Genomic DNA, 144,179 nt, shown 5'->3' with positions numbered 1-144,179 from the left:
GGGGCGCTGGCTGTTCTGTGCCAGGAAACACCCTAGCCTCAGCATCTGTGACAAACCAGGCACCAGGGGCACGAATTTAAAAATCTTTTAATCTTTCCTTTGAAATCTCTAACTGTTAAGAAATTCTGTTTAAAAAAATAGGTAAGGCTGTTAGAGGTGAACATACTGCTTCTGATTTATTTTTTTTAATTTTAATAGCTTCTGTTAGAAAACTGCACTCATAAAGGGTTGTTCAAGTGAACGCATGGTATAGACAATGGAGAAGCTTTTCCTGCCTCTCGCTGTTTTGCTCTCCTTTGTATTTATTCGTCTGCAGGTCTCGCCTACTCCTGACCTGCAGCGATGAGATCCTAGGGTGAGCTGCTGCTCCTAGCTACTTCTACTGTGCAAATAATAAATGCATTGAGAAGACATAGTCAAAAGATATTTACACACACAGCAGAGCTATTTTGATTATTTCTAATGATGCACATGGAACTCTCAAGTTTGGGTACCAATTAATTAATTAAGTTCTTTGTTTGCTCCGATGGGAACCGTGGTACAAACAAGGGAGATGAGGCTGGGGCTGAGCAGCCCTCGCTGCGAAGCAAATATGGAACAGCAGATGCTAGAGATTTTGCTGAGAGATTGCATTTGATTAACTCTTCTGCATTGTGAGTGCTATAAATTTGGGAGCTGGGTGGGCCAGACTGAAGAAGAGAGGTGACAGATGGGATGAGGGAAAGGTGATTAATAGAAATGTAAGCAAACAGCCTTGTATGAGCTCCTGCTGTGTGTTTTGAAGTGTGCGGACCGAAGATGGGAGTAGTAGGAGGTGGGGCAGGTGGGAAGAGAACTGGGAGCGATGCAAGCTAAAACCCCAAAAGGGCAAGTCCTCAGTGCCGTTGCTGTTGGGTCTGGTGGGAGGCAGGTCTGTGTCAAAGGCGCTGGCCGAGGGTGCAGCTCAGAGCAGAGCTGCCTTCTCGGTTTGGGTGTTGTGGTCTGGAAGGCGTAGTGCGAATGGAGCCTGAGTAGATGCTAAGGAGAGCTGAGGAAGAGTTTGCAGTGGTGTGCTCTGAAAAGTATTTGGCTTTAGTTCTTACACAGTGGAACAAGCAGGAGGGGTGCTGAGAGGAGCATCTCTGGTCTTGGAGCCGATCTGCTTCTGCGGTCACGTATCATGTGTTGGTGTTCAGAAGCACTTGACTGTCCTTGTTGCTTACAAAGTTGGGAAGTGAAGCAGCAGAGGAAATAAAATTAAAAAAAGAAAAAAAGAAAAAAAAAAGGGGGGATAAACAGGAGCATAGTCCCCAACTCCCTGGAGCAGGCTGAGAAAGAGAGGCAGGGAAAGAGGAGCTGCAGCAGAAAAGCATTAGACAGACACCCAGACAGGCATAATGATAGAGACAAACTTTTAGATCAGTAAGAAAATGTGAGGACAAGCCCGTTCAATAAAAAACTGATGACAGGGAACCACAGGGACAGCATGCACTAAATGACATCATTTACCACTCTGCTTGTTACCACTCATTATACTGCATTATGCTGTAGATCCCATTATACGCTGCTTAATGCAAATCTGGCCTCTGCTGTGCCGGGCACAACACACAAAAGGAACAAAATCATTTCTTGCCCCAAGGAGCTCATGATGCAGAGTTAGGATTATTCCTATGAAAAATTGCATCGTCAGTTCTGTGTTGGAGGCTGTGGGAGATAGTGACAGGTGGGCAGCGTGTTTCTTGGAGTTCACAGTTCTGTGACAAAAGCAAATTATATATATAAAGTAGAAGCTGCTGTTGGCTGAGTAGATTGCAAAGAGAACCTTGGGAGGTATAGCAGTTTCAATTTGTTGAGGGGAAATGATTTATGTTAGTGATACAGAGATGCTGCAGATTTCACTTGATCTTAGATTTTAGTAGGCTACAAATCTTCACCCGTTCTAACTCAGATAGATCCTATGTGGTTTGGTGGTATTTGTGGCTTTCATTTGAAACTCGACAAGCCTTGGTAACTGCTTTTGCTTTGACATGGGGGCTTCTTCCAATGAAGAACCCAAAAAATTCAGCAGGTGATAAATGCCAGAAAAGAGAAGGATGCAGGCCAAGTCTTGTGGTCCAAAATGATCTCTATTTAAAGAGCTCCAGGAAACCTGTGTAACGAAATGGCAGCCTGAGACTGAGGGAGGGGCAGCAGCCAGCAAGGAGCGATGGCTGGGAGGGGGCTGCAGTCAGCCCAGCCCACCCTGGGGGTATCTGCACCAGTGGCACGTGCGGACCCCTCCAAAGGACCCTGAGAAGGACCCGTTTAAGGTAACAGGGCAAACAGCCACTGCCCCTGGTCTCAGCAAAGAACAGAGAATGTGCAAGAAACCAGCCACAGAGAGGTTAGCTGGGTTCAGGGTAAGCAAGAGACTTTTATTCACAGCCCTTGGTAGGAGGGAGCCTGAAGACATGCAGTTGGTTTGAAGCAAAAAATTGTTTGCTTTGGCTGGCAGGGAGCCTCACTTGCTAGTTGTTAATAGAGATGTATTTGATGATAGCAGGAAAGTGAATTTTCCATGAAGGAATGATTACTACCAGCTGGCTCACAGCTACAGAAGGATGCATCCCAAGCCTGAGGTGCCCTTAACTACCCCAGACAACCTGTACAGCACAAAATTATCCTGTGACCCAAGAGAGAGGAAGGTTCTTCTAAATTCATCTGCTGGGGGAAGTGGGGTTTGGGTACTCTTTGCAGGAATGGCAGAGTAAGATACGAAACTCAACAAATTTCAGGGTATAAATTAACCTGCGTAAAGCCTTGTCACACTTCTCCATATATAAATGTATGGATAATTGATACATTTAATTGAGCAAGGCCAGGAACATGTAGCAGTGCAGGGCTACGCTGTCCTGGCCCTGGCAGGGACTCCCTGCTACAACCTCCTGAAGGCAAATCCAAGCCTTAGGCTCTGCCATTTGTATGCTAAAATATATGTTGGAGTCAACCATTGAATGGGTTCGAAAACAGAGCAAATAGTTCAGGGTAAAGGACTTTGATTGGAAATACATGCCAGCCCTGCAGGACCTGGCCAGGAGAAAATACCCACTCAGGAGACAGAGGCTGAGCCTAGAGTAAACCCAGCACTTAGTTCAGTCACAAGGAAATTGCTGTGACTCAGTTTCCTCAACTTAGGGTTAATTGGTTTTATTTTGAAGAATGGGCCTTATTGGACTTGCCCTATTCCATTCATTTCCATAAAGTCCCTATCAGCTGAAATTTCCTCTTTTGTTTCATTGCATTTGACAATAAAAGAGAAATTTCCTCTCAACTGGCAGAGTAACCATTATAGTTAGTGAAAAATACTGTCCAGCAGGGTTAAGTCATTCCACTTAGATGGCTTTGACTTTGCTCTGGCACTTATTAATTTTCATTAATTTAAAAATATGTTTTATGCTGATAAAGCTTCTTAAAGCGTTTCCTCTAAAGCTGTATTAAAGAAAGTGGCGCTTGCATGAGTCCTTTGGAATGCCTAATGTGCCACGGCTTCTGCTATAAAGATTCGCCAGTTCATTATTTTCGCGTAACTTCAGAAGTGGTTAGGTATTGATTATTTTACCAGTTACAGGAGAAGAGTCTTGGGTACTTGGATACAGTTTCAATAAGCTGGCAAAGCAATCTGCTGCTTTCAGGATGGCCAAGTGGGCAATTAGTTTCCTAGATCTCCTACCTTCTGTTTCCTCTTGAGTTTTTGTATTTTTCTCTTTTTATGTTGGAAATTAATTTGCTGCCTGTAAAAGGCACTTTACTGACAGGATTGACCCAGAAAACACTCTCCCCCACTGCCAAGTCTAGAAAGGTTTGTCACACCAGGGAAGAACTTTGAAAAATGTGAGTTTTTGGTGGGTGTTGTGGCTCCTGGCAGCTGGGTGAGAGTCGAGCTGCCCCACAGCAGATCCCTCCTCTGCGGGTACACCAGATTTAATGATGGAGCAACTTCTCGCACAATTTGCCCACATTGTCCTTGTTTATTTTTGTCTCTGACAGTCTCGCTTAAAATGCCTGCAGCCTCAGTGTGACACACGCTGGCCAAGCATCTGCAGCAGGCTGAGAGTCACTTTGGGGTCTTTGTCCGCACAGTGACATCCAACTTAAATATTCTGACTGCTAATTGATTCCCTGCTACTATCTCTAACAGGCCCAATAAAGCAAGGGAAGAGCCGTGAGACTGGTGTGCTTTAGGCACCTTGGAGCAAATGTAGCGTGCTCGGCTGCTAATGAAACGGCTGTCAGCTGAAGGACGTCGCGCGCTGCACCGGTGACATGCCATCAGCTCTGGGGCAGTTTTGTTTGCTGCTTGGCTGTTTCCCCCTGTCATTTTTCACAGAGGAATAATTCCCAAGGTCTCATGTTCTGTTATAAAAGCATATAAAATCATCTTTCACTGACAAAAAAAGACCCAACACCATGCAGGGTCTTCTCACCTCCTCCGTGGTTCGGGAGGGTCACAGACATCCTGGGTGTGACCTCCAGTTAATCCTGAGATTTCAGAGAGGAATATTTCCCTTATTTCTGAATATCAGAAAGGAATTTGCTAATTAAGGAAAAACCGAGGTCTGTCACCATGGGGAACATCCTAAGACATCAGAAAAGTGTCATTCTTCTATGAGAAATGACACTTGGCAATGATAAAACACTGTTTCGTAGCAGCAGAGGTTATTTGCTGCTGGTGTTACAGAAGTCGCGAGCTTTGAAGGACTGCAAAATCTTGATATGCATTTTCAGCTTTGTAAGGGAAAAAGAGGAAAAAGTAAAACATGTGATTCATTACTTAAAATAAGATAGCGGGTGGGAAGTGAGGGAAGATGACTCTCCTACCTCCAAATGGCAATATGTCCAAAGCCCCATCTGGAGTGTCGGAAAGAGCAGGCAGAGCCCATACTGCCGAGTTGCAGCTTTTTACACTAATTTCCACCACAACACCTCTCCAAAGTTACCTCCATGTTGCTGAGCTCAGTTCAGTTTGGGAGCTGGGTTAGGCTGAACTGGGAGAAATTAATTTGAGAGGGGAGCAGGAGGATTTGATGTGAACGCTTGTGGCACTGATAATTCACATCCTGGATGTTTTGCCCTGATTTCTCGGTGGAGACAAGCCCTGGAGATCTGACTTTGATTATCTGAGTCAGGCAGCTCCAGATTACCTTAGCGTTGTGCTGACTTCATCTGGTCCGCTCGTGCAGGAAGGGTGCATTAACCACACAGCCAAGTGTGGCCAGAGGCAGCCGAGATCGGATCAGCTCCAGGTGCTTGGTGAAATCCTGGGAAATTGCCTAGTCTGGTATGAAACTGCGCCAGAGGAGACTGCAACAGCAGCATTTGCTCATGATGGATGAGCTCTAATTTATTTCCGCTGTAAGTGGTTTTGGAGACAAGGTTGCCCTATAAATAATGTTTAAATTGTAATTTTGTTAAATAGCCTTCTCCTGCAGGAAAAAATAAATTGCTGCGTTCTTTCATTATTCCAGGTAATCAGTAACACATCCTCAGGTCTAATGCTATCATTTATTTTATACAATATATCTGTATTTTTTTATAATACATGTATGGACATGTCTGTGTGTGTATATATATGCACACACGTAACATATATATATTATATTTTATATATATGTTTATCAGGAGGAAGATAATTCATGGAGTGATGCTTGATCCAGCTAAGATCTTCACAGGTCCATCAGAGCCATGGACAGCCATCACAGCTGTACCTGCTGCAAGGTGACCCATGGCACCATCCCTGCGGGACAGCGTGTGGCATCTTTGGGAACGTGTCGTCATGGCATTTGCTTCTAAGAGGATTTCCTCTGGCTCATAAGAAGTGAGGAGATGCTTTCTTCCTGACAAACGATGGACAAAAAGTGACTGAAATCAGACATCAGAGACACCAGTGTGAGAGGGAAGGGGACAGCCCTGGACGTGTGTTCCTGTTTCCAGGGCAAGGTGCAGTGTCGGTGTGACATTAGCAGCATGCCAGGCTGCATGCTCGTGTTTGATGTGGCATGTGAAACACGTGAATTCCTGTCTGAACCTTTTCCTAGAAAGCCTCAAATATGTGTCTGGTCTGGTATGGAGCAGCAGGAATGTGGACAGATGACTTCCCATCCTGACTCCCTGATTCATTTTGATTCTCTCCACTGGGGGCATGGAGCAAATTCAAAATAGGGGCCGTTGCTGACAGATACTGTGGCATGTGCAGCACAGGGACTGCTGTTTCCCAGAGCTGCCTGTCATTTGTATTCTCTTTGTGCTGGTGATGTGTATGGCTTCATTACTAAGCGGCTGACCTTTACTGAGCAGCTTGTCAGAAGCAGAGGTTTCAGCCTCACAGTTGCTGGCTCTGAAATGTTACCTGGTGACTTGCTGGGAGAAAGGCAAGTGGCAAACGCAGCCCTTGGAGAGCCCCCACCTTGTTCTGGGGGTGTTTGCCTGAGTGGCTCTGAACTCTTCTCTGTTGATGCCTGAGAGTGACAAACGGTGGCTGTTTCTTTTGAACGTGCAATTATTGATGCAGGAGCTGGCCCTTAGGTTTCCCCAGCAAATGGATGGGACGTTATTGGGCTTGATTTAAAGGTTAGATTTTTAATAGAAATTTGGTGCTTGATGCTATCATATTGATTTTCAGGACAGCCCATTGCGACAAACCTGCATATATTTAAAAATAATTATTCTGCTGAAGAGCCTTACTCTCCTGCTGTATCCTCGTTACTCAGATGTGATTCCTAACAACAAACAAAACATTTCTGCTATCGTGCAGCAGTAGGACTTCAGCAGGTGAGCCTGCCTCAGTCCAGAGGGATGTGGCAGCCAGCAAAAGGCCAACTGATGTCTCAGATCCAGGCTTCTTCTCTTAAACAAGGAGAAACATTAACCTTGGATCAGGACACAATTAGTTTGTCATCTAAAAGAAACATAGGTATTTGTTTAAGTCTGCCTTGAACAAATTCGTAGAGAGGTTAGAAACTTTTCTGTCTTTGAGCAGGTTTGCTGGAGACCGATGCCCGCTTGCAGCAGTCCTACGAAAGCAGCATCACTTGTTTCACAAGCGGGTGTATTGCAAACCCTGTCTGCAAGAACTGTTCTGAGGGGTATCATTTGGAGGCGGTTTGGCCAGGGTGACTACCCCAGGGTTATGTGGTGCAGGCTTAGCGACGAATCACAAAGCAACCCAGCTCGTTTGCTGGGTTCATCCCAGAGGCAGCTGCCAGGATCAGACGAGCCCACGCTGCCTGGGGTGGGTTGGCCCCGTTACCAATGCACACCCCAGCATCTCTCCAGATCTGGCCTCTGCCAGGCTTGAAGGTAAGTCTGCAGGGTCATCTCCCCCGGGGAATTTCTAGCAGCTGCGGTACATGGTACCTTGCAGTGAAGCAAGTCTGTCTGCTTTCCCTTGCTCAGGTCTGTGTCTCCTCTTGGGTCAGATTCGGTCAGTGAACGCTGGTTCCCCCATGCCCTCAGAGACAGAGGCAGTGAGGGGCTGGGTGGGTATCTCCTGGTGATGCCCACCCTGGAACTTGCGTTAATAATCGCTCAGGGCCTCTCCTGGCAGCCTACCCAGTGCTCAGAGGACACAGAGGCACCGATGCTGCGATGTGCCAAAGGTCACTGATGGGGTTACTACAGGACAATGGTAAAAGTCATGTAAAACACCCCAACTACTTACCTGCCACTGGGAGATTATACTAGCGTATTTGTCCAGGGAGTGGGGAAATGCAGGGTGCTGCTATTTATACCCCATAACTGGATGCTTGCTGTAGGAGATTGCTTCCATCTTTAGCCAAAAATAAAAAGTCCCTTTCCAAACAATCTAAAAACCTTTATAGGGAGGCCAAGGAATTACTGGTACTAAAAGAAGATGTTTGCAAAGGTTAAACAAGTGAGTTGTGCTGCCCTAGAGAGTCAGAGGCACTTCAGGTTGGGTCACAGCTGATTTTTGTGCATTGAGGAAGCCTGAGATGGACCCTGCCCTAGCCATGCCACTCAGAGGTGGGAGAAGGTTGTATCTGCACAGGGTCTAGGGGATCAAGCTCCCCAATTCCCTGCAGTTATCTAATGGGAAGACTAACCTGAAGGATGGGAAATAACCTTAATTGTCAATTCACTTGGCTTGAAAGTGCATTCTTGCCTCTCTGGGGTGCTGCTTCAGATGAGGGAGACTCACCAAGGAGCAAAGTGCAGAAGTTTGGAGCCAACAGGTCCCATTACTGCCAGGTTAGAAGCCTGCAAGGTCACAGGCTGCAGGAGCAGGCTGGCTTAGCCTTAACTACAGCTGTGCTGCCGTAATTGCGGGTGCTGTTTATATGCAGAGCCAAGTCTGTTGGGGGACTTTTTTTTGTTGGCTGGAATTAATGAAGGAATCCAGCAGCCCTGTTGACTGAGCAAATCAGCAGCCAGTTAAGTGCATCCTGTCAGCCGAAGGTGATTTTAATACTAGCCCAGTGGTCTTTCACTAATTAAAATAAACGTTTATTATTTGGTTTTGGGATTCTTTCCAAGAAGGAAAATACAGTTTGGAAAGGCTTTCAGAGCTGATTGCCTTCCACAGCCTGGGCTGTGCATGAGACCGACACGAGGAGGATCTGGGAGGGGGAAAAGAAAAGAAGAATGAGGAGGAACAAAAGGTGTTGAAAAGCTTGTATGAGCCTCAAAGCTGGAAAAGAAACAAATCAATGTCAAGTATTAGAGAAAGAATAGTCAGGGAGAGAATAGAAATAGGAACAGAACAAAACTGAAGAAGACAGACAAAACGTGATTGATTGGGAGGGAGGGTGGCAAAAGACAGCTGAGTGACTGGTGGGGGTAACGGTGTTGATGTGGAACTGGGGAAGTGGGTCTGGAGACATCGTCACTGGGATCAGTAAGGGTAGGCTGGAGAGACCTTTGCCAGGAGTGACGTTGGTGTGGTTGTTGCTCTTTGGGGTGGAGATGGGGGAGATGACCCCTGGAGGTCTCCTCCAGCTCTGGTTGGGGTTAGGTGTCCCACGGCCCCCACCCTCTGCCTTCATCCCACAGCAGCCTTCTCCCCTGAGGGGCTGCAGGTCTCAGAGACTTCACGGGTAATATCTTCTCCTGGGTATCTTGCCAGTCAACACAGGAGGTAGCCAGCTGAGGTACAGGCTTGGAGACTTCTGCCTGGCCAGCAAACCGGCCAACACCATGGCCATACTAAGCACACATGCAGAGCCCGTGGCCAACACCAGCACGGGCTGCTCCTGTCCCACTGTGGTTGTCTGGCAGCAGAGAAACATCTTTCCTCTGGGAACAGGGAGGAGCTCCCCGGTATCTCCATCGTGAATAGAGTTGACAGTAAAAGAGCTGTCCATAAAATATCTGTGTGTGCAGGGGATGTGAGGGGAGTGCTCTGACCCCAAACCCACAGCCCTCGGGGGCTTCCCCAGCTGAGCAGATGAGCTTTCATGGTGGCTGCTTGTCCTGCAGGGACCTTGTGTCTTCTCCCACGGCTGTGCTAGAGACAAGCCTGCATTTAGCCAGTTTCTGCTCCCTGTTTAGTTCCCAGCGGAATAAAGAGTGGCTGCTCTGTTATGGGAGGTGTCGGGCAGATCTGAGGGCAGAGGGAGGAAAATGTAATAGCTCTTCACGCCGTCTCTGTAGGAAGAAAGAATAAAGCAACTCAGTAAAATCACAGTTTTTCTTATTGCTGGATGCGACACCTATAGAAATCAGAGGAGAATCTACCATTCAAACCAGATTACACGCTGATATCAGCATTTTGGATTTGATGTTGTCCAATAATATCAAGCATCATCCAGGCTAGACCATAGGCAGGCAGTGCAAGGTCTGTAGGCAGAGATAATGTCTTTTTTTTTCAGATGATCTAATATTACTGGAAAATTAAGAGAGCTTTTCAGCATCCAAGTGTTTGTGAATAGGAACAGCAGCCTTCAAAACTAAACAGTTGAGAACACTTGTTGAGAGTGTTATTGGACACATGCTCGTTGGACCACGATGGGAAGAAGCAGCAGGTGTAGCACTTGTGAGCAGCTGGAGAGACAACCTGTCTTGCGAAGGCTCCATGGCTCCTGTGTTTTCCTGAACGTGTCTCAGACTCCCACAGCCTTTGTGCCTGCTGCTGGCTGGCAGGGCCGGTCAAGGAATGGGGCATAAGCCTTGATTTCCCTTGAACCTCGGGCACCTCTGGACTAACCCAGAGCAGGCAATTCCAGGTATTTGGATGGGCACGGGACCGTGCATCGTGTGACCTGGTGGGTGCAGGCTGTGGCTGCCAGCTGCCAGCTGTGGGCAGCTGCTCCTGCCTGGAGGTGGGCGGAAGATGTGCTGGGGCTCAGCACACTCAGGTGATGGGATGGCTGGAGGGCCTGTAACCAGGAGCAGATTTGGGTTTGGGACCCACAGCCCTGAAATGGTGGGATGCTTCACGCCTTCCGAGTTCCACCTGCTCATTCTTGTTCCTGGGAGCCCTGGGACCTTTGTGCCCAGGGAATCCTGTGGTGCGGACACATCCGTGTCACATCTGAATAAGTTTCCATAGTTTTCCACTGCTGGAGAAAAGCCCTCAAGGATCCCTTGGGATTTCCAGGTGAGTACAGACACAGGGAGAGCCTGAGCTCTGTGACCCACATGCCATTTGATAAATGTTTAGATGAATTCCTTAATGTTATTTAACTCCTATGGAATTTCTACTTTTTGCTGTTGAAGCTAATGGCCAGCAGTAGCAAGGAATCACCACGATATATTCAAACGTGAGATTAAAGGTGTGATGTGGCTTGTGTGCTGCAGACTAGTGACTATTCTCGTATTAAGGCATTTGCTCAAACCTCCTGTTGATGGGGGAATGTTTTCCTCCCTCCTGTAACTGTTTGACACTGTACGGAAATCAAAATCTGCTTTTGAAACAGCTACAGACACTGCCTATTTTTAATAGGGTGTTCGTGGAAAGGTGCTCACCACCTCCTACGTGGTTCTCTGCTCTCATTGAGCAGTCAGCACCGTGCAGGATGAGGCCCTGTGTTGGCATCAGTTACCGAGGAAACTGCCTCTATAAGAAATGGAGCATCTGTTTCTATTAGCAACAGCAGCTTCTGCGTTGAAGTGTGTGTAAGTGCATTTAAGCTCTTATTATTGGATTGTGTTTGTTTGTGAGCTTTTGCAAATTTGGGGGCTGCAGAGTGAGAAAGGGGTTGCCAGAGGAGAGCAGGTTACTCTCAGTGGGACAGATGGTGCGGGGGGAGAACACAATTCCTGCAGTCACCCATGTAAGAGCTGGGCATCTTCTTCAAACCCGCATGCAGACCTTCTATAAAACACGGCGCTCTGAGAGCCAGAGGTGAGGTGTGCCCGACGGTCTGCAGAGAGTGAGAGCAGAGGTGAGTGTGGCTGAGCACTGTGCCCTGCCCACCAGGGAAGCCCAGGGCCCTTCCGTGTGTCCAGCGAGTTTCGCCCAGCCAGCGAGGACAGACGGACGCTTGGGATAGCAAAGGAGTGAGGTAACATGGGAAAGCTCTTGCGGGGCAGGTCTCTCAGAAACAACAGGATGCTGCCAGTATGTTCCTGTAGCTATTCCCATAGGTACACGGAGACGGAAACGATTTCCACCGTGATGACTAAAGCAGCTCATGGGGAACCGGCGCCTTTACTTTTCGCTGTTGAAAGTGCCGGGCTCAAAGGTTGCGGGCGAGCCTGGGTGGGACTGAAGCCAAGCTGCTCAGCCGCTCCGGTGGGCTGGGGCGTCAAGCCCAGCATCTGCTCTGCCTCCCCAGGTACCCGCACATCGGCCGCCTTGCATCCATCTCAGGGCAGCATGGAGAGGCTGGATGTGGGAGGGTGAAACGCTGCAGAGCAGGAGCAATGTCAGCAAAGAGCCGCTCTGCGCTTTCGTTCCATGCACATAGAGCAGCCAAGAGGAAAGGCACAGCTTTCACTGCACAGCCGCCACAAAGCGCTGCTGAAAGTTTTTTCCTGTTTACCTGGAGGAGTTTTGTAGCGTGCTCAAGGGGACTTTTACATGTCCTTTGGAAACCAGGCGGCAATCAGCTGGAGAAGTGGTGTGTGAAAAGACTAGGATGGGAGTCACCAGCGAGATGAACATCCCAAGTGAGCCCCAGACTATACGAGCACATTTAAAGATGTGAACATTTTGTTCTGCTGCGATAAAGCTTGTATCTGTAAAATAACAGTGTTTTCTTATTAATGAAAACAAATCCATGTAGCTCAGAGGGTGCATGAGATGAAAATACGTTGAGGTTCGTCTCAGGTTCTGACCTTTCCTTGCATTACAAGCATTACTCCTACAAAGTGGAACTATCACTTTCTGCAACAGAAAAACTAAATTCTTCTGACTCAAAAAATTGTGCTGGAATGACTAAAACTAATCAGGCAGGGGGTTTTGGTGGCTTATAGCAAGTCCTAAAAGCTGAGCCAAGCTTATAGCAATTCAGCTAAGTAGATTAACATGTATGAATCTCTGAAGCTGTCGATCCCTTGCAGAGGATTTGTGTCAGGCACTTTTGGACACTTCTGGTGAGTCCCTCCCTGCTGATGCTGCTTGCTCACCACCGGATTCACTAAGCATGCAAACCTTTCTTCTTGTGGTTTTGTATTTCAGTTTATTTCCCTGAGAAAGGGGAAAGGAAACACGTTTACACATTTACGTGTTGCCATGGTTGCAAAATCTGGCATCCCAAAGGCAAATCAGCTCCCTTTGTATGTTACTGGGTCAGCTGTGATGAAATGAGGGGCAAAGAATGTGTCTGATCCCTTCAGCTTTTGAATGTTCAATGAGAAAACCATTTAGAGGGTGCAGCCAGGAGGTCTGCTGTGATCTCGCTGAAACAGCTGCAGAAACTACCCCCACTTGATGTTTGCTCTAACTCCTCCGCTGATGATAACCACTGTCGTAGCCAAAGTTGACAAAAACTGCATAAGGGCTAGTATTTCTGCACAAAACCAGCTGGCTGATTTTAACAACCTTCGTTGGTACAATTAGTGAGCTGAGCTAGCAGGGAGGGCAGGGAGGTGTGCTGGGGGTACCTGCATCTCCAGGTGACAGCAAGCAGCCCTAGGCTGGAGTGGAAGGAGGGGATGCAAACAACACCTTAAATTCCTCCAGGCAAGTCTCCTGTGGAGGAGTCTGACAAAACAATAGTGCTTTTAAGGTGTTTGAGCCAGCGTTTAAAAATGGCACACTACCTGCTGCTGTTGGGAAGCAGCCAGCAGCTGCCTCCTGCGGGTGTCCTGGTGCTGGTGTGCTGCCCAGGCCTGCTCAGGGAAGTTTCTGGTAGGGTTGCTGACAGAGCTTACTACTTTTGCATGGTGTTACAAAGGAGTTGAGAAAAATAGGAAAAGCTGCTGAGGCTGCTCATTGCAGTTCTCACCCACTCTTGCCTTGCTGTTGCTTGCTGTTCAAAACTGAGTGTTTGCTGGTTTTCTCTCCCAGTGCTAATATCGTACCTTAGTGCTGCCGTGTACGTGATTGTTATCAGCAGCCCCTCCAATGGATGCTGTTGATGCTCTGCCCAATGCAGCAGCTGGTAGTTGGGAAAATAAACTGCTGTGGGGTCCTGCTCCAGAAAAATACATCATGGGGCTGTACAGGTCCCCAGGGCCAGCAGTGGGGGCTGCCCTCGGTGGTGGCTGTCTTCAGCGTTCAATGAGGTTGGAAGAAAATGGGTTAGGCTGGGAGCAGAGCTGGCAGGGTCATTCCTCCCAGCTATCCATCTCTAATCGCCCTCCCCTTCTGCGGGGAGAAGACACTGTTGTTGAAACCTACCTGCCTGAAGCGAGCGTCTCCTGAGCAGCCTAATGCTCTGCATCCTGGGTGAATTATTATAAATGTGTTTATAATTATTTACTTAATTGCAAGTGCTTTCACAAATGATTTTGCTAGCACTTAATGGGACTAAAGTAACACCTGAAGCTATGGTAATGAAAATACAATGCAACTTGATAGCATGATAGCAACACCAAAAAGACTGATGTGAGTTGGATCAGTGTCTCTGGATCCCAGCCACAGGTGGGTAGTTAGGGCAGGCGGGGGCTCACGGTGGGGGAAGCTGCTCTAAAGACCGTGAACAGGCAAGGACGCGGGGAGAAGATGGTAGGGACATTGTAGAAAAGAGGAGAATGCAGGGCACCCGGACATGAGGACCCTTTTTTAGAAGCATGGTCAGGCTGGGGGTCATGGGCACTGTCAGAAAGAAACCGTGAGTGAGTGGGTATTTGTCTTCATTGGGCAGGTTTCCTGCATTCATATTTTTCTTCCCCCCTCCCCGTGACAGGTGATCTGAATAAGACATCCTGGTATGCTTTGTCTTTTTTATCTACGATGATGTGAGAACTGGAGAGCAGATATTCCTGAATCAAGACAGTTTCAGTCTAGAACACAGAGTCCATAGAGGGGGATTATCCGGAGAAGGTACAGAGGAGCAGGGATCCAGCATGACCACCGCGGTGCAAAGCCCTTTGCAGGTGCCCATCCCCAGCAGGGAAGGCAGGGGGCTTATCCCCTTGTGGGATGAGTTCAGAGGGATGGTGGAAGGCGCAGGGGTGATGTTAACCAGGCAATGAGGATGCTCAGCCTCTGGCTGAGAGTACTTTTGTTTATAAATCCACTTCCCAGGAAAATATTTTTGATCTTGACTTCAGACATCCTCTCTCTGAGAACGGCCCAGCCTCCTGGCTTGCCCAGGAGACAATAGAAGGAAAACAAGCACAATAGGTGCATGTGCTAAACACTTTAATGAGCACTTCCACACCATTCTCCTGTATTTCCCCACATCCCCATGAGTCAATAAGCACCTCATGCAGCTTTCTAGATAGTGCGTAATAAACTGATACAGCTGTGTCCCAGCCCAAACATTAGTTCTCATTCACTGAATAACTGATAGAAATGTGAACTTACTTTGTTCCGTGTATATTGTCTCAGTATAATATTCCTTGTAATTTCTTGGCCTGTGTAAGCTTTCTACAATGAGATTATGCTTAAAATATTTCAGATACAGTTATGCAAGTCTGTGCAAAAGGCACTGTGACAAATTTTGCACATGTAGAAATACACAGTTATTTTATCTGCACCTGCAAGCAGAAGCAGGCCTTTGAATTTGTTGCCCTGTGGCTCTGGAGGATGTGTATCTCTGGGTGTCTCCGGTTCATTTTGAATAGCCAGTTAATGACAGTACACAAATTGCTGGTGATTACACTTGGGTTTCCATTGTCACCCAACATAATGTCCTTCTCCAGCAGCACTTTGTAATGTTGCTCTGTGATGCACGGAGTATTCAATAATAAGTGCTGTAAGTTCTGTATCAGAAATTCAGCATTTATAGTAGTTACAGGGGACAATTTTATCTCCTGGAGACATGCTTTTAAATTATGACTAATACTTTGCATTGTATCTGGGAGTCTTTCATCTCCAGCTCTCTCTCAGATATTTAGTCCAGATAGACTTACATTATTCCCAAACCACTCACTTTTTCTCTTCCAATTCACGCAAGAGAAATGTTTATGATTTATGTAAATGGAAAATTATCACGTTTCAGAAAATGTTTTTATTTTTTAATATTGTTTATACACAACCAGTCAGAGGATCTGGAGCAAGGAATGTGCATCACAAAGCCTAGCAAAGAGAAAAAGGATGCAAATAGAAAGGACTTAGGTCTCGTTCTTTCAGACATTAATACATAAGAAATGTGCTGTTTTGGGGTGAAATTCTGCCTCCATGCCCAGTGATGTAAATCTGCTGAGGCCAGCTATTTCAGTAGAGCTGGTACGATTCTGAGCAAGGTGTTGGCTGCAGCAGCTCAGGAACTGTTCTGACAATTTCTCCCCCTCTGCTGACTGTCTCTGCCAGTTTATCACCAGCTTTGCAATCATCTGAGCCTGCGAAAGGCTCGTGCAAGGATCAGATCGCACTCAGTGCTTTCCACCCTGCTCTAGGTTGCACTAAACGCTCATTATCTTTGCATGTTTTTGGAAGTGTCTGACTTCAAATATAATTTAGGGTGAGAATCCATAATTAGGGATTGTTGGGAGTTTTTTAATGAAATAGCTCTGCAGAAGAAAAATTTTCTCCAACTGGGAGTGCACCACTAAAAGCAACATTTTGACTGGGAAAGGTGATTGCTCAGGGAGGGGGAGAGCGGGACAGGTTTTTCAAGCTGCCTTTTCCTCCAGAGAACAGCCTGACACCGCTTTTGCTAATCTGGGGTTAGTATCGCACCCAGCTGAATGTGTTGGAACAACTTTGACATTGAAATAGGGATTTGAGCCAGAACCTCTCAGTCTATGTCCGTGCTAATAAAATCAGCAATGCTTCCCAACTCCCGGCTCTGGGCACCCCACCTCAGCAATGACCTTTCTCCTCCCCTCTGGGTGTTGGTTTTCTTGCAAAGGCTGCCCAAGACCATGAGGTAAGAGCTGTGACAGCATTTTTCTGACCTTGGTGAGTGCTGTGATGTAGTTGGTGCCCTTCTAAGCCATGCCCCAGAGCTGGCCGGGCCCTGCAGCTCGTGACGCAGGGACCTTCCTTTCAGTTCTGTTTCAGATAAAGGAAAAACATTTTTAGGAAGTTCTTCACTTCACCCCTCTGCCAAACAAGAGTTTTCTGAGTGGTTTTTACAGCCAGAAGACTTTAGCAGAATGGGGCTATTCCTCGTTGTCCTTTATACTTTAATCATAGTTTTCCCTGTTGTTCACATGATGAACTCCAAACTGTAGCTTGTTTGGCAGCTCAGTATCTCTTTAAATAACTACTGGATTCTCTTATGACATTAATATTTTATTTATGTTGTATTACATTTTGCACCAGTCTCCATGCCAACAGTTCATGCCAGGAGCAATATCTGATAGAATAATTTAAATCCCCAGAGATACTAGCACTTTCTTTCTGGATAGTGTCATTAAGTCACATTTGTTTTGTCCTTTGTTTTGCAGTGTCAGAGAGCCAAGGCTGGCTGTGTTCCTTCCCTGCCCCATGCCCGCAGTGGTGGCCAGTGAGGACACCTCTTCAGGCAGCGAGAGTTCAGGAGTAACACTTGCTTAAGCCGGCACCAAGTGTCGTCTACAGCTGACACCAAATCTGCAGGGAAAGGCAGAGCCTTTCACTAGACCTGTGATAATTCTGGGAAAACACAAGGTTTTGAGCAGAAAGTCCCTTCCTCAGGACGCTTAAAGCTTTTGCTTGTGGAGTTGCACCATCCTGGGTACACCACCATTACTACTCTCATTCCCATGTAAGTACAAGCCATATAACGATTTTATGGTTTCCGTTTATATTGTTTATCTGAACTCTAAGTTCCTATCTCCTTCTGCTACTGTCAGGCAAATCCCTCTGATGCTGGGCTGGAGAAGAAGCCACTGAGAGGGAAGACAGAGGCCAGCTTAGCTCCTTCACAACCACAGACAGGATGGTCACAATTCTGATTTATGCTGCAGGTGTGCTGGAATTCATGTAAAGCACCTTCTAGCAGATTTATCTGATGTCTGCTGCTGAACATCCACTTGTCCTCAGAAGCCGTCTTTCTTCCCCTTTATCCTGCAGTGGTAACAGTCAGTTCCCAGCACATGAAGTCCTGCAGAATACAGGCAGCAAAATGATTTCTGCAAGGAATATTCTAACCCTGTGCTCGCTGCACTTCTCTGTTTTTCAGAGCCAGGTGTGATAACTCCCTGCTGAGGAGCACACGGCTGGGGCGGGGCAGGGCAGGCTGATGGGTGCCTGGCCCTTGGCTGAGCCACACTAGGTCTTCCTCTGCCCACATCTCCCACCAACCCCACTTCTTTAGCTGCCTTTTGAATGTGTGTGTTACTCATCAGCATGATTGAGGATCACATCTGTTATTTCAGCCTTTAACTGATGTCCAGTTAAAAGCAAAGGGTGGTACTTGACCCCCCATGTCCTGTGAGAGGGGGTGGCTCTGCATTACTTCCACCCATGCTCTCTGGGATGCTCACACCAGTGTTAGAGAAATGCAAAGACCATTAAAAAGAAGTGAAAAGGTGAGTAGAAATAAAAAAGTAAGCTATTCAGATTTAAATGAAAGAAGAATAAGCGGGAGGGCACAGCCAAAAAAGGATAGGGTGTCAGGGGAAAGAGCAGCAAAAAGGCATGAGTGTTACTCTGTGTTTAATAAAAAATGGATAAAAGGAAATCCTAAAGGATTGTTATCTGAAATGCAAAGTCTGGATAAAATAATATATCAATGAGGATAATCTAATGCCATGTAGAAAAGATGTGATACCTAAAATACTTTGGTCTCCTGGGACCTGACAAATTCAGGTTTTCTCCGGCTATGTTCTTAAAGTCCTAAGCCTGCATGACTCGGGGAATGATATTAATCACAGGTGTAGCCAAAGGCAGAGATCCAGGAATCACAACTGCCTTCATAAGAGTCCGCACCAGAGGGGATTAAAGAAAAATGAGTTTAGTGGAGGAGCCGTGGAGTTAGCACATATCATCCCAAGCAGCAATTTGTCAGTATAGAGCACCTCTACGCAAGTGGGGGTGAAGAAAAAGACCTAGGCAACAACCTCAGATTATACACATGGCTGCATTCATTTTCCATGCCAATTAATGCCAGCTAAGAATACATCCCTGGAGACCACACAGCAAGAACTATTGGCAAAATTGCCTTGCTTGAGATTAGAGATGCCTTTGCAGACTCGTGGTATCTACCCTCCTTATTTGCTTCTGTTTCTTTTATTAAAAAAAAACACAGTGGGAAAGAACTGATGTGTCTTCCTGATGCTTGCAGTGTAGTTGAGGGAATATCTGTCTGTCTCAGCATGCCAAATGTATCCTGTCTTGTTATTTTTTTGTTTTGATCTTTGTGAAATATAATGGGTGGCCTTGCTTATTTTTCCCAACTAGCAATTCCTTTACAGATCAAATTGCAAGCAGACCTATAACTTTCTGACATGGCAGGATTATGAAAGACCTGCAGAAGTGTCATGTAGACTCTGCTGTGGAATCTGACAATTTAAAAGGTTTCATCCTGGACCCGACAGTGATGATTTTTGATACCTTTTAAAAATGCCCTGCTTTTTCTGCTCTGACAGGTATTGGAGAAATAAATGAAATCTGCACTCTGTTGTGCAGAAGGGAGGGCACAGATGATTCAGTGGCTTTGAGGGTGCTAGCAGCCATCCTTTACACGTCTTGAGTTGGTTTAATGGGTAGTTTGCAGCTGTGGAATCATTGCTTTATTTTGTAGTTTTGTTCTATTATTAGCTATTAAAGGAATATGAGACCACAGATAGCGCTGTATTAAACTACCAGTTCCTGTATTTATTGGCACCACCTGGGGATTAAAACAGATGCTGTCACTCTGCAGAGTTATCTTCAAAGCAGGGGCGATACAATGAATATGTGATCAAAGCACCCTTGCTTCGTCCCATTGTGCAGTAATTACAGATGGAAATGTTTCTAAACAGCATTAGCTGGGGGAAAGGAGCAGCACGGAGGCTTTGCCCTGTGCAGCAGGAGCCGGCACGGGAAAGGGAAGCCAGTCCCCAAAGCCTTGTGGTGCAGACATGGGAAATGCCTCACAGCCACAGCAGGGTCAGGGTGGGAAGGGACCTCCGGAGCTCACCCCGTCCCCCCCGCTGCAGCAGCTCTCCTAGAGCAGGACCCACCACGTCCAGGTGGGTTTGAATGTCTCCAGAGAAGGAGACCCCCCCGCCTCGCTGGGCAGCCTGTGCCAGGGCTCCGTCACCCGCAGGGCAGGGAAGTTCTTCCTCACGTGGAGCTGGAACTTCTCGTGGTGCGGTTTGTGCCCGTTGCCCCTTGTCCTGTCGCTGGGCACCACTGGAAAGAGCCCAGCCCCCTCCTCCTGGCACTCGCCCTGTAGATATTTGTAGCCATTGCTAAGGTCCCCTCTCAGCCTTCTCCTCTCCAGGCTGAACTCCCAGCTCTCCCAGCCCTTCCTCACCAGGGAGATGCTCCAGTCCCCCCATCATCTCCGTAGCCCTGCGCTGGCCCCTCTCCAGCAGCCCCCTGTCTCTCCTAAACTGGGGAGCCCAGCAGTGGATGCAGCACTCCAGCAGCCTCCCCAGGGCAGAGCAGAGGGGAGCATCACCTCCCTTGCCCTGCTGGCCACGCTCCTCCTGATGCCCCCCCAGGCCTTCTTGTCCCCAAGGGCACACCGCTGGTCCATGGGCAGCTTGCTGCCTCGCAGCACTCCCAGGTCCCTCTCCGCAGAGCTGCCCCCCAGCAGGTCATCCCCAGCCTGTGCTGGTGCATGGGGTCATTCCTACCCAGGGCAGGACCCTACACTTGCCTTTGCTGAACTTCATCAAGTTCCTTTTGGTCATGACCTCTTCCAAGGAGAAAGCCGCTGCAGGAGAGTCCAGCAGCACCCTCTGGGACATGTAAATACCCTGTGGTTAGCAAGACAGCTGCTTATTCACAGTGTCCAGAACCACATTTATAATAATTTCAGCTCGTTCTGCTGTGGCTGCTGGGCATGTTCCTGCCTCTGCAGAGGCTGATTGGGACCTTTACACCCAAGTGGACCTCTGCACTTGAGGGAAAACATATTTACCTTGAAAAGAGCATGGTAATCTGTCCTATGGAGGAAAACTGGAAGAAGCCATGGGAGCTGGGATGTTGTATGAAATCTGTGGCAGAGCAATTAGCTCATGTTCTTTGAATGTGTGGGCAAAAGGGACACAATGAATAATGTAGAAGTGCACAGTAAATCATTTATGTACCGTGAGGCTTGGCTGATACACGAGAGCCCCTCCTAAATTTATAGTGCCTCTCCCTTTTTGCATTGCAGGAGGCTGCAGCCGCTCAGACCGGTGTCGGTGGCATCCTGAGCTTGCCATTGCCACTCATGGCTCCCACTGCAGCAAGTGGTACACTGGAAGGCAACATTTCCACAAAGGTCTGGGTGAGTCACTGGGACATTGATTGGCATTAATGTGAAGTGCAGTTCTGTTCTTTGGCTGCAGCCCAGTGCAGGCAGGCGTGTGTGCTGGGGGTGTGGAAACTGCGACTCAGTGGATTTGTGGTGGGTCGTCTCTGCAGCCAGGTGGCCTTTATGGTGTTGCTGTTCAAAGTTTGATGATAAGAGTGTGTTGCGGTTAATGATGAATGTTATCTTCCTCCTTTAAAAAATATGGGAACTACTTAGTTAAACCTGAAGCTGGAGGCTGGTGAGAGAAAGGCAAGACACATCCAGGAGCTGCATCCCTGCAGCCCTCGTGTTCTGGTGGAGCCCTTGTAATAATTATGAATAAAGTACTGTTCTTCCAAATTACTTTCTAAAATAAACCATCCAGATGGCTGTAAGCAAAGACCTAGTCATCAAGCTTGAGTAATGCTTATTTTGAGTACATTAATGAAGAAATATGTACAGTTGTGCTGAATTACAACGCAACTCAGACACACATGTAGAAGCAGGAATATCGCAGGTCAGAGTGACGTTTGCATTGGCATTCTCATCCTGGTCTAAGGGACAGTCCTAAGAACTATTTAAGGGCATCTGACATGTAATGTGTAGAGAAGAAGAATGTTTTTTCCTCTCCTATAGCTTTATAGGTACTGGAATCACTCAGAAATACGTAACAGGAGGTAGTGCTAAACAGAGATAAATGTTGTCTCTTTTCTTTTTGAGAGGAGGTGGAGAGGCTGGAGAGATTTTCTTATAGTCTGTGAAAACAAGGTTATTTTGCTTTTCAGGCAATACTGCAGTTCTGTCCTCTCCTTTCCTCCAGGATGTCCAATTCAAACTTGGAAAAAATGAAATCTGAAAAGTGACACTATCAGAGGAAAGCAAACCCCAGGTGCTCGGCTAGGGCTGCCTATGTCTGTAGTGTAATAGAGTAAAATATAAATTCATAGCGATGCTTTCCAGCCGGCTCTGCCCAAACCAACACACTTGTTCAGTACTTGTACTGAAGTGGCTGGCAAGTGCAGAGAGGTGTGCTTGATTGCTTTTAATGGGCACGCTCAGCAGGATGGCTGTCAGTGGCATTTATGCCTGAGTGGGGAGGCATCCTTCCGAGGTCTGTCCAGCTGAGGAATACTGGAAGGGTCTTGTTGGCTACCACCCCTACTCTGTGTTTCGTGACTTCACTCCTCACACCCTGAGCAAAAAGCTTTCTGCAGGGAACACTTCCCATGGTGTTACGGAGGCTGCGGCAAAGTGCCCCTGGTGCCGGGAGAGGCGGGAGGGCTGTGCATCTGCGCTGCCCTGCTGCGTGCCTTGCACAGGGCCCTCCTGCACGTGGCAGGGGCTTTGGCTGAGAAAAATACCACGCGAAACCCTGTTCGGCCACTCCACACCAGTTTACATAGCGTAACATTGCACTAAAATACAGCCTGAGTAATAGCAATTACTTTGTTTACTTTCTTCCTGAATGCAATTTTTATTAGCTGTGAAATCAAGCCCTTTCCCTAGCTGGAAGTATGTGAGCATCTTTCATGTATCGGAAGATTACAGCGGCATAGCAGAAAAATAAAAGTATTAGAAGCTCTTGAGGCATAAATTCAAGCCCTCATTAATCTCTGTGGGCTGCATCTCAAATCTGAATTTTTATAGAACGTGGGTGGTATTTTCAAAGCCAGTTGCTGAAATGGGTTGGCTTGGAGGATTGACTTGGATGATAACAATATGTTTCTGAACCGCAGCCTTCTGCCTGAACAAGGCGCGGGCTGTGGTTGATGCTGTGCGTCACTGACACGGGGTTGTGCCTGTGGCGTGGGGGTGGCTCCAGGTCCGTGGCTCAGGTGCTGCAGAGCCAAAGGGCTGTGGGGAGCACGGAGCCATGCAACTGCAACGGAGCTGCTGGCAGACTAGTTTTCATGTGTCTGATATTCACTAGTTCAGTCACGGCACACGTTTTGTGTGTCTTTGCTTTATTCTTTTTTTCAAGAACCAGTTGAACTTCCTTATCTGTGACAACTCAGCTTTTTTACTGTGAAACCCCAATTAAAATTGCAGAGTGTGGTGGATGCATCATCCCAATAATCCTGTATCGCTCCCGCCTTTCGCCCAGCCCTCGGGGGAGTCCCCTACCACCGACAGTGCATCTTGGTGTCACTGGAGACCTTGAGGTTTCTTTGTCTTCAGCACAGGAGAGGTGCACTTGACTCCTGAGGTGTTGCTTGTCTCTGAATTGCTTTTGGGAGCATAAAGTTCATAATGTAAAGATTTCTGACTCACTGCTGCAAGAAGAATAACAAGAAATAAATTACTGTACTTATGGAAGTTTAGGTTATGACTGGAGTGTTGTCTTTAATCAAGGTTAGACTTTGTGCCTGAAAAAAGTAAAAGCTAGGGGCTGAATTCCAGCTCCAAGAAGGATGCATGCTGGAGGGATTTTCCCTATTAGAATTTGAAAAGAGCTGTGACTGTTCTGTTGCAAGTGTCTTGGTACCTCAGACCTAGGGATTTTCCACACTGTGTTAGAAACACTAAAATTTGAAGGATGGATGTAGAAAACCCTGCTTATTATGTGAGATGATAGCAAAAACGTGGTGGTGTTTTCAAGTTTAAAGCAGTCTGGGTTTGGCTTAGATAGGTACAGATTGGAGGAGAACCTGGTCCTCGTATTTTTAAAACAGGTATAAATAGACGTTTTGGGGAAGCAGCAGGTGGTGATGTGGCCACAGTAGTTCCTAAACACAAAATTCAGCTGAAAGGGAAATTTTGCTTACGGACCTTTTTATCTTTATTTTTTGCAGGTATGAATGAGTGTGAGATACTGAAAGATGGTCCCCTGGGAGCAAGGCAGACATTTACCAAAAAAAAAAAAAAAAAAAAGAGAGTAGAAAGAAGAAAACCGATCTAAGTGTGTCAAAGTCAGCTGAAGCAAAATTGTCTTTCCTTCTAACATGAAAGCAGCAGTTCAGCATTTCTTTGGTTTAATAACACAGTTTAATAAGAGCCACATTCTTGTGGCTTTATGCGTTGTTAAAGCATGTAGGCAGGTTGCTATAACGAGCTGAAGAAAAACCCTGCAGAAAGAGGATTATTTTTTTTCCCCTCTCCCGCAGCTCTGGTTTCGCAGGAGCGCATCAGGCAGAGCCGTGCATCCCTTATTCGTGAGCGCAGCCTGCCGGCCCCGACCGCCACCAGCAGCGGCGGGCTGAGTCCTGCAGCCGCAGGAGCTTCTGCTGGAGTTTGGGAATGCTTTGTCCACTTGGGAAGCGTCCACTGAAGTCCCTAGAAGACGTGTGCACATGTCCACTGAAGTCCCTATAAGACACCCACAGCCTTTACTTCGAAGCGTGGAGAATATATAGGGAAACACCTTGCAGCTCTCCACAGGGGCAAGAGCTTTGAACTTTTATAGTTAAAAGGCAGAAAAAAACCTCCTGAAACAATAGAAAATAAATAGTTTCTCTCCTCTCAGACTTGGCTACTTAGGAGTCTTAGGGATTGCAGGGTTATTCCAGGCTGGCGTCAGCTGACATTTTCAGTCACAACTGATCCTGTTAGCTTATGATGCTCTCTCTGAGCTACACCCAGCATCTAGATTCAGGGCTGGCATTTAGCAGACTCTACAGGTGTATCCATGCCACGTTTGACCCCCGAGTTACCTCTGAGCTAGCTGGTGTGTCTGCACAGCTTGAAGGGAAGGTGTTCAGGGACAGCAGCTTGCGCTCTGGGGCTGCAGCTCCAGCCGAGGAAGGGTTATTTTAACTTCTGCCGGCTGTCACCCATCCATAACACTTTTTCCTTTCATTTCATTATACTTTAAGCTGCATCTTTCCCTCCTCATCATTTTCACCTTAGGAAGGCTGCAGAACATGAATCCCACAAACCTATTCCTAAAGGATTTTTTTTAAAAAAGTAAACCCCAGAGTGCAAAGGCTATAATTTATGCAAACTGGCAATCAGGCACAGCCGGGTGATGCGCAGCGCAGCCTCCATGCTACAGCTCCGCTGCCGTGGGTGCAGATCTGCTGCCCTCATTCCCCTGTATCTCCTGCCTGCAGGCGCCTGCTCCCACCCTGCTCTGCTCTGAAAGCAAAACCTGCTGGAGGTTTGTGGTTCAGGTTCATAACGTCATCTGTCCTGTCCTGCCTTGTAGGAAAGCAGTTTGCTGCAGGACCCCCCGTTCCTCCCTGCAGCTCGTGTGCCTGTGATGGCCAGCACACAGCCACACCGTATCTCCCACCACGATACCTATTGCAGCAGAAATGGCAACTGGGGACCAGCATGAAAAATGTGGTTCTGGTGCAATGCCTAGAAAGTAGCAGGGACTGAGTCAGGTGGTTCTAGGGACATAACATATGGTTTAGAGTGTTTAATAAGTACAAAATTCTCTCTGAAGCTGTGCCTTTTTGCTTTGCAGTGAATATTGCTTCTGGTGAGGTATCTGTTATTTGCTCACTGTCGTACTTTAACCTCAGTAACTGCTTTGCAGAAATCAGATGCTGCCAGAAAGCCACGAGCTGGAGCACTGCTCTTGGATGTGCTTAGTGACTGCCCCTCAAACAAAACTGGTCGTCTCTCTTTAGCTAAAGGCTTGCCTAAGTGTTACTTCTACAGCCTTCAGGTCTGATGGCCCTGAGAGCTGTGACATGGATATGGTGTCGCTGTGGACTTTTGGGGGAAAAAAGACAAAAATAAAAGTCACTGAACTGTGAGCTCACTTGACTGGCTGCAAATGCAAAGCTGGGAAGATGAGTGTGGTCTTCTGAGCAGCTTGCTGTAGCACTGTCTGTCTGTCCTGGCTGGCTGCAGGAATGACTGATGAAATCAGGCAGTGCTGTTTCTACATGCATGTGCCCAGCAACCTTCTTTGTAGGATGAATTCACTTTTATTATTTGTGTTTGGGAGTCATCAGGCAGATTTGGCCCTAAGCATGTTATTGTGCAGAGAATGCTTTTGCATAAAATCAGTTTTTTATTTTGATAGAAGATTTCATCTTCAGATGAAAACCTTGGAATGAGTTATCACAATCACTATTCCACAATCCTTGCAATGAGAAGTGATGCCGGGTACCAGCATGAGAGCAGGAGAGTTGCTCCGAGGGGAGAGCACGGTGGCAGTGTGCGATGCTGCTGGTGTACAGGGACAGGTTTCCTTTCGGGGTTTGTTGGTTTGTTTTCAAAACCAACTTGCTATGGAGTCTGTGTGCCACCCATTTGGATGTACCTTCATCCTAAGGAAGATCTCTGCTGTCAGTGTCCTGCTTCCTGGACACGTGGGTGTGCTGTGACACAGAGCCCAGAGTCAGGTCAGCAACTGCCACACAAATTCATCTCAGCACCAGATCCCTCCCCCTCCTGCTGTGTAAGCCCTAATTAAACCCTTGCAGCAGAATAATTAATCATTAGTAAGGGAATTAAATATTAGTCTGTATTATAATAAACATTAGTTATATATTAACAAGCTTGTTAGCTATTCATTAACCTTTTAAGCCCTTCCACACCCCCTTTATCACACTGCAGATTAGTGTTAAATGTCTGTCTCAAGTGACCCTAAGTGAGTGCCCTTTTGCTTGCTGTTAAAGGCATTACAAATGCCAGAACCAGTTTAGTTATTTTGTCCCTTTGGTTATTATCTCTCTTTCTGTTTGGCATTATTTAAATTCACTTACAGTGAAAACTTATCTCGTTATTGATGGAGCCATTGGAACCTCCCAGAGACTGAGGGAATCACTTCCCACAGTGATGCAGGATACCTGAGGCAATGATTCCTTTTTCCTGTTGCTCTTGTGCTGATTGCATAGGGCACTGGCAGGTCTTAGCCTCCCACTGGAGTATGTGCCCTAAAAAAAGGCAGAACAGGGACCACGAGAAGGTGAAGCTAACGGGTATATATGCCCCCAAGCGTCAAAGCCACAGTCCCATTTTTGGACTTCCAGCTCATTGAGACAAATCCCTGAATTTCTCTGCCTCTCCCTTCCCTCACTGGAAGCCAGGGCTATTTCTCCTGTGCCCTCTCTATCTTCTTTTTACCAAAAATGTCAGTTACTTAAGGCCACAGTTTGTGCAAACACAAAGAGTTTGTGTTCAGCATCAGGCCTCCCACCTGCAGGGCTTACAGCCCAGCCACCGGCCAGGTAAAATGATGGGCATGACCCAAGTGAATGAAGAAGGGAGTGATGGGACCGGCTGGCCATAGCATCTGACTGTAGTGGTGAGCCATCTGTGGCGAAACAAAGGACAGAGCAGCTTTTGGGCATCAGGCTGGGTCAGAAGGAAAGTATTTATAATGTCTGGGTAGAGGAAACATCTACCCTTCCCATCTGAAAACCACCTTGCAGGACAGTCCTGGTAGCCTTGGCTCGAAGTTGTGGTTAGTTTCCCTCCTTGTTGGTTAGTCAGGGAAGCAAATGAAAGCTGAATTAGGAATGGAAAGACCCGTTTGCCAGGTTCCTGCTTTGGGTGTGAGAAGCAGCAGAGATGCTCTGCAGCGCAGTGCTGCCCACAGCCGGGAGTGATGCTGCATCCCCCTCCCCCCCCCAGCGCGGAGCTGGAGGCAGGCAGAGATGTGCGCTCAGCTGGAGATGTTTCGAGATGTGCGTGAGACCCTGTCCGTGCTGCTCAGGTCTCTTGCGCTTGTGGTGATGGACTGTGTCCCGGCTTGTCCTGGCTGAGTGAGCCTTCATCTCTTACATCTTTTAATTAGGGTAATTTCTTTTGGCCTGCTGGAAATGCTTTTCTCAGGTAGATTAATTAAAAATAAAGCCTAGCTCTGACAATTTAATGTGCTGTGAACTCTGGTCAGGATGCAGGCAGCCTTCTAAGCCATTATTTATGACACCTTTCTTATTTACTTTTAAACTGTATTTTGTGGGGACTGGGGACAGTAGTTGTTAGTCATTCGCTGTAAAGTTACAGGCAGAAATAGTCCAGCTGTGAGAGCAAAGCTGTGCACCAGACATCACCTCCAGCCTGTGGGCTGCGAAGCCCATCCCATGCTGCTGGAAGCAGTGGCGTGATGCCAGATGCCCTCGGGCAACCCCTTTCCCTTAGGATTTGCACCTCTGGTCAGCAGGGGTTCCTGCCTTAAAACCTGGTGGTTTTCAGTATTTCCAGTGACGTTAATGCTTTCTGCCCTTTGCAGCCTTTCTGCTAGCAGCAGCTGGCTGGTTTGGTCTTTGCAGGGCATGAAACAATTGTCTGAAGACTTGGGCAGTCAAGAAATCGATATTGGCTAATTAATGGCTTTGTGCTGATCTTCCTCAGGGTGTCTATTCAAGTTCTAGCTTGATTGGCCTGTGGGAGTTGCAGAGTTTAGGCAATCTCTTGGAGAATATTCACCCTTGTGTGGATGACTTCAGCTTAGTTTCATCTTTGTCTGACCCGTCTCTAACGTATTCCCATGAAAAGTTATAATTCTGTATCTACAAAGAGTTTGGGCAAAGTTGCGTCCCTTTGCAGTAGGAATTTGTCCAAGGCATATTAAATCCTGTATTTCAAAGCCAAACGTAAGAGCCAGAAGTTACAGACTGGGTCAAATCTAACTCAGCAGTTGGGCTGATGTGACACTGGCCTGCCGTGAGGTCCCACCAGTGATGGGAGATTGGACAGGGGACCTGCACACCTCAGGTCTAACCCAACCTAACGCACCTACTTTGATTTTTCTTTTTTGAAGCCTTTAAGTTCTCCCAGGGATCTTTTAGTAAGCCTTCTTAATTTTAATTTCTTACAAACAGAGCTTGGAGAATAAACCATGAATTTAACATCAGTTCTGCTGATAGCACATCAATACACAGTGTGCAGCTTCCTTGGGTGTGTTCCTGGGACCAGATGAGAAAAGCACTCTGATGAAATGGAATTTTTGCTTGTCATGAATATTTATATAAGAAGTCTTCATGCTTTGATAGTTCTTGGAATGTAAATGGAAAAGGGGTGGAAGCAGATATATGTATATATTTTTTAAACAGCATTTTTAATACATCTTTTAGTCTACTTTTGAAGTCCTAGAAATTATTCTACTCTTTCATAGCAGATTCCTGAATGCAGAGAAGCATGCTAAGTAGCTGTGGTGGGGCTGCACTGCCTCGTACAGATGCTATAGGGGCAGCAGCTGACGGGGCACAGTGGTACCGCCGCCCGGGCTCATGTAATTCAGCAAAGCTATTCACGGCACGGTGTGATTTGTGCTGATCACAACAGGCATTGCCTGTGATAATCAGCACCAGAAGAACATTTCTTTGGCACCGCTGGACTTTAGAACAGGTCTTTTCTTGAGCTGCATTTAAATGTGCAAAATGTAAGTGCGCCATAGTGCTTCCACTTACCTTTCTCATGCAGCTTGGCATGCAATATCATGAGAAGTGGAAATTATGGTGGTTATTGTGTGTTCTGCCTAGAATAATTCTGCTTAAATTCCTAGGTGATGCTGAAACACTGAATGGGAAGGGTAAATCAGTGCTTTGATCAGGAGCCAGGTGTAGAGCTGGAATGAAACAAATTTTTAAGACAGCGCTGTGGCAACAGAGCTGGTTTCCCAAACTGAAAAAAAGTTTTATACAGTAACTGGAAAGGGAGGGGGCGGTGGGAAGCAATATCACCATGATAGATATTCCTCCTCCTGGGGAAAACTGAGTATTATAAATCAGTATCATTTTTCTGGTTTAAGTGATGGAAGACAGCCCAAACCGATGAGCTACCATTCTTGCACAGTTACCCACAGTGCCTGCTTTCTTACAGTGGCGCTTGGTACTCTGCTGAACGCTGGTGTTTAAGTGTTTCCCATGGCGCTCCATTGTGGGCAGTGCTGCCCGGTGCTGGAGCGCAGTGATGGGCAAAGGTGTTTCAGTTTTACCAGCTAAAGCCTGTAAACTTAGCACTGCCCATCCGACTCGTGGTTGCACGCTCAGTACTAGCACTGCACTTGTCCAGAGCAGCTGAGCTGAATTTCTGTTCTTAGAAGGTAATTTTACAAACCCGTGACTAAGGAGACAGTAATTTCAAATCAAGCACCACAAATAAGACGTAATTTTTGCAGACTATAGCTAGTCACAGAACCTTTAATTTCTTAGCTGTATTCTTTCAAAATGTATTTTGGTTTAAGTTTGCTTTTTGACTCTTTTGGGCTTCAAAATTTCTGTGGCAAAATTGCTTCATATAATGACTTCATTGTTCACATGTCGCAGAAAAGTGAAAAAATGTTCACGTATTGGATAGTCAAAAGATCAGGCAAATATTTCACTCGGTGTACAACAAAATATTATGAGGTAATTTTATTTTTTCCCCATTTTTAGGTAAAAATATTACAGTATACAAGATAATATTATTAAAGGTAAAAATACAGCGTTTTGCTTTTTCTCTAAACAGATCTACGTACAGTACACTATTATTTTCTTTTCTTTTTTCTTTTTTTTTTTTTTTTTTGGTACAAATATAACTATTATTCTATTAGGTTATCTGTATTCTCGTCTGGCACTTAAGAACTGATTACAGGTCACCTTCTGGTTCTGCTTGTTTTTCTCAGCTGATACCTAAATGTAATGTTCATCTTATAGGTGTCTCTTGTAAACAAACAGTACAGTTCAGTGGTTCCCAAGTAGTAAGGTGTGCTTTAAGTAGTTGAAATCATGTAGTTAAATATAAAAACCCAAGCAATCCAAATTTGCAGTTGTGTTGCACAGACTCATTGACTTCCAGTTGTAAAAGTGCAATCCCAGTACTTGTATTACTGCAGGCTTTAAAAGAGTTTTAATCCCTTCCTTGTCCTTTGCAAGAGCCAAACACATAAGACAATAATTATTTCTACAATTATTTTTCCTTTATTTCTTTTTTTTTTTTTTCCCACAGAATGTTCTTAGTTGAATTGAAGACTTTTTGTATTGATTTAAAGTTTTGAAACTGCTGGGCTATGCTCCTCATGATTTGTCTCACCCTGTGGCTTGCTGTTTGACATCTGGAATCTGAAAGCTGAGCTCAGCCGCATCACTGTCGCTGGATTAACGCTGTTCCTTGACCCGAACACATTAGCACAATGTATCTCATTTCTGGATATTCCTGGGAAGTGAGTTTCACATTATTATTGATATTTCAGTAGACTGTTGTTGAAGCTTGGATCCTCTAAGAATAAAAGAGAGGCTAGGTGTGTACAAACAGGCCATACCCTTTAGTGGATGAGCTAATACAGCTGGAAAAGGTGAAAAGGAGTTTTTGATTGAATCCTTTTGTCAGATTGTAGCAGAAGGGTGAAAGGACATTTTACACAACAACCTTGATTTTTTTTTTTCCAACACTGTCATCCAGTCTCAAATGCAGATGACCTCTACCTGCCGTACTTCACCTTGGTTGTTTCAGCAGATGATTTCTCATTTGATTTTCATTAACCACAGTGCTGTTCAAAGTTATCTTCATGGATGCCAGTGTAAACATAAAAGGAGAGTACACACCCAAGGATAGGAATTGTTTAAACTTTTCAAGGAATATGCTTGGCACATTTTTTCTTCAGACTTCACCCAATTCTGATCAGTACAGTCTCTGTTGGTATAAATGAGCACAGTTGCATTGTTTTCACTAGAGTCAGATGGATGAAGATCTGGCTTTTTTGCCTTTAAATAGAGGTGCCTTCCATATGGTGCGTCTATTTCCAGCACCAAAGTGCACATATTTGTACCAGTAAGTCACCTTTGTATCAGAAAAGATTTAACTGGTAACTCACCTTGCACAGGAGCAATGCAAAATGCTCCTACCAATACTTGCTAGTTAGCAGAAGTTGAGAGTGCAGTTCCCACCTTTTACATGGTTTTTGCCCTCCTAAGATGCTGGTTGACACTGAAGAATGATTAGAAAACCAGTTGCCTTTCTCTGTGTTCACCATCAAATGTCCTTATTTAAGTCCTTCCCAAATTTGTCGCTCAGCTGCTGTATTAGTCTTGCCAGCTCACCAGTAGCTTGTGACTTTTCCTCTAAGAGTTCATAGCGGAGACTAGAAATATCTTGCTTAATCTCCTTAAGTTCTCCTAAAAGGAAGAAAATGTTCTTGTTAGGAATATTGAACCAAATAAGTAATCCCTGTGGTTTTAAGACCTGAGAGAGCATTAATTTTGGTGTGCTTGGTCATGAATGTGTGTGGAGCTCCATATGGTGTCCCCGCATTTATGCACTTAATATTGGTACTTTTAAGAAATAACCTGTACTTGCAGAGTAGTGGTACTGACAGCGATAGCAAGTATGTATGGAAAGCTAATTTTTTTTCTCATGTCTGTTCTCTCTCTGCATACTGATCTCTACCTACACAGGGCATTTGCAAGAGGGTAGCAGTTAAGAGGTGTTAGAAGAAGGTTCTTTCCCATCTGCATACAAATCCTATGTGACACCATGGCAATACGAATCCTTATCAAGCTCAAAAAAACCCATCCTTGGGGCAGGCATGGGCGGTAGAGTCATAAATTGTTTTACTTAGACACCAAGATAAGGTTGGGGGTTGGTTATGCCCTGGGTGTGGTAAAGCAAGAGGAGGCAGAGCTATGGGGCAGAGCAGCCCGAGGTAAAGATCCTGTGAGATATGTGTTCTGCAAAGGAAAATTAAGGACACAGAATTTCAAGAGCATAAAGGTGGCTCAGAGTCACCACAGCTCACCTTAGTGTAAACACGAGCATGCTCTCTCTCTACAGAGGATGCTATCTACGCTCAACCCTCTTACTGCCCAAATCAGTATATAAAAATCAGTTATAAAAATCTACTTGCCTTCATTGACCTCGTCATTTTCTCGGTCAACCTGAGCCTTCAGTACATACCGCTTAATCAGACGTTTCATTATTTTCTGAAAAGAGAACAGAAACACTTATCTTAATGTGAGTTTATCCATTTGTCTTAATTCTAGACTTATTATGAACAATTCAAACACTTGATTTCACTATGGATAAAACCATAAAACCATGGTTTCAGAGGATGCAAAGAGAATTTTTTTATCGACTTCCCATTGATTTTATACTTTATATTATGAACTTTGTACTACAATAGTTGATTGACAGCCATTCCATAATGAGCCTCCATATGAGGCACTTTGGGGTATTTTGTGGGATGCACGTGAATGTAGAGTATGTCCCACAGACAGAAAGAAAACACAGGTGATCCAACAGCAAGCTAAGAATGGGATCCAGAGCCTTCCTTTAGCATGTTGCTGTTTAATGTATCAATAAAAAATACTTTACAGGAAGAAATAAGTGGTTAATATGTTAGCAAACTCACTCATGATGATAAACTAAACATCTGACCCAAGGTTAACGAAAAAACTCCTTGCCTTGCAGTTGGGGTTTTAGGAGGGAAAATAAATTTAATGAAGGACAGAAAAAAAGAGTTTGAACAGAAGTGGAGAACTTGGCTTAAATGAGAGAAGTTTCTTAGGGAAATGGCAGATTTTAAGGGACATGCACAGGGAAAAAAATAGAGGCATTGTAGACTTACAAAATGGGGGGTGATTGTTAGGAAGGAGCAGCGTATGTGGAAATAGTAGAAGATGGCTATGGATATGAGCTTGCAATGTGATATTGTTCCAAAAATGTATAAATTACATTTATCTCAAAGGAAAGTAACTTTGGCCGTCTTGGGCTACGCACTGGGTTACAGCTGAAGGCCTGCATCATTGCCACTCCTTCACTACAGACAAGATACGGATGGGGAAAAAAATCTCAACTATGATAAATGTAAAAAGGATTGCTCTATCAGAGGCAATGATTTAGGTGCATCCTCTGCAAACAGAGGAGAGCTCAGTGAGCACCCAAGAATACATATATAAATGTCTTTCATTGACCAGATGGTCACTGTTAAGGGAAAAGCCTCTCCCAGCACGGGCTCGCTTCTTCAGAGAGCGATCACAGGTCTCTGCTTTGAACACCACTGAAAAATGCTACAAAGAGTGTGAAATATGAATTAAGAGATCGGTACACCTGCTCTTTTTTCTTAGAAGTCAAATATGGATTATAGCAGTGCAAAAAGCATGTGAACATCAAAGAAGGATCCCGTTATTTATATATGTCCTGCAGTCATGGAATATGGGATGTCTAAGACTGTCCTTGTGTCAAAGAGGCATCTGGCTAACCAGCTGAGTCATTAAGGCAACAGAGGTGAGTCACAGCGCACGTACGGTGTGTTGAAGATGGCCAAGGTAGTAGAATCCAGAGGGAGGTAGGGTTGTCACCTGAGAAAACATAAATGAAGTAATGTTTGGGGAAAGTAGGGAAATCCTGGATCCAAAAATAAATTATTTTTTCAGAACAGACGACAAGAAATTTAGACTAAAACAAGGAATACCACACAGTGAATGCTCTTATTACCTGGAAAAATATGGTAACGTAATATCTATCTATTCCGGTTCTCATACAGCTTGTATTTTTGATGGACGCTACTCAAAAGCTATCCTGTATTAACCACTACATGTGATAGAAGTCACAAGCTTAAGGTGCCTAGTCTATCAGATATAAGTTGTAGTCAGATTTTTCTACAGAAACTAAATATTAAAAATGTGACTACTTTTTAACAAGAGTCTGCTTTGCCACTTAGTAGATTTTTCTGCCAATAGCTTTAGGAAAGCAAGTAATTTTTGCCTCAGTATTGCACTGTGACTTCTAAGCCTTGCTGCTTCTCCCCTTCTCTCTGGTACTCCTCCTTCTAGTGACAGTGAGTGAAATTGCCTGTTGGCAAAATAATCCTGGTTACTGCAGGGAAATAATGAATGAAACTCACAGGCAGCCTCTTGGTAATGAATGCTAAACTTGAAACAATTCAAATATATCTGATTTCCATGAAGTATTATTCCCCCATTCTCAAAAAGTTAATTGAGATTCTTCAGGTCTTGGAGCACTTTTATACTACACAACACTCAACTATTGATTGTTGGTCCTAAAACAGTCTTAAGAGAACAGGTTCTAGGAACAGGTCAGTCATTTGTGAATTATAACTCTGCACCGAATTAAATCGTTTTTGTGTATTTATTGGCACACCCTTCGGGCTCTATATTTGCCATCAGCTATCTGAGCACCTTCTAGGCCTTCTAGCACAGAGGGAAATGAGAAGAAAAGGGCAGATTTGTGGCCAAGGCACTGACATAGGACTCATGAGATTTGGGGTTCAATTTCTAGTTCAAACTTTTTTAGTTTTTTAGGTCTGATAGGTCCTTGTCTTTAATGTGGAGGCCATGTCTTCCCACTTCACAATTTTTGCTGTTCTATTCTGGACTTGTATGCACCGCTGAAGATCACATTGTTGCAGACCTTAACGCTGCTGTTTCATTCACAGGTTTCCTCCTGACGCTGTGTTTGTAGGCACCACAGATGCCATTTGGCATGAGCATGGGAGGTCCCAGGGCAGCACTAACGGGAGGAAATGTTTGGTACCTTTATGTCCCTGGTCAAAATCAAATACAAGCCAGCAGTGGCCAGAGGGGATAACTGCTCACTGGGGCATCAGATCTCCAACCTGGTGATCTCAAACCCACGTTATCAGGCAGTAGAAGAGCTCGAGAATGAGGCAAGAAAGGAATTTGATCATTTTCACCTCTTTGTTATTTTGCCCCTCCAAACAGCAAAGAAACATACTGCTGAGCCTTTAAAAGTACAAATTATTCCTTCTGTTTTTTCCCTTACAGATCCTTTCCTGAGTTTGTAGATAAAGACATTGTTGATGACATGACAGATGGCAGTGCTGGAAGCAAGAGAAACTGGGGAGCTTAGCACAGCGTTCTAGCAATGTTCCACCCTAGTGTCAGCTCAAGAGGGTTTGATAAAGGTATCGTTTTTGCCTGGACTAGTTTATTCCCAGATCACGGCAGCTGTGTATTGACTTCTATTCCTACTTTTCAAATTATTGCATGTTAGGTTCTGTTCATTTTTGTATCCCTGCAGACCACTGTCTGCAGTCCAAGTACACAGACTGCAGGTACGTCACTTGCTAAATACCACTAAAGGAAACAGTTCAGCAAGAATCCACTGCTTCAGAGGTTTTCCCAGTTGTAGAAGAAAGCTTGTTGGCCAGATAATCAAACTGTTTGTTCTTTATAATGAGATAATCAAGACTATTGCACACTCTTTATACTATCTGGACCATTTCTTCCTGCAGCAACAGAAACTTTCTAAGATCATTTGAAGACAAAGCTAGAGGAGCGTTACTGAAGCAAGATAACAGGTAGTTGTATTTTTCTATTTTTTACAGCTGCTTCTGGCTTTTCCAACTTTAGAAATAATGGTCTAATTTACCACAAACATTAGGCAGCCTCATTTAGACATAATAGCTACATGAAGAGAGCAAGTCTGGAAGAGGCTGACACATCTTTCCATTACCTGTGGGTTTGAATGGACGGGGAAATGTCAGAAATGCTGAAATTTGGAGCAGGACACCATCATCTTCCCTTTGCCTTTGAGGGCGTCAAGCCAACTAACTCCAGATAGCAGAGCAAATGTATCCCATTTCTAACTTAGAATTTTAGATACTCTTCCTATCCTGGCACAAAAGCCTGAACAACTTTTAAACCAGTAGAAATTTCTTACTGGTCTGCTGTACAGCCTGGGAGCCCATTGTGCTGCAGCAATACAAGACAAACCACTTCTAGAATTGCCATTGCACATTTTATCCAACTTAACTTGTTGCTTTTCTCAACTCTCTTTAACGTAGATTCCTTCAGATATATCACTTGTCAGATTCTTTTTCCCTTTATGTTAAAAAATAAGGGAAAAAAATCCTGTGGGATATTTTCCTTACTGTGTTAACCTACTAGGCATGTTTGCACAAGAAATAATACATCTGCTGGCACGAACGCTCTAGCCAAGACAGACAGTTGTGTTGGTCCCTGTGATGGCTGGGTGCCCCCTGCCACCGCTGCAGCCACAGGTATTTTTGAACCGTACCACATTGCAGGTGTAGCTCGGTGGGACAAGTCACGGCCAGAGAAAGCACATGCAAAAGTTAATGCAAAGGCTGGAGAGATGACTCTATGTCATGACAAATGAAATGCTGTCAATGCAAGGGTGGAGGGTTAAAGCTGGAATGATGTTTCTGGTATTAAATTAAATCCCCTTGAGCGGAATTCATCAGCATGACAAACGCTGACACTATGTGTGTTTCCAGGAGTCATGGGCTGTTTGTCTCTGAAGTGCCCCAGCCCAGTGCCATGCCCGTGCTAAGCCACAGCCTGGCACCTCGCAGGATGGCATCGCCTGGACAAAGGCAACCGTGACCCTTGCAGGTAAGAGCTGTTCACTGACAGATCTCTTCCCTGGCTCTTGCTTTCGTGCTGTGATTACCTGATATCTTGTAGGCTTGTTATAAGCATTCTTCCCAGAAAAAATTTCTGCATTTCGAGTGCTAGCGTGAAAACGAACTTTCTGAAATTATAAAACATCATGATATAATTAAATCAATGATAGTTTCTCATACCCAGGCAGTCCCAAACTAAACAGAGCTTTAGAAAGACAGTAGGAGATGGTTCAATATATGAGCAGAACAAAAGCCAGCACATTCAGGCCTAAAAAGTAAACTCTTGAAAGACAGAAAAGGGTCAAACCCCACAATCTACTGGAGAAAATTGGATTCCAAATTATCTAGATAAAAATGGTATTCTTACACAAGTTTTAGACAAGAAGATGTTAAGAGGCACAAAATACATTAAACAAAAATATATTGGTGATGATTAAGTTAAAACAGTTTAGGAAATGAAGAAAAATAAATACTGATGTTTAGAGATACGTCAATGTGGTACAAAAACAAATTCAGAAACAGAATTGATTTTCACTGGTCCTTTTAAAACAGCGGTACCATTTGCTACTTTTTTAGCTCAACAAAAAAAATGTACTTTTAAAAAACAGCAGTATTTTTTGAGCAGAGGACATCATAGCTACTAGTTTTGTACTCTGGAAGCTTCCAAAGAGGCTTTTCTGGAGAATATGCACAATATTCTGTGACCCTCTTATCCACCTCTGAACTTTTTGGTCCAAATGTTAACAAAAAAAATATCACTTATTCAAAGGAATTAATGCATGTCATAGACCCAGAGGAGCCAATAAATATCACAGATGTCTGCACTTATACATAAGTGTATGTACAGGGAAGGCCCTGGTTAAGGGTTTCTCTTCCCTGACTGGACCAGAGATCCTATGCAATAGATTATGTTTTATTACCATTATTATTATTATTTTTAAAATCAGGATGTTGATAATGATTGGACTAAAAGTCTCAAGTAATCTCGTATTCTTATTTATTTATTTATTACTTCTCAGGTGTGCCATGGTCTTTAGACAGTTTTGAAGATGATCTGTGAACAAAATCAACAGGCAAGCAAGAAATGACTGATAATCTTAATCCTTTATGCTAAAGCCATGGAAACTATTAATTTGCATGGGTCCCATGAAAACGGGCAAGCCAGACACTTTCACTCATGTGGCTTGGGGAAGGAGGGGCTTAATTTTATTACCATGGTTTATGCTTTGAAGCAGAAATTAGATTTCAAACAAAGTGAGCTTTGTGTGGTTAGATTCAAATAACGTTTAAAAAATATTATCTTTTTAAATCATTATTTGACATAGTTAAAGGAGAAAATTTTTTTTTTATTTCAAGACTCCACTGTCATAGTGGGTTTTTCAGTAATCAATAATACTGTTAAATTAATTTATAGATTAAAATTCCCCCAAATGCTTGCCTATCTTGGCAATGATCACCATGTTGGGTATTTAAATTGTTTGATAACATGGAGTAGACCCCATGGATATACTTCTCCCTTCAATTTAGGCTCTGGAAGAGACTGAATAAACATCAGACCTGAGCAGTTCTCTTGAATTCATGGGAGCATGACCCCCCCCAAGGCTTTGCCCGGAGCTGGATGGCTCACCACGAGCTGCATTGCTCAGCTGTTTGCTCCTTCAAGGAGAGCCAAGAGATCCAAACAAAGCCCCAAAGCAGGCTGCACATTACAAAGGTCAACTCTGCAAAGCCTCCTCCAACCTTCCTTTCTTTCTCCTCCATCTCTCTCACTACGTATCTCCTCCCTTTTGCAAGGTTAAAGCCAAGGGCAGGCTGCCCATCTCGGCCGGAGAGTCCTGGTGTCACCCTGTTGTCCCCTCTCCTGTGCAGTGCCACACAGCCAGGGTTTTAAAGCCTGGATGGATGGGTCCGGGAGCAGGCTGAGGGAACGTCAACCTGTCCTAGAAAGGCTGGGCAGTCTGCCCAGGAGCCACACTGACCTCTCACATGCACTAAGAAATAAGAGAATACATTGTGGAGAGCTTTATTTTCCCCCAGAAATGAATTCCCGATGTTCTCCTGTTTCAAACACAGCTTGAGCTGAGAAAATTAAATAAAGGTGAGGATGCTTTTAAGCAAAGATGCCTCCTTGCATCTTTGTATCCACTGAATTTAACGCCAGCAGCTGCGCAGCTGTGGCTGGACTCCTGTGAATGCTTTGGGCGTTTTCTTCAGTGTAAAGCAAGTGGACTTGCCCTGTGAGTGGGATCCTGTTTGTTGTAAATTTATACGCTAGGAATGCTTCCTCCCAGTGATGCTCTGCACTGCTTTGCAGATACTAATTTCCATGGGTAACACAAATTTTCTCTGATTTCTCTGGCATTTCCCCTTGGAGGAGCAAAGCTAATTCTGTTGGGAAGGGGCTGGATGCTCAGCAGACCCCTACATGTCTCTCTTGCTTTATCACGCAGACACTAGTGCTGCTGTGTAGCCACTATTTCCACAGCAAATTGCTATTTCAGATGACCAAAGGGGCGGTGGCTGAGGCAGGATCTACCCAATTAGTGGCTACACATCACTGGGCAGTTGTAAGCAGAGAGGTTGTTAATTATAGCTTTAGGTATTTACAAGGTGTTATTAATCCCTGCTTGGAAACTTGTTCCCAAAGTTGGAATGGCTGTAAATGCTGTAATAACAGTAAAATTAATTTGGAAATCACTTAAAGGAAGGTGGATGTTTTGAAGAGGCATAGAAGCCTGTTGGGTAGATGAGGAGTCAGACAAGCTGGGAGCCTGTTTGTGCCTCTGCTTCTGCCCTTGGTCTTTGACCTTGCTTGTTTGGCCTTGGGAAACTCCTGTCTGAAACTGCCTGTTTTTATAAAAGTTGCTCTTTCCCTGCTGTCCAGACAGTGCCAAGTAGAACGAGGCCACAAGTCTGTGAGGACCCTCTAGGTGCAACGTAATAGAAGTAACACGCGAGGATGAGGCTGAGCACGAGGCTGTGCTGCCCCTGGTCCACCTGTGCACTGTGCAATGCCCCCGCCTCCCCCAAGGTCCCTGGCGTGAACCCTTTCTGCAAAGAAGTGGAAAAGTGAAGATATAACATACCCGTTGTTTGGAATTCAGCATCCCCATCTCAAGATCATTTTCACAGTTTTTGGCCTTAGATTTGCAGAGTTTTATGAGGCACATTTTTATTCTCAGTATGAGATAATAAAACGATTTAGGGCTTGGCACTAGATTAAAAGGAGCCGGTAAAGTCCTTCCTTCATCAAAGTAGGATAGCCAGAGCTTGGCACGTGCAAATTTCCACTCCACATCCGCATCCTCCTTGGGAAGGGAAGAGAAAAAACCCCACAAACACCCCCCCAAATGCATAATTAGTAAATAGGAAGAAACTTAGGTACGACAGGCGCTAACATACAGGTCAGATTTATCTAGAATCAGATTCTGTTTGCCAGACCAAGGCCCCCGCACAAAATGTGTCTTTGTAGGCTTCTCTGTGATATCTCAAAATAAGGAAAATGAAGTCATGCAAATATTAGACTATTTCCTACTTCCTCAGATATCCAATGGATTGTTTTTCAGTAACAATCTGGTGCTTGTGCTATGCTGATAAATACATATGCCAGAACGTATACAGAGTCATGGAAAGCAGAAGAAACTGTTATGTGCACAACAACAGCAAAGACTGTCTCTAACTGCAACATTATCTGTCAGCTGTTGTCATCACTGCATTGGCCAGGAATCCCCCACAGAAGAGGCTAAGGTCGCTTCTTTATTCTATTAGCTGATTTCCTCATAGATCCTGTTTGCATTCACCATCATGTACCCTCAGATGGATGCACCTTAATTCTCTTCTGATTCACCTCCTGCCACTGATGAAAGTGGAGAAAAAGTCCCTTGCTCAGTGCCTGTGAATCTCCTTTATGAGCTGTCAAGGTGGGCCAGGATCTCTTCCAAGCAACAAGGACAAGGTTAGCACATACTTTATGGATCTGCTCAGCATTTGTATAGGGGGATGGTCAGGGCCACATATCAGGACCATTTATCAGGCAAAAGAGAGCATGAGATGCAGCTGCTCTACAGCTGTTTTCATGGTGGTTTATATGGAGGGCAGCAGCATCAATAAGAGCGTGGGTCTGCCAGCAACCCGTACTCATGTGCATCTGTGTTCTGCTGATATTAATAACCTCTGATTACCCTGTACCTCTGAAACCCAGTCCAAAACTGGCATACGCTACTGAGATTATTTCTGTCACAGTTACAGCAATATGACTTTGCCAATGGAGCAGCAGCATTCCCTTCTGCCGTTTGGTCTCATTGTTTGGGGTTGCTCCTCACAGAAGCCTTAAGCTGAATTACAGTAGAAATCACTTGTGAACAGTTTTAAGGCTTCTCTGTTGAGCAGTTAAGAAGCTACTAATGGAAGTAGTTCTGGTTTCTGGCTGGAAAAAGGATTTCTTTCCTTCCATAAATGCAAAGTTGGCAGGAAGCACTAATACTTGAGGCATAAACCGAAGAACAGAAGTAGCTGAAGAGAGACATTCGATGGGAAGCATGAGAATATGGTCTTGTCACTCGAGCTAACAGTAAAGCATCTCACCACTGACTAATGGAATTTAATTCCTACAAAATGACCATCCTCTGTCATTATTGGCATTGCTGACATCAGAGAAACACATCGGCAAAAGGGACTTTCTCTGCAGTCAGTGGGATCGAGTCACCATCCCTGGAGGCATTTAAAAGACATGTAGATGTCTTTTAAACGTGGGGACATGGTTTAGTGGTCAACTTGGCAGTGTTAGGTGAGTGGTTGGACTTTATGATCTTAAAGTTCTTTTCCAACCTAAATGATTCTATGAATCGATGACTGTCTTTACTCTCCCTGCTACTGAGGACTGACGAAATTAATTAGTATGAGATTTACTAGTATTTCCCAGTCCTCGGGTAGGACAATCTAAGCCAAATAGCTCACAGTTGTTTTGCTTGCTGATCGTTACAAGTAGTCTTTAACAAAGCTCTGAAAACTTCTGCGCAATCAGGAAGGATGATAAAGCATTATTCCAGGAGATGGTCATCACAAGGTTTAGACTAGAAAGTTAATATAGGCCACCTATTCAAGTATTTTTAGAGATTTTTCTTTGAAAACATTCAAGAGCATTGCTACCTACTACAATAAACTAGAAAATGCAGTAAGAGGCTGAGATCCTTTCAGACATAAATCGTCTCAGTAGAAAAGGATTCAGGAAGATGCTTGATCTTAAGTGATGAGAAACCTTTGGGGAAATGACTCTGCCTTCTGCATGTGGAAAAGCTTCTGGGGCAGAGAACATATGTAAGGTCTCCCTGACATTTAGACTTAGCTACAGCATGCACAAGATAGAGTTATATTTACACTACAGTACATGGATGAATCAGACCTTACAGTGAGAAAATATTTTCAGCTCTGGCCTTTTGCAGTGTCAGGTTGTGAGGGGAGATTAGAACAAATAATTAATACAAACCCAACTACAGAAGTTTGACATTTAACAAATTGGAAGAAAGAGGTGACTCAGCATTAGCATTATCCAAATACTATGTTTTTCTCTGTCTTTATTTACATTAGCAGGCAGTTGTTTATGTCCCAAGCATTCAGCAAATCCAGTCTGCTAACAGCCATGCTACCGAACAATGCTGGGTAAACCCTGCAAACACCTTTCTGCAGAAACCTATCCATATGCCTTGAGGGCTGTGTTCATATCCTTTAAAAATTACTTTTTGTGAATGTCCATGCAGTTATGTTTTGCAGACCTAGAATTTCCCCAAAAAATTCTGTATCAAGGTTGTATGCCTGGCATTTGGAAAATATGAAATTTTTAAATATGAGTACATGAGCTTCAGACCTATATGGGCTTGAGCGTTTAAGCAGTAGAGAACAGGGCAAGAAGCCAGATGAAATATTACTCTATCATAAAAAAAACAATGCCGCAAAAGGTAACACACATAGATAAATTATCATAACCAACACAGGGAATAAAAAATATCAGAAACCACTTTCATTAATACAAGTAAAGGAAATTTGGTTTACTCACAGATGGTCATTAAAAACAAGGAAGCTGAGGTTGTTCCAGAAATGATTCATTGTTAATTATTAATCCCATAATCTGGGGACAGGCACAGCCTTAACTCTTACATAGTGTAAGGTATGTGTTTCAACAGCACTCTGATCTTGCATATGGAATAAGCTACAGCTTCCTTGGTTTTTTAACAGTTGCATTATCAGTGGTAATTAAGTTTGTAATATAATTTCTTATCTTACCTCAATTTCCTGATAGGAGTTGTTGATCATGGCTATTAGCATATTAAGCAGCACCACCACCATAGTCACGTTGTATACTCCATAGAGTACATATCCAATATTCTCAATGAATTTATGGTCGTACTTCAGCACCACAGATATCACTTCAGATAAGCCAAATATTGACCAGAATAAGGTTTTAAAACTTTCTTCTACCCTATAAAAAAAAAAAAAAAAAAAAGAGCAAACCATCACTTTATACAGTTGAACCAGGTTAGCCAGGCCAAATGCTGTTAACAAAAGTGGCATTCCACCAATATAAATATGATGCCTTGGCACAGTTGTTGAAGCCATTATCTATCACCCAGGGATGTGCCAAATCATATTTCCTCATTTGATAAAGAAATATGGTTTCTGGTTAATACTATAAAATGACAGCATCCCCTTCTTTGCTCCATCTGCTCTTCTCAGGTACATTATTTGTCACTTAGATTTTGTGTCCATATAAAGGACGACTTCTCCATGGGCAACTTGCACCTTGAAACTTTTTGTGTAGGGCTTTTTACTTCTACTCACTTACTCTGTTCTCATCCAGAGAAGGCAGGCAGAGGTTATCTGGGAAAGGGAAGAAGGAGCTTAGTTTGACCTCCTTATAGGTGGTTTCCAGGGCACAAGAGAAGCATTACTTTTTACCCAGGAGAAGTGACCGGTAAGTTTTGATTTATGGCATTAAAATAAAGAATATAAAGTGTAAATATAGCCAGACCGTAGTCTGATTTTCTTCCCTTCCTGCTCTGGGACTGCAGACAAGTCAGATGCCTGAGCCTTTGTAGCATCTCTCTTTGCTGCTTCATCTGTTGTTATTTCAGGTCCAGTTTCTTCTTCTTAAATGAAGTAACTTAAATGAAGTAATTGTCTAGCTTTTGTGACACCGATGTTGGATGGCAATGAGTGGTGTCAGCAATTCAGTACGTTTTACTGCAGGTAGGATCTGGAGGAAGAAGAGGGATGGGCTACAGGAGCAATGGGGTGAAAGACAAATCCAGCCCACTAGCTTCATCACCCAAGGCAAGAATTTCTCTGTTCTGGGCCTGTATATAAGTAATTGTCTTATTCTTTCGACCCATTCACAGTGGTAGTTCAATTTTCGGTACACTAGACTCTCATGCACATATTTGTTAGTGTTTTATCTGTGTTCTGTTTCTCCCTCTTTTCAGGAAAAAAAGCCAACAGTAAGTAACTTGACTGACAGGTCAAAAGGAGAGTCTGATTCAGAGGAGTCAGAGCCACAAGAGGCAGAAGGGGAGGAGCTACAGCTGAAAAGGAAGGGAGGGAGGAGGAGGAGGAGGACAGATGCTAGTACATTTTGGAAACAGCCTGCTTAATTTTTAGTTTAGCAGCAATTTTGCATTCACTGAACAATCCTTAGCATGTTAACAGTTAATTGCCTCCTCTCTCTCCCTGCCTGCCAGGAGGTAAACACCTTCTAAGAAAACAAAACCATTGATAAATTATTTTGATGAACTGTTTTTTACTAGGCTGGCAGCCTAATCCTGCTTTATCTGTATATAAAATCAGATTATAGACACAAACCATGAAATATCTTAAGGGAACAATATGATTTACATCAACTCCAGTATCAATTACACCATGCATAAAAGCAAGAGAAATTAATTCTGACCCTTTGAAAGGCTAGTGCAGACCATTGGGCAGTGTCTTTCTGCCAAAGCAAACTGGCATTTATCTCCCACCATAATTTATAGTATTCCATATCCCATTTACAAGTAATAGTAAGGCTGTAGTAAATAGGTATTGTCAGCTAGTATAATTGCATTGACTTGCAGGATGTAACCTCGAGTGCTGTTTCAAATAGGTGCTGCACAACTTCATTTAAAATGTGGCTTTGTCTTCAGTTGCCACGATGCTGAGAGTTGCTTATCCTGTGTTCACTGCCCCTTGCTGCTTTGCACGAGGCTGGGCCACCATGCAAAGACACGCTTGAGGGATGAGCTATGACTGTGCTGCAAACAGCCCCGTCGCTTCTGCACTTGCTGGACGTTTGCTCTCCTGTACCACTCAGCTCTCTTCTCCTGCCCTCATCTGCAGCACAGGGCCACTGGCATGGACGTGCCAGACAGACCCTTCACTTTTATGGCAGCGATCTCTGGCCAGTGCTTATTCTGTAAGTGTGTTTTCCAGTTAAAGAACACATATAATAACACCAAAAATCTCTGGCTTTGAAACCCACCACCTAAGTCACTTATCAAACTAATAAAAACCATAACCCCAGCCTTGATCCCAGCTGCACCCTGCTATTAACCTTCCTTTTTTAATTTGGAAATGTTCCCTTAGTTTTCCACCCTGCTGGCAGATTTTAATACAATGTGTCAACTCTGCTACTTTTCCACAGCTTAAGCATTAACCTTTGCTCTGGAGTGGTGCCAGATTGTCCTTGAAAAGTTAATTAAGGGCTGCGAGCAGCCTTGAGCACCCTGAGCACTGCAGAGGAGGCAGGGAAGGGCCAGGGCAAATGTCCATTGTCCTTATTCCCAGTGTCAGGTCAGAGACCAGTGCCCATGGTGGTGGGGACTGGGAAGGTGGTGTGAGAGGTGGACCTGACCTGTAGCACCCCAAAATGATGCTTAGCAATGCCTCCAAGCAGATACAGATCTCCCCCTTGTAGAGGAAACATTTCTAAGGAGACCTTGTACTAGTACATCCCTACCATCCAAAAAGGTTGGATGGCTCCTTCCTTTACTGCTGGATCACACGAGATTTGGCACAGGTCTCGGGGACATCGGTTAGCTTTGGGGTTTTTTGAGAACATCTTACTAAAACACGAGACAAAGACGTTTGGAGCCAAGTTCTCAAAGATTCCAAGGTGCTGATGTGTCTCATCACTGCCAGCTAAGCAATTTACCCCCTTCCTGCAAGGTCAGCGGGTGTTTTATCCTTCTCAAAGGCAGACAAATGAAGGAACGGAGCAAGTTGGGAGTCCTGCCCAGACTGACAGCTCCTGGCAGCAGGAGGATCTGGCAGTGGCAGATTGACTGATGCTGCTTGCAGAGAGAGGTATGCTGCAATCTCTCTCTCTGCTGTGGTAGAGCCAACTGTTGCAGTGGAGAGAAAGCAGAGATTTTTTTTGTTTGTTTGTTTCAATACAGAGTCCTGTAAAACTTGAACAAAGACTTTGCATCAAGGAAGAAAACAGACCATAGGCAATCATCTAGTTGCATATTTTCCTCGCTTTTGTAAACAATAGCGTGCTTTTTATAAAAAAAAAATAAAAATCACCATAAGGCTGATTTTACGTCAGTCTTGTGTCCTCCTCTTTAAGAAAGCTTAAAGCATCCTTTCAGACTTATTTCCTTAAATTGATCCGTTGAGACTTAACAATGCCAAAAAAGCAACGCAGTCAATATAATCTACAACAATATCACATTTTGACAAAGCAAAATGAGAAGAAAAAAGCCTTCAAGCCTTGAAAGATCATTGGCACTGAGCAGTGAGTCACATTTCCCTTTGGGAAGAGGGAGACAGAAAACCTTGCGTTGTAGCCTTCAGCCTGATTTGTGATGCGGAAAGCAAGATGAAGACAATCATCAGCCTTGCCTCCATTTTCATTTTGTTTGCATAGCATGTTTTTAATTACAGGCTGTTTCAAGAACTGTGTTCTGTACACAGCACACAATAAACAGATAAACATAGCTGGGGTCGGTTGCAACTGTTGTGGAAATGGTCTACTGTTCAGCATCGAAGAGCTTCAAAAAATTTTGAAAGTATACCACTGTTAGTTAATCTGCCTCTGTATTTAACTGTGTGAAGTCAAGTCCACTGCGTCTTTATTTCCTTTGCATCCAGAACATTAAAATGGAAGAAATGACAGAAACTTTGCACAACTCAGTTCAGAGGCCACTGGGATGCTACGTGCTTGCTTTGGTGATGGCAACACAAGCAAAACAGAGCACATGATTTCAGAAGTGCAATAGCAAGGGAAGGTGAAAGCTAAGTTACACCAAACGCTCACTGATGATTAACATCAGAACTAAGCAAGCAATTCCTTGTAAGTGTTATCTGGACAAATGTACACTATTTTTTTCTGTGCCTGCATACTTTTTTCTGCCTACATACTGTCCTGGGAAGCTGTGAAATCCAGTGTCTTTTTCTATCATAACTAGCCAAGTGATGTCTGAGAACTATGTCCCATAGCTGAACAGTCACATTTCTGGGTCTAAAACTTGCTTTCTGTAAAACGTCACCCATTCTCATTAGAATTTACAAACATGCCTGCCAGGAAATGCATTCAGTGACGTCTCTGCTGCCACAGAACAGTTCTGAGGACACCCAAGTAAGCATCACTCTTCCTTGCCCCAGTATATTTTCAGTGAATGAACAGCTGAGTTCCTTAGCTCTAATACTGAAACCTTCCTTCTTTCATGCAGAAGTTAACAGCAGCAGGAGCCCACCACCTTCAGCTAGGCCCACAGGCAGCTGATGAAAAATAGAGAAGGAAATATTGCTAGAGCTGGTGGCTGCCCATCTGCCAATATAACTGTCATTAGCTTATTAAAATTGTTTGAGACTGCATACCTCAGGGTCTCTAGCTTGTTGAATGAGGTGCCTGAGAAGGATTTTTGGGATGAATGTTAATCTATTCTCTTTGTTTCATATGATGAAAGGCCTTATTTTCACTGATCATCATTTGACGCTCCTGTGTGTTTAAATAACCAGAAGAAAGTAAGTCTATTTTAAATCTCCTCCAAGTTCTTAAAAGGAAAATTTATGCTCATGGACAATTTGCTTATAATAACATGAAATCTCTCCGGGATAAGTAGTCACCAGGCTGAAGTTAAGGAGGGAGAGCACTGCCTTTTGACAAGACTTTTCCCAGTTCAGACATCCCTCAGGCATTTAGGCAATCTTAACTCCAGTGAGCAGTCATCATTTTAGTCAATGCTTGCTCCTTGTTTCCATCAAAAGATAGTACAACTGGAAGATCCACTTAGGTAACGAGTGCTAATGAGAGGGTTACTGGGCATTGCATCAGAGGCTGGAATCTGTCAAAGACTGTTCTCTAGCAATGTGCCTGGGGAATATGGTAACTGGGGGTTACTGTGGCACCAGGCAATCAACGATGGTATAGACTCAACTTCCCATTAAGTCCTGTGCTTCAAGGGCATCACCTTCTCTTCAAATGAGAAGCAAGTCACATCCCACATACTCCATTTTCTTCTACCTTACTACTAAGCACAGATAAATGTAATTGCATCTGGCCTCATAAATCCTTCCATTAAAATATATCTTGAGGTTACAGGAGAGGTCTAGAAGGCATATTGGGCTCAATTAGAGAAAGTAAACATCATGTTACAAGATACATGTCGCACAAGAGGGTGGTGTGGTAAAACTGGCTCCTAGGCATTTGGAAGGAAACAGCCACTTGCAGGAGAGAAATGATGCCGGAAAGGTAATTTCTCTTAGAAAAGCTACAAGCGAAGCCCCCAGCTCACCATGTGATATGTTAGAGAAATGGCACATCAAATGCCAGCTGCTGTCTGCTCTGCAGCTGGTCAACACCGTGGGCTCAGGCATCACAAGCACAGCGTGATTGCCTGGAAGTGAGATCACAGCAAGGGGGAAACATTGTGCCAAGCTTTCCCCTTCCCTCACAGACGGGTGTGTGGGAAGAAAAGTCCCCACTGTGTCCCTAAGGCAAGTCACTGTTGTTTTGTGAGACACCAAGCTGACTGCCACGGTGCTGTGTTAGTGCCACATTGCAGTGCAAGGCAGGAGGCTTTCCTGTGGACGCATGGGACATGTTCTCTGGCACAGCAGGGCACCAGGCTGTCCCTTCCCCTGAAAGCTCCTTCAGGGCCTCAGCTGTCCCCCATGGGGCTGGGGCTTGGGTTCCCAGGGTCCCAGAGAATCGATTGCTTTTCGTCCTACCTCCAAAAGGCTGTAGCCTTTTCCCTCTCAAAAGCAGCCTCAGGCTGAACCTCATTCCAGAAGCGTTTGCCAACCTCTTTCTCTTCCCCCATCCCCGACAGGCTGCAGGCAGTACATGCAGCACGGCCACCTCCCCGGGCTATGCAGCCACCCCACCAGCATGACTCCAGCGACCCACTGCCCTGCATGGCCAGTAACCTGGCACGATGCTTGGTGCAGCTTTCACATGGCCTCTGCTGGGAAGTCCCCAGTCAGGATTTAAAAAACACAGCCTAGGCATCCTGGTTGGTTTAATTTTTTGAGCATCACGACTAGCAGCTGGCTCTGCAGATTGTGCCTAATAACGACAGCTGCCCTCAGGTGGTATCCTAAACCAGGTGTCAGATAAGCAAAATCCTCCCTTATTTTATATCCAGTTCGGCTTGCAGCTTTAAGAACAACAGTCTGGGTCTAACCTCTTCTCCACGGCTTCTCTTGACTCATTAATCTAAACATCTCAAAAGCCATTTTCCTGACCTGTTATTTTGATTTCCAGAAATAACCATATCTGAATTACACGTCAGCCTGCACTCAGGCCTGGAGCTAGCTGCCAGGGCAGGAGGCTGTGGCACAAGTTTCCCTGGAAAAATCTGGATGCGACTTCCCCACGCAGCTGGAGTAGAAACTATCAGAGCAGACCCTACAGCAGCAATGGCCCGGAATGGACTGAGCCCTGCAAGAGCAGCCACTTTCCCATAGGTACTCACGTTGTAAACGCAGGGTTGTATTTTGCACCAAGGTAGTAAGAGTAAAGGTTGAACATTCCGATCATGAAGGCCAGGAACACCATGATGAAGATGACCATGAACTTGAAGATATCCTTCACAGTCCTCCCCAAAGAGATCTGCAGGGGGCCGAAGCTTTCGTTGGCTGGAAGAATGTAAGCAATGCGGGAGAAGCTGAGTACCACAGCTATGGCATACAGTCCTTCTGAAATGATCTGAGGATCCGAGGGAAGCCACTTGTTCCTGGCTAAAACAATACATGTACACTAGGTATTAGTAACAAAAAGTGTTAGATGGAAGCCGTTATGATAAATGACCCCTTTTCAAGACTGAATCTTGGGTTTGGCCAGTAGTTAAAGTAAAAAGTTTTGGAACAACTGGTCACTGAAGTCCTCAGCATGCTGCACAAATACGGGTGAGAAGAATTAGTTGTATTTTTCACATGGCAAATATGAGAAATGAGCAAGTCACTGGGATTGACCAAAGACACACAGCAAAAATATCATGTGGCTTTAAACAAATTTGATATTTTCTGTTTCCTAGTTGAACATCAACTACTCTGCTGTGCCTTTTCCATCTGAAGCTCCTGAGCTGGAGAACCGAAACCACGGCACAGTGGAGTCTGGCTATAGATTTGGATACATGGCACAGTGCCACTATTTGGAAAGGAAGCATTAGGAAGACAGAGATCTCTATCTACCATTAGATAAGAAAGTTAGAATTTGTTCAGATAAAGCAGATATAACCATCAATTATATCATTTTCATGTTATCTTTAAATTAAAACCGGTTCTTGCGGTCTAGTCACTCTAATATTCTTACTTTAAAAAGCTTCTTGTTGATACCAGATATGCATCATTTATTTAATCTACTGAAAATGTGAACATTTATATTAATATAGCTTATAAGTGTCCTTGCATCAACTGAGCTTCTTGATGAAAAGATTGTGACTCAGAGCTAAAACATGTGACATCTTTACGGACCGAGGAGTAAACTTAGGCATTATGTGCAGCGATCTGAACCAAAGGAAAAGCAGCAGATGGAGGAATTTGCAGGATCTGGTTGTGACATTCTTCTGTTCAGGACCCTTTGCACCTTTGTATCAGGAACTCACTTTAAATGGGTCAACAGCAAACCAGCACCATCTCAGGGGCCTCTTGCTTGCCTGGGCAGGGAGGGGGATGCTTACCTTTAGCGGGGACACCCCAGCCAAGAGGCTGAGCCTGTGTGACCAGCTCACGGACCAGCCAGCAAGCCTGTGGCTGTACACCCTGGTGTGGGGTCAGGGCACTGGTCCTGTGTGGTGTGCATCTACAGTGGATGAAGTCTGCTGCCCCAGATCTTCCTCTCCAGCCCAAGCATATTGCTAGAATAACTACCCTGCAACCCTAGGGAGCAAGTGGCACTCCTTTGTGGCCAGCTCTATAGTTCCTGCAACCCCTCCGCGAGCAAAAATCACCATGGGTTTTGCTCAGGGCTACATCTGAATCTTGCAGAGGCATGCAATGAACTCAGTCCCCATACTGGGGAGCAAAGCTCTATTCATTTGTGAGAAAAAAGCATTTCAGCCATCAAAAATAGCCTTGTCTAGGCTATACTTTGCTTGCATTTCCAAATGTTAGCACTTACAGATGATATAGGCTCTCCAAAAATAAAGTTTTTCTCTTGGAGGAGCAGCAGTTTATAGATGTAATTGGTGTCTGTATTTCCATTATACAGGTGTTGGATGTAAAAGAGTGCACCAACAGTTAGAAATGCAACTCCATATCCTATGTTTGCTCACACATCTCCCTCCTCTCACATTTAGAAAACCAAGCAGGTTCATTCATCTTTAATTTAAATTATATTCCACTCACTCCCAGTTCCTGCTTATTTTTTGCTCAAGCTATTTTGTCAGAATGTGATTGACCTGAATATAACCTTAGCACAAGATCAGAGACTCAATGAGGCTCAGATCTCAATTCCTTTCTGTTTAGGAAGATGGCTGGAATGGGTAGATTTGAGAAGAATAATTTCGTTTATTTAGAAAAATCTACGTAAATATCACAAAAAGAAAGCCACTTTTTCAGCACTGCCACAATTAGCCCAAAAGAACAGGAAGCATTAGATAGCAAAAAGCATCTTACCATAAGTAAAGTAAGCAACTTCAGGGGGAAGGGTGACATTATTGAGGTCATCGTCTTGAACGTACTGATCTACGTACTGTTGTGCTTCAGTCGCTTTGAGAAAAGCCATGAACCTGGCAGTGAACGATGCCACGAAGATGGACAGCATCCCAAAGTCCAGCAGGTTCCAGAGATGCACCACATATTCCCGTGGACCCTCTTCCCAGATCTCCTTGCACTCTGACCATATCATGCCTGTGGAAAGGACAGAGCAGTTTAACTGTCAGACACAGAAGGGGATTTTTGTGTTCAGACACCTGTTTCCTGGAAAACAGTGGCTTCTAAGACCGAAGCAAGTAACTCTTCCATTAAGCTGAATTTCCTAAGTATGGTTGGTGTCATCTTTTCTTAAAAACTATTAAAAACTTTAAGCTTGATACATCTCTTCGTGCCTGTGAGGTCGTAAGAATTTCAAAATGTCACTGTACGAGTCAATGGTAAAGTAGATTTCTGGTGATGTCAGAGAAAGCGGTTCAGAAGTGCTGAAAACACTAGAAAATCCTACTGCTGATCTATTTGGAAAAAATGTAGATTTCCTCTCTTGTCCCCAAAATCTCTCCTTGCTAAACTGTGCCACTGAAGATGGTACTGCTTGCTCTGCTCATGTTTTTCTCCTTCCCTAGAACAGTGGCTGAGTCCATTTTGAGAATGGAAACATGTCTTTGCAAGAGAAAATCTGATTCAGGAGTAAATACAGTATGAATAGAGAAAAAATAAGACAGAAGTTCTGTCCTTGCAGTACTTTTCAGAAAGTTTTATGTATTAAATAATAATGAATTTCCATACATTAAAGTCTGGTCTGCCACTTTGAATACACCAAGGTTAGCCTGCATTTAGGATCTTTCTGACAATAGACTTACAGCTACACCTGAATGCCAAACCCAGAACATTCAAATGTTTTGGCATCCATATTCCACTGGGCAAAGTGAATTCAATGGGCAAAGTGGAGCTAAAAGTTCAGGTCAACTTCACCAACTTGCCCAACTTTCAATCACAGCAGGGTGCCAGGGCCAAAATCTTGCTTCTGAATAGCTAAAATATTGCAATATTTAACCCACTGATAAGTATTTCCTGCACTCTACCCAATCCTGTTTCCATAGCAGCAGCAAAATTCACGTTTAATCAAGCAGGAGAAGCGCCTGCCAATTTCCATATGGCCTCCTGCAACCTCGTCCTTTCTGTGAACTCCTCTTCATCGGCTTTGCTGGAAGCTCTCGTGGCGTGGCATGTAAATGCATTCGCTTGGCTACTTCAGAGTCTCCTGGCAGCACCTGGTGTCCCAAGAGGTGCCGTCGTAGGGAAGGAAATGAGTAGGTGTGAATCTAGCCAGAGGGTGGAAGGATGAAGAAATGCCGCTGTCAGTCCTTGTGCATGGGGAAACATCTGAGAGGCAAAGGACTGCTAAGCTATCCATACCACCGGTGGCCGGGGCACTGCTAGCCTGTGACCCCCATCGCCCTGGAATCTGCAGGCAGGTTCTTGGAGGTGTACCCTGATATATTCTGCCCCATATAGATGTCTCATGAGAGCGAGCCTGAGGTCTGCTCCGTGCTGAGAAGAGCCGGAGGGAGGGCAGGAGAGGAGCCTCCCAGCTCTGCTCTTCAAGTCTGCATGTGCTTGGCTGGGTAAATGCAGGAACTTCCTCCCAAGCTGTCACTTACCATGAGTAAGATTTAATGATAAATAACCTAGAGAAGAAGGCGGAAGGATTGGTGCCTTAGGAACTGTCCCAGAGCAAGGATGAAATATTGAAGAAACATTTTGAGCTCAAAAAAAAAAAAAAAAAAAGTATCCCCGAAGTGATAGCTAGGAGGCATTAGCCCTACACATTACACCTGCATGTCGTATAAAGGTACTAAAGCACTTCAGGAAATATCCCACAGGTGGTAACATTGCCCACCAGAGCACTTGCTCACTGACGCCCAGAAATGTCTTTTCTGGTTTAAATATTAACTCACCCATCCAAATTTATTTCTAATCTTGGTCACTTAATATACCTAAGTCACAGATTAATGAAGTAAGAAATGTCTAAACCTAAGTAGACTGACTAAAATTAGAATCACTCCATGAACTTACCATACTATCGGCCTATAATTTACATCATTCTTTTTGCCAGTGGTGTGGCAATCATTTTTTATCCATACATATGGAAAAATGTCTGTTCAGGGCAAGTGGAAAAGTTACAGTAATTATTCAGTCAGTACTGCCTGGGTAATTGTATATACATTGTGAGGGAGTAATTCAAAGCTTCTCCTGATGTAAAAATACTGAGAAGATTAAAAAGCAGCTAAAATTCAGGGGATGGGACATAACATGGGATGTAAGAAATCAGGGAAGGCAGCTAGGTAAAGCAGGTTTGTCAGAATATGACCACACTTCGACATGGTGTTTCTGAGCACCCCAGTGGCTCCGGGAGAGACCGTTTCCCTGAGTTTGATGCAGGGAGAGGTGGGATACGAACAGCTTCAGCTTCTGCACGTCAGTTGTGCCTGTTTTCCCACAGTAGGGATAATCAGAAATGTCCTCTTGATGGACATTTCTGGTTTCAGCAGTGGAAGGAGAGTCAAGCTACAGGCATAGCCTGCCTGGAAGAAAAATGGAAGTGTGCAAGAAGTGCCATTCACCACCTGTGCACAAAAAGGAACAGTTTGTCAGGTTTTTATATCCACTGACCTGGCACATAAATCACGAGCAGCTGATGTGGCTGAGCTGCCTTTGAGCCTTCCTGGATCTGCCACAGGCTGTTGGATTAAGAGAGAGAGTTGTGCTCAGATTGTGTCTGCCCAGAGCTTAACTGATACCTCAGCTGCTTTTGCAGTGGCGATTTTGTCTCTCTAAACGAAACCTCCCTGCTTCCAGTGCTCAGCTTTGTCCGTATTGCTCAGGAGGAAAGACCCAGCCTTCCTCACCTGAAGGCAAGAGATGGGAAGACTCAGCCACAGTGGGAGAGGTAGCCAGGGCATACAATGAGCCACAGATGCAAGAGCTGAAATTGCCGTGCCCCGTATATGAAGGGGCAAGTTCCCCTCTCAGAGCATTGTGGTATTGCTGTGCACTAACAGGTTTATAATCTGCAGGCCTTGGCTGCTCCTTTATAGCAAAGAGGAGACCAAAAAGGTGTACTCCTGCCTAAAACGCTCTCTGGCTGTTTACGAGGATGTTAAGTGGGCCACTAACACTACCTGGCTGAGCCAGGGATGCTCTACAGCCATTTCAGCAGCGCAGGCTAATGGAAAGTAAAGTCTCTGATATGGATTTTTGGAGTAGGATGAAGTGCTTGCCTGGCTGAAAGTCATTGCCTCTGCTCCGTTTACTCTATTACTTGCCTGCATTACAAATAGTTGGGAGCAGGAGATGGCAATGGTGCCTTTTTGCATTTGAAATTCTCCTACTTGTGTTTTTCCTTTAAAATATAGGCACACGGATCAATTTTCATATCTCTAGCAAGATTAATTGCAGGGACTGCTATCACAGGTTGTGCTCGCTCATGGCCGCACTATGCTATGCTAATGTATCACATTATCTTGGAATAATGCTATTCTGAACATGCGTCATAATTTTATGGTTCACAGCCAGATAACTCAGACAGCCAATTTTCTCCCCAAAAAAGAACCAAGATCAGGGACCTGTAAACTAATTTTTCAAAAATAGTCTGCTATGGTTGGAACAAGTAATGTGTCATCAGCATTCATCATTGCTGCCACAGTATGAAGGAGAAAAGAGAAAGAATAGAAACAGAAGGAAGGGATTTACAAGCTGACAATAAAAAAAATTACACTTTCCCATTCTACTACGAATGGAAATGTAGGTGGCACACCCAGACTGCTGAGTCTGAAGACAGCAACTGCAGGTGTTGCCAAATAGGATGTATAGTTATATATATTTGTATATGTATATTTAGTACACAAAAGTTAATTTTACCATACTTTAATACATATTTGCTGTCTACTTACATTGGTGTCTTTGGAAAAATATGTCTTAGCAACTTTACTTGTGATATTTAGCTACAGCATTTACTTTTGTTTAATTGTATTTCTATTTACATATATATATATATACATATTTAGAATACCTATAAGATTTTCGTGCCAGAAGCCTGGGGTGTCCACTACCCTTAGTCCTTAATGTTCAGGGTCACATACAGGGCCAAACAAGTGCACAAGCCCCTGTGCCAGCTGCCTGCAGGCCATGGGCACCAAACTTTCACCTTAGGATCGCCGAAATGTTATTTGAAAGCTTTATGTAGGCAGACAGGTAAAATGGCCAGAGAAGATTGTCAGTGCTGATGTAGGCAGTCATTAGAAAATCTCATTATATTCAGAAGCCTGTACAATGAATCACCTTTCTTCTCCCAGAAAAGTGAAAACCTTCGCTTTAAATGAAATGTTTTCTGCTTCATCTCTCAGGAACTCACCAGGCAGACAGATACCTACTGCCTATAAGAAAAGAATACCTGGTCTAAAAATCTAATCATCTGGTCCAACTGCTTTAATATAATTTTAAAAATATATCTTACAGACTTACTCTATCCAGTCTGGCATCTATTCAGTATTTTCTAGCCTCATATCCTGTATGGGATTTTGATTATTGCAGGGACAGATAACAAAGAAATGGTGGCCAAGAAGTCATCAGATAGAGCAGCTCTATCCTATTTTTCAGGGGGGGTTCGTGCCATCAGTACTTATGGAACAGTGGAATTATTAGCTGCAAGAAAAAAATCAAAATCATGGTGGTGGCTAAAAATAGATGCAGAAGAGGTAGACAAAGATTCTGCAGAGTTGATAAATTCAATTTCCCAATAAATCCTTCTGAGCTTGTTTGGATTAGTTCAGGGTAGCTGACCTGCCAGGAATAAATTATGGCAGGAAAAGCAATACATCGGAATTTGCCTCAAACTCCCTGGAAGTTTAACCTGTGCATGTGACATACTTTTATGTTTGAAGACTTCATCCACATGAATCCCTGGTTTATAATTGCTGTATGACTAACTTTTAAAAGATTTGAGTGCTGTGCTGTCCTCTCACCAGTAACAATTTCATATTATGAATTTCCTAAAATCCAACTCGTACCTACCTAGCAGTTTCCATCACTAGATCTGAGAGTGCCTTACAAAAAAAATGAATAACAATATACCCATTTAACAGATGAAGGAACTGAGGTTCAGTCAATTATAGCAAGATCTCATGGCAGGGTATTAAAACAGGCTGGTGGTCACCCACGTCCCAGTGGACACACTTCTTTCTGCTCACTTTAGATACAGTTTCACTATAGGACATTGCTCTAAGTTTTAATGACTGTATTACCTTCTTTAAAATGTAATGATTAAACCAACAGAGGCAAACAGACAACATCTATAGCATTCACCATAGAAAATCAGGAAACAGCAAATTTGCTAAGCAACATTCAATAGTTTCAAAAGCAGTGACCAAGGCTAAAGTCTTCTTTGACCCTATTTTAATAAAAAATATTACCATCAACCTCTGATTTAGCCTCATTGTGGTTTGCTGGGGGGTTTTGTTTGTTTATTTGTTTTGTTTTCCCTTTGTCTTCTCACTGTCTATCATGCTATTCCTAGTCATGTAGAATTTCCCTGGAGGATTTACAGACATTTCGGTTTTGCTTACCCAATACCCACTTCATGATCAGCAATTCTGTCCATGAGAACTGAGTCGTTTTGACTCTAAATATTTGTTTTGGATGATCCGTGATGGTCTCGTTGGGGAGATTTTTTACTCCTTCAAACCGATCTGAAGCATTCACTACTAACAGTCCAAGGAAGATTGTAAAAGAAACTGCATGTGCCACAAACTTCATGAAAGGACTTCGGAGGGTCCGTCCCAGCTGCAATGAAACATACACAAGACATAAGGGTTTTTTTCTCCCTTTTTGTTCCTATAAAAGTCTGAACCATTTGCCCAAGGTGAAAAGAATTCAGAAATAAATTCTAGATCATGACCTAAATGGGGTTTAGATTTGTTCAAGTTGTTCTTTGCTATTACTAGACATTATGCATTGCAGTTCGAATGATGCCCTTTGGAAAATTTTCTGTGCATGGTAGTATCTTATATTGCTCCTTTATACCCACATACCTAATTGTCCTGACCATATAGTAAGTAGGAAATGAGACAGAACATTTATATCAGACATGTTTGTGTGTATACATGTTATATGAATGTATCGTGTGTCAGTGTAAATCCTAATGATGCGCTCACTTCTCAGCCTTACATCACTGTTATATTTAACATCTTTTATTAATGCTGAATTCATGGTTCATTAACGATCTGTAGGAAATAGCCTTCTGTTTAAAGATTCTTTAGTAATGCTTTTAATATGCTTTGGTATGATAGTCTTCTCACATAATTCCTACAAAAGCTGGAGATTCGCTCCCCAGGTCACAAGGATTTATTTCAAGACAGTAAGCCAAGAATCAGAGCAGCAGATCTCTTTGCTAGAGCTAATATTTGTTCTATTCTTCTTGAAAGGCTTTCTTTGTTAATCAGTTTAAATAACACTTTTCATTTTTCCTTTTCTGTGATCTAAGACATTACTCCAGAAAGATGTCAGAACAGAAGCCTTTGTAGGAGCACAAGGACCGATGCCTGTGATGCTGGGCACAGCAGACAGCAGTGGATGTGCTGTCCTGTACGTGGCCTTTCCAAAGCCCCCTCCAAACAAATGGGACTTTTTTTGCCATATATTACTCATGGATTCTTTTCCCTTGATGACAAGGAATTCTTCAAATTTTCTTAATATCTACTGACTTGATTAAAAAAAATCATAGGAAATATAGAAAAAAGGAGTGAAAAAGGAGCTTCCTTGTTTTCTTACTTATCTCCAAAAGCAGCTTTGTTCAAAGGAGCCCAGGTCTCTGGCCATTGCAGAGCAGGAAATATTTTAAAAGCAGGGCTCTTCGGGTCTAGCAGAAATTTAAAGGAAGCCTTATGATTCTGGTTCTTAGTTCTTTTTCTTCTTTGGATTTTTAAAAAGTCAATTAAATCTTTTATGAAATTGACAGAACAGTAAATCCTATTGGAAAATTTGCATGTTTTAAATCCCAGAAACACTTTCCAATAAAGGCAATAAAAAAAAAATCTGCTCTATTCCTGAGCCCTTATGAACATGCTTGCTTTTTTCTGAGGTCAGTAAGGATGTGTTTAAGTGGGTAGATACTGCACTGAATCAAACCCCAAGTTTCTTTAATCTTGCCTAGCAATATTATGGCAGATGTAGGAGTAAATTAAGTGTGTTAAAACCAGCCTCAACGCTTGTGATGCTGGTTCACTCCTCTGCTGTAAACCTTGGTGCAGTGTTAGCTCTCAACAGCTTTTTATGGCCGGTGTTGGGTAGATTTACGCTTTGTAGCAGAGTTTATATTTCCAGTACAGACCTGATGGGGTGATGGGATATGTTTGAACAATGTCCTGTACAGTAATAATCCTGGATGTTTTCCTCATATGCCTTGTCTTTGAATTTGAGAGAGCTCAAATTCCAACAGTAATGTGGAACAACAACTAATGGGCATATGGGGCCTGACCAACAAAGTTTTAAGAAAGTGCATCTTGTACAAAACTCATTTCTACCCTGAATCCACCAAAAGAGAAAACACACTGTCTATTGAACCATGAATTCTCTCCAAATAATAAGACTACTTCTGCTGTCTATAGAAACATTAAAAAGAGAGACCTAAGATTAAAGTAGCACAGCCTTGGTTATCAGAGAAATAATCCTGTGTGTTACAGAACCAAGTGAATTTTATGGATAGCTTCACTTAGATCTCTATTGATTTAACAAAAGTTGGCATTTAGTCAGTGTTACATCAGCGTTTTATCCCCTTTATTACTGCAGAAAGCTAACATTTTTTTTTCTTGAGCTGATGCTTTTCATATCTTCTCAGAAATCTGATTTTTAGCTAAGAGCTACAGAAGGTGCAAGTGTTGACTAGAATATTCTGTAAAAAAATAGTGAAAACATCATTAAAAAAAAAAAAAGAAACATCAGTTCCTCCAGTCAGCCTAATGATTTATGACAATAAGGTATATTTTTCAAGCAACATGATATGGTTGAACTCAAGGTGTGTAACTACTGGGTTGTATCAATTTCTCAATTACTTTTTAAAATCAAAATATCACCTTTCATCAAATCAGGATTGCAGGGAAGTGCCTGGCTGTCACTGTTAAGACAGAAACACTGGCAGTGTGAGAATACAAAGGTTCATTCTTAAGAGAACAGCTCATTTCATAACTATCTTACCTGTATTATAGGAAAATAATGAAGCGTACAGACATGTCAGAATAAAAATACATAAAATGTGATCTTGAAACAAAATTTTCCAAATGCAAATTAATCTCTTCTCCAAGAGATAGGAACAAATAAAACATCAGGGAAAAAAAAAAAAAAGCCATTACTATTTTCAGTACTATGCTCATAGCAGAAGCATGAAGAATATTGTAGTAATTTTATGTAGCTTAACTGGGGAGGAAAATACCCAGAGTAAAAAGGTAGGGGTGCAGCTTTAGGCAGAGTGAGCCATTAAAGTCCTAGTGCTTAAGTGATGCGGAGCCTGCCACAGCGGGAGCTACAGTCCATAAATCCCCAGCACGGCTACACGGAAGCCAAAGAACAACCCAGGCAATGAAAGCCACTTATACATGATGTCTGTAGTGTTGTGATATTGGAACATGCACTTCAACCGACCAGAGAAGAAAGAAAATAGTTCTTAAAGTTCTGCAGACAGTCCAAACAGTCCTGCTTGCTCCCTTTGTTATATTTTTGGGTAGCAGACTGTGCAATTTTTTCGTGCTGTGTCTTATCTTCTCTTTTGATCACCAGTGAAACAAATTTGGATGCTAACATACCAAGCCCAGTTCATCTCAGAGTCATGGCCTCCACGGGGTAGATGCATCAGCACAGATCTTTCAGGATAGGACGGGCTTACACTCCACAGGTCTTGCCAACAGCTTGTGCATCCAGAGGTGAATGAATGACTGACACTAAAACTGTTTTTAATGGGGACAATCTGTGCAACTGAATGCAAAAGAAGACTTAAGGCTTCAGTTACGAACTCCAGTTAATACCATTTACCAAATTCTTGAGGGTGGTATCTGGTATGGAATATTCCAACCCCCTAAGCTTTATTAATGAAAATTTTCTGTTAGGGTAAAAAGGGTTGAAAACATATTCCTTGCTAACATACACCGGTGAAGGAATTATTTTGAGCTATGAACTACTCTATTATCCTATGTGAAACTGCAGAATGTGACCAATACATCTTAAGAATGTGATATACCAGTATTGGCCAGGACAGCTCCTATAAACAATATTCCACATTACAGATATTTCCTTCATTTTTCTCACTTAGTCCAGAAATGAGACTCTGACTGATGTTTGGGCATCCATGCATCAGCCCGACTTGATTTAAGTCAAATAACTGATTGATACTATGGAAAAATGATTTCATTACTCAGTTGTGTAACATCAAGATTCTTTCCATAACTTAAAACCAATTAAGTTTACAAAAAATTGTAAAATTGACCAGGACAAAACTGGGCTGCCCAGAGCTTCTGTTAACACCACCATCCTTCCAGCAGGAATGCTGCCAGTGAAACTGTCTGCAATAACTCTATGTGAGGATACGAGGCCCTCAACCCTTCAACCTAGTAATGATGATTTTGGGTGGGGTACCAATTTGTGGGGGGAAAATGCATTCATTATTCAGATATTTCTACCACAGGCCCCAATCAAAAATCAAGACTGCATTGTTCTGATCAACGCAAACCCATGCACTGAAAGACAATTCCTGCCTGAAAGAACTTCCCATTTGACTTTCTGATAGGAGGTTACGTGTGGTTTTTCACAGCCTAAAGTGAGGTGAAAAGAAAAGGATGTGGAAAAATGAGAATGCACGAAAGGTTTAGTGTAATGAAATCACAGCTGATGAAAAGTTGTCCCCCTCCCTCTATTTTTTAAAAAAATTTAATACACCTACCTTAAGAAGTTAAAACCAAGTAACAACCTCAATAATTTTTTATTTCTGCTGTATTTTTTCTGGTTTTTTTTTCCCTCAGTTTTTCCCCCTTAGATTTTATGCTTTTCATTTAAATTCTCCACTTACTTTTAGTCTAATTGTTCTCCCCACCTAACGCTATGTTTGAATGCAACCTCTGTAATCCTGAGAGTACACTGCAAATGCTGCCGTTGGCTGGCGTGCCAGCTCCCCGCGCGTTCAACAGAGGTGAGGGAAATTAAACAGCTTCATAAATCCCTGCCAGTCTGAGGTCTGAAATAACAGAATTAATGCGGTAGTTCCACACATGAAATTCCCTCTATGACCCAACCGAAACCACCCGCAGCACAGCCCAGCTTTCACACGCACTTCCCCTGGGTGAAGCTCCGGAGTCTGCCCGGTTCACACCAGCTGTGGGGGTGTGTGTTGATACAGACCTCAAGAAAATGAAGTTACATTCTCAATTACTTTAAGAGAAAGTACATTTCTTGGAGATATTTTGGAGGAGACCTAGTTTAGACATGTCTTATTACCTCAGATGTTCTGGAAGACTGTTTTCAAAAGATTGGTCTGATTGCACTAACAGAAATCTTTTCAAATTATAGTCTTTCCTTAATACCCATCCATGGATCTTTAATTTCTTGGGCTTGACAAAATCACAAAGGATTCCTCATTGGCTTTGAAAGGAAATGGGAGAAGATGCTTTTGAGACAGAATACATTACCAGGGGTCATTTTTATAGAATTTAAGTACCTCTGATAAGCCTCCTGCTGAAGACCTCTATCTTGTAATGGATGATGTTGCTGGCTATTGCTGATTGTGAAATGATCCTTTCCCCTGCCACCCCTTTCTTCTGCAGCAAGAGTAGTGAGAAAGTGATTTGTCACTCAGCTGCACACCTATTTATCTCCACTTGTTTGAGCAGACACTTTCAGGGTGGAAACCTCACTACAGTTTTCACATCACAGACAACTCAGGCTTTTACCTAAGCTAACTGTTGGCTCTGGTCCTTCGACCTCCAGGTCTTGGCAAAATTCTTCTGCTCCACCTGATGCTGTGAGACATAGCACAGCCGTATGTAGGTGTACCACAGACTTCCAAGTTTAATCATCTTTTCCCTCAAAACCATTCGGGTATGATTAGTCTAGTCTTCCCTGCAGCACTAAGCAGTCCCCTGGGGCATGCCAGTGTCAGGCACATGTGCCATAATAACACTCCACTAACTAAAAATACAAGATCAGAAAGAAGGAAGGGGAAGAAAGAAGCCCTGAAGAAGGGGGGAACCTGCAATAAAAAGTACATAAAAGGAACGAGGGTTTAAACCTCAGGGTTAACTAAAAGGGGAACACAGACCTTCTCCTTTAGTTATTTCCCATTCTGGTGGTTCTTCTGTTCTTTCTTCACCCTGCTCCCATGTTGTTATCTCCTACATCACCCTCTTCCCCCACCACCCCACCTGTTTTACCTATAAAGATGATCCTCAAACCATACCCGATAGCTCTGTTTGTGTATATCAAGCAACACCTCAAGCTTGTTCTCCTCTGGGGCAACCTCAGAGGATAGCATGAATCGCTTCCCAACAGCCTTACAGAAAAATACGTGACTTCATTCCAGGCCCTGGGTAGAAACAGCCATAAAAACCATCACCTGAATGAGCCTGTACCTTGCTGCAGGGAGCGATCCAGTAGGCTATGGCAAGGAAGGGCAGGCCAATGGAGACCCCAAAGACAGCCAAGAACTTCACAGCTATAGATTGCTGCCGTAAGCCTGAGAGGTTTTCATACCACATGGTGAGCAATTGCTGCTGGCAGTTGGGGTGAGCAACAAACTGTAAAAGAAACAGAAACAGAAGTATCAGTAGCGTTGCCTGACGAGGATGAGATGTTAGTGAATAACTTGCTGAACTTGTCAGTGGAACAAGTGTTTTAAAGAATCAGTTACCAATATTGGAGTGAGCGGAGGTTATCTTTATTCGGCAGCGCTGGGTGCATGGGGGATCGCTCCACCAAAGTCATGCACACCAAGGGAACCTTTCAGCCCCCTCTTTATACAAGTCGCTCATGTCTATTCATTAACTTTCTGGGAACTCATTAACATATCTTGCACCTGGACAATTAGCACATTCCCATTCAAGGACCTAGTATATCTTCAGGTTAACAACATTAACATATCTCGTGCCTGGACAACTAGCACACTCCCATTCAAGGATTTAGTATATCTTCAAGTTAACAATATTAACATATCTTGTGCCTGGGCAATTAGCACACTCCCTATGTCACCCATTCAAGGGTTTAGTACATCCTCAAGTCAACAGTAAGGGTCTCCTCAGATAAACATGAGCACACTGTTCTTTAAATAAATCATATATGGCCCATTATTCACAAGACAGGGCGTATCTTTGTTGTCTAACACTGCTTATGGTGTCACAAAGGAAAAACTGCAAATTGGGCACCCAAAATCCCCAGGTACTGGCAGAACGTGTTTCACTTCTGCTTCTTGTCTCCTCTAGGTAAAAGGTTTGTTAGACAGAAGACCATCTAGACCAAAACCCAACACCCACCAGTGGCCAGCGCTGACAAAGTGCTTCTGTGGGCAAGTTCCCTCTTGAGGTACAACAGTCTACATTGCGATTCAGAAAAGAAACAGAGAGGCTCTTTGACAGCACCCTGAAAAACCCCTCCAATAACTTGCTGAAGACATAGGCCATTGAAAGAGTTGCCCAACACAGCACTAGTATTATATTGTTCTATTCACTATATGTGGACCCAAAGCGAACCCTTCGGCACGGTTCTCCTTCTCCTGTAAACTGTCAGAGCTCTGGGTGGCATTTTTCTATTTTAAATGCTTTATCTCAGATTACCTCTCAAAAAATGACAGCTTGTTCTTTACTGATTGGACAAAAAGCGAAATGGAAAAGCCGAAGGAAAAGTCGTGGTGCTGTGGTAGGGGAAGTACATGTTCTGTGCCCTGTAACTGAGCCTCTCCAGCTCGTTGTTCAGAGGCAAAAGAAAAGGCAAGCAGTAGGCAACAGAAAAGGGCAATTTCTTAACGGTAAAATTACAGCACCACTGGATCCCCTAGAAGAGTTTTATAATAAAAGATTAAAGTTCTTTGTTTCATATTGTTCTTCAGGGTGATTGAATTCAGAATATGACCATCTTTCATTGCAAGATAATTAAAAGGCAAAATAACTGAAAGAAAAGATGAAAAATAAATACATTGCTAACGTTGCTGATTGCATTAGCAGAACTGAGTGGTTCATTTGTGAGTTTTGTGGCCGAATAAAGGTTCTTAGGAGGGAAATGTAAAACCCTCTGCTGTTTCAAACCCCAGAACTTTCTGGAGGTGAGGGTGAGGATGAAGGGAGTAGAGAGAGACAGAAAGGAGGAAAGCAGAGGCTGCTAGGGGGCTTCGTGGCCGCTGTTGCCCCTGCCTGGCAGCATGGACATGGACCATTTCTGGCAGCTGCCCCTTGCTCTGCTTCAGCCCTTTGAGCTGCAGCCTGCTGGGGGGATGGCAGCTCTAGTCTGTGATGTTATCGGGACTGAGAAAGAGAAAATTCTAACTGCACTTTCATCTTCACTATCTATGAAACGATGATCAAATTGGGAATATAATGGACTCTTTTTCTAGATGTCTGCATAATAACAAAGCCGTTACTGTGAGTTTAAATGATCAGTTCATTGCTAGTGCAGAATGAAATACAGTTGCACAGTAATTAGGATTGCTGTAGAAAAGCACATTTCCTTCTTTAACAGCACATTAGCAGCTATTTAAAATGTGTTTCTTCTGATGAATTAGGCTTTGGGGTCTGCATTTCTCAAAAAGAAAAAAAAAATAGAAAATAAGGCTTTACCCCTTCTACTGAACAAATCAGAGTGAAGAAATTGGACAGGTACTTTTAACTTCTCCTGTCTTTAGAATTTTTTTCCTGGAAATATTAACAGTCGAACATGTTTTCTTTTAAGCTGGTTTCAAAAAAAAGAAAGCTTTCAAAAAGGATAGTCTATAAGTCACAAGTCCTACTTCTTCTGAGCATTTAAAGTTTGAAGTTAAGGCAATGACAGCAGTATTGCAGGGAGGCATTTCCTAACGCCCAGTGTTTGTTTGCGCTAATGCTGCTAGGGCTCATTATCTGTCTGGCACATGGACAGAAAGATGACATGGAAGGAAGCTAGGCAGAGAATTGATTCCCTTTGTAAATCTGGTTTTCAGATATGATGAATTCAACAACAATTGTAGCAAGTCGTGGAAAGGAAAAATGACACTGGTAGATGTGCAGACTTCTGAGATGAAGGGGCAAAGCAGCAGCCAGGCTTCCTCTTTCTCTTGTAATCGTTCACTGCATTATGAGAATTGATTCAGACAAAGAAATTCAGTTGTCCTTGGCAATGAGATGGTCAAAGACTTTTGCTGGTTGGAATTTGAGAGGATTCATCAGACATTATAATCTGTTGGTTTTTTCACTCTCTCTGGGAACAGCTACAATGAAAATACAAATACAGGAAAACTGAGAAGGACTTGCCATAAACCCCAGTTCATTGGAACAATTTATTTTGTACAAGGCAATAAAGATTGGCAGCATGCCATGGAATCTTGATGGTGTTCATCTTACTCTGATTATTACAAAAATGAGGGGAAAATAAGATCAGGATAAGAAAGATAAGAGCATGAATGAGTTCTGATCTGTTATTTGCTTACAGAAAGCAGTAGAGTTTCTCATTATGTTTGCTCCATCCAGATATTAATGAAACATGCAAAGATGCTTAGACAATGGCAACCCTCTCTCTATTAAAATTTCAGAAATTGAGCTTAGATCTCATCAGAGATGTTACAAAGCCATTTAACTTTCTCTCTTCTCTGGGAATGGGCACTGACACCAAGTTAAAGATTACACTGATGCTTTGCTTAGTGTCGTAGCCACAGAAAAAAGCAGAGTTTGAGACAAAAGCTTCAAGGCAGAATGCTTCAAAGTGTAATGAAAAATGGTTGAGTGTTATATTGAGTTTATGCCGCAACCAAAAAAAAAAAAAAAAGCCGCAACATTTTTTCTAAGTTCCCATTAAATGATATTTTTCTTTCTTCCATACAAGAAAATGAGTCTATGAGGCTTTTAGGGGCGAACAGTGGCTGCTCCTGTGCTGTATCTCAGAAGAGGAAGGCAGAAATCACTGCAACCAGACCAGCGTGGCCAGGGCTGCGCAGAAGGGCATGGTATTGCTGAGTGGGATGGAAGCACTGGCAGTGGAGAGGGTTGTGTGGGGCCAAAAAGAGCTCTTTAAAAGTGCTTTATCTAATGGGCAGAGAGAGTCCCTTCCAAACTGATAAAGGTAACGCATCAGGATCTGGGAGCTCAAGCAAGATGTTTTCCAAGGCTTCTGCATTCAGAAACTGCAGTGGGAGCTTTTCTGGTCCCCTGGCACAGGGACCCCAGTAGATGGCAGTGGCTTTTCCTATACCGTGCATACCTCTCTGATTTAGAAAGAAAATTGTACTTCCCTCCAGCCTATCAGTGACACATTTTCTTCAGTTAAAGAAAAGGCTAAAAAAAAAATTTTTAGAAATCACACATCAATCTGAAAAGCCAGCTCAAATAATGAAGCTGCCAAAGTGGCATTTGTGAGAGCCACTTAAAGACACAGGAAAGTATTGACACCTCCAAAAGCCACTGTTCTGTGCTACAGGGGATTAAAAGAGAGGGATGAGTATTTGTCTGGAATAAGGAAAAAGATCTAGCAAAGCCTCCAGTGGGAATTGAAAGGGCCCAAAGGAACTGTTTAACATGTAAAAATAAAGAGACCACTGTGGAAACCACATTGAATGATAACTTTTCCACATTGCTATCTAATTTGATGTATGACAGCTCTTTCCCGTAGCTTACCATGTATACGCATTGTGGGAAAGCACTTTACAGCTCTCATGACAGAGTGAGATTTTTTCCTCAGCATTCTTGTTCAAAAATGCATGAGTTTCTATGCAGACAATAAAGTACCTTTACATCTCTATAACTGTATAGGAAGTTACTTCTGTTAGAAAACACCGTAATAGAGAGTTTTGTGGTTTATATCCCGTTACATTGGACAGAGAAAGAGCCTGTGATGAGGACCCCAGTCATGACTGCTGTTCAGGATTAGTGCTGCAGATGCCTAAGCTGTCAGTGTTTGGGCACGGTTCAACCCCCCCATCCAAAACACCCCGCGGTCCCTGCTTGAAGGGCATCTCTCTTATCCTATGGCACACAGCAGATAAGCTACAGGCAGGTGACAAATCCCAGAAAATTCTTGAGAGTGTCAGACGATGCTCACACATCAAACAGAGAGCAGGAAAAAAAAAAATCATCTTGGACAGAAAAATGCTGTCAGCAGAAGTAAAGAAACTTATGGCAAGACAGGTAAAAGGCAGAGGTCAGCCTCAGATGATTGGAATTAATTGTGCAGAAAAAAAACCAGTATGTCTTTTATTACTGAAATAATTTTAATTCCCTTATGAGTGCAGAAATCTACCAGTGAGGCAAAAGAATTAACCACTCAGACAGGATCATCTCGCTTTGCTAATGCACGCTACGCTGAATAGCCAGGGGCTGAGGCAGGAAAGAAAAACTCAGTGAACCACTGAAAACCCTTTAAAAACCTGCGTGTCAAAACTAACAATGCAAACTTGTGACTTTACTGTTCTGCTTTCACAGAGACACTCCTGTCTGTCCTCTCCAGCTCGCCCCTTCGCTATAAGCCTTACAACAAACGCTGGCAAACCTCAGCAAACACAAGCTGCGGCTGGGGTGAGCAGCCATGTGTTTGATCAGGGAGTGAGAGCTAGAAAAGGAGCCGCTTGAACAGATTTTCAGGAGAACATTGGTAACGTCAAAAGACACGGGCAGAGATGAGCCGTTTTACTTTCCATCATGTCCTTTGAACAACTTTTCTGAGTTCATTATTAAACATTTGTCTTTTGACGTAGCTCATCACCCTCTGCAAGCCTACACTGATTAACATGTTTTAGACCATGGCACCTGCTCATGGGAACCCCTGGTTGGGTCTGTAATGCTTCAAATTCCAGAGATTCTAGCAAAAATGCCCAAACTGTTTTGCTGACGATGACTCGTTGGAATCAAGTGTCACTCTGTGCCTCTGAATTACAAGGGAAAACGAGGGGAGCAAGGATCAGGTGGGTTGTACACATGGCTTTTCCCATTTTGCCAGGCACGTCACCAGGGAGCACAGGAGCAGGGCTACTGCAGGCATCTACACGCTGGAAAAACCAGGTGGGATGTGAACCACACGCATTGTGTGCTCTGAAATGAGGAAAGCACATAAGTATTCTTAAGAAGACTTGGTGACACACCTCACTGACAAACAGAGCCCGAGCTGAGCTTGCTGTGCTGGTGCTCCCAGCAGAAGGGGAAGCCAGCCCTGGTCTGGAAGGTGAGGTGGCATCTGCTTGAGCAAAACCAGAGGCAAGGAGGGATGGGAAGCCAGGCTTGCCCGTCTCTGCTGCTGTGTGGGCAATGTCATGTTTCTCACAGCAAAACCTTCATCAAAGGAGATATGAAATCATCCTTTTTCAGTGGGTTGCTGAAGATGCTGTGGGAGTATCAGCAAACATCGGCAGGGTGGGAGAAACTCCGGGAAAGGTCGAAGCAGGATATTACTGCTGTTCCCCTGAAGGGTAAAAAATATACTGCCATTTCACGAAAGAGGATCTGATGAATTAAGGGCTAAACATATGCCCACATGCACACGACAGAAAAAAAGCAATGAAAATACTAAACCAAAACATAATTTCCTTGCTTTTAAGCCACTTTTCACTTTTGAAGATTTATTTGATATTTTAAGCATTTTTAAGACTCGAAGCCTGAATAAAGAGTCTGGATTTATACTGAATAAAAGATTTTCTTCAATGGAAATGCACTTTTTGGGAAAAAAAACCAACCAAACCCAGACCTTGGAAAAAAGTGGAAAATGTGTCATAACAGGTTTTTTTATCTGGTAAAAGAGCCACCTACTTGCAGAGTCATTTCACCTGATCCCGAGTGGGAGATAACAGAGCTCAGTGGAAATTGCTGAAGCTTGCTAGGAAATACCCAGTGCGGGAAAAGAACAACATATGCACATGGCTTTTCTTATCTTCACCTTGTACTCTGTTCTGTGAACCTCCAAGTGAACAAAGAGCCCTTCCTTTGTCTTGAAGAGACTATTCTGAGGCAACCTAACAGAAACAGATGGGATATAATATAGTTATTTCATGATCCAGAATACAGGAAAAAAATCTGCCTCTAGCAAGCGCTTGTGCTATTAAACTATGACAAATGAGGTTGTCAGAGGGTAAATGTGGCTGGAAGTTGGCTCATTGTTTGCTGTTGTGCTTGATAAAGGTGCAAGTAAAGCTGTAGAACGTTTAAGAAAAAAATAGAAAAACTACTTACCCTATAATTTATGAATTAAAAATAATATGTAAAGTTCCAATCCAAATACCCATGCTGTGAGACTGTGACCTTTTCACAGAAGAGACCTGCTCTAATTATAAATTCTATCCATGGCCACCGACCCAGTTTTTAAAACACTTTGCACCAGAGTAAGCTTGCAAGGGAGAGCAAATCAGCAGGTCCAAACTCCTTCATCCACATGCAACTAAAAAAATAATTCATGGAACCCCGTTCAGCTCGGATGAAAGAAAATTCAGCTGACCAAGACTCATCTCAATGGGAACTGACCACTGCATAAAAATAAACAGTACACAAGAAAAAGTCCTCTGAGATGCCACAGCTGCTGCAGACACACAGAGGGAACGTGAAGCAAGGAAATGTCCCTGCCCTGAGGATTTCTGCAGCTTTCCCTCCGTCCCTGGGGTTCATTTGACTGTCTAATAGCATCACACAAATATTCATGGGTTTCTTGTTCATCCTGTAGATGAGCTTTGTGACAGTCTGGGTGAATATTCAGACCTGATATCTGGAGTCTAACAGCAGCATTTATAAACCTGGTAGCAAAGGGAAAAGGTTTATATATTTGTAGGCAGAGCCCAGATGAGCTGGAATTATCGGGGAAAAAAACCCCAACCCAACAAATTGTGCAACCTTAGTCTCTGAGTCACTTTTAAGGCATAAACCTAGAAGCATTTAATATGGTTTCAGTGATAAATTACACACTTTGTAAAACCTTTCACATTCACCTTTCTGAACCAAAACATTTTTCTTATTAGATAGAACCATTTAGCATTGGAGAAATAGTTGCTTGCATCAAACCCCAAGGTAACTCAAATATTCCCCAGTTTTATGGAAATTCAATATCTGGGTCCACTTGCTGGTTGACTTATCTAATTCAAAATTCTGATTTTGAAGACTTGAAACTTTAGCACGGCTACAGTTTACAACCACATCCCTTTCCTGTGATTCAGCCTGCTCTATAAAAGCAAGCCTGTTGTTTAGGATAGATCTGCTCTCTGCTAAACCCATGAGTACATTAACAGGATCAGGATCTCACTTTACAAAGGCGACAAGATGACAGAACCAAGGCAGTGCAGGTCATCCCAGCATCCCAATGCTTGTGTAATTGCCCCAAACCACCCATGTGGCACAGCTCTGTAAATGAGATGGCGCGGTCCCATCAGAGGGAGCAACGTGCTTGGGAACAGGATTTGACCAGGCACCAGATTGTTAAACAGGCACAAAATAAAACCCAATAAAACCAAATTACTTTAATAGAAGACTAAAGTAATGGGGTAAATAAAACTGCCAGGACCATTTCAAATGCAGTTCACCCATTGACAGAAATGTTCTCTGCTGCTGAGTGAAAACACAAAATTAATAATCCTCTTAGTAGTGGAAGGAATGGAGGGGGATTTTTTTGTCGTTCTGCTACATTTTCAATTCATGCCATGTAAAATTAAGTCTGCTATATTTGAGGTGTATAACTAGAAAACATAGAGTTTACATAAATTCTTTAATTGGTTCAGTTTAAACCCTTTTCTGCCTAAAGTTTCCTTATAATTTCATTTTCCTGAAACAACGACAGATGCTTTTTTGTGCTAAACATTCCTCTACAAGGGAGTGAATAAGGTGGCTGGCTCTTGAGAAAACTTCTGTTTCATATTCTAGTGGGCTGCATGTTTTCTGAAGAGATTCATTGCTAATGTCTGGTTTCTCCTCTTTTTACATGTATGAATAAATCTTATCACTGAATTATTTATCTGAAAATAAGCAAATGAATTGGAAGTCTCAGCCTCTAACATCCCAGGGTTTTCATATCTGTGTGGAATCAAAACCATTTGGAAATCCTTATTATTTAATTATTCATCTGAAAACATGCCACTATAAAAAGCTACCAAACCCCAAGCTCCCTTTGGTATCTAAAAAAACCTCAAAACCACCCCAACCATGGTGGGCACAGAAGGAGAAATGTAAAATGTGTTAGCCATTTCCTTCCCCAGGAGAGTCACTGAACTGTTTTCCCTTGGCTAGGTGGTGAGGAAGCTGGGCTAGTGCTCAAGCCCACGTGCCTCCAGCACAGATGGAGAGCAAGACTCACTCATAGGATGAGACTCCTCTCACCATGAGGTAGAGTCCCAAAAACATACTCAAACGTGGACAACCTACAGGTGTGTGACATGGATCTCACATGGGAGAGCCACACCCTGGGTCAGTACCCATGCTGACATTTGAATTTGAACATCACTTAGGAAAATTCCCTCAGTAACATGAAACACTGAATCTTATTTTTTTGAGGGGTTGTATCATCCCCATCTGACTTTCCATCTAAAATGCAGGTCTGCTGCCTATGGGAAGACAAATGAAGCCAAAACTGGGGGTAGCTAAGGTCAGGTTTATAGCAGACCATATTAACTGCTCTTTTCTAAGAGAACCTTATTATTAATAAAGGTAATTTTAAGTCCTTTCATCCGTGATGGACATCCATGCAATGGGTTTCATGTGCTCCTGTGCTGTCTTGTCAATGTCTTGACGGACATCTAAGACCCTGTGGTACTTTGCAAATGAAAGTAATTAAGTCTGCATATTACAATAAATTGGGAATACTGCAAACACCACTCAGGATGGAGAAATGATTCATTCAGGCCTTGAGAGGATGGATGTATGGGCAGGAAATAACAAAATGAGATTCATCTTGGAAAAGAAAAGAAATTAAAACATCTGGGCAAAAGGAAATCATCAAACCACAGATTTTAGTGGAGGAAGGAACCTTGCTAATGAAATACTCAGAGAGATAGAAAGACTTTCTGTGAAGAAGGGAAGTAACTCCTTCCCTTTCCAATCTCTGACAAAACGTCTCTAATATGTGATTAAAAATGTAAAAAGAAAAGATTACATGGATAAGCTTAAGAGTCCAGAATGACCACAGTGTTTCTACTGTTCTCATAGATATTAAATTACATTTGTACAGTATCAACTGGTTTTCCAGTGATGGAAAAGGGAGACACTTTTCTTCTCACCACCACAGTACAAGCCATCAACGATGTCACAAGAGTTCAGTTAAATATTCTTGAGACTAAAGGGTGGGAAAAAATTAACCAGGGATTACAGAAACAAAAGCAAAAAGCCAGCTTCCTGAAAGCCTTTTTTCCTGAGGAATTCTCCTCCTTGAGGATTCACATTTACATGGTAAAACATAACCCTGTCTCTTTCCAAGCTGTATCTGTGCTTGTTACAACCATTGCAGTACAGAAAGATCAATGTCTGTCCCATGGGAAATTCCTAAACTTAATTCTGTTCCAAAGAAGGACAAACAGCCGCAGGAGAGATTTTCTGGGACCTACCCAGCTCAGAAAGCTGTGGAGCTGAAACATTTCATCTGGGTTACCGAAATGTCATTTTCCATCAGTGTGGAGGCTAAGGCACCGGCTGTGCACGAGGCAGGGGCACTGTGCCCTGCTGTGCCCCCTCCCCGGGCACGGCACTGCGGGAATTTGCAGGATAACGGCAAACTGAGAGCGCACAGAGCTCGCAGAGCCATAGCTGCCCACCATGGCACACGGCACAGACCTGGTCCTTGCCCTCCAGAGTGAGGAGTTTCAGAGCTTCTGGTCACCCTTGGACTTCTGCCCTCTGTTCTCATGTGCTTCTCTTGCACACGCCAAGCTTTTCCAGTTACCCCTCCTAAGGATGTGCTGGCTGAGCTCAGCACCGGCTGTGCTGCAGGTTTTGTGGGGCAGAGCCATCCCTGCAGCAGGAGCAGAGCCGGTCCTTTTCCCCATTCAGGGACTAACCCTCTCCAGCCGCCATGCGAGGTGGAAACGCTGCAGGTGGGACCCCAGTTAATGGTGAGAGGGACCCTGGCAAGCATTTTGTGCACAAGATATTGTGCAGGGTAAAACTGCATCCTCTGAGCAAATTGCAGCAGTTGATAAAAGCTGGGACTTCTCCTGCCCTTGAGTATCTGAGTCGCGTGACCAATGCAGTGAAAAATTATAATCTAACGCAGCCATGAGTATTCTGTTCGGAGCATCCTCCATATGTTAATTATTAATAATACAGCCATGAGAAAAGTTCCTGTTCCAACTCTCTATTAGATAGGATTTACACAGCCATCTGGTGCTCTGTTTAATTCTTATTAATATTTTTTTTCAAACCCAATTTGTGTGTCTTACTGTTAATTAAATTAAAACTCGTGAAAGAAATATGTGCTCTGGCTTTGTGATGGCTATGAACTGAGCTGCTGAGAGAACAGAGGGCACTCGACATTTGCAATTAAAAGTATACAGCAATGATAATTCTGACATTGGGAAAGAAGGAGAATGAATGTCGCCTCCTACAGAGAAGCAACAGCTTTAGACCTAAAAGTAAATGTCAACATATAAGACCCCTGCCAACATTAAAGGATGACAAGAAAGGAGCATAGTAGGACAGACAAAAATGAGAACAAAAAATACGAATGGCTCTGTAAAGCTGATATACACCAGTAAAATGGTTTTGTTGTGGTACCTCAAAACTGTATTTTCCCTCTATGGGTTGCCCAAGGGAAGAATCCAAGACAGAGTTGTCCCAGCCTCTGTATCTATGCCTCTCACAGGTAGAAATTACACTCTGACTCAATTAGAAATGAGTTCGCATGCACACAAAACCTGTGCTACCCTTACTTTTCCCGTATCTGATTAAAAACAAAATTGCTTGTTTCAAAAAGAAAAAACATTATTTTGCAATTTTCAGTCAAGAACACAAAGTAAACTCCCACTTAGATGCTGTAAGCCTGCATGAACAGCTGAGAGCATCCTTGGCTCAAGAAGCTCAGGATCAGTTTTATTTTTTTTCCTTGGGACCAGAACTCCAATTTAGCAGCCCAAGCCACTTTTGGCTATTATCCACCAGAACCATCCACCCTAAATTAATTCCTCTTTCACCTTAATGCTGTTTTTAATTTTGCCATTTCCCTGAATAGCTGCTGGACTCCGCCACAGTCTTTGCTGTCACACTGTGACTGTTTCCCCAGCCCTCTCCTACAATATCCAAAGGAACGACCTGGATGGTCTTACTACAGCATCAGCAGGGTGCTCTGCTGGGAGGCAATAGTAAACTTGCAACAATCTCTTAACATGGGCTAAAAGTCCCTTTCTTGGAGAGGATCCAGTACTCAGTAAATACTCAAATGTTTGCAAATTGTTTGTTTTGCACTTGACAAACCGTTCCCATTGTTACAGCTCTGAGGAACCATGAATCATTAAGACAGCTAATTTGAAGGGTAAATGGCTCTGGAAAACTTGATGGGACCACATTTGAGTGCAGTTTTCCAAGAATTCCGGGGTGCAGGGTGATTATTTAGTTCTTTCAGGAAGGGTAAAGAATTGGTGTAATACAGTGTTTTTAAAGACCACTTTGTAATCTACTATTATTTTAGCCTTCTCCGTGCTGTGAAATATGCACAAGCATAGTTTCTTAATTCTTCAGTGACCTTCTATATAAAGTTCTTCAATTATATTAGAGCCTTGAACTTGCTTTCTTGCCAGTGTCTCATATGTGCTTTGCAGAAGAAAAGGGTGGGGTGGGGGTGGGGAAGTCAAGTGAAGTCTGGAACTTTTGATGTTTTCTTGAATGACTTTCCAAGATTCATCTCAAATTTTGTAAATTAGGAAAAAAGGGTAAGCATGAATAAGTTTGCGTCCTTTCAGTTGAACAGAGAACTGATTTTTTTGGAGTAACAAAGGGGTGAGGTGACAGGGAACTCTAATGGGAAGTACAAAGGAAAAAGTGCAAAGAAAGATCATTTAGGGCCTGGACAAAAACCTGTTGTAGGTACCAGCTGCAGGTTTACTGAGGAGGTAAGAAGGCTTCAGTCCCCTTTTCAGCCCTGATGTGCAGGAAAACCTTGTATGTACCGGGAAAGCGTGGTCAGTGAGCAGGTCTGTGAACGTCCAGCTCAAGGGCAGGTTGCCCCCGGACTTGGTGGTTTTCAAGCAGGGCTTTGCCCTTCAGAAAAAGAGAGGAACAGAAGCACATGGTTTGGGCTAAAAGCTCCCCGAAGGCTGATGGCTGAGCTCCCTGCTCTGTGGGCACGACACACGTGCACTGTACACGCAAGAGAGTCACAGCCTCGACCTCCAACCCGGTGTGATTTATTGGGGATCGCAATTGCTGAAGTCAAGAGCAAGAAGATACTGTGTTGGAACCAAAATCAAGACTCAATAGTTAAACTGTGTATGTAGCATCAACTGCACCCCTAAAATTTTCAGCTGGGGACATAGGAAGAAAAGGACAAAAGATTACAGAGTTGATTTAAACCCATAAAATGCAATATGATGCCACTCAGTTTCAAAATTCTGCTCTCTCAAATGCTGTGAGCTGGGCAGGGGGTGGGAGAAGCTGGTAGACCAGCTGCTACTACTACAGAAAAATACCACTCTTAGACACTGTGGCTGTAGGAGGGCTACGAAGTAACAGGAATTTAAAAGAACAAGGAGGATTTTAAAAGTTTGTGCAAAGGCCTGATGAAGCTCTACAGATGTAATTCCTGCCTAAAGATGTGAGCCCTTGATATATTTCTCAGACTCTGGAAATAAAAGTGTGATAAAATGCAGACTGCAGCACCAGCTGTAAAAGTAAAATTATGGATATTAAATAATAATTTTCAATATGAGTTGTTCTCTGCAAATTTTCATCAAATAAAGCCTACTGTAGGCACTTAGAGTATAATATGGAAATGTGAATTAAGAAGCTAATAGTAGAAATAGATTTTTTTAAACATCAAATATTTCTTAAAGTTTCAGATGCAAATGCAAATATCTAAATATTTAATCTGGATACTAACCTAATGAGAAAATGGCCAAAACATAACAACTAACACCTCTTTTATTTTGTTTTCTCAAACCATTCTGAAGTCCCTAAAGTTGTCTTGTCTAGGATTCTTGCTGTTCATGGCAAAGAACAAATATAACATACTTAGGAGCTCTAAGTAAAAGCATCTTTGTTTCCCTGGTTTATCTAGAGCTTGCTGAGCTGAAGAATGCAAAACTGACCACCTGAATATTGATGCCAATGGCAGAGGTGGGGAGCAGGGGTGGCATGCACAGATGTAGCCCCTTCATTAATCTTATCCTGCCAAATAAACTTCCGAGGGGGGGGGGGGGGGGGGAACAACGTCACTTATGCCTGTGAGTCATTGCATTAGCTTTAAAAAAGTGGCTTGATATTTATAAAATCTGTCCAAGAATTGATCTATTAAATATGTATAATAATTCCCCCCTCCCCCATCTCACCCCTGTCTATTAAAGGACTTTCTTAAAATGAAAATAGATTTCAAAGCACAGGCTTTGTATGCATAAGCCTAAATATTTCTCATCTGGATAAAAACCTTGTACCTGAAATCTATTGCCTCTTGAGGAAATCATTACTGTGTTACCGTAACACAATCTCTTTGTTCAGCAAGTGTGATAAATATCAGTCTATTATCATAAGTCACTGCCAATAACCAAAGCCATTTATCTGAATGTGTCTCTGCATCCCACAAATGGAACTATCTTACTTTTGAAGTAGCAGTTAAATGCTCGTCTTACACACAGACATATACTGCCTGCTGAAAAGGATATTCTGAAAAGTGCTAACCTGAGAGTCAACATGAGGCTGGCGAACGTTCGTGTTTGTGTTCTGTAATTAGCGTAACAGTTATTACCGGTCAGCAACAAGTTGCTGTGATCCAGGAAGGATGCTCAGATTTCCTGAGTGTAAGAAGATATTTATACAGAAAAAGACCAACTGTACATCACCTACTGCAGATGCTTCAGGTCATTTCATGCACTATGAAAAGGTGCGTGTATATACAACATAAGAATCAGAGGAAACGTTCCTCTGAAACCAACCAAGCTAGGAAGAGTGTGCTCAAAGCAGCACAGTAACTAGCAGCAATTTAGCTCTGGCTAATGGTCCTGGTATCTAAAGGATGACACAAATATTTAGAAGAATATACAAGCACAATATCACAGAAGTCTGTGCTTTGAAAAGGCTCAAGGTTCTGACCAACTTCATGGTAAGTCTCAGATCACAAGTCACTGGGGCTAGTCCTTGATAAGGTGTTATCAGTGTCTTAGATTAGCTCATTTTCAGAAAGCAAGCAAGTTTGGCTCCCTGTTACCAAAGCAACAGCTTCAACAACTTACCTGGACCCAGCTTCTTGAAAGGCATCTCCCTAAGAGTGAACTGAGATGTTATGCTCAGTTTTGGTGATGGAACGATAACATAGACACAACATCCTAGGAGGAAATATTTAGCTCCATGCTATGTGCTCCTGCAGGAAAGCAATTCATTTCAAATAAGAGTTTTAAGATTCTCTTTAATTAATGGCTTTCATAACAGGAAAAGACCTTCTCTATCCAGCACAGCAGCACAGTCAAGAGGCAAACTGAAGCAGGTGGTGGGTTTGGGAGGGGAAAGAGAGAGCAGATGTTAGCTTGAAATTTTGGAAAGCTCTTTGAGTCGCATAGCAGGAGCCCAGTTTCCATCAATGCATATTGTAGCAGCAATTAATTGGGACCACCCAGGCCTAGGGTTTGCCAGAATCAAATTTTCCATTCACACAACATACTTCCGTAAAGCTGAATGTTTGTTTAAAATACTTCTAAAAGTCATTCAGTTTTCATGTTTTTCCTTAAAATATATGTCTTCCTTCTGTTTTGTACATTTGGGGAAATCTGAACTCTTAGAATACAGAGCCAGAGCTTTGGGAGAGTGGAAGCTGGGAATCTGTCACTTTTTATCAATATTTATCACTTTCACATGCTTTCAAAAAAATCAAATTTCCAAGTTAATCAGAAATTTATTTTTGAGGTTTTGATATAATTCTGAGTAAAAATTACAAAACTTTTTTAAAATTGAAATTCCACTTTCCATCACACTGCAGTAAAGAGTCTTGACTATGGCAAAATTGCTACTTTTTGTGTACGCTCTTTCTATAACAGTACAGAAAAGGTAATATTTTTGATAGTTGCAACATTTGCAGATTAACTAACAGGGGATGTGGACCAGCGCTAAGACGTCAGGGAGCATTGAGAGCAGACAAGGAGACTTGGTCTGCTGACTTCAATCAGGCTGCAGAGTCCATCTGCCTGAGTCAAAGCAGAAGATCTAGTTTTGAACCAAAGGCAGATGGTTTGGAAATGGTGAGGATCTGGACTAAGTTCTCTGATCTTATAATTTGTGGGCAAAGATGCCAGAGCTGCTGGCTAGGTTCATCCCTTCCAACCATGTAAGTCACAGTGAAGGAAGGAAGACCTTCGGTTTGGTATAGCAACAACTTTTGGTCCCTGCTGAGGTCTTCAGAGATTCAGAGTCACAACCTGCACAAGAAGCGCTGTGCCCTATAGGCAGTCCCTCAGACCAGCTATACGTCCATGTCTATCACATTCAAATAAATGCCATACCTGCTACAGCATGTCCTTTGCGAATAACCTTCTCCATACGAAAGTATGTGAGAAAATGCAAATCAAGCCATAAACCACAAAAATTCTAGGGATAGTCCTGATCCCACTGAAATCTATCTTTCATATATTATTTTTCAGGTGACATCAAGGCAGCATAACTTAGATGTGGAGACATTACCCAGGCACCCAAAGAAATAGCTTACCTTCTTGACCTCATATTTAATAGCAAGTTTAATCCTGCTCAGACTTGGCCGGTGGTGCTCAGGGCACAACTGTATGTTCACATCTCCATTCAGAATGGCCTCTACTTCTTCTGTGTCTCTGCACAGGTCCAGCACCCCCACGACAAAGTCCTTGCATTGCATAGATAGCTTCCTGTAGTCGTTCTAAGGGAAAACAGAGAAAAACGAGTTAGTTAATTGTGCACTTGAAAGCATGCCTCAAACAAACAAAGCAAGCAAGCAAGGGAGAGAGCAGTTGTCAGCAGGGTTACTCCTGCAAAACTACTGTCTGGAATAGTAAGAAAGACTTGATTTCACCTACGGTGTAGCCAGCTTTTCACAAATATACATCAACTCCTCCAGACTGAATTAGCAATGTTTCTCTCAGCAGCACAGTTTGCATTGCAATAGAGCATGCTCTACAGAACAACAAGTAAATGATTTATAGAGACATTTTGATTTCAAGCAATCATTTCATCTCTCCTCTCTGTGTAGCATATCTTCTAGGAACGTGAAAAGATAGCCAACTAAAGTCCTGCTAACAGGTCAGAATTTACAGCAATTTTACAGTTTAGATTCTTTCTTTAATAACTGTCAAGAAGTTTTGGACTGATACAACAAGCTGCAGCACCCCACACAGATGTATTCAAATAAATTATACAGTTACAATACCATATTCGGTTTCAAATTTGTTACCTAACAATTTGGTTAGCCAGCCTTGGAAGAGCATCCAGAAGATCATTTTTGTCCTAACACTTCTCCAGGAAATAGGACTTCAGGAACTCAACAGGATTTCCTGGAAATAATTTCACCTTGCAAACCCAAATTACACTTACGTGAAAAGAGATAGTATGTAGCTGACTTGGTAGAGGGCTAGAAGAGCCATGTCAGTGCCTTAAATTAAATTGTGATTGATTTTCACATGCTGACACTTAAAAAATGAGGAAAATGCCACCATCTGAGTAAATGCAGCAAATTAGAACACAATTAAGGCTACCATTAATATCCTAACAAAATGGTGGTATTAAAGACTCGGTGCAACAAATAGAAATAATAAGCATAAGACAAGCTCTTACTGACTTGAGAGATCATTTCAAATTAGGTTTGATGAGTTAATTAAATTCAGCAGCTTATCTAATTAAGCCAGCAGCCAAAAAAAGAAGATCGTTAAACCTGGCTTTGATGAAATGATATGAGTAACCTGGCTTTATATGCCTATATTTTCTAGATTATTAATTCGAACATTTACACATAGCAACATATTAGCCTTCCTTGTTAGGCAAAGATCTCAAAGCACTGTGCAAACATTCATTAATTAGGCAGAACAGCACTGTCAAAAATATGATGTTATTAGAGGTGGCTAAATTTCTTACGACAGTTTTTCCCCTTCAGAATTGAGATGTCCTTGATAATGATTTTTTTTTAATAGGTTTAGTTTAATGGCTTTGCCGTAAGTTTGACTTTGCTTGTGATGTGTATGTGTCCCCCAGCTTTGCTTACTGTGCTGCCCTGTGTGCTGAAGGCTATGAAGAGCTATTTCACTCAGGACAGAAAAATTCAATTGTCACAGGGAACCAGAAAGCCCTCCAGGGCTGGGATTAGAAAATTCTGGCAGAAAGGGGAAGATGCCATTTCTGATAGAGGTTTAGGAGAAAGGGAGGAGGAGGAGAGCTGAAGAACAGCCTGTATTTTAGTGATGATACCTTCTGCAAGGTGGAACTTGTATGTTTACATCCTCTTGTCTACCAAAAAGGTCGGAATCTGGGTTTCCCTTTTCCTTCTTGAGTGCTGTAATCAGACCTCGTGTTCTTATTGGGGTGTTCATAAATGAAGATCAGCCAGAACGTCAAATCTTAGTTAAAGGGAGATACAACAACAAGCAGCGGTTTATCTCTGGTAAAGCAGGTGCATGCCCCGTTGCAGAAATGGGGAAGACTTCTAGAAATGTGCCAGTTCAGTGCACTAAGATTTAATATGTCCTCAAGGTTCGGGCAGAAAATGATTGTACATTCACATTTAAACGTAGTACCTAAGTATCTGGTGGTGATAGGGTTTGTAGAACGAATGTTATCATGTATGGGGTGAAGTAAGGTCTGAAATGTAAATGAAAGACAGATTGTACTTTATGGATCCAAAGCACTCTAATCAATTCCGTGCTTTAATCTTCACCATACCAAAATGAATTTCAATAAATAGAAAGCTTGTCTGTTCACTGGCAGAATAGATGCCCAAACAAAAATATCAGCCTGGAAGTAACTACAGGAATTGTAACAGGACGGCAGACATAGATAGATCTGAAGATAGATGTAGGTGTGGGATGGAATGCCTGGCTGCCCCAGGTAATGGAGACACTTAATTAGCCCAGCAGGTTAGAATAAACAAGGTGAGAACTCTGCTTAACTTTAGTTCCATTCTCTATGTACTGTTTGCAAAGTCCACAATGTTATCTCTTAGCCAGCACATTTTAGGTAATTCCCATCACCGTTTCCACATCATCTGAACAACTAGTATGTATTAGCTCAGATTATTTTTCCTTTTCTGCTTTCTTTAAGGAAAGCAGCTTAGTTAGCAATTAGGAAAGTGCTTCTAAAGCAAGTGTAAATGGCAGGCTCCCAGCTGGCAACTCCATCAAGACCCAACTCTATTCACATCTCCAAGCCTAATGTTTTTACTGGTTCCATACATTTGCAAAGACTATGAATGATTTTTCTGCTCAAAACTATTTTTAAGTTACTCCAATTTTTAAGTAGAGACAAGCAGCAACATAACCTACCCAGGATACAGGCTGTATGAAGAAAAATAAAATAAAGTAAAATAAAGTAAAATAAAGTAAAATAAAGTAAAATAAAGTAAAATAAAGTAAAATAAAGTAAAATAAAGTAAAATAAAGTAAAATAAAGTAAAATAAAGTAAAATAAAGTAAAATAAAACCTTCCAGCCAACCCGCAGCCAGGAAAGAGAGCAGCTTACTGCTCTCAGGAGACTTTGTTCATGTTTTAAGACAAGCCTCAATGATCACGGAACCTGCTGTGTTTTTCTGACGATCCCTTTTACAAAAGCATTTGTCATCGTTCTTTGTTCTGGCTTCCTTAACGCTCACAGTCAGCACAGAAAGTCCTGTTCAGTCTGACAGTGAGAACACAGCCACTCAGTGACTCTCATGCCAGTGTCTTTCCCTTTGCAAGCACAGTTTATTGGCTTCATCTTTACTAAAAACTGAGATTAGTAGGAGACTGACAGCCAAGCTTCTCCTGACCCTGGCTTGCATAATGTAGCTTTGATGACACAAGCAGAAATTACCTACCTGCATATAAAATACGGAATCGCAAGTCATGAGGCACAGTAAAAAAAAATCAAGGATTCCAAGATTTCCAAGCAGCATGCAAGCTATGTTGGTGCATGTGCCAGTGCTGTATAAATTGCCTGTATTTCACACATTTGGAAGCTTCTGAGATCCTGCACACCCTGCACAAAGGAGTGCTGTGGTGGTGCTGGGGCTTGCTTTTGTGTAGGACAGAAGGCTGCAGCCCCAGGGCAAGGTTTAGCGAGGGGAGGAAGAGTCAGGAGGAGGAGGTGAAGGAGAAGCAGGACACATTTCCAGTTACTTTTGTTACACCAAGGTTTGTGAAGATCTGAGTCCTGAGGACTTCTGGTGACTGCCAGCAGACAGAGGGGCAGACAGCCAGTGGGTCTTGGGGTGCAAAGGGCCGGTCCCCACTTCACCACTGCCTCTGCCAGCTGGGTTTGACCCCTAAACCATGCACTTCATGGCCCTCCTGGTCCAAATGTGTTGCTGGGGGCAGCTATCATGGTCGCAAACCTGGCCAGGCGGTGGGCTGCAAGTGGGGGTCCTCTCTCCCACTGCAACAAGCAGCTCCTGGTTGGAGACATGAAATTCAGCTCAGTCCTCCCAGCAGCATTGCGGAAACAGAACTGGCAATGAAAATAACCCAAACCCTCCTGAGTGCTCCGATTAGTTACTCCGTTACAGAAGTCTGAGGATTATGAGGTTCATAAAACAGATGGATCTTTGCAGTAATGAAAACCGCAAATCATACATGAGGGATGCTGAGGCCTCATCTTGACAAGCTGAGCACTGTCAAGCCTCAGGGAGGAAGATGAAGGATACAACTAAATGCACGAGAGAGCCAGTCTGCTTCAAATAACACATGAAACAGTGTTTTATTTCCTATAAAGACAGCAGAGAAGGATCAGAATAATGCTTGAGAACATTACAATATCATTTTTAAAAAACTAGAACATAATAAAAGCATTCCAAATTAGTCATTTCCTGCTTCTAACAGTGTTGTGCATGTGGAGTTAAAAATGTCTAATTTTGCTGTTTTGAAAAGGCTGATGGTACTTGTCATTCACTGCAATTTCTCTGAGTACCCTATTATTATCTGTTGATTATGTTCTAAATGAACTCTGTCATGTCTCCACATCTGTTCAAAACCACCCAGATTTCTTCAGAAAAGAGCTGTTTCAGGTCAGGGGGATGCAGCCTGAGTAAAAAAGTTAAGTGAAATGAGAAAAAAGTAAGACTGGCAATCCACCTTGGATAGTTAATTAAAAAAATCCTATTTGGAAAGCAATCACAGTCAAGGCTGAAAAGGAACGTCACTGATGGGAGCCTACCTCTGCAAGGCCAGCACTGCAGGTGCAGTTTGGATGGCACATGGAGAAGTCTGGTGTCGATGCTGCAATATATTGTGAGAAGATCTGAGATTTGTTGAACCCCCTCAGTGCAGGTGAGATTTCACCAGAAACTGGAGTGGGACCAAGGGGTCAGAAACTAAGAAGGTCAAACAACTTTATGTGCAATTCCAAACTACCTTCCCAGTCCCAGATTCACCAACACACTTGGGTTTAAGTCCTGTTGATGTCAATGAAATGCTGGCAAACGTGTTTCAGTGCACTGAAGCAATCTTTCAGGCATCAGGAATTTCAAAGTGGGATGAGTTTGTCAATCAACCTGCAGTTTTTTGGTTGTAATCATTGTAGATTATTCACTGCACAGTTGTTACTGGAAATGGGGCCACAGACTCACAGGAGAGTGCATGACATGCAAATACGGAATGACTTGTACAAGTGCACTGTTTGTGAAAAATCACTCCCTGTGTCAGCATCTAGGACATTTAATTAAATTCACTCTTAACAGTTGCTTCCCAGTAACGTGTAAAGAACAGGGTGGGAACCACAACCCATCATCAGATATTCTAACAGGGATAATTCTAAGATCCAGTTTTTACTGCTATCCTGCATATGCCTAATTGTTCTGCTAGCCTATACTAAAGCTTCAGGGTCAGACTTCTGATTAATAACCTTAGTATCACAGATGAGTTTCTCTTTGAATAAAGAACCACATATCTGGCTCAGAATGATTTAATCTATAGACCTTTTTCTAGAAAAAAAGCAACTTAATGCTGCTTATCTGTACACACACAACACACACCCCCAGTAAAAGGAGGAAAAGAGGAACAGATGCAGGATGATGGCTATATATCTATATATGAAAGCTACCATTTCTCAAGGGCACTGTCCATAGTATATTGTCTCATAAATCTATTCCACCAGAATCTGGGGGCTTCCACACAAATTCAAGACTTCTGGAACTAATTGACATGAACATCCAGCATCTGTGACTGGAGCACCAGAAGCCCCTGTGTGCTCTCAGTGCGTTCACAGATTGACTGCGTGACACAAACCTACTGAATCCAACCTCCTGTCTGCGAGCAGCGCAGAAGCTGTGTACTCAGCAGTAAATCTGTCATTTCTGGGTAGCATTAAATTTGCTGTGCAAATGAAAGCTGCAGACACATTGCACAGAGCCTCCCTTTATGTTTCCTTGAAGCTCTTGGCTCTTTATATTTAATCTACATCACATATACACATATATCACAGAGGGAAATACTGCATTGCTTAGATTAGCATTTTGAGAAGCAGCAGCAGAAAAAAATATGGAGAAGTAATTCTGTAAACATAAACAGAAAACTCCCCCAAATAAAAATGTTTGGAGAAAGAACACAGAGGTGAGTCAAAGGAGGGGGGCAGAAAGCCAGTAATATTACATGCTAGATTTGAAATGAGATCATGAGATCTTTAAATAAACCATCATGTCAAGTATTCAAAATGCTTATAAATATTTACCAATTAGATATCACATGAAATACGCACAAGCCAGTTTAGAAGCTGTTGGACAAATTTCCTTCTGGGTATTTACACTGCCTGGGACTGGCCATATGTTTAGGAATGAAAAAATGCACAAGGCCAGTGGGAGGGAAGGTGATGAGAGGAGGTGCAAGGAAAGGACCCTGCACTGATCCTGCTGATGGAGCCATTATCTTCTGAAGTGTGCTGAGCACCACTTCCTAAGAGCTCTGTTGACTGTGCACATAACTGCTGGCAGGTTCAAATACAGCTGAGTGCATTTCTATTGTTTCCAGGCTAAATGCCTACACACATAAACTGCGCCAAGGCTGCACAGTTAATTTTCCAGAAAACGCAACATCAAGTTGGGTTTATGTTCTTTTGCTTCTTAAGTGGCAGCACATCAGCGATTTTTTGCAGCTTTGGGTGTACCATGTCATATTCAGTGGGCATGTCTCTGAAAATACAGCCCAGTGCTCATTTAAAACATTTCATTACTCAGGTGTGTGTTGCTCAGTGTGGCTGGAGGTAGCAACAGATGCCGCTGGTTCATTTTTTCAGTGATCCAGACTTTGACTTTTTCACCTCCAGTGAGCATAATATAATAAGCAATCTGTTCAGATACAAGAGTTTGATATTTCAGAAGTGTGTCTTCTCTGGTGCTTTCCAACTAATTTGTACCGTTCTAAATGGAGCCAAGATAAACATGGCAACGGTTTGCTCTCCGAAGGATGCCAGGCTGCAGCGCGGTGGAGCAGAGGGGCAGTGGCTCCAGGCATAGGGGTGGGTGGGGGTGGGGGTAAATCTGGTGAGGGAGTGTCAGGAGACACCAAGAGATGTGTCCAAAAAAAAAGCCCAAGGATAAAACAGACAGTGCTGTCTGTGTTGACATTATTTTTGGCTGAAGAAGTCCAGAAAACAATAGTGTGCTTTGACTAAGGACCGAAAACTGTGTGACTTCCAATAAGCCATGAAAGTAGCATCCCTTCCATCATTACAAGGATTTCATTGGTGGTTGCATTGACTGATTTACCATCAGAAAATTTTTTATAATGCGTCTTTTTTTTTTTCTTTAATAAGTTAGGCTTTTTAGCTGCAATTCATCTTTCCATATGCACTGCAGAAGCTGATCTCTGAAACAGCGTATTCCTTCAACAAGGGGATAGAGGAGGAAGAAATCAATCAAAACACTGCCTTTGGATTTGACCTTATACCTATTGACGAGTAGATATATCATATCCTTACAGAAGCTAACCAAGATGGTGTTAATGATTTCTGTGATGGAGTTAGAAAATCCCTTTAAATTTGTTACTGTACTTTTACAACATCCTTCACAGATCCAGGCATAGGTATAACCTTCAACAATCGCGTTCCAAGAACTTTGAAGCAGGAACTGTCAAAAGCAGCAGAAGGGATAGGTTTGCACCACCCTCTTTGTTTCTACTCTTTTGTGCTCTAACTGTTATGTATCTAAAAACTGTAATGTATCTACAAACTGTACATAATCGCTTCTGGGAAATCGTTAGTTTTTGTGAAAACACAGCTTCTGTGGGACCAAAACCAATGAATAAATTTTGCAAGCTCTTTCCATCAATAAAAAACATTGGAAAATGCAAAATACTTCACATTGATATTCCCTTGAAACAATTATTTATAATGCTGGGGTTTTTTTCTTTTTTAATCTAAAATTAATGGATGGATTATTTGGGGAATAAGTCAGGAATCCATTCATATAATCCCAAGAGAAAGCCAAGGACTGAGACTGAACACAATTCCTGACTCTTTAGCCAGGTTTTAGATTCCCCAGTATAACAAAATTCTGAATCAGTCCACTCACAACTTTTTTATTACTTGTATAGATCTTTTTCTATTTGAAACGTAAAATAACTTTCCTCTACATGTGAACTCTTTCTGCACCAAAATTAGTGGATCACTTGACTTATTTGAAGTTCTCTCCCTGAACAGAGTACAATCCTTTTTAAAATATGCATCTAAGAAGCTGTCAAAAGAAAACCACCATCTCCTGTACTCCTTTCCCACAATGTCACCTTCTTCCTGACAAGTACCATTACAGAGCATCTTGGTGGCATGTGTATGTGCAGAAACCAGTGCTATTCAGTGCAGAGCTAACATTCTGTTCCAACTCTCTGAAGATACTTAAATATACTTCAACAAAAAAATTATTAACTAATACAATTTCTAAGTTACAGTATTTCAAATCTCAAGGTTGGCATAGCAGCTTTTCAGCATAAGATGGCATTTGATGCTTGATGCACTTCTCTTTCATGTTGTCTCAGCTGGTTTTCAAACCCATGTCACAAATAAGCCATACGCTTTTGATTCCTCAACTGATTAAAAGGTGGGGTTTTACCTTCTTTCAGATTTTCACAGGCTCGTTTGAATGTTTATGCCGAAACACCTGTTTTCAGAAGAGCTGTTGAGTCCCTGGATGTCACATGGGCAGGACAGGCTATACAAAGGTATTAACTAAATGCTTTGGCATGCAAACTGCAAGGAATACACATGTTCAGGGAAGGAAAGCATCTGTCTCCCTGTGTCCTATCAACAGCTTCTGTTTATTAAATACAAGCCACACATTTCAAAGTAATACTTTGCTAATTCTCTTGGTAAAGAAGACTTTAGGATCTGTTAATGTGAACAGCAAAATCAAGCTTATGATGATGCAGTGCAAGACTCCAAATCCTGCTGCATTATTTTCAAATATTTGCTTACTCCATGTGGCAACACAACACTGAGAAATGGCTTTTCTTATTATTAAAAATACAAACGCCCTTTGCATTAGAGGGACTTTTATCTCAACCTTGCTTTTATCATTATGCAGAAAGAATTCTTCTTTTACCCCCAGATGCATTTCACAAGGGCAGAAGTCCAAGGCAGTGCTGGGGTTAGTTTCTTTTTCTTGCCACCTATTCTGTTTTCAACAGAGCACTTACACACAAGGCAACAGGCAGAAAATCTGCAGCTCTCATGCCATAGATGTATCAAAGCACAAAAGATACCTCTGGGCCCAGCTCCTCATTTCACATGCCATCCATACTTTTTGTCTCTGGCATTTCCCCATGTTTATTATATTCCTGGTCTGTCTGTTATGAGCTCCATTGGGGAAGATGTACATTTCCTATACAATCTGAGACTGAATAGTGTTTCCTTGTGCTAAATGCATTAGCTGCTCTCCTTCAATTGTGTGGCTTTTTTCAGCTCAGCTGCTTGAAAACCCTATGTTTCCTAAAAACCAGATGGGAAAAACAGGGAGAAAATAATGGATTTAAATATAAAGCAATTATTTGCTTAACACAGCTACGTTTATCCACTAAGCCAAGCTAAATTTGTCACTTTCAGCTTACTTACAGAACACAGTTATATGTTCAGATGTGCTATGGGTCCCATCTTTCACGGGAATTTTGGCTACAAACTGCACATGCTTATCAGGAAGGCGACTCCTTATAAATCCAGCTTGCAAGTGAATGCTGGTTTAACTGAGAGCCACGATGCAACTTACTGACATCAATAACTAAAAATAATCATATGTCTTCCAGATCTCAAACAACCATCTACCACAGTTCCCCATCTGCTCCTTGGAAAACTAGTCACAAGTGTCAGAGTTGATGAAGTTCTGGTGCCCACAGCACCTAAGCAGAAACCGAGCACCTCAGGAAAATGCGATCCCAGCTGCAGAGTCCTGGCACAGAGCACTCCTGACCATATGGACATCATCCTCTTTCTAGGAAAAGCAGACTTAGGAGTGATGCTGCAGCACTTTCTTAAGCAGAAATATGAATATAAAAAGGGTATAATTACATTTTTCTCTGTTCTGAAATCAGTCCAGATCCTTGGGCTTGGGTAGTAACAATGAAATGACACACTTGGCAATGAGTAATTTCCACACTGCACTGGTGTAAAGTTCCCTGCAACAAATTATATTCCAGGAAATCGCCATTTTTGATCATGGAAATGCCAAAAAACCATAGACACTGAAGTACCTAGCACCATTTTGTGGCAATGTAAAATTGTTTGTATACCATTCCTGTTTATCCACAATTCAGTGGATAGTCTGCCTAGAAGCAGTGAGGATGAGTTCATTATAATTATCTACAATAACAACAATTAAGAACACAATGGGAATAAACTAAATCACTTCCCATCTGTATCCTCTTTAATGTTGGACTTGAGATCCTCAGAATGTGTTACTTCATTTACATTCATTAATACAATATTAATTCCCTACAGTGCCTTTGATAAATGTACAGTTTGATGGAGTCAGGTAGACTCCATTCTCCCATCTGCTGATCTAATATTGTTATTCTATTCAGAGCAATAGTCCTAATTATGCTCATTTGTAGTTCCAGTAGATATCGTGGCCCAATGTGAATAATGAGCAGCAGTCTTTGGAAACGAGTCATTTTGCTCATAACAAACTGCCCAGCTCCTAGCTATTCCCTAAAAAACAACACTGGTATTAGCCGAACGCTTGGGCATTTGGCGTTACTAATTAAACACAAAGCTTACCGATATTGTATTGCGCTGATATTACAATAGTGATAGCATCATTTTCCATCTGTTTTCCTCACCAATAATTTGATTTTGTCCTTCTGAAAAATATTTTTGTCTTTGGTGCTTCTTGGTACCATTCATTGCCGAGGAGAGGAGGAAGGGTAATGGTGTTACTGTGGAATTTTACATCAAGTCCACTGAGAAAACTCTAAGATGAACGGCAGGTGTGTTTGTAAGGGCAAGCTCAAAGTCAGGCAAGCTCTGTACTCGTTGCAGAGGATCCAGTGACTGGGATGGAAAGGGCCAGTGTGTCTTTCCCCTCCGAACAGCCTGCGGCAGGTGGCAGGAGCCCTCTCTGCACTACCACGAGTAGCTGCGCTGGTGCGGACACCAGGACTCATCCTGTCTTGCACACTCGGTAGGCAAGAACAGAAAGCACTCCATCACTGTAAACTAAATGCAGGCACCCGGCCAAATCATCCCCCCTATTGCTCACAGTGCCATCAGCAGCTGGCAGCAAACCTGGCAGAGGAACGCTAGGTGCCCCTGCCACAGTGGCAAGGAGGGCCTGGCCGGGTGCAGCCCGGATGGATTAGTTTGCTGGGATGGATCTCTTAATTCAAGATGCAATCCATTATTCCTCATTTAGATAAAGACAGGAATCCATGAGCAGTGGTCAGCCTTGGATCAGACCCACCCGTCAGTCCAACAGCTTCACTGTACAAATTTCTTTCAAAGGGTGAGGAGAAATAGTTTCAACAAATCCAAAGATGATATGATGGTCAAATGAGCCATAATATTGCCAACTATAGGGGCTTTCCTCCCATGTTAAAGCTGCTATAAAATACAAAATGTGAAACTAATAACATTGTGGTAAGCTGAAGTTTTTATGTGTAATTAAATTCTGAAAGTATTTCTGAACTATTTGTTGCGTGTCTGCTGGGTTTGTGACTGTTGTTGTCTCTGCCAGACACAGCCTTCTAAGCACCTGTACTCAAAAAGTAGTTGCAGAGTTGTGCTTGCACACCAAAGTCTAACACAATGCAGGCAGATCATCTTCATCACTAAAAGTCGTCTCTAAAACCAAACAATTTTCTTACCTCCTTGTCTCTGCAAAGCAGAAACAGGGTGAGAAACTGGTACCACAGCTTCACTGTCACTAAAAGAGCTCCCAAAAGCCAGTTAAATGCCACTTAAATCTTCACACCAGCTACTCACTGCCCTCTGCTATATGGTGTGTATGACTCCACAACACCCATGGGCCCTATCTTAATTTAATTTAACCTTATTTCACTTGCTTTTAATCATGGTAACCTTAACTTAACATAACCCCATATTTAACCTTGTCTTCATACAAATCCCCTCTACACACAACAGATTATCTCAAAATGTCCGTTGTTTTTTTTCTTCTACTTAGTCAAAACACTTTACCTTCCTGATTAACATGTTACAGGCTTCACCCTGACTACAAAATATTCAGAGATTGCCTGGATTAAAGGTAAATGACTCTTCCCTTGTATTCACTGTCAAAAGTTCAGGTTCAAAAAGGATGAAGAGGAGATCTCTCCACTCTAGAAACCTTTCCTCTAAATATATTCCATATGCTCCGAGTAACTGTATGTAAGACGTCACACACACAAATAGATTTCCTGAAAATCATGGCTCAGCAAAATCAGTTGCCACTAAGCCTTGGCAGTTCAGAAGGATTTATAAAAGTCACCTTACATAATGAAATTTAATTTTTTAATTCCTTCATATCCAAGGTTTAAGAATGAAAAATCTGGACTTAATATAATTACTACGGAGGGCTACAAGAAGAGAAAAGTCACCAGGCATTTATGCAGAGAGAAGGCACATTGACAGATCCAGTGTAACCCATTTACTGGAGCATCAAAGCTTCACATTCAGAAATTTAATATCAGATGTTTCTGGCAGGAGGAATATTCCAGGAATTTTACTGGAATTTCCCTTCTTTCGCTACAGATTCATCCCAGGATTATTTTATGCATAAGGGAGTTAACTGCACAGCACCCTCACCAACTCCTGCTCTCAAGGTCCCTTAAAAACGTGCTCATTAATAGGGATTTTTCAGCTTGACAGAAGTGCACTCTTGGTGCAGGATGAGTTGCTTATTTGAAAGGAAACACTGACTTCCCAGGAGCAAAATGACCTTAAAGCAACTGAAATAGTCTCACTTCGAACAGATTCCAGATTTTGCGCTTATCTCTCTACCTGGCTAAAATGTCCCATTGTTTGGCTTAGAATTCATCTACGTGAAAATGCTTCTGAGAGGCTTGGCAGTGGCAAGGCAGCTGCTGTGCTGCTTCGCCTGTGAACCATTTCCATTGCGCTCCCCTTCCCACCCAGCTGGGGAATCCATCTATTGTTTCCTATCAATGCTCATAAGAGGACTCCAGGTTATTTTAGTGTTTTTATGATCATGTCTGTTGCTCACCTAAACTGGTACCCTGCTCTAGTGTTAGGGCTGTTATGTGCAATCAGACTGGAAGCAGTGAGCTTTAAGTGCCGCAGTTGCACTGCTGCTCGTCCTTAATCGAGTAGGACTAGAAATTGGTTCCCAAGGAGCTGTAAAGGGTAATAAGCATTGCACTAATGGTGTGCAGATGGGCACTGCCAAGCATCTCACTTGCAGTAGCACCACAGGAAACAAAAGTATCCCAGCTGTACTCTCTGGGAGATTCAAATATTTCCAGGGTTCCTTCTGCCCTGCCATCTCCAAATGCCGGAAGTTTCCTCCGAACAATTTTTTGAAGGGAGCAAAACCCTTAAGGCATTAATTAAAATATTAAATTTTCTTACACTGGTGCATTGTCTCTGATTTGATGTGTTGAAAGGGTCTTTTTTCCCCCTTCACTCTTTCAAGAGAGAGACATGGGCTTGCTCCTCTGTGAAGAGAATGTTTTTTCCCAGAAAGTATTTTGTCAACTTTTAAAGACGTTTTCTTTTTCTTTTTTTTTTTTTTTTTAAAAAAAAAACTTTAGCTGGGAGATTTTATCAGTAACAACACTCAATCATCCCTCAAGTAGGCTAAATAACCTTGTAGGCAGTGACCAGGATCCCATTTTAGGTAGCCGCTCAGTGGCTAGTACTGTCGCTAGAGTTACAACTTCCATGAATAATGGCCTTATTTTTTCCAGGATCAGGCGTGGGTTGTAGATGGCTGACTTATACCCTTCACTATGAATCACAGCATCTACTACTCCATTTTACTGTGAATAGACACAGACAGATGCTGACATACCTTCACATTTGCAGATACAAACATCTTTTTTTCAAGACAGCTCCAGGCACCACAGCTTTGGCATCGGTTCTAAACCACTCTGAAGAGCTTTGGCGATTTTCTTCTCATGCAACATTTTAAAACCATTTTGCTTGGGCAATGTGCCAAGCAGAAAATTATTTAATCACAGAACATAGAAAGAGCACTTACAATAACAGCTCTCAAAGTATAGAGGATATTTCTTAATCTATAAACATTTAAAGAGAACAATACAAGAGCCACAAATTTGGTGGTTTTTTAAGGTCAGAAGGGTTCTCTACATCCATTTTCCACAGTCTCTGCAAGACTTCCATGCAAAACACATCTGCAATTAATTAATTTACCTCTCAAGACAAACTCAATGTGACATCTGTTATTAGTGAATTTATCTCTGAAAAAGAACAGCATGGAGAATGAGTTCCTTATGTACAAAGAGAGTCCCACTCAGTGAGCCAAACACAAATTACACTGCAAAGCGTAAATATATTCTCCTTCTCTCATGTTCTTTCCGTGATCATTTTTAATTTCCTCTCTTATTTTAATATCTCATTTGTTCCAACAATAAGTTAAAAATTTGATAATAGGTAATTTGTTTTCCTGCATTACTAGGACTTGATTCTTTCCTGTATTATGAGTTGGGTAATTGGTTGTATCAGCTTATGCATTTGCTATGCACAAGTGAAAATTGAAAAAAAAAAAATTGTAGCTTCTAAACATACATTTTTTTCAAGGCAGTAGAGAAAATTGGCTTTTAAGTGAGAAGGGAAAAAAGAACAAACTGTTCCTTTTTAAAGCTAAAAAATACGAGACCACATCCCTAACACCATTTCTATGCAAAAGTAAGTTCTTATTAAAGACCTGGAAAAGTTAATATCTGAAAAACTTTAAAAAAAGATTATAGATTACCAGCATGTCTTTAGAAATAGCAGTTTGCATCACTTCAACAGAAGCGCACAACTCTTTTGACTGTGCACTAGCAGTGCAAATGTATGGAGCAATATATACATTTCTGTTCTTTCTCAGGTATCATGCATATTTAGGTAAAAAAAAATAATCAAAAAGTGAGTCACCTTTTTGACTTTGAATATCAAGATGGCTCCAAAGGCAGCAGAGATCTCCCTTAGAGAAGCCGATGGTACTGAAGTAACACAAAGCCAACAGGAGAAGCAGGGAACGAGCTAATTAGAACATTAATTGCAACACAAGAAGGGTCTGAAAGAGATGCTCTGGCTCAGCTAAATCAAAGTCCAGTATCATCAGGTATTAATTTGGAATAAATTCAAATAACCTAGTGACCTGCTCTCTCAATTAGAAATTTAGCAATGAGAGGCAGAAGAGGTAGCTGAGGAAAGGGGTACAATGGGAGGAGGCACTTCGCACTCCTGAGCAGCTGCTTTTTGGGGTGGTTGTCAGAAAACTTGCAGGAGGAGAAACAGCAGTTGCTCCACAGCTGTGTGCAGGACCTGGTGTGAGAGGCAGCTGCTTGGGAATAGTGACGGTTCATGTACTCAAAAGTGTGTATAATGGCAATGCTTGATTTTCAAAACAGGAACTACATAATACTGATTATACTTGTGCAGGAGAAAATAAAACCAGCAGAAAAAAGGAGTGCTTATATTCTCTCTACCAGGCCAGATTTCTGAACTTCCCTTTGTCTTCCCTTCCTAAAACCCAGCAAAGTGAAACAGCAGGAAAAAAGTCGCACAAGTGAAAAGACAGCTTTTTAAAAAAATGCAAGTCCTGTCTGGAAATAAAAAAGAACAGAAATTCTGGAAAATTAAATGAAAGCTTAAAGAAAGGCCAGATACAAAACACTAAAGCCTTGAAGAGCATCTTACTGAAATAATAAATATGAGTCAAAAAATGTGTTCCCAAACATATCAGGAGCATGAAGTCTGCCAGAGAGTATGTTGAGGCAGAGGTTGTGAAGGGATCACTCCAGGAAGAGTGGGTCAGAGCCGAAAACCTGATTGATTTACAAGAGCGTTAATGAGGCTACTTAGGGAGGTTCTCACAACAATCTTTTTTTTTTTTTGTTTTTTTCTTTTTTAATGAAAGATGAGTTTCAGGGGCTGCCTCCAATCAGTCAGTCCTGAGAGCACACAACTCTAAGAGTTTGTTTGGTTTGGGTAGGAAGCAGAGTGTCTAAGCCAGCCTTGCTGGTTTACAGCCCGAGGGGTTTAATGAGTTTTTCTTTTTCCAAGTCCACTGCTATCCTCCATTCTCACAAAATACTTCCCTTTCCAACTATTCTGCTTCCCCAAATTTTCTGCTCCTTCCTATTTTTTTTATCACTTCTTTCAGAAAGCAATAGCTTAATAATGATTTTTTCCCCCTCCATGCAGTATGTATTTTTCATGCTACAATGCTTCCGGGGGGGGTGGGGGGGGGGGGCGCATGTGGTGACACACACCAGAGTTCAACTTTTGCAGTCAGCTCGCTTTTCCAATTTTTCTTAGGCTTTCAGATTTTTTTTGTATCTTCTTTTCTCTATATTTATTACCATCCCACCTTATTTTCTTACAAATTTTAGAATAACCCCGCCCTATTTATTTTTCATTTGAAGAGACGGACTTTCATTAAGTCAAATTTCACCAAGCTGAGCAATCAAAAAGGTGAAAGGAAGCAATTCACAATCTCTGAGGTACTTAACCCCAGCAATGCCCACGATTCGCAGATGGCCTGAGAAATGAAGAGGTTGGGAGGCGTTCAGTGTTGCAGAGCCACAAATCTCAAAAAAGCTGCAGCTTCTCAGCAAGATATAACCAGACATGGCAGTCCTTACTACTCTGCAACAGCAGTACGGTGTCATCCTCAAAGTGCAGGATCTGCTCCCAGTTTCTTATTTGCAGAGATAAAGTCAGAAACACTAAGAAAATTTGCAAGGTCATTTCTCTTGAGAAGCTTAGGCGAAGCACACCCTGTGAAGTTAACAATTTCTATTTAGGTAGGAAAGAGGTGGGGCTGACATCCTGGAGCAAGAGCTGTGCTGCAGGAAAGCCAGATGATCCCTAACTGATACAAGTCACTGAGTCTCCAGGGCTGTTTTGCCACTCTTCCAGCATCATGTGAATTTAGGGATTTGGGCCTCAGCTGTTGAACATTACTGCAGCCCCAATAAAACAAGAAGCAGTTCCTAACAGGTGCATCTCTGCAGGCATCTCCACACTTGACTTGCCGCTGCACAAGCCCTCACTCTCCACAAATTACATCGCAGCCAGCTGCAGTCCACCAGCCAGCTGAGCTGGACACGATGCTCACTTGCACACCAGAGCAGGCTTACAGCTAGGATCTGCTTTCTGATCCCAACGTTTTTTAGAGAAAGGACAACAGTTAAAGGAAAAGTGACAGCAAGAGGCATATAATTTAGAAACAAGCTACGCTGTAGTAAATGAACTGACAATGTTGGTAGGATCGGTAAACAAAGACCACGCACCATATGTCTTCCAGGTGGTGGTTTTCACCATGCCTTTGGTATCATTTTAATCAACAGGAGCTGAGATCTTATTTAACACTTATGGTTGGTGAGATCTTTTCTTAGCCCCCTTTGCGATTCTATAATTTAATTTGTCTGGATTGCTAAATGGAATGAATTGGCTGATTGTCACCACCACAAGGATGTTTCCTGCCGTACACAAGCATGTAGTCTAATCTGAAAGCATGCAAGGCTGTAGACGGGGCGTAGAGTGGGATCTCACCAGACACAGCAGTGTGCAGTCATAGCTTTAAAAAAGTAAACAGAGCTGTTCTGTGTTCCACTCGCTGTTTCTAGGATGTAGACAGTAATATTGAGCCTAACACTGCTGTTAAAGGCAGCTGCAAATCCTGCAGACTGTTCGCTAGAAATGTAATCTCCTGAAGGGTTCAATGAACATACACAAATGTTCCTGTTGACTCTGCTTTTAATATTCCAGTCCTAGAAATTAGTTGCCTAGCTGTGGACAGCTGGCACCTGTGAAGACATCTGCATATGGTTTTACACCAAGATGACACGGCGAAGATCGATTTCTCTGCACCAAGGAGGAGAGCAGTTCTCAGCAGCCTGGCTCGTGGGTGATGATGTGCTCGTACGGACAAATCCTGGCTCTGTCAGTCATACTGGAAGTGACCTCAAGCTTACTTACATGGGCAAAACAAACAGAATGCACTGGTAGATGAGAGAAGGATTATTCGCTTTATGACTCAGGCCCAGGGTCTGTCAACTTTGAAAGAAATGGGAGTGTACACAGTTTTTTTTCAATTTGAGTAAAAGAGAGTGAAAAAGAGGGGAGCCTTCCTCCTTACGTGGACTAGAGGGATCCTAGCTCTGCGAGGCTGACATTATGTTTGCTCTCTCAAAACAGCTTCATATTTTAATCACTGGCTGTTTTCCACCTTTCATGGAAAACTACAAAGCACATTAACTTTGTCCTATATTTATGTTTTAATTTTACTTTCAATTTTTAATTAAATAAACCCCTCAGTTTCCCACTGCTAGGAACCCTCTAGTCCACACAGGGAGGAAGGCTCTCCTCTCCTCCTCTCTCTTTTCAATGTCAATACAGTGGACTAAATCAGGCCCCCAGTCTGTATTGCCCTTGCTCCAGTAGATGTTGATTTTATTTTTCCTTTGTAAACAGAAAATGAAAACTGGGAAGAAGGAGAATGTGAAACCAGTACTTAATTTTGAGCTTGCAAATGGGATATACAAAAATGGCGAAGTACAGAATTCAGATTGTTTTTCCAACTTGGGCTGCCTCCACTATGGAAGGGTACTTTTGCATAAAGACCTGCAAACATACACAGTGACTCTGACATTTACTTCTTTCTTTTCTGAAATTTCAAGAATCCACCTCTGAGGGGTTTCCTACGCACCCTATTTCTAGGCTAACTGCCAGGACATTTAATGCAATTACATTCCTAGTATTTTTGGTAGGAACAACCCGTTCAATATTCTTCATCTTATATTGGAGAAGGGGGATTATTTATTTCTAGACTCATGGACTACATGTTTCAAAGCAATTTGTTTTCTCCCATTAATATGAAAACTTTTGTGCAACATTTTGACACTAGAAAATGTAAGGGAAAAACAAAATTACTCCTCCCCCCTCCCCCCACCCCCACCCCCCCCCGCCCCGCCTTCCCCAATGAGCATTGCAAAAGCTGACATTTGCTTGAAATAATAGAACATCAACATTGATCCAAATTTTACATTTGTTTTAAATACTGGACAGATTCTTATTTTCTGTGGCCTCATCTAAGCTTCAGTGAAAACGCACTGATTTACTCCAGGAGAGTATCTGCTCCAGTAAGACAATTGCATTGACTGGCTCTGTGAGCTTCCCTGTTTCTTCCAGCTCCAAGTCTCCACTGTTATTATTCTTTTCAGCATGTGGGAAAACATATAGTAGCTGACTGTCTTGACCTTGATTTGGAGCCAAATTCAAGACATCAAGAAAGGAGCTCAACAGGGCAGTATATCCACTCCAGACTGATAGCCAGAACATCTACTCTTGCTTTAAAGACCTATTGATTGGTCAACAGAAAGGCCAGCAGTGTGATCTAGCATATGTCCAGACCCCTATTGTCACCTTAATAACACTCTCATATTACCTTGCGATGTGTGATGCTTACGCAAAGAAGAGTTGTAAGACAGTGTATGACTGAATTTTAGCAACTTTGGGTGAGAACAATCTACTCAGCTTCTGCCACTGTGAAAACTAATGGATAAAATTATTTTCACCTAGTAATCTTCATTGGAGTCTCTCTGAAACCGTGGCCAACCGCAGTTAATGCAAATTGTCTCCTTTAAAGTGGTTCAGGTGGCTGTTTTGTTTCACCTTTTGTATCTGTTCAAAGAGGCAGCTCACCTAAAAAATTTCATGTTCTCTAAAAACACAGTGCATGTTCTGGCTCTTCAGTCTGATGCGCTGATTAGTGCTATTGCATAACAGATTTAGGGCGGCAAGCAGCAGGTGAGAAGCACTGCATCTATATTTTAATTAGCTCATGCTAGGAGTTCCTTCAGTTACTTAATTACTATTTGTCCACCCACATTATTAAAATCTTACTCATGTCCTTCCGTTTCAAGGACTTTTTGTACCTCCTGAAAACTGTATTGCTAAGATTGCATATAAATAACTGTTCTGAAATAATCCCAAGCAATAATTTTCTAAATCTGTTGAGCACCAATTAAATTACAGAACTTTAGAAACAAAAAATTATATTTCTAGGAAAGTGTTATTTTAGGCACAAAAAAGTCCTCTGGAGCTTGTCTGGTTTCATAATTTTTTCATTATTTATGGGCTTCTTAAATACATTTTCAGCAATTGTGTTCTTCTCTATAAATGAATTCTCAAAACGTCATATTCTGTGAAAATAAACCTTACTGTTTTATTAATACCCTGTTCCACATCACACTTACTATGTTAATAAGAATAAATGCTTTTGCATAAACGCATACACCTGATTTTTTGTCTACAGTGAGAAGACATTATAATCTTGAGAAGTTCCTTATTTCTGGAAGTATTAAAATACTAAAGGAATGTGACAACTTTGAAGTAAACTAGGGGTATGGGTACTTCTGAGTTACTTCACTAACCTACATAGATGTTGCACAGAACCTTCCTACAAGGCAACGAAATCTGAAAGCCTTCCTGGAAATCCAGCAATTTGGCAAAGGGCTTCTAATGTTTTTTCCAGTATTGATTTACTCGCATCAGTTTGCCAGTGCTGGAGAGATGTTACTGCCATGAGACTATTTAAACATTTGATTCCTTCTTTGCTCCTGGAGGATTCATGTACCTGCCAGTGCCGGTCTAGACAACGCTGGCAGTTCTGCGAACAAAAGGAGGGATTCTGGTAGAAATGGATTTGCTTTTCTGCAGCAAGATACTTATCAGAACTGACAGGTATGTAATACTGGGGCTGTCTATACTCCACACAATATATCTTTTTCTACTGGAAAGAAGCTGGAACATTAATGAGATATGAATCTTGTTAACTGTGGGTGTGAGCCCACTGTGCTTTCACGCTGGAGTAACTCTCATTCAAGCAGCCGGATTCACAGAACACAGTGAGGTTACTTCATTAGGGCTCAATGTGATGCAAGTAAAAAATCCCTTTTAAATTATTGTGTCCTTGCAAATCTGATTCACATGTGTAAAAGAGTTTGCAGGATTTTGCCCTAATTCTATTGCCAAAAAAGCTCAGTGATTCGGGTACTTTTTCCTGTTAGAGACTTACTACAGAGTTTCAAAAGTAACAGCCTAAGAACATGCTTTCTTCTCACTTTTAAACTGAAGAGCATAGAATCGTTTAGGTTGGAAAAGACCTTTCAGATCATCAAGTCTGACTGTTAACCCAGCACTGCCAAGTGCATCACTAAACCATGTCCCTGAGTACCACATCTACACATCTTGTAAATACCCCCAGGGATGGTGACTCCACCACCTCCCTGGGCAGCCTGTTCCAGTGCTCGACCACCCTTTCTGTGAAGAAATTTTTCCTAATCTCCAACCTAAACCTCCCCGGCACAACTTGAGGCCATTTCTTCTTGTCCTATTGCTTGTCACCTGGGAGAAGGGACCGACCTCCCCTGCCTACACCCCCCTGTCAGGCAGCTGTGGGGAGCGAGAAGGTCACCCCTGAGCCTCCTTTTCTGCAGGCTGAGCACCCCCAGCTACCCCCGCCACCCCCCATCAGGCTGGTGCCCCAGCCCCTTCCCCAGCCCCCTGCCCATCCCTGGACACGCTCCAGCCCCTCAGCGTCCCTCTGGGAGTGAGGGGCCCGACACTGACCCCAGGGGTCACAGTGTGGCCCCACCAGTGCCCAGCACAGGGGGGACAACCACTGCCCTGGTCCTTTGCAGCCTATAACTACAAATCTGGAAATTGATGCTTTAAGACTTGAATAGTTTTCTAAATTAAAAGTAACGGCTTCCTGGCAAGCATCCTACTCCAGTTCACTCACAACATAGATTTTATTACCCTAGTGTCACTGATCATAGCTGCACAATAGTGGTAAGTCAGAAAACAGTCTTATGTTGATGACTGAGCCACTGAAAATTATTTTTTTCATGACTAATTTATTTTTGAAAGGGAGACATTGCTATTTATGTCATGGAAATTACTTAGAGAAATAATGCAAATGGCATTGGGCATTTACAAACTCATTATGATAATGGCAATCTTGAATAACTTGTAAGAATGTTCTGCAAGTCCCACTGTTATGTTTGCATGATGATAAATTTTATAACAATCTCTTGATCATTTCTCTCCTCCTTTCTCATGAAATCCATCATATAAAGATGCACTACCAAACCATTAAGATGAAATGCAATTTAAATTATTTTACACGGAACCAAAATTGCTTAGTTTATACCCTTTATCATTGAAACAGAACTAGGTGTACTGGATTCTTAAGCCGTTAAACCAACCTCTAGAGCTCTGCCTCTAAATAGATTGCTCAATTAAAAAGACTTACCTTTCTTACAAAAAATGAGTCTCCATCTTTGTAATAATCTAATTTTTATTCCTGCTGCAAACTAAAGAGTCTAAGCAATCACAGTGTGCAACGTAAGAACTCCAGGTAAGGATGTCTCTGCTATAATATGCAATGTTCAGTTCCATGTATTTATTAACTGGGGGATGCACAGTGATCTAAATCTATGTGTAGTTAACACACCTGGCAGTTTCTGCAGCTTCTGTTTCCTCCCCCACCCCCTCCAACGGAAAACCAAGACTTGATCAACCATATAAAGCACACAGCACCCTGAATACATTCAGCCCAAGGAAAAAGGCACAGTGGTGAATTACCTTAAATTCAGTTTCAATGTTCGCTAGTCTGGCCAATTCATTGCTTAGCTCTAAAGCAGTAAGGACAGGGTCTTCACTGGAAAGAGACAAATAAGCAGCACTGGCTAATCCTTTGTAGGCATTCATTCTCGATCGAGAGTGACTAAAGGAATCTTTCCTCTGTTTCTCAATACATTCATTGCACTTGCAAAAATAGTCATGTGGCCTTTCAATCCGCGCGCCTTTTAGAAGTAAGATGTGAACAATTTCATACTCCTGGCAGTGGGCAGCAAGTATGATAGGGGTAATGTCATGGGAGAACCGAGTTCCATCTTCATCATAAGCATAAAAATCATCATCTCTCAGTTCCTGCTCAAGGGGGCTGAGTGTGAGACGCTGTCCTTGTGCAAAGGCTGGGTGGTTCAATATTGCTTCCACAATGCGCACGTATCCTTTACTGATGGCTAACAAAAGCGCATCTCCGACTCGAGCGAGATTCTCCTTTTTGAGGAGGAGCTCTGTCACTTCCAGGTGCTCATTCCCTACAGCTAACTGAAGAGCATTTTGTCCCATATAATCGACACAATTGAAGTTCAAGGTTTTGGATTCCTCCAGCATTTTTCGCACAACAGGAATGTTGCCATATTCTGCAGAATCGAGAAAACGTTCCTCTTCTGCAGTCAGGCTGGTGCCTTTCTCATTGAACATGTAGGCTGGGCCCCGGATGGCCTGCCTCCGGCCCTTCTCCCGAAGGGTTGTGTGCCTTCGATGCATGTTTTTATAATTGCTGTTTCTCAACCTGCAGAATACCAGAAAGGAAGGTTGGTTATATTCTCAGAGAGTCATGGTCTCACATAACCTGAAATAAGGATAAAAATATCTCATTATGATCAGATCTCGCTAGCTTTATGATCTGGGCCAGTTGTTTAAAATCATTTAAGATACATGTGGAATAAAGAAGATTAGCTTTACGAACAACAGACAAGTTTTCTTCCAACTTGTACACCCTTCTGGATATCAACAAGGATACACAGCACGTTAACTCGAGAAATAGAAAAAAAAAAAAAAGAAAAAAAGATAGTATGAACATATTGGTTTTCATTTTATTGTTTAGAACTTCATTACACAGTATTTAGGAGTGATATCTACACCATAATATTTCTCTGACTTACTCTTTTTGAATTTTATCCTTGAGGACATGAGCCCTAAAGAAAGTTAGTAGGACTATGTCAATAGACCTTGGATCAGGCCAACAAGCTATGTTCCATAAAGTTAAAAATCATGCCTCTAATTTTGAACACACAGTAACAAGGGTAGAGATGTTGCATGTTCTGTTAAGATTCAGCTGGTACAAGTAAACCACCTATTAATTCACTGCTTTTTTCATGCTACATAATACCATTTTTCTGTTTCCTGATCTAGAGCCGTTTAATGAATAACCGTCTGAATTTTTTCACTGAAATATAGTTTGCAGCTACTCTAAATACAAGTACCCAAATCCTGGGGCCAGTCTTGAAAAACAGGAATAACTCCTGATTTGGTGTCACATCACTCCCCAGTAAGCATCTTTCAGAGTGCCACTGCAGAAAGAAGAGAACACAGTTATCTGACCACAAACAGAGGGCAGATCAAAAATGGTCATGAGTTTCCCCACTGATTATGTGGCTGAAATGCCTTCACTTGCAGTTGGTGGGATGGACACAAACTGTTCTTATTCTACCTTCTCTGGAACCCCTGACGAAAACTATGCCACATGCAAATGGGCTCAAAGGGGAGTAAACCGTTGTATGAATTTAACTAAAATCCTAAATCTATCTGTGGTTTTAAAATGTTCACACTTTGCATTCAGTGCCATCTCATAGTTTTTTAATTTCATTGCAGTAGCATCTTAACGAAATCATAGTCCCTCTTTTAGAGTCTAAGCATGCGGTGTTAATTTCCATCCTAAGCCTACAGAACGTGCAGCCTGAGTAAAAAGGTATAAACAACACTGCTTCCACAAAAAGCATTTGCACTCAGTCCCATAGCAAGTCCTAAATCATTTGGATAAAATTTGCAGGAGCTTCTAAGCTGCAGTGGGCAGATGTAACAAGTAAGCAGGTGTTAATGCTCAGTGGGTGGCGAAGGTTCATCCTTCCACACTCCATCTGTTCCTCAAGGCAGATTTGACCTTCAGTCAATGAAAAGTTCATGTGGTGCTCTGAAAAATACTACTGGAGTTTGGAAGTGCTGTCATGAATGACGAAAGGGAAAGGTGCCAGGAAACAGAGTGGAGTAGATATATTGCCTTCAGTAATACGTAATGAAATAACGTATGTAATAACACAGTAATGGAATTAAGTAAAAGCCCGGGAAAACAAAAGGCATCAGAATCCCCAAATACCTAAAATATCAGGACACAGAAATTCTCAAGGTAGCTGTTCCCATGCAACTAACATATACATGTGCAGCTATCATCTTAATTCATCACTTTTTTACTGATCTAGAATAGAAAGCCAATACTGGAGAGTTTCAAACAAATTTTACGGAAAATTTTTAGCAGTTACATTAAAATTTTAACAAATCCTAAGAAAGCAATTTTGTGACCATACGCAGTTGAAAGAGAGGTTCATAGTTAAGAACCTGTTTCCCTAAGCTTTGATGCATCCATATAACAACTTACTAAAAGCTGGAAGAAACTAAACATATCATCCTATGCTCCACTGAGAGATGAAGTGTTATACGAACCTTAAAACTAAGGTTGTGAAAGAAAGTTTAAGGACACAGACATGAGGAACATAAGAATAATGAAGGAGATACGGTTACGTAAAATTAATACCCAAGACTGAATGAAGTTTTCTATAAGAGAAAACAATAACAGTAAAAAAAAATAAAAAATACCATTAACATATCTAACACTGACAAGGAGACAGAAGTCTCTAAAGCAGCAAAATGCCTGGGGTAAAACCGAGGCCCCTTTGAAGTCAACCATTCAAGATCCATTGAGTTCAGTGGAGTCCAAATTTTGCAAACACATATGCACATGCACACACACATACACAATGTCCCCAACAATTAGCTTTCATCTTAGAAGCAGCCCCAGTGAGATCAAGAGGACTAACATGTGCTTAAAACGAAGTAATGAACCATATGCAGAAGTGCTTATCTAAACTGGAGGGCATGTCCTTAGCTGTTCAGGACAACATTTAAGTTTTAAACCTGCACTGAAGTCTTACTGAGTTCACGTAAGGACTATACATACCAATAAACACTTCTGAATTCTGACTTTGTTAGATAGAGACTTAAGGTACCAGGAAGCACTTTACACATTTGCAGTCGTGGGCTTTCCTGGATGTTAAATTAAACCTCTTAAAATGTTAAGCAACTTAAAAGGATGAGCTGGTGATGGCTTAAGCAACTGTGGCTGGGATTGACTGGAAAGCAGTCCAGCTCCTGCAGCTGCTCAGTGATGACCTGTGGGTGCAGCAGGATTGCACGCGCCTAAATATCTTAGGGCTGTTAATTGCAATAGCTGCTTCAAGCTGGAGGAATTCCACTGGGCTTTTCTGATGTTCAAAAACCATGTAGGGCAAGATATTTGGCAACCTTGTTTGTTGTTATATTTAATGGTCAGTACTGGAAGCAACTCAGCTATATGGATCATTTCCAGCAGTGAGGAATTTATTAGATATTTTGCCTGATGTCCAAGTATAATTCTTGATACTTAATTCTTCTTTTCTTAGAAAAACTTTTCTCTTCTGGTATGTTATGACTTCTAAAGGAGAAGCCAGATAACTTTATAATCACACCCAAAATAAACATAAAGCTACATAAAATATTACCATTGGCCCAGTTCTAAAATTTTTGCCTGAGAGGTTAGAGTCTGTCCTAGAGCTAATTAGCACCGGTTTGTTGTATATGAAGTAACATGCCAAAAAAAAGGACCTTCATTTCACTTTCTTCAATTCAGAGTGAACGCTGGTTTCTTATGCTGTTTCTAACAGCAAAATTTGCATCAAAGAAAGAGGAAACAGAAAAGCATGCCTGCCCTCCAGAAAGAGAATTCCTACAGAACATTTGTCTTGCAATAAATGTTCTGCTGGGATGTCCCTGCAGCACAGGGTTGGTCTCTACTGCCTGCAGGTAAGGGCAAGAGTACCATCATTCAGAGGGCTTCACCTCAGATGAATTATGCCCCCCAGCCTTGCTCATGAGCAGAAAAGATCAATATCTCAGCTATCGCACTTTGTCATCTTTATAGAGGACAAGAGATGAATAAAAAATTACACTTTTAACTTTGAATAATTTCATGAGAAATGCTTAGCTATCAACTGTTCTGAAAAGAAAGTTATAATTATGTTTGACCTGAGAACTGAATCGTGATAAAGAAGTGGTAGTGCAAGAAGTAATATATGCTGTAGCTGAAGATCTTGGAAACTGGGCCCTACTGTGGTGTCATGACTATACTCGGCACCTTTTTCTATTCTGCATTTCAGTTATGTGCAGGCAGGTTTAGAACTAATCGTATTTACTGAGTATGTGTAATGTTCCCTCTTAAAAAAAAGTAATTGTAACTTGATTGCATTTATCTTGCCATTTTTGTTTAAAGGTGCTTTGCATTGAAATTACTCTGTATTTGCATATTTTATTGAGACAGCTAGTGATCAAACTCGTCAGGCACTGCAATTAAATATTGTGTTTTTCTAGGAAAGAATGTCAATGTATGCAGTGTTGTTGGAGAGAAAACGGTCTGGGAAAAGAAAACCAAAATTTCAGGGCTTAAGTACTGTTTGCAGCAAAGCACATGCAGCTTTACACAGCTGAGGGAGCCATAAGATGGCTGGACTCATGTGGTGAGTGGAGAAGAGTAGCAGTTTCTGAAAGGTGATTAAGCTCTTAATAAAACCTCCCCAGGACCCCCTGAGTTTCTAGTTAAATGGCTAAGAATAGGTCCTTCCACCTTGCACGGACGTACTGGGCACCGAGACACTAAATATCTGAGAAGGGAACAGGGCATAACATGAGATTTGTTCTTAATGTGATATCACTGAAAACACTGTTGAAGCTGAAACTCTCCTTTTTTGGAGCCACACTCTCCTAACTGGTCTGAGTTCCAGACATGTAGGTCAAGGTGGACTTAGGAAGGAAGCTAGGCTGCCTCATACAGAGTTTACCTCAGCAAATGCCTTTTCTCCTTGATCCTCCAGACTATGCCATGCAGGACCTTCTGCTGCCTCTCTAGGCCCACACAAGAACCTATGGAGGGGCAGGGCTATCATCTAGAGCTAAGGCTTGGGGAAAATATTCAAAGTTCTAATTTTCTTAAGAGGCTGAAATGGAGTTTTTAATGTGCTGTTGAGCCAGAACTTTACAAGCATGTAGTGCAGGCTGAGTAGTATCTGCTTACATTTGTAAAACATCTAAAGTCTGACTAGGTATTGAAATCAATGGGTATTAGGTACTGCAGCAATTTTGGAATTCTCAGGTGATGTCAACCTTTACTTGTCTTAGAGCCTAAAAGTTGAGCAAGGCATTTACGAAGGCAGCTTTAGGAACTTACAGTCTCTGACTGCACTTTGGGTTTGCTTTCATTCAGTGGAGAGAGGCTGGCAGGAGTCTCCCTGTGCCCTTTCAATGACACCCTTTGTCCAGAAACTACAGAAGAAACTTAGGCTATGTAACCATTACTGTGCCCCATGTTGGATAAAGCAGCCATAGAGTAGGCTTTGATGAGACATTGAGTCCATCTTCTTCAAAAAGAAATTTAAGTTTCCAAAAGCCATTTTGAACACATCACTTTTGGTTCCTGCAGAGTCTCAGAAACTGTCAGATTGACACTTTACTTATTATTTTTCTTTCTACTTACATCAATATTTCTAAAAAGAATAAGGGCACGTAAAGGCTGCAGACTCCCTGAGGCCTCTTTGGAATTGACACAGCTCTTATACATCAAATGGACCATTTTCCTCTATTAACCCTTGCTTCCACACAGGAAACCTGATCTAAGACATGCTATAAACATGAACAAAAATTAAGGAAATTAAGTTTTACAAGCAGATGCAAATTGGTATAGAAATGAATCAATTTAAAAGAGTAAGTCAATTTGTTCAGAGCAAAAATGTAGGATGTTGCATCTTTTAGTTAAAAAAATTACAACATGTTTTACAGCAGAGTCCAGACTTCAGGTCAGGAGTGCAGGTTGAACACAGCTGCACACATTTAATATCCTACGTGCAATAGGCTACTCTGGCTTTCCAAATGCTGCATAGGTATGTATTACTAGAGCTTTCCGATACCCTTTTTCTCTCTAATATCTTAAATAGCCTTCTAAATCTTACCTTAAGTCAAGATGTAATCCTTCAAGATGAAAATTTTAAGTATCCTTTTTCACATATTGCTAATTTACTATGTAACAGACTCAGTATCGTTTGGGGTGGTTGCTTTTGATTAACAGCAGCTTATTCCAAAGTTTTCTATGCTTTCAAATGTTTAAGTGCCATTTTATTTAATCTTGGGATATCCAAAACACAAATTCAATACTGTTAGCAACATGGTCATTCTCCTACATGAAAAGTTGCATACGTATCTAGGGACAATTAATAGATTTTTTTTTTTAGCTCTGTTCAAGCAGATACTAATTTACTTGCAGAGCAGTCCTACAAAGCAGTTGCAGGAAGTAATGTCCCCTCCAACCATTTCCACTGCTCATATAGATAGAAGAATATGATATTTCAAGGTCAAACTTTGAAAAGAGGCCTCTCTCCTTGTGGAAGTACAGATGCAGTCAGCAAAACCACACCTTTTCAAATCCCTTAAAGAAATGGCAGCACTAGATACGTCCAGGAAGACAAACCAGGCCTCTCATGTCATTAAAGGATGCTGATGAATGATGCACACTAACATTCCCAACACCTTCTTGTCATGAAGCATAAGGTCTGAGGTCAATAACCTAGAAACATTGAGGACAGACCACCAAATCTTTACCAGCATCTATGTTTTCATGTCCTCCCTGATGTGTGTTAGAAAGGAGGCAGCTCTGCCTGGTGGTTTGAAAAAAGGAATTGGAATTTGGCTTTCTACCAGCTATCTTTCAGAAAACCCCATCCTCTGTTTCTGAGTTGTCTCACCCTCCCCCCTTTTTTTAAAGTAAGCATCAGCATTTTCTTTCCCATTCCAAAGCAATCTCATGCACCAATACAAGACTTTTACAGCTGGAGAGACTGTAATCACTTTGTTTCTCGAATTCAGTTTCTTCTTGTGTTATATGTACTGGGGATTTTTTTCCTTCCTTCCTTGCTTCCCCTTAATATATGATTGTGAAGATGACTAATTATTACAAAGGTAAACATAGAATGCATGTGAGATAGATATACAAAAATCAAGACTATTTCTGCATTCTCTCCCATTGTCCATTCATTAACATGTTTGGCCACCAAATAAACTGCCATGACAAGAATGAGTCTGACTCTTCCTTTTTAATCCGGATTTGGGAACTAAGAATAGGACACCTTTACTGTTGAAGCACTTCAAAACTCAGGCTGAGATCGTACTGAGAACACAACAGAAGAATACCTGTTCATTCATAAATTTTTACTACTGTTGAAAGCAATGAAAAATATTTCTAATGGTGCAAGCAGGGGGCAGTGTAACGCTGATTTTCAACTAACAGTTCCATGTAAAAGAGAAAGAAGAAGCTCTGAAAAGAACTGGTAATCTCGATTCTGGCTGTATTTCATTTTTCCCTATTGCTGCACCCTTTTCATTGCTCACTTCACCGTTATTTCAAGACAAGAAAAATAGGAGAGCAAAGGATTTCTGACAACCGTTAGACCCAGCAAACTGCAACAGGCATGATACAGTGTCCCGTATTTGCCCCTCTCATTTTTCCTCGTTTCACCTTGGCCACACCGTTTCCAGGAAAAGCAAACCCTCAAAAAATTCACCCAGCTACAGGAGAAGACAACAGCGTGGCTCCAAACCATGTGGCCGGTAACAAACAAGCAGCCCTTTGCGGTACACTGAGACCAAACACGTTTGCACAAATTCCAAGGGTAGAAAGCCAAACCGATTTCCCACGCAGCCACCCACCTCACTCATGCCAGCCTATACTCAGGCTTGCAGGAGACCGAGCCACACCGAGACACCTCTAGCCCAGACAAAACTTCCCGGTGCGTAACTAGGGACGGGCATTAGAGCCAGAGCACTTCCCAGAGGAGCAGAAAGGGAAGGCAGCTGGTGGACACGGCAGACCCCCGGTGCCCGCCGCCCCCGCAGGGGCAGCACCTTACATGTGCGCGTCGGGGCAGCTCCGCTTCACTCCGGCGGCGCGGGGCGGGCGCGGCGCCGGCCCCCCATGGTGCGCTGCGCTGCCGCTGTCCCTGGTGCTGAACGGCCGCTCAGCGCGGCCGGACGGGGCGGGCGCTGTCCGCGGTGCTGCAGCCGCCACCGGCGCGGTCGAGGCGGCGGCTCATCCTTATCCCCCCCTCGGCACCGCTCAGGCAGAGCAACCCGGGAGCGCCGGGGATTCGCTTCCTGGAGGAAGAGCCTGCTGCGAGGTTGGCATGTGAGTTGCGTTGTCTTCCCCGTCTTCCCTCCCCCTCTTCCCCCGCCGTTGTCCTCCTGTAGGTGTGGATTTGATGGGTTTTTTTTCGGAGCGCCCCTTTTCTGGCCGGAGCTGGGCGAGTGCCCCTGCGCCCTCCCAGGGGGCTACCCCAGAGCAGGCGCGGCGAGAGAGCCTTCCTGGAGAGGGCAGGGCTGCCTGCAGGCTGCCTAGCGGGGTGGGGGGCTCCGTCGGGGGCTCTCCCCCTCACACGCCGCACGTCTGCCTCATCCGGCTGTGCCGCCCCTCCGCTGGGAGTGGTTAGTGCCGCTTCTCCCCGTCTGCCGTGCCCAGGTTAAGATCGTTTTCTGCCTTCCCTAGATCTTGTCTCTTAGGGGACGCCGCGGAGGGGTGTGTATGTATGTGTGTGGCAGGAGTGAAGGGTAGAAAACGATGCCAACATGCAAAATAATCAGTCAGTGCCATCATTCCCCTCTCTTGCTTGGCAGAGGAGAGCCGCCAGAGCAACAACTTCAAACTACACCCGGGAGCACCAGTGCACCCTTCTGCACTCTATCCTGAGCAGTAAGAGCAGGTCTTTTTCCCAGGACACCCACCAGGATGCTCCCACCCCCTCCTACACAGCTCCAGGCACACAGGGCTCTCCAAGCCCATGACCTTCCCTGTCCTTCCCCATTTGTGTAACCCCTCTGCACACCCACTCCTCCTTACCTGGATGCAGGGATCCCCACCTCATCATGCACCCCACTACAGCTACCAAATAACATCTGCCCACCTCACCTGGTGTGTTCTCTGGGAGTTTAATCCTGGAGGAAACCCTCTGCTTGGAGAGGTAACAGTGGGAGGCAGCACAGGGCTCTCTGAGCAGCACACACTAGAGGATGGCAGGATGTTGATTTGCCCCCAGGTTGTCCTTCTCCCACCCCCTCATAGCACTGGGGGAAGCAAGGGCACTGGTTAAGAGATTTTTAACCAACTTTCAGTCTCAGATCTGTGTAACCAACTCAGCTGAAGATGCTATTTGATGGAAACACCTGAGACAAATGATGGGCACAGGCACTGACCATTTCAGCAGGGGCCGCTGACAGTATGGTGTGGTTTCTGTAGCAGCACTTTAAAAGCTTACCTTTCAGAAGACTCTACCTTTCACAAACTCTTAAAGACACCTGGTGCAGGGCTTTCACCCCACATACCCAGGCAGCTAAGTTACCTTCACCAGCCTGAGCTGTACTCACAATTGTGAGGAGGCAAGCCTTTTCCGACTAAGATATTTTAGGGCTTGAATAAGGGGAAAAATTTAGTAACCTCTATTGTAGGAGGCACCCATACCTGCAGGATTCACTGCACTCTGTTTTGACATTGTTTTCCTGTGCTGATACCTCCTGTCCTCTAAAATGCACTGACTGCTTTGTTCTTGCCCCCATTTCTGGCTTCTTGGAGTTCACTGAGAAAGTCAGGAGAACCCAAATGAATAAACATATGAGAACGATGTGGATGTTACCAGGCCCAGGGGAGAACAAAGTTTTGAGGGAAAGGCATCCTGTGGGGAAAAAAAAAAAAAAAAAAAAAAAAAAAAAAGAGATTGACTGCACAGCTATATACTCAACCTGTGGTGCTGAAAGAAATTTGAAATGATATATTGCTGCACAGACATGAATCTCTGATTTAGATAGCTAACACAGCTTGGGGTTAAGATCAACCCCACTCTCTTGCTTTTGGACTTTTTCTCTAAGCAAAAAATAGCTCTCCAAGTATCTTGGTATTTGTATGTTGGTTTTGGCTGGGATAGAGTTAATTTTCTTCCTAGCAGCTGTTAAGGGGCTGTGTTTTGGGTTTGTGCTGGAGAGGGTGCTGGTAACACAGGGCTGCCCAGTCCCTGCTGAGCGGGGCTTACACAGAGCCAAGGGCTCTGCTGCTCCTCACCCCACGCGCCAGCGAGCGGGCTGGGGGGCACAAGGAGCTGGGAGGGGGCACGGCCGGGACAGCTGACCCCGCCTGACCCCAGGGATGTCCCCTGCCATGAGCCTCGTGCTCAGCACATAGAGCTGGGGAAGGAGAAGGAAAGGGATGCTGTTGGGAGTTATAGTAGTTATCTTCCCAAGTAATCACTATGCACCACAGAGCCCTGCTGTCCTGCAGATGGCCAAACACTGGCCTGCATTAGAGACTGGTGAATTAATTCCTTGTTTTCCTTTGCTTGTGTGCACAGCTTTTGCTTTACTTATTAAACTGTCTTTATCTTAACTCACAAGGGTTTTTTTCATTTTTACCCTTCCAGTTCTCTCTCCCATCGCACTGGGGATGAATGAGCAAGTGGTTGTGTGGGGTTGAGTTGCTGGCTGGGCTTAAACCATGAGACTGGCTTTTCCTCCTTCAGGGTTTGATTTTCTGCCATTCAATACCTACCACCATAACAAACTAATTAAAAATCCAATATGTTTACAGGTTCTTGCATTAAAACTATTTATTTTCATTTCCTTTCTAAGGCTTGGGAATACTTGCAAAAGGTCAATTTATTCACTTTTTTGTTGTTTTTGTTTTAATTGGGTAGATGGGAAATGGGGATTAGACAAAAATGGTGTTTTTTCATGTATTTTATTCATAGACAGTATTGCCAGGTTATATGAAAAATAATCATTTTAGGGTTGAAAGTGATAGATTTACTAAACATATGTGGTCTTTTCCCATGTATATCCTGAAAAATATTCAGGTATGTAATCAGTCTACTGCCTTACTGCTCCATGTGTCTGTACAGCTGCAGTTATGTGTCCTGATCCTTTCCTTGTTTCTAAGTGCACTGGAAAATATTCATCACTTACATTTTCACACACATCTTTTTTTTCTAAAAAAAATACTCAAGCCCCAGCAATGCCTAGTGCTCAGAGTTATCAGGAGGACCTTCTTAATAATCTTAATAATCAACAGCTTACCCACTCCATAAATCTGCAGCTGACAAAATACTGACAGCAGTCCCAATCGCAATTAATTTGTCAGATTAACACATCTGAAGTGAAAAAATGGGATGGGAAAAGGGGATCGCAGAAGTCCATAGTCTCAGCACACATTAAAAATACTCAAACTACTGCTGTAGGTTTCTGGTAAGGCACATCTTAGAAATACTGGAAACCCACAGATACAGAATCCAGAAATCTTACACCTGGCTCTCTTAAAAGGCATTTACCACAAGGTTCTGAATTTCTACAATTGGCCTTTCATCTTGATTAGCTTTGCTTTTTGCTTTTGAACAGTTTCACATGAAAACAGTGTGCTGAGAAATCTATTTCTAATATTATAAACCCCCCTTCTGAATAAAGTCTTTTTAACTAACAAATTACAGAAAACTTGGGGGGTTTCCTGCACATCCTCAACTATTTGCATTGTTGTACACAGTACCCAAAATGTCCTTACCTCAGTGGGGGCAAGAACAACTCTTGCATGAAAGAATTGAGTTGTTATGTGCTTCATCTCACTTGTATCTGCAAAACTAAGCAAAACACATAATAAATGTTGTATCCTACCAAAACCAAGCAAGCACGTATTTCTCTGCAGGAACAAAAATGTGGAAACAATTAAGCAATTTTAGTAGCTGTGGAATTGTATATTTACATCATGACATTGAATGAATGAACTATGGAGATTTCAAATTCCTCTCAAGGTTTGTAGTTTTGGAAGGTTTTGAGATCTTTCTGAGCTCACTATTTGTTATAATAAATATTATTGTATTCCCAGACATACTGCAGAAAGAGGATTGCATGAGAAGGCCTTAAAATGAATGTAAAATTCTACTTTTGTTTGCTCAGGTCTGATGTTATCCATATGCCACCAAAAAAGACTGAAAAAAGATTTTTTTTTTTTTTGGGGGGGGGAAAGCTTAAATTGAAATGGAACAAAAAGGCTCAGAAATCATGGCATAAAAAAATCTGATTCTTTTTCAGAGTAGTTAATTCTCTAGTTACTCGGTGGAGTCCTCTATGCTGTCTCAATCATTTCCACAGTTCAACCCCTTTACTGCCATTGCAACCAGAACAAACCAGAACACAAGTGGAAGTTCAGCAATGATTTGTCAGAATAATTTTTGCTTCTATTGATAAACATTTTTTCATTACAAAACCATTTCGTCCAGAGACTACAGTTCATTTTAGTCACTGATAACCTTGACTTGATCTTTCCTTCAAACACCTGCATATGTTAAACACTAACTTTTTAAATTAAACATCTCCACTAAAATATAAACATTAAAGCAGAAGTATTAACAGTACAAACAAGCTTGGTAGGATTCCATCTTTTTTTCCCTTTTTGCTCCATGCTCCCTGACCCTGTTCCCTTGACCTGAAATGACAACCAAAGGATCAGGAGGAAAGCAGCAGAGTTCTGCTGTGCTTTTGGAGAAGCCAATGCAAGAAAAGTGGGGAAGGAGGAAGGGTGAAAACCAGCCAGCACTTAGAACTTGTGAAAGATGTGAGCAACCAAGAGCATATATCATTTCCTACCAAGCTCACAGAACTAGCTATACCGACATCCTACTGCATCTACCTGGGTATTAGCACATAGGCTACTATCTTGCATAATCTTTAAAAATTCAAGCTGATAATTACAACACATTCAACAAGTAATTCTAATTATTTTTGGAATAGTACCCAACTGAACCAGCTTTGACCTGGGGACAAAAGGCAAAATATTGCTTTACATCTTTATATTATTTTCACCATCTTATGAATTTTCCATTCTCCAGAGCTGTTGGTTGTGATGACTGGCAGCTTACAAGGGTATCTATGAATAGTAACCCCGTTGGCTATACAATCTCATCTAATATCCTTCCATATGAAAAGAGTGAAATAAATGCCAAAGTGTCCTCATATTAAAAAAACATAATAAGCAGAATACATTCTGATTACTTATTCTCTGTCTACCTGAACCATTATATTTAAGATGGTTTTATTCACTTCAGTGACTTTTTTTCTCTTTTAACTACTTTTACTGAGCTAATAACTTCACAATAACTTTACTAACAGTAGCAGCAATCTACCTCCAACAAAGATAAACTTGGTCATGAGTAAGTGATATCCCTCACGTAAGAGAAGCAGCGGTGAAACAAAATGGATGGGTTGATCTGAGATACTACCAGCAATAAGATCGGTCTGACAAGTGCCTATTTCTTTTAGCTCATTTTATTTCAACAATTTATATGATAATTGGATCTGGTGCAATTTTTCCCTGTTAAAAGTAAATGATCCTTACACATCGAAAAAGAAGTCTTCTGTTAATAAATTGGACAGTTAACACTTGAATCAGAAGAAACTCTGGAATACAAATAAACGTGTTTAATTTCTTACAGACCCTCTTTCCCATTACAAAGTTATAAATAAAAAAAAAAGTATTTACAAGTTAAAAAGCTAGGGAGATTCATACTGGAAAAATAGATGTTCTAGTTTTTTCTTTTAATAAACATAATCTGTGCTCCCCCTTATGTTAGAGACTCTGAAAGTTATGACTGTGTTTTACTGTGTTTTATCAAGGTCATATCATAGACAGTGATACTTCCATACATATCTTGGTAGATATGGCTGCAGAGAGCATTGTACCTATATTTTTGGATGCTCATATTAACAGCAGTGACTGTCCTTTATTTTCTGTGTGAGACATCACCGGCTGCATATTCTTCACCGCTTTAAACTGCATGTGAACATATGTGATGTTGTGCTACTGTTGCTCTCCAAACAGTACGATGCTGCTGTAGCTCTGCAAACCTCAGACATTACTTTATCAAAAAAAAAAAAAAAAAGTTTCAATTTCTCCATGTTTGCTTAGACTCTCATTCAATGCAGCAAATGAATGGATGCTTAACTTTAAGCGCCTGCTCAAACCCATACTCATTCCCTATACTACTTTGAGCTCATGTTCAAAGCCACACAGGTGTGTGACTGCCACAAATCTGAAGAACGGGGCTTTCCTCTGTGTTGGCACCAGTTCTTTACACTCTGAATCCCTGGTGATTCTGCAGTTTAGGATCACACTGGGGTCTGGAAATAACACTGTACAACACCTTTTCCTTCATTTTCTTTTCATACAATAACAGCTGGAGAGACAGCCCTGCAGCTTTGTTAAAGATTTCTGAACAGAAGTTTCTGAAGGGCTATCAAGCCTTACCTTTTGCAGCAGCCTTTCTGTTTTCAAACTCCATTGCTTCTTCCCAAACCTTATCAAAGCTTTCCAGAGCCTTTCTAATTTTCTTTATCTGATTTTTATCTTTTAAGTGTTTGATTATTTTTTCTCATCTTTTCTGCATCTAAACCATTGCTTCCTTTCTCCTGAGGTTACAGGTTAGGGTTGAGTTGCCAGATGGCCACTCTTACACTTGGGCATATATTAATTTAGCCTTGAACTCTTCCCACTCCCCTTCCAAATCCTTACCCTCTGCTGTCTTTTTAAATCAGGTTTTATGTAACACTTAATGCATGCTTCCCAAATACTTTTGGTTACAAACCCCATGGCCAGTTTTTCCCATGATACTTCACTTTCTGGATCCGACTCTAAGTGTGTTTAAAAGTCAGAGCATATGTCTTATTCTTACAATTTTGTCCAATCTTAAGGTTTCTACTGATGTGTCCTGAATTACTTATATATCAATTAAATATTACTCCCTCCAGAAATGTCATGTAACAGAACACATCTGAAAGGATTTAGTCAAGTAAAGTTTTTACTGAGGAAGGAAGTTATAGAAACCGAGGAGCCATAGGATAATATCTATCTCCAATATTAAAAATGAATATTTATTTTGTGTCTGGGTACCATTAGTGTTTCATTAGTTTATTTTCTTCTCAGACCTTCTCAGTTTGGTTTTTTTTTTTTTTTGTAGCATTCAGTTAATTTTTTGTTCCTCTGTTCACAGTATTTTAAACTGACATAATTTAAAGGAAAAAGGAAAAAGGATCAATTTCTAATTACATAGTCAAAACCTTTTACATCTGTTAATGCCAAATCTTCCTCTACTCTGTGAAATAATAACTACCTATGGGAAAACAACTTCACAAGGTACAAAAATGCATACAATTGTGTGATTTCTGAAGAGATTATTCACAGTAATCATGTGATTTTCCCATATTTTTACTTCCTTTACAAGTATTCCCATGGACAAGATTATTGATAAGACTGTTCCCTAAAACGCTGTACACGCAGAAGAATCAACACAAGACTTATTGCTACTTCACTTCCATGAGAACTAGTGCACACAATGAACAATGAAATAAAAGCCCTGAAAAAGTAGTTTTTTGTTGCTTGGAGTAAAAAATCTCTATATACTGAATAATTGAGAGGGGGAAGAAGATGTAAAATAAAATCAGATTTTCCATGTAAGAATCAGAACATAATGGGAAATTCGTTTTTCAGAAATTGTTTTCTTGCAAAATTAAAATAGGGAATTACACAAATCACAACTGATTTTTTTATATGCCATCAATTATAAGTCGAAAGCGACATTTTGTTTCTATGATAGTAAGACACTTTATACCTACTTTCTGTAAATAGGACATAATTTTAAAGAGGAAAACTGGAAAAAATCAATTTTATAATATGTTTTTAAAACAAGTATTTAAACATGTATTAAAGAAATGACCACTACATGCAAAATGTTATTTTTTTATGTTTTTACGTGAAAACACTAAGCTTTCAGGTCTGATTCAACTTTTGAGCACAAAAATGTTCTTCAGCATTTTAACCCCTCTACTGTTCCTAGCCCCTTCAATACAATATTTTTGATGCCTCTCAGGTGATGAACACAAACTTGACCAATGACAGCCCAAGCCCTCAGCTGTGCCATAGTTACCCTGTAGGTACCTGAAACAGAGATTAAAAAGGCATGATATCAAAGATGGTTTTCTCCTCACCCAGTTTTCATCAGGGGCAATTTAGAATAGCTTAGTGCTGTAGGGTAATTAAGAGTAGCTCTGAACTCCCACAGGGACCAAGGCCAAAGAGCAAGAGGACACAAGTCCTCTTTATGGCCAGTATGATCCTGATGAGCCTTTTGTGCAGAGACAAGGTCCTGAGAGCCCGGAGACAGCTACACTTCACAATTTCTCTCTTTCACAGGGGAACTCAGATAACACTTTAGGATAGCTTTTCAAGCATTTGAAAAAGCCAAGGAACAGAACCAACATTAACTGTGTCTGTCTAAAAGAAGATATTCCACCTAAGCATTTGTGTACTGGAAACCATACAGAACGTAGGACAGATGATGATCTGCTTCATTCAATCTCACCCTAATACAGAAGAGCCTTAGGTAGTACCCCAAGCTACAAAACAAAATAGTTTAGCCCTTGGAATCAGGGTGTCCATTAACTTTTCACTTTGGTACTGGCAAACACAGAGGGTTGGTACAATTCAGCACCAGTGCTGTCATAGCAGCCTGTCTGTCCTAAAGCATCCTGCTGTATGTCCTGGGCCTGAAAGACGTCATCTGAAAATATTGTTGTGAATCTGATTTGGGTTTGGCCTTTCTTCCTCTCTGAAGCGTTATTGTAAACAGTGTTATCACCAGACCAGGCTTGTCTAAAGCACATCCACTTATGGATGCTGATGTGATGCCAGTGCTCTCGGAGTTATCAGCTAAAGCAAGCTAGCTGAAGGTGAACTTTGCAGCAGTACTTAAAAAACTTTTAACCTCTAAAAAAAAAGAGAAACCCCCCCCCCAGAATTAGCCATTTAAGTATTTCAGAAACAAGAAAATTAGAAACTTTCAATAACCAGTTGCTCTTGGAAACAGCAGTGTGATGAGCAGTATTTGAGGGCAAGGCTGTACAATGGCAATTTTTGGCTTTAAGACAGTGACAATGATGAGGAATTGGCTCATACACACATCAGTCTCTCTATCTGAAGGAAAAAAGTCCCCAAATAACTTACTAAATTATCAACAACTAAAAAGTCTCCCCTCAACAGCCTCTACAGTCAACAGGAGGAGGTAAAAACATTCAGATCTTGGGTTCAGATCCACCACTGAAAGCTGATGACAGGAGGATTAAGTGAACGAAATTTAGCCTGGAGAAATCCCATGTATTTTCTGAAGTGTTTGACATAATATATCCACTCATTGATTGAACAAAAGAGAAAGCTGGCAAAGATGCCAGCTCAGTTCACAAAACCACTGGTAAATACCTTGTCCACAGTATGATGAATAAAGTTTACAGGCTCCAGGTATTGTGTTTAATTTGTTCCTTCTGTCTTTCATCTTCTATGCAAAACACTTTAATTTCTAATAATTTTTCTTTCCTTAAAATAAAATCTGCAAAATAAGGGCTATTCCATATAACAGTGTACTATGTTCAACGTGAAGCTTAGATCTGTGGATCCCTCATTCTGCATTTTCAGCACAGAAGAAAAGATGAAGAAAGAAAATGTGAAATGACACAGCCCTTCTGATGAGACTCTGCCAATGTCTTTCCACACTGTCTTTCTCATGTTCACATGTGAATACTGTGAGAACAGTAGGTAAGAAAAACATCACCAGCCTGCAGTATCTCATCAACTTCCCCAAAATTTTATAACAGAGTTTTCCACTGGCATGCTTCTCAGGTTTGTAATTCAAAAATAAATAAAAAAATCTTTTGTGTGTGTGTGTGACTTGGCTCATTTTAGCAAAATTTGTGTTAATGTCATCATTGTTGTGCTATGAAATATGACTGCTGTACTAGAATCTCAAAAAACCAAAACTCCCAACAGTATTTTCAAATTTCCTGCAATTTGATGCCTGTATAAAGTGAATATAATAGTAGTAATCATATATGCCAAAGCGGGATCTGCCTGCAGGTGAATCCCAGCAAAGCTGGCAAATTTCCTGATCCTGGTAAATACAAAATGGGAAATCTGGGGGACTGCTCCAAGTCCTCTAAGTAGCCTCACTACAAAGACGGCAGTTCACTTTGTCCCCCACACTACCAGTTTGCCCACACATCAGTGCTGAAAAGAAATTAATAGTCTGTAAGTGGTATTGAAGGCAGAACCTGAAACAAGCCTCAGGACAAACTGAGTGGACAAAATATTTTCCAAGACTTGAGAAAATTCCAATTAATCTGTGTTATGAACAATGAGTGTTTCATTTTGAAAACCTTCATTCATGAATGTATCAAGGTGGTGGTGAGAGGGACTGAGGATCTCACTCTCTTCAAAAACAATCTCAAAACATCTGAAAAACTTCAGTAAAATGTGGCAGTGTGAGGAAAGAATCAGATATGTTGAAGTGTATTTGGGGTGACTCAAAGGCTGAGGATTTCATGCAACTGTTACCCTCTAAAAGGCAAGCATTTGGGCATCTTTTATCAATGGTCAGAAATTGCAGAAAATAGACAATTGCTAGGCCTTCTGAAACACTTTAATAAAGCATATCCATGTAATGACAGCTAGTCTGTGGCTTCAGATGTGCGTAACAAAGTCCTTACTTCCAGCGATAAAAAGATCAGCCTGAGACACACTTTACATCGATAGGTATCTTTCTGCATGTATTCCCTAAATCAGCAAAGTCTATTTTTCTTCCAAGGACAATTTTATTTGTCCGGTAAGATAACCTCATGTCTGTCTAAAAAACACCCACACAAAGAAGGCATTACATAAACTTTGATCTGGAGACTAATTTAAATAGTTATCAGTATTAGACACATGATACCTGGCTTCCAACATTAAATTCTATTATATGCTGTAAGTGAAATACTATAGATAATAAATTCACATCAGATCTCTTTTTGAAGGCTAGCAGTCAATTACTTGCCTTTCTTAAGGACCTATTTCTAGTTTGGCTACTGCCTTTACTTCCTTAGTGTTGGATAAGAGAAACTCAATAGAGTTTGGAATAGAGTTATTCTTCCTGTACCTCATCTTCTGCACTGTACACCAATACTTAAATTATACAAGTTCTCTCTTATCACTCTCAGTGCAGTCCCTGCTAAATGAAGTGACCTCAGAGAGAGGAGTTTTAATCTCACAATGAGCTTTGGTGCTTGGATTAAGTTGCAACCTTAACCAGAGCACCTTCCCCCTATCCATTGCAAACCAGGGCTGCACCCAGAAATGCCATGCCCTGCAGCATCGATATTGCCATCTCTATTTCTCTCTCATCACTCATGGTTTCATCATGGATTTAGCACAGGCAATATGCAGAATGAACTTGAAACACATATCCTGATGTGCCACAGGATACTGTCAGAAATGGCAAGTGTCAGATTCAGCACAGGGAGTTATTTAACTCCGTATTTAAACATAACGTAACAGCTCAGAAACTGTGTTGCACACCTCTACTCAGGAATATCAGGTGTGAAATTTTACAATTCTAAAAAATCATGATCAGCTACACATTGGTATTGTCACTAGGGTTCTTGCCTGGTACCTGAGCAAATCAAAGACAAAACAGCTTCTTGGCATCTATTTAGCAGCCTGGGGATTAAGGGGTTAAATACGGTGCACATTCCTTCAACATCAGTTCAACAAGGGACCACTGTAATCCCAGCAATATTGCTAGGCCAGGGCATGCACTGCAGTAAATCAGTGTGTATGCCAATTGACTTCAAATAAATTTCTATTCCATTGCATTAAACTACTCCTGATGTACTTTGTTTTCTTCATCTGCCTAGAGCGCATATTCCTTGCTGTTTACTATACTGGAAAATGAGCTTTTTGAATGACCCCCTCAGAGCATTTGAAATTCACTTTGTTATAAAGGCAGCAGCATTTAACATCCTTGAAACTGCATGCTTTGTTTCATGAAAAACAAAATGTCAATACTGTCACCTTTGAGAGTGAGGGAAAATGGGTCTTTCATTCCACCATGTCAAGTAGAGCTGTAATTCACCTCAAGTTATACCTGACATGCTCCTAACTGGCAACAACGGATGCAAGAAAATCAGATTTATGAGCAACAGAGACAGACCATTCATGCTGCATTATCACAAGAAAATAGTAAAAACATTACGTACCTTTCAGAAGATGCTGAAAGATTTAGAAATCTCTCTGGCCCTTCATGTTCTGGATTTCATGTCACATCTTTTGTGAACCTAACTGGTATGACAAATACTTCGTGTTTATACTCTGGGTTTTGTAATCTATGTAATAACTGTGACATTTAAGAATCCTGCATGAGGTGAATGAGCTTTGAGTAACTTTGTCTCCATTGTTGATAGGTAAAAAATAAGCCAATATTTTGAGCAAAAGAGGATTGACTATCACACGAAAAAAAAATAAATTCAAACATCATTACTGAAGTGTATTCCATGCCAAGCATAAGGCAATATAAAATACTACACACTGAGCCCAGAACGGTAACTCTTTCCATAACACTTCTGTGGTTATTTAATATCTCTGCTACATGTAGCATTCCCTGCCCTTCAGACAGGGATGATACTAGCTAAAGGACATAGATAGGAGAACATTTTTTTCTTTTTTGACTAGACATTTTTTTGGGGCAAACCCCACGATCATTGAGACAGTGGTGAGAAGCAGGTTCTCTGTGTCCCTACTTATTTTCCTTTCTTATGCTATTCAGCTTGGACTCAGAGATCAGGTCACTATTTATTCTGCAAACAGTGCCAGAACTACACAAGTAGGTTAGCAAACTAGTGCATATGCGGTAAGAGCAGGAAAAAACGAAAGAAGCTTCCTTTTACCCCAACGCAGGTCAGGCAGATGCAGTACGACAATGTACACATTGCTTTTCCTGTGCAAACTTTTGAAATAGCAATTTTAAAATTTTCAGTCATTGCTTTTCACCAGTTTGCTTTACGCTCCTCTACCCTGCTTTGTTTTGACTGTATAGGAGCCTTCTCCTAAATTAGACCCCAGGTTTTAATTTCTACCCACATTAAAACAATGAGCCCAGAGAGTGAAACTTATAGTATCACACGTGCTCCATACTCAGCGCTCTGCCCAAACCTGCCTCAGCACACGAGCCTGGGAGCATCCCTATGCTATGCATTCTTTTCAAAAACCTTCAGATCACATTTTAGTCAGGTTCATGGCTCTTTCCTTTGTACTTACAAATGCTCTCCTGACCAGCCCATTCCTGTTCCTTGGGGAGAACAGTTATGGTAAGAACCCTCCTTTCCTCCCCAGCCTGACCGCGTTAATGTACAGTTCACGCTTCTTAATGCAAAGAAGCCACTTACCTGTTATTTCATACCATTTACCTCCCTCCCCTATTGACTGTTCAAGACAAGCAAGCAAGACAAGCTATGAATGATGAGGTTTAATTAAGTGGCAACTCCATTAACTGCGATCCTCCAGGAATTACCCAGAATCATTTACCCACTGCAGGTCATCCTTCCTTCTGTCTTTTCCACCTAGTGAAAGGAGCTTCCACCAAACCCTCACAGCTCCACTTGAGCTTTGCCTCGCCACCGCTTCTTTCAGCATGAGCAGCTTGCTGCTGGAGAACATCTTTACCTCCTTTCTAGGTCTTCTAGGGATGGGATTCATCTCACCTAACATTAGGGGTTTTGAGAGCAGAGGATGTAATTTCAACCTTAGCTGGATATACAGTCTCTCTGCTGTCAACGGAAAGAAACAAGCACCCCTGGGGTGAGATATGCTTTGCTTAGATGACTCAAATCTGCTCTCAGCACACCTATGCTCCTCCTGACAAGAAATTAAGTCGACAATGATTTCAACTATAGTTACAGACATCTGAGTCTGAGAGGAGAAATCCCACTTTTAGAGATTCAAGCTACTATTTATAAATTATCTAACCCTCCAAGGGATGATACTCAGCCTGAACACTTGCCACCGGATGATTTTCCTGCATGCATCCATCCAGCAAAATGTTCCTGAATTTGTAGAGTTGACAATTGCTTAATATTAGAAACAAATTTATTCACCAGATGTAGACATGTCTCTCATCTTTCATAACTTCAGAACTCATTATTTAAGGGGTTTGGATCATTTCCAAATTTCTTTCAAAAAATCCCACAAGATAATTCACATCCTACCCATCCTATTGTCTTCTTGATCAAAATAAAGTTTGACAGTTCCTTTTTGCTTTGGGTTTTGTTCCAAAACTTTAGATCAGTTTAGAAGCCTTCCCCAGAAATAAGTAATCATAATCTCACCCTAAATCTTTCTCTGTCCTGATACTGAACTTTAAACCTCATGCTGCTTTTAGTCCTTCTTTAAGCCAACAGTCAATGACCCATCACTTCTAAGTTCCTCTTCCAAGCTGAGCCAGAAAAATTGCTGTCTCAGTTCTGGAAAAGTGAGACCAACTAACTGCACGAGCAGGAAACGCTGTTATTCTAACTCTCCTTTTATCCCAACTGGTGACAATTCGGTATTTTGCAAAGCAACTGCCTGGGTAGATCTCTGCTGTGGAAAAGTATTTCCTGAAAAAAATTACTCAAATCTGTTTACTGTGGATTCTGCACTTGCAGTTAGTAATAGACTGTGGGTTTGCATTGTTTAATGCGTAACACAGGCTTGTTGATGTTTTATCTATTATTACGGTTTCATGGTGGTGACTGGAATAAAGATTATTAAATGGAAATCCTCTTTTTCAAAAATCATTTAATGAAACAGGCACGTCAGATTTTCCTGATCTTTACCAGGCTTGTTTGTACTTTGTCTGAAATCAGTAGTTTTGTCACAAAGTCCCCAAGAATCGGTAAAGTTTCAAATGAAGCCAGATTAATTTTTTTTGTATCTTCTCATAAACACAAAACAACTGAGCTTTATGGGGTGGCACAGATTAACCTGATGAGATAGCACAGCTTTCAGTTTAGTTCACCCTAGCATGGCCAGTGGGCAAACAGGAACCAATGTTCTCTGGAGGAGACCAAATGGACTGTCTTGCTCTTGGGGTCATCCTCACAGACCTGGGCTGAACCATCATTTGGAAAACAATGTCAACCACGTCAGGAACATCACTGTAAAAAGGCTGATTTCATCAGGGGTGTAATTTGGACGAAGCAGCTGGGACTCATCCCAGTCTTTAGGACAGGCTTCATGGTATTAAGACAAAATCTGTGGCAGAGACTGGGAAACTATAGCATTAAGTAAATAATCTTTCAATGATTACTTTTATTCATTAGTGTATTTGCATCTTAAAGCAGAAGAAAAAGGGCATTCCGTAAATTCTTGCTATATGCATTCAGTCCACAACCAGTTTTGAAAGCCAGATAAAAAGACCTTATCTCCCCAAAACACAGAGAGACCTGTCAATAAGAGATGATTCATGAAAGTCATTTGTCTTATGCTGTTCTGAGAAACTTGGAAGGGTGAGAAGGTGCATCTTGAAGAGATTTATCAAGGTGATAATGGGAGAGGAGAGAAATCTTTCTTTCTCACAGTTCAAATGGAAATCTAACACAGTTTCCTCCACCAGAATTTTAGGGGAATGCTCAAGGGATAATGTGTAGGTTTGTCCATCTATTGTGGTACATACAGTACATAGGAACCCCAGGGGACTATTAAGCATTAACTTTGGCTCAGTGGCACCAGGATATGAGAAAAGGTCTAAAATAAACCTAAACCCAGTGGGTAGAAAGACCACTGAGTTTATAGGGCTTCCCTGGAGGCTGATGATCCATGGCACTTCAAGACAGAGCAAATGATGCTCCTCCTGAAGCTTTCTTGCCCATCTTTTTCTCATAAATAAAGATGCTGTGTTGATAACTGGAGACAGATTTATGTATTTTGATTCACATTTCTGACCAGTGCAAATTTTTTACAATGTTTTTTCATGCTTGTTTTGAAAGAGGCTAACCACAGTCAGTGGAGGAAGCATTAGACCCTAACAGGCTTCCACAGAAAGCAGCACTGAGGGTCCTGCTCAGGCTCACATCCAGAAAATACATCACCTTTTCAAAATGGTTTTCTTTCAGGAAGAGGGAGCGTTTTTACCTAAACCAAACCCAAGTAATTTGTACGGAGGTCACTGTGGTCACTTTATACTTTCACATTTCTTTCAGTATTCAGAAAGCAAGTGTGCTACCTGCTTTTCCAGTTTGCTGCTGTAACTATGAGAAGGATGAGAATCTTTTGCCCCTACTCACTTTAAATACTGAACTAAACAAGGAAGATTTCATGGTTTTGTTCAAAGTAAGTCTTTCACTGAATTCTGTTTAGGCTACAGAAAAGAATAACAGAAGAGTAATTTTTCCTTACAAAAATGTAGAGATTATAAGGTTCAGTATGTCAAAAACAAAAATAAATGAGATTTCAAAGAAAATATTTTTGCAGCATTGGCAAAATCCTTGTTGCATCAAATTTGAGTCTGTTACCGTAAAGGTAGGTGCAAAGGCAGTTCCTGTCCTTAAGCAGAAATCCTCAGTAAACATGCAGCCTCCCTAGCTGCTTGTCTGCATCCTTCATCTTCTTACACAGCAAGGGGAATCCAAAACATCCCTACTAAAACTCTCCTTACTTCCTAGGGCCAAAATCAATGTACTTCAGCACCTGCTGAGTTGGGCATAGAAGCAGCTTTTCAACCACAGTAAGTAAAAAGGAGAGTCTATGCCAGCAGACTAACCACCCCTGTGTAGGCAGATAAACATAGGGATGCAGTTTCCACGTACAGCAACTTGGTGATTTTTTGCTTTAAATCAATTTGCTAAACTGACCAGAAAACACATCCAACAGTGGAATATTTTTGGGAGATTGAAGGGAAAGATACAGCTGCAACTCCTTGTAAGCCTAAAGGAAAAACAAATTTCATGGGAAATAAGGAGTGGATAATTATGTGTTGCCTAAGAAAAAGAAAACTGTTCCCTCCTAGAGCTTATTTTGTTTTGAGCTTAAATGCTGCTGGTGGATTTCTGTCTATGCAAAATGATTGGAACAGAGGAAAGTGGTTGGGAGAAGCTATGCAGGAGTCTGCATACAGAGGCAAGTAAATACTCCAAATGAATTTGGCTTTTTCGTATTGAAACATGGGCATTTTTGAGAAGGTGAAGTAGTTATCTAATGGAAAGCAGCATGCCTATTACAAGAGGGATTTAGAGTGTTTCATGTGAGTCAATGTATTCTTAAGGAAAAAATTAAGTGCTTTAAAGGAAAAAATACAGCCTGCAGTTTCCTAATCATGTTTCAAAAGATAAATATGTCAATCACAGAAGGACACAATGGCTCCTATAAACCAACAGCAGTATCTACTCAGGGAGATGAGCAAAACTGCATGAGGCTTCTTAACAGTGCTTGAAACTAAAAGAAAAAAAAAAAAACAATAACAGCAAAATAAAATGTCCCCTTGAAAATATGCAGAGATTGGAAAGAACTGGAGATTCAGATTCCTGTTAAACTGTGGTTACAGTGACAACAGGATTTTTACCAGGACATGCTACCCTGCCATCTGCTCTGGAGCACTCAGAAGTGTGCAAGTCAGGTGGAGTTACAGTGAGGACAGAAACAAGCCGGTCCCGGTGTGAAAACCCTGAGGTAACTCAGGGCAAAAAGCTCACACACAGAGTTCAGCACCAGCCTGGACGAAAAGCAAAGGAATTTCTTAGCTGACAAAAAAATGAGGCAAGACACAAAACCAAGACGCTAGTCACAACAGGTATGCAATTAATGAAAGACATTTTTAGGGGGATTGTTATGGTCATTTTAAGTCACATTTTCAACTCAGAGAATGAAAGACTGCTTGAGGTTAGAAGGGACCTCTGGAGGTTGCATGGTCCAACCCCCCTACTCAGGCAGGACCACCTACAGCCAGTTGCCCAGGACCATGTTCAGATGGCTCCTCAATATCTCCAGGGATGGAGACTCCAGAACAGCTCTGGGCAACCTGTACCCGTGCTTAGTCACCCTTCACAGCAAAACAGCATTTTCTCATACATTACCAGCCCCTTTCACTAAACCAGTGAAGGTTTAGCACTGGACATGCCTCAAATTCCAAAGGTGTGAGATGTTACCTTCAGTCAACTCGACAAGAAATTTTCTTCCAGAATTTAATCTTCAAACCTGCAAATCTCAACAGCGAGTTCCACACACAACTTTAAAATGGGGCAAAAATGGTTATTTAATTGTTTCTTCTCTTTTGAGTGGTGGCAGAGAACAGCCACGTCACAGTGACGCAGCAACAACAGGCACCGCAGTGGTGTCACGGCTGTGTCACACCAGGCACAACATTGGCAGCGGCTGTGTCACAGCAGGGCTGGTAACAGGTGTCATCCAGGACAGACAAGAGGAGTGCTGCTAGGACTGCTAATGTCACCAGAGCAGCTGGATCCCTGTCTGCTGCAGCAGAATGAATTTTCTTACAAGGCAGACAAATGCAGCACGCTTTGAAGTTGCGTGCGAGGACTCGTGCTTCTCTGGGTAAGGCACATCTCTGGTGGCAGCCAGGTGACCTACACTGACAGCTGAAGATGGACAGCTGACCCACAGGGAGCTGCGTCTAACCTGCCCACGGAGGAGTGCTGGGCAAATGGACTGTGCCTTTTAAAACGATAAACAGAGCAGGAGCAGCTGCATGGGGACAGGGTTTTTCTGGCTGCCATACATAAGAAGCAAACGAGATCAATACTTAATTACCAAGGATTGCCTATAATTGACAATACCCATTAGGTAAGATGAAGTTAGATGAGTCCGTAACAGTTTCCAGGGCAATACGCCCTCCTAAGTGACTAACAAAGTTTTTTTCTTTCCCAATCTCATTTGAGCAGCACCTGCCCCACTGCTTTCCTGGTTCCCAGAAAATGGATCAGCTGCTCCAAGATACAATTGCTGTTCAAAACTAAGAGAGTTTTGCTCTATTTACAATTTTAAGGCACGTTTATTTTCATAAATACTAGACCTGCCTGTTTAGAGGTTTGACATTTTATTGACAGCCATACAAGCTAGGTTATGCAGATGGAACAGACACATTTTTAGGTATAATTAGCATTTCATTTCCTTTCAAACAATCTCCCCATCATGTTGAGCACCACCAGGGCAATGGGAACATTCAAAAGAACGTGCCACTGCGGTTTCATGCTATTTAAAAAAAAAAAAAAAAAAAAAAAAAAAAAAGACAGACTGTAGCGATTTCTGAAATAAGGGGGTTTGGGGGTTTGGTTTTGTTTTTTCGATTGAGGTTTTTTTTTTATTTCTACAGTGATGTTTTACTGAGTTAATACCAGGTAGCCTATTTAAAGCTTTAGGAAGGTTTGAATTTTTAATCTTTTTCTAGTGTTATTTAATTTCAGACTTGAAAAGTTACCTTATTAAATTTTTTTCTTGCAGAAGTGAAGTTTTTAGTGACTAACATGATAGACAGGGCACCAGCAATCTCCCTGGCTTTTGCACAAATGACTGGGGATGCTTTCCTATCTTTCCCAGCTCCTTTCTGCACACATCCAGCGGCCCCAAACACTCCTGGTGAGCTTCTGAGGAGTGCAAAAAGGGAGATCTCCTGTTAGACCTGTGCCAGGCTGCACTGCTATTGGGGTGGGCTGCTGAGGAAGGGAGGGAGGGCCAGCAGTCCATCAGGACACAGATCCAACCCCAAGTTTCTGAACCTCTCACACCTTAAGTGGGCTATTGCAGGCAATTTTTAGCCACATCTCCTTGTGTTGAGAAACTTTCCAAGGGAAGTCATGTCAAAACTAATGCATCTCTGTAAGAAGTTTGGGGTTTAGTAGGAGGTTTTCTCACAGTTTCCCCACTGACTCCTCCTCTCAGAGCTGAGATCCTCCAGGCTCTGGCTGGATAACAGACAGGAGATGACACCTTCGTGTCACAAGGCTACCTGATCATTATTGTGTTTTCCTGGTTACTGAGGGGCTCTCTGAGGATATTAAGAAGCCTGATTACTGCTGAAACCTAGCCTGAAATTCGTGATCTACAGGACCCAGCATAGCAAGAGAGACCAACATCTGACATAGTAATATACAAAGCTTCTCACTGGCAGGATTTAACTACAGTTTGCCACCAACGTCAGCCTCTGCTTTAATAGACCTGATGTGTCATTTGTGCTATTCTGGCCTCCCACACGTTTTCTGTAAAGCACGAGGAATATTCATTTTGCTGTTCAGTGACAGCAGGAGAATGCCCCAACCACAGTGTCTGGCATGTGTCAGTCTAGTCAGGGAGATAAATATACCAAGAAAAGCAGCCTGTAGATTTAGAGTTTGTAATAGTGGTATTTAACGCTTGCCAGAGGTACAGTGCCGTGCAGGGGATCTACAGGATCCTCATGCCGTCACAATAACCGAAATAAGTTACAATGCAAGCCCAAGTGATTTCTAGAAAGTCATTGTATAACCTTGGCTATCCTTTACCGAGCAGTTACAGAATAAAAAGAAGAAATGTTTATGGCCTCTAAGCATGTTACTTTTTCCTTTTAAATGCATTAACCACTTTGCAATTTAGATTTTTCTGGTCATGCTTTTATTAGAATAGAGCTGAGTGGCAGCTGTCCCCTCACAAATAGAAGTGTCCACATCTGATAAAACAGGACACTGTTTAATACCCTGTATGCAGGGGGTGAGATTCTGCAAGACGTGCCCTACAATTACTGCTACTTAGAAGGAAGTTTAAAAGGTTTGTTTGCAGAGCAAACAGTTACTTTCTACTTTAATTATATTATTTACTGATCATTTGCTATTATTTATGTGTATCTTAACCTGGCCATCAGTGGAAAGCAGTTTTAAAAAGACAATTTAATAATACTTAAGGAATAAGAGTTCATACACCTCAAGTGTATTACTTTAAGCTGAAAAATGAACAGTGAAAGGTTCTAGCAGCAGGGGGTTGATTTTCATGGTAATCAGATGTACACAATAGGATTTTACTTGTTTAAGAAATTATCTGTAGGATTGTGGTTTCTGAGCTAGATACATGCCTGATACTCATGTAGTTGTCCTTAAGCAAAAGGACAAAAAAATCACAGGGCTTTCATGCTTACCTGTCACATTGAGATAAATAGCAAAATTCAACTAATTTCAAAGGGAGCCTGACTGAGCCTGAAAGAGGCGGCACTAAAATGAGAAGCATTGGGCAACCATTCATATTTATTGAAAGCGTAAAAAAGATTAATTTTCTGTATAATCAAATCCACACATAGGCATCCATTTCTACTATTGTAGTCCAATAAAAATAAATTAAACTGTGTCAGAATTGATGGCTTTTCCTTGTGAGACAGATTAGAGCCACAAACGATGCTATGTAAATGAATCAAATGGCTACGAGTGCAGCTCACATTGTTTACGGAGAGCAGGATAAACCAGCAGCCATGTAGGAACAGACTATGTGACAGTAACTGAAACAACAGTAAACTTTGCTTCATTCCTCTTACGCTAAAAAAAGATTTCATTTTCTTCTTTAATTTTTTTCTGCGTCTTAAAGATTAGAAATGATAATGTAAGTCAGTGGCAGCCAAAGAAAAGAGGGGAAAAAATATCCTGTGCTGGGAAAGTTTCAAACATTGACAAATCTCTGCCAGCTCCGCATAGGAAAGCATTTTTAATCCAGGCTGTTTCTTTGTGCTGCACTGCCAGATGAGTCACTGATAGATGGAGGAGTTTGTAGTGCAGCAGACATGAAAACTGTTCCGTATTATAAACCAATATAGGAAATTGCATACAGAAAAACTGTATTTAAAGGCAGACTCACAAAAGAGTTTAATGAAGCTGTTCCTGCAATCCTGCTTCAGCCTCCCAAGGCCCAGACGTTTCCTCACTCCTCCCAGCGTCACAGAGATGCACTGACATGGCCAGCAACAGAAACACCCTTTTGGGGCTTCACTCCTAATTACCAAACCATGAGAAAAGACTTTGCTTTTCTTTTTTAAACATTTCTGCCTTAATTACTACTCACCCCGTGTATGAAAGAGACAGTGACCTTGTTCAAAGGGCCCTGTCCAATACCAAGCTGGAATATAGGGTTTGCACAAAACATGGCACTACCTCAAGGCATTTACTAAACATGTTGCTTAACTTTGTAACCCAGTGCTCTCAAACTGGAAATTAACCGTTCTTGCACCAGTTTTTCCAAAGACTTAAACTTCTTGGCATGTCTGGCGCAGTTAGCTATCCATTGACTCCATAAGAAGAGATTAAGTCCAAGCTCTAGTCAAGTTTGCAGCAGACCCCTCTTGATTTAAGTCAGGCTTCACGTTGGACTTCGGTTCAAGGTCCATCACTGCAAGCAAGATGAAGAAGCAGGTGACAGCAAGGATTTGTGTCTCCCACAAACAGTATCAGCCACCCAGGGAAGCAGCAGCACGCAGGCAGCCAGCAGCTCACTCCTACAGCTCTTCACTAGGGAGCAGGGGAGTCGGGAGCCCTGTTCCGCTTCGGGATGAGGGCAGTGATGTGCCCTGTAGAGCTGGCAACACATACGTGCCCAAGTCCTTGCAACATGGGAAGAGGGGCACCTGTTTGGGAGCAGAAGCCTGAGGAGGGGCCAAAGCAAATGTACTTGCTTAAGCCTGTGGGAAATTAGGGACTTGTGACTCCAGACCTCAGTAATCCAGAGGATCCTGTTCCAAGTATCTGTCCTCAATATTTGGCTCAGCAAAATGTCCTGCAAAGTGTTCAGGAGAAGCAGATGTCTGTGGAAGAGCCAAGGACTGATGGAAACCCTGGTAGAGGGATGAAAGACCAGAGCTGCCTCTGCCAGCCCACTGCTGGGACTCCAGGCAGGAAAAGAACCAAGATCACTTAGACATCCAGATTATTTTCAGATCTTAGAATAAGATAACTGGTATCGGTACCATTGCTTTTATTCTCAGAAGGACTTGGCCCCTGTGCAGTTAGTTGACCTAATGTAAAGCACAGGGCTCTGTCTTGTTTTCTGTTCTCTTGCTATAGTGCTGGGAATCAGAGGGAGCAAAGGCACAAGGGATCTCTCAGATTCTCTCAAGGTGTCTCAGATGACCTCAGAAGTCTGCTACAAGGGCACTACTTGTATTTTGATTAGATCAAGGCTAGCTTGATTATCCTTTTCAGGGAGCCTATGTGTTTCAGAAATACACCAGCATTCATTCACCCCTTCCAAGACCTCTAATACAGAAGAAATTCTGACAAGACTGTTCTAGTTGTCATACAACAGCAAGAGCCAAAGCTGAAATTAGGAGCCAAGTAAAAACATAAATATATTTATGCAATGCCAAAATACATGTTTCTCCCTAAATTGTTAATTCTCTCCCTTGCCATATTGGAAGCCAACTCTGAATCCAATAAAGAAAAACAACTCACAGCAAATTACTTGCAAGTGAAAGAATCAGATCCAAAGTTTTTTTTTTTTTCTCCTCAACACAAGTTAATAAATGGAACAGCTACACAAAGTAATAAAGAGAAAATATTTCTAATTCATGCAACGTTACAAAAGCTATATCCATCAAGATACTCTGGGGAAATGGACTGTAGTAATAGATTCCCTTTAAATATAGCCAAGAAGGAAATTAAAACTGGCTTAAAACAGAAATAGAAACCCTCACTATAAAAATACATTGCTGAATGACAGTGTCCAGATCCAAAAAAGAAAAAAAAAATGTCCAAAGTGCCTGGGAGATAAATGTAAGACTGACTTGTCTAAACTATTTCACAAACATGTATGTCAAAAGAGCAGCTCTGCATCACGAATGGAGAACTCCACAGAGTTATGCAGCCCCCACCCTTAAATGTGTTTCTGAATGTTGAAGGTGCCACACACATCTCTCTTCCTTCAAGGAATAATTATTGTATTAGTACCACATATTCCTTGAAGTATTTTTGATGTTTAACAGGAAAAAGAGACTCTCCAAGTCACAAGCCAACTCTGGCAAAGGTCGAACTAAAAGTCTAACTTTGCACATAACTTTCACATCAGTGGAGTTTTCCGTAGCTGACTTGAGCGGCTCCCGTGCAAGGGCACGGGGTACTGAATATTCTGAACTGCACGGCTTGAGCCCTCGGCACAAGCTGCTTCACTATATAGATCTGCCCTTGTAGACTTCACTGCATCCTAAGGCAGACAGAGAAACTGTTCCTAAGCTGGAAGCAAAAAGTTTGCTGTGGGGGGAAAAGAAAAAAAAAAGCACCTTGAAAATGTTCACATCACTTCTTTCACACCATGAGATCTTTTTTTTAGGATGGACACACACAAATTGTTTTACATTAAAAGAGAGACCCGTGATTGGAACGCTTTATAAGCAATAGCATTATATGTCCTAGATGGGTTGAATAGTTTTGCAAAATCTGCAGAAGTAAAAGCAGGAAAAGAGAGGAATTAAAGAAGAGAGCATAGGAGAACAAGAGAATGAAAGAAGATAATAGAAGTTAGACATATGTTTTCCTTTTATTTACACAAACATAAGTCAGCTTCTGTAAATTAAAAATAACAGAAGTTTACATAACTTTTGGGTTATGTTCCTAAAACAGTGACTAGAAATGTATGTTCCTGACCATCCAGCATGGCAGTACAGTGTGCTTTGAACTAACAGACTGCTAGACAGAAAGTTGATGCAGTACCAAAGAATGGGAATATGAAGATAGTTAACTGCTGGTTTTCTAAAATCTCACATGTCCTTTATGGATTCTCCCCCTGATACCTTTTATCCACTGTTTCAAACCCAGCATAGCTAAAACCAGAAGATGCCATAATCTTCCCATATCTTCCATTTTTCTATCACTGCAGACAGCAAGTATTCAGTCCTACTTGCCGCGTAATACCTTCTATTCTCCTTCTAGGCCACAGAGATTTTTATGTCTCTCATCTCCAGAAATAAAGGTTTTCCAAAAAATCAAGCCTTTCCTGGCTTTCCTGGGGCTGAGTTCTTTTCCAAGTTTTCATCTCTTTATTACAATTTTTTTTTTCTTTGTCCATTCTGAATTCTGCTGCACACATTTTTTCCCTCTGAATGGCCTGGTGGCTGTGACATCGATATTTTCACATTACGCTGCCTTCCTCACCCCAAGCTCTGCTAACACAAGATGACCGTCCACCCTTTCATGCTTCTTCATGGGCCAGCTCAGCCATCCAACACTGAGCAGTTCACAGCTCTAGATCATCCATGAGCCCTCCTTCCACCACCTGTGTCTCAAATTTTAAGACACATCACCGTCTTGCTTAACATCCTACTTCCTTACCTAACTGCCCCAAAATTTGCCAGACCACCTTATTGTTTGTTTTCACCCCACTCCTCCCACCAAGGCTTTTAAGAAGTCTTGATAGAGGTCTGTTGGCATGTGAAGATCAGCCCCTATCATGCTGACATATCTTCTTATGACCTTGTTTACTGTCATCTACCTGTCAACACCCACAATATCCAGCCCTCGTGCTTAGACTATAAGATTTTTCAGCAGGTGGTGTTTTTTTCTGTTCAAGAGACCAGTACAGCTGTGGATTTTAGAAGCTCTTCCCCTTCCCAAACGAGTCAGGCAAGTTCATAGTAGGCTAAGTAAATTTACTTTAGTTGCTTTCCTTTGGAAAGGGACCAAAAAGCTTCGATACAGAATTTTCTTAATCGAGGACTACAGAAACAGGATAAGAAAACTACAAGAGAAATTGCAAAACAATTTATATTAAATAATTTTGCATGTATGCAAATAAAAAAATGCATTTGCTTACATTGAAAACAGAAGTGAAGGATGGGGGGAGAGCGTGGACTAGCTCAGAGCTGAGGGCAGGATTGCCCTCGCACAATCTCATCTCAAACCCAGGAGCTGCTTTGTCAGCCCAGTGCTACACACGGCTGGGAAATGCAGCTCATGCAGCAGCAGCAAAGCTCCACTTCCGCGCACGTACAGTTCCCGTTGATCTTTTACTTACAGTACACAATTAACATTTCAAATTAAACAAAGCGTTATCATTTGAATAAGAAGGCTAGATAAAATGGATTAAATACTTTTTTATGGGCTGTTATAAGTGACGAATAAGATTTTTGCTTCACCTCCCCAGGTCTAGTTAGTAGCTTTGAATCTCTTCACAATCTCCAGGGACATAATTAATTTCATAAGAAAAGAAGTAATAATACAAGTAATAGAGCCACTAGGGAGAAGAAAGGAACTGTCAACAATATAGATGCTCTTCATCCACTGAAGGCCTCTCAACTTCTCTACATACGGAGAGTTATTTTTGTTTTGAGAAAATATTGAATCGATTACATAAACGTAATGTTCATGTCTTGCACATGCCTCTTTGGATTTTGAAGATATGGAAAGAAGGGAAGGGCAGCCACTCTTGGGGAAAAACACAGCTTGAGGCTTGATTTTGAAAACGTATCATCAAGAACATTGTGGTAACGAGAAGTGAGGGGAAAGAGGACAGCGACTAGCAACAAATGCTGTCAACAAAGTTGCTCAAAAGTTGCCTGGAATTTTAAGAGATGTTTTAATGTGTTTGGTAAAAACATAGTTTCACTGAATATTGAAGATTTTCTTTATCAGTTGAATCTCTCGGTAGCATCATGCTCGATTACTCCTACTAGTGGTCTTCTGTCTCCCACTTCTATCACGCCTGTCACACAGACATTCCCAAAACAAGCTAATAAGTGCAGCAAAAAAGATCACATTATGCCCCCGTACTCGTGTATGGTTTTGATTGCACGCAGCAGAATTCTTAGCTCCAAAGCTTAGGGATTTTTATAGTCACCGCAGCTGTTCTATTCACTGCAGACAGAACTTCTCACTCAAAAACAAACAGGTCGTGCATCCTGTTATAAAACTGAACCCCTGCAAAGTGTGCAGAGGAAAAAGCATTACAAACCATTTTTTCTGGCAGCTGCTCTCTCACACACCTTTGCCTGCACCCTCCACAGAAGAGGGATCCACTGCAGTGGGGTTGCCTCGACAGCTAGTGGTGTGCTCCTGCCAGGTGAGTGAAAATGGAGAAAGGGACCAGCGCGTATTCAGACGGCTTCTACAGATTGCATCTGGAATTACACCACCCAGGCCTAACAACTGGATTGTTCATTAAAATCATCTGATTGCCATGCACTTATCTTTGTGCTTGCAACAAAAGAGAGAAAAAGAAAGAAGAGCTGCTTTTTTCAGTCCTTTGTACTATCATCCCTTTCTATTAGACTCTGCCTATTGGACAGAGATTTTGCCTTGATTGGTTTCTTTGACATGTGTTTCTGCTGCTTTTCATCTGAAAAGAGAAGGTGGCTAAAAATTAAGCGAATTGTTCATTAAATAGCCACCCCTACTTTGAGAAAAGGTTATTCTGTCTTTGGCTTTTTTGATGTTGCGTTAAAGATGCCTTTCCTTTGAGAGGCTTTGTGCATAAAAGGCAAGCTCTTGGAGGAAAAATTGGAAAATAAACCTTCTCCCCCCTCATCCTTTCCATGATGGTAATTTAAAAGATAACTGTTTTGAAGATAAAGTTGATTTTTGGTAACAAAAGACCCACTGTTTAAAATGGGAGCCTGCTACTCTTAGCAGATGACTGACATGAAAAATGGTCCAGCAGAAGGAGGGGCCAGATTGGCTGATGGGGACTTGCAACAACAAACAATAAAGCAGCAATCATAAGTCAAAGTGACTCCACTAAACTGTTTCTGGGTTAGAACTGTACTTCCTTTGTTTGTATTTTTGTTTTAACTACTGGTGCACTTAGACACAGCAGGAATGTAGATCATCTCACATGAAACTACATCCTAAAAAGAAAATAAAAAATCATCCAGCTCCTTGCCTCACCCATCCTCAGTCTGTCTGTAGTGCTGACATTCTGAATTCTAGGAGTGCAAGCTGCGTGGTGCTTTTTCTTCTCTTATCTTTCTCCTACTACTGCTAATACAATCAAGTTTACTTGTTCTTATGAAAAAAGGAGACATTAGAGGAACAAGAAAAAAGACAACAAAAATAAAGATATGCTTGGGATTGCTATTTATTATTTCTTGAACGCTGCCTTATTCATTCAGGAATATGTATACAGGAATTTGTTTGTCTAAGACCAAGAACAGTTTCTAGGCTCATGAGAAATTTTCTGCTCCTCACCCCTACAATGAAGGCCAGAACACACACAAAACACTGTTAAGTTCTCAGTGAGGTGTTGGTGAAATTTAAGGTGATGCATTAGCTTCATATTTGCCAAGAGACACTTTCATACTCAGCTAATTACTGAAGTCTACCCAGAGCAAAACATCTAACAACTCAAAAGCATCAGCACCTATGATCTCATGGCAGATGTAGAAAAATGACTAAGTTCCTTGCCTTGAGAGAAGGAACATACGCCAGTTGGTTGAGTTTTTTAAATTATCCTGCTGCATGGTTCACCAACTATGAATATATTGTCCAAAGAAGACGCAATAAGAAGTGTTACTCAAAATCTCCAAACAAACTAAACATGCAACCAGCAACACTCAGCACAGTTCTACAGCTGCACACTACAGACCCCCAGCACTAGCAGAGCTAAAATACATTCCTAAAGCGTATGAGGGATGATCTTTTAATCCTTACTTATATCAGTAGTCATATCAATCTCAACAATGATATGAAAAAGGGAAGCCAGATAAAACTCTTCATGATACAGAGGTAAGGCATTTGAAAGACAACTAAGAACTCATTAATTATCAGTTTGGTTCCTCTGTGCCACTCATCTGTCCTCAAAATGTTTATATCCCGTGTGCAAAAGCCATTATGATACCCTACCAGACTAGAGCAAGCGGAGAAGGACTGAGAAAGGAGACAGAAAATAGGTGAAAAAGCACACCCAAGAAATGAGACTTGGCCAGGAGGTGTTAATACTAAAAGGCTGGACCAGGGACCCTGGGGAAGTCACTTTGCGAAGGGTTTGGGTGCGGTGCAGCAGCAGCACACTCGCCATCCCACACAAACTCAAGGGGCTGCCCTGTGCTGCTTGCTGGTTTGCTGACCCTCGCACTGGCTGCATACAAAAGGTGTTTGCTTTTTTGCTAATAAATGCGTGTTCGGCTGACTTCACAATGGATTTCAAAAGAAGGCTTGGCAGAGAGTTTCTTCTTTTAGAAGGTAAAACTACCTTAGATTTTTCTTTCAGTTCCATACACAATTAACCCCCACAAAGCTCTCCTGAAAAAATAATTTAGGGGGGGGGGGGGGGGGGGATCAAAGACAGAAGACATGTGGTGTTCAACCACAGTCCTGTCATCCTGTAAGTGGCTGTCAGATCTGAGACCTCCAACCCTTGCACTGGCAGAGTTTAGTAGTGGCCAGTGTACAGGATGCATTCAGGCTCTCATGGATGCTGCGGGGAAAAGCCTCTCCTTTGTCAGGGCAGAACCTTCCAGTCTGCTTCCATGACAGCAGGAGAACAAAGATCGAAGCCAACACCAGAGCAAGCTCCTGGAGCATTGCCTTCTTTTTATAAACATCCCCTTCCTCTGGAGCTGAGTGTAGCTGACTGCCACTCCACATATATGTCTATCTAAGTCCCAGAGACATCTGTAGAGCACATCTGTTGCAGAAGACATATACAGCTGTGTGTCCACAGCTTATCAGAGCAAGCAGACCCCCAGGGGTCTCAAATATGTGTCGAAATGCAGACCAGAAAGTCCAGCACTCATGAGGGTCCATATGCTGGGGCCACAAGGGACAGGAGCAGCAGATGTTTCTCATGCTCCTGTGGGGTCTCCCAGTCCTTTCTCTCTCTCTCCTTCCTCCCAAAACACTGGCACTGCTGGGGTGACAGAGGATCTACAGCTGCATGTTGTCCTGAGGTTTTATGGATTACAGACAGTCAACATTGATTAGCTTTTTCCTCTGAAGTCAGTTGCTCATCTTCTCCTGACCATCCTTGCCTCCAGTTGTTTTCTGTCAAGGCTGCTGCCAGAGCTGGCACTGCGAGGATTGTCTAGAAGATGGTAGTGACTCCCAAGCCAGTCGGTAATCCTCAAAGTTTTCAGACGAGAAGGATACATTTACAATGGCTGTCCTGAGCTCTGAGCCCAGACACCACAAAAGTCCTTCTGTCTGGCTACTGATGAATTTTAGAAAGGTCTGTTAAACTACAGCTTCTGAACTACAACCTGAAATATAATTCTGAGAGGTGTTCGCAGAAATAATCAGCAAAAATAAGATTTTTTTTTTAATTGATAGCATCTTTTAACTTACAAAAATAAAATAATGGAGCAAAATGCAATAGAAGGAAGAGACAGATAAATCAATGCAACAGTCACAGTAAAATTATAATCACATCTATTCCTCTTTTGTGCTATAAAGTGATTTTACAAACCAGAGAGAAGCTTGAATGTAGCAATTAAACTCATATTTTAGTCACCCTAAAATTTGTTCTCCATTCCAGAAGTTATTTAAATTACTTCTGCTGAACTTTTTTATTTTTATTTTTTTAGTGGAAGGCTTTATAACCCATCCTCACTATGGTTTTAACTTCACAGGTAACTCCCCATTCTGGTATCATTGGCCTTACTCCTTTCTGTGGCTCTCCTGACATACGGTTCACAGCGTATGACAGACTGGGCAGTCCAGCTTTCTCCCAGCTCGGCTGCCACTCTGTCTGGGTGCTGAGCCTGGCCAGGGGCCACCCTACAGCCACCCCACCCGGGAGAGGCGTGGGGGAAAGCTGTGTTACTGCAGCTCGGAGACAGGTTATTTGTGATGAGAGAGTCTAGGAGCAGTCTTGATTATGAAGAGCTGCATCCAACTGAGCACATTTTTCTGCAATTACATTCAATTACAAAAAGAGGGTTCCTGTGTCTTAATAAAATGTTTTTCTTCTGTGGCATAGCCTAAGCAGTATGATTAAACCCAGGATGTTAACAAAACATACACAAAGACAAAATAAGAGTGAAAATAAGAAAAGAAGATGTTAATTCTCGAAAAATATAAGCAAACTGAGGTATGTTAGGTTGAGATCATGCTTTGCTAAGAGTTTCAGTACCTGAACTCCAGGAACAGAGAGCAGGAAGAGATACCCATCTGGTGAAATTCTGCAACAACAGAGAAACGGTGGGAACCTGGCTCCCATCATACCTCTGCCAGCACAGAAAAAGAATAGCACTATAATCAGGTATGTAAGCTAGAACACTCCTTGGCAGACACAAGAAGTAACCATTCCCTTTTACTCTGCTATAACTAGGAGTTAGTTCACTACATAGTTAACTCCAAGTCTCAGTTGATTGCAACTGATTGTTTCATCTCTCTCAATTCTTTAAAATTGAAATGAAAAGGGTGGATAACTGTAGGTGTAGAAGACATGACCTGCAGTGAGCATTTAAAGTAATTGGAATCAGCTAGCTTGAAACAGAGGAGACTTGAAGGGAAACAATAATAGCACTCGGATAAATAAAGGAAATCATATATCATGACATGCTCCACAGCCGTAGCCTATGTGTTGTTTTGTCAGACATTTTTTCCATATGGTTACAGTGGCTTTTATTAAAATAAGGAAACTAACATTTGGGAGGGAAAGGAGGAGCACATTAATTAGCTGTATCTCATTTTCTCCCAAATTTCTGGATTTAAGAATCAGAAGCTGAATATGGCACAATGATGACACATTTGTTTAGGAATGATTTTGTGATGGTTCATCTCACCTTAGGTGGGTAAGGAATAGATTTTGTCACTTAATAGTACGTACGAAATATCACTCAAAAAGGCTGCAAAAATACAGTGGAAGAAAGAACATGTCAAGGAGCGAAGGGAGCAAGCTGCAGATGCACAGAGCTGATTACGAACCCCGTTCAAACAGCATCCTAGAGGGACCTCTTCTGAAGTCGGCGAAATCTCACTCACTTAAGTATGGTGTTGCATGGGAGTCAGCTCTATCGCTCCATATGTCGCATTTTGTTTTGTTATCTACTAAATTATCTGTTTTCAGAGTCCATAGGACTTTGAATAGGAAAGCAAAAAAGGAGACTCAGCTGCACTGTATTCACTGTTAGTATGTATCTCATGCACATCTCAGGCATTTATCTTCACCTCCATAGAAAGGCCCATTTTTAGTACATTTTTTGGCATTCTAAAGAATCACAGAAAAATACATGATCATTAATCAGCTGAAGATACACCTTCCATCTGAGACAGGGAGACATACAGCAAGCCTTCTTTGAGCCACTCAGTCATATTTTATTACAGTAAAGTACATCATTATTCCTACAGTTTTAAAACTATTCTGTTTCATAGTACTTTTTTCAAGTACTCTTAATGAATAAATCTAACACAAACAAAACTTAGATAAAGACGACAGCTTACTGCCAGGAAGTTTGTGGGCTCGATTTTGTTGTTTAAAAACAAGATTTTGCAAATCCTGAAATAGGTTTGAAAAACCAAGAGAAGTCATGTTATTACCATTGCTACAGTTACATAAATACACTTCCACTTGTTAAAAACTGAAGCAACAAATGAATGCTAAGTGAACCATCTTTTTAACCTCCAGAATGGAAAAGTTAGGAAGTTACCTTGAACAAAACTGCATCCTTGTACATATCAGTCAAGGTCTTAAAGAAGAAAAAACCCCATAGTGATATTTTCATAACACTTGCAAAGAAAAGTAAGGATGCCATGTCATTGGTGTGAAATCAGCAGTATTTCAGTTACTCAGAAAGTATTAGCAGAGGTAAGGACAGCTAAACCACAGCTGAACATGAGAAACAGCTGGGATCTACTCACCCCTTCTGTTATAAAGATGAAATTCATCTGCTACAGGGGAGGGTTAATTTCCCTTCAGCCAGTAACTGCTGGGAGGAGTAATCAGGCTCCTCCTTGACTTCCATCAACCCTGGCAATACAGGCAAACA

The 144,179-nt window shown here is 42.2% G+C and overlaps 1 protein-coding gene across 5 annotated transcripts; it reads right to left on the bottom strand.

Annotated features, from left to right (window-relative positions):
• Positions 1-30,677: 30,677 nt before the first annotated feature.
• TRPC7 (transient receptor potential cation channel subfamily C member 7) lies at positions 30,678-103,827 on the bottom strand. 5 transcript variants are annotated; one of them, XM_027794382.2, is made up of 11 exons: positions 103,057-103,827; positions 80,302-80,484; positions 63,909-64,073; positions 57,867-58,083; positions 52,204-52,437; positions 50,061-50,325; positions 43,393-43,588; positions 40,200-40,421; positions 37,161-37,241; positions 32,611-32,686; positions 30,678-31,882 (listed from the first exon to the last, which is right to left on the bottom strand). In XM_027794382.2, the coding sequence occupies exons 1-11, from the start codon at positions 103,807-103,809 to the stop codon at positions 31,740-31,742; spliced, it is 2,535 nt and encodes an 844-aa protein (XP_027650183.1). In that variant the 5' UTR covers positions 103,810-103,827; the 3' UTR covers positions 30,678-31,739. The 5 variants fall into 5 exon arrangements, with proteins under 5 accessions (XP_027650183.1, XP_055669076.1, XP_055669078.1 ...); XM_055813101.1 differs by lacking the exon at positions 37,161-37,241; XM_055813103.1 differs by lacking the exon at positions 63,909-64,073.
• Positions 103,828-144,179: the final 40,352 nt, after the last annotated feature.

This window comes from Falco peregrinus, chromosome 8, assembly GCF_023634155.1.
Source record: "Falco peregrinus isolate bFalPer1 chromosome 8, bFalPer1.pri, whole genome shotgun sequence".
In the NCBI taxonomy this organism is placed as follows: Eukaryota; Metazoa; Chordata; class Aves; order Falconiformes; family Falconidae; genus Falco; species Falco peregrinus.
This window is presented reverse-complemented; position numbering and strand designations above follow the sequence as displayed.

Excerpts from the sequence above, each read along its gene's own strand:
- TRPC7 (XM_027794382.2), bottom strand. The coding sequence starts at position 103,809 with ATGCATCGAAGGCACACAACCCTTCGGGAGAAGGGCCGGAGGCAGGCC. Across the intron at positions 64,074-80,301 it reads TTAAATATGAGGTCAAGAAG|TTTGTTGCTCACCCCAACTG; the intron begins GTAAGCTATTTC and ends TTTCTTTTACAG. Across the intron at positions 52,438-57,866 it reads GATCATGAAGTGGGTATTGG|GCATGATATGGTCAGAGTGC; the intron begins GTAAGCAAAACC and ends TCCTTTCCACAG.